The sequence below is a fragment of the Heptranchias perlo genome, chromosome 17 (genome assembly GCF_035084215.1).
Source record: "Heptranchias perlo isolate sHepPer1 chromosome 17, sHepPer1.hap1, whole genome shotgun sequence".
NCBI classification, from domain to species: Eukaryota; Metazoa; Chordata; class Chondrichthyes; order Hexanchiformes; family Hexanchidae; genus Heptranchias; species Heptranchias perlo.
The window spans coordinates 3,600,083-3,706,625 of record NC_090341.1 but is presented as its reverse complement, the minus strand read 5'-3'; the positions used below and the strand labels follow the sequence as shown (position 1 = coordinate 3,706,625).

Here is a 106,543-nt window from a genome sequence, read left to right as displayed (position 1 = left end):
TACTGAAGTTACCGGTCGTTGAGCCTCCCTCCATGCTTTGTTTCTCACCCACAATACTTTTACATTCTTACAGTCAAAGCCTGGAGCAACAAGGGGATCTTTGCCCACAAGTTTACAGGGCACAGCCGCGCAGTCACAGACCTCCTGCTCCACCCAGAAACCAGTTCCATCTTCATCTCCAGCTCAAAGGACGGAACCATCAGGCTCTGGTCGCTGGACACCTTGAGTCAGCTACTGAGGTAAAGACCAACTCTGTAAGGACCAAGAGAAGGGAAGAAAGGAACTTGCATTTATATAGCGCCTTTCACGGCCTCAGGACGTGCCAAAGTGCTTCACAGCCAATTAAGTACTTTTTGAAGTGTAGTCACTGTTGTAAAGTATGTAAACGTGGCAGCCAATTTGCGCACAGCAAGATCCCACAAACAGCAATGAGATAAATGAACAGATAATCTGTTTTGGCCAACATCTCTCTTGGTCAGTGCCAGTACTGAGGGAGTGCTGCACTGTCGGAGGTGCTGTCTTTTGGATGAGATGGTAAACCGAGGCCCCGTCTGCCCTCTCAGGTGGATGTAAAAGATCCCACGGCCACTATTTCAAAGAAGAGCAGGGGAGTTCTCCCTGATGCCCTGGGCCAATATTTATCCCTCAACCAACATCACTTAAACAGATTACCTGGTCATTATCACATTGCTGTTTGTGGGATCTTGCTGTGCGCAAATTGGCTGCCGCGTTTACATACTTTACAACAGTGACTACACTTCAAGTGTACTTCATTAGCTGTAAAGTGCATTGGGATATCCTGAGGCCGTGAAAGGTGCTGTAGAAATGCAAGCTCTTTCTTTTCGTGCTGTTTCACTCAAACAAACAGACAACCTCTCTGATTTTTAAAAAAAAAGCACTCGGGATAAACTTTACCTGAATAAAGCTTTTGAAATTTGATATCCAGTTTTTCTTGAAATAATTTTAAAAGCAATATTGGGGTTAGTGTATTGGGGTTAGTTTTTTTTTATTCGTTCATGGGATGTGGGCGTCGCTGGCGAGGCCAGCATTTATTGCCCATCCCTAATTGCCCTCGAGAAGGTGGTGATGAGCCGCCTTCTTGAACCGCTGCAGTCCGTGTGGTGACGGTTCTCCAACAGTGCTGTTAGGAAGGGAGTTCCAGGATTTTGACCCAGCGACAATGAAGGAACGGCGATATATTTCCAAGTCGGGATGGTGTGTGACTTGGAGGGGAATGTGCAGGTGGTGTTGTTCCCATGCGCCTGCTGCTCTTGTCCTTCTAGGTGGTAGAGGTCGCGGGTTTGGGAGGTGCTGTCGAAGAAGCCTTGGCGAGTTGCTGCAGTGCATCCTGTGGATGGTGCACACTGCAGCCACAGTGCGCCGGTGGTGAAGGGAGTGAATGTTTAGGGTGGTGGATGGGGTGCCAATCAAGCGGGCTGCTTTATCTTGGATGGTGTCAAGCTTCTTGAGTGTTGTTGGAGCTGCACTCATCCAGGCAAGTGGAGAGTATTCCATCACACTCCTAACTTGTGCCTTGTATATGGTGGAAAGGCTTTGGGGAGTCAAGAGGTGAGTCACTCACCGCAGAATACCCAGCCTCTGACCTGCTCTCGTAGCCACAGTATTTATGTGGCTGATCCAGTTAAGTTTCTGGTCAATGGTGATCCCCGGGATGTTGATGGTGGGGGATTCGGCGATGGTAATGCCGTTGAATGTCAAAGGGAGGTGGTTAGACTGTCTCTTGTTGGAGATGGTCATTTCCTGGCACTTGTCTGGGGTTTAGTGTATTGGGGTTTAGTATATCGGGGTTTAGTATATTGGGGTTAGTGTATTGACGCCGATAGAGTATATAATAGATGTGGATTTTCTAACCTTGTCCCTTTGCTTGTTTCTGGATCTAGTCTGCCTGTATTTGAGGAGGGCATTGAGTGGATGGGACTTACAGAGACCAACCTCCTGTACTGCTGCTCAACCAAACACTTCCACAGCTACATTCTCAACTACTTCACCCACTTCTGGAGCCACATCGGCAGCGCCATCACCCACCTGAGCCTTGCTTCTGCCAAAGGAAGAACGACCAGAGTAGCCGCGCTGCAAAGAGACAGCAGGTAAACGAATGTGGCGTTCCCAGTGCCCAGTATCGGTGTCCAGCGCCAATGCTCGGTGCTGGTGCTCATTGCCGTGCTCCCAGTGCCCAGTATCGGTGTCCAGCGCCAGTGCTCAGTGCTGGTGCTCAGTGGCGTGTTCCCAGTGCCCAGTTCCCAGTGCCGTGTGCCCAGTTCCCAGTGCCGTGTTCCCAGTGCCCAGTATCGGTGTCCAGCGCCAGTGCTCAGTGCTGGTGCTCAGTGCCGCGTTCCCAGTTCCCAGTGCCCATTGCCGTTTCACTTTCTCTCTCACTCTTTTGCTCTCTCGCTCCTGCTCACTCTCACTTTCTCTTTCCGTCCCTCTCACCCTCTCATCTCTATCTCCGTCTATCTTTTTCTCTCACTGTCACTTTCTCCTTTATCTCTCTAGCTATCTCTGTCCTTTCCGCTTCCTCCTTGCTCTCTCTCTCGCGGATAGAAATTCATTCGCCTGGCTAGGGCGGCGCGAACGGGTCACCGGGGATGATCCCTGCGCCCGAATGGGTCGGCCCGAAGCCTGATTGAAATCGGGCCTCATCAGAATAAACTGGGGTGCCTGCCGAGCCTCCAGAGGGAGCTCGCCCCAATTTCAGACCGCCTGCCTTGCTGGGAGAGGCCCTTAGGTGGGAGGGGCCCCCCTGCTCCTCCCGGCTCCATGTCAAACTTAAAATAAAATCATTTTTGCTTAATTTACCTTTTTGGGTGGTGGCCGCATCCAGGCTCGGCTCGGCGCAGCCCGATTTCCCTGTTAGCCGTGGCTCAGTGGGCAGCTCTCTCCCGCCTCTGAGTCTGAAGGTCGTGGGTTCCAGCCCCCACTCCAGAGACTTGAGCCCCACAACCTAGGCCGACATTTCAGAGCAGTACTGAGGGAGTGCTGCATTGTCAGAGGTGCCACCTTTCAGATGGGACGTTAAACTAAGGCCCTCGTCTGCACCTCTCAGGTGCACGTAGAAGATCCTACGGTCACTATTTCGAAGAAGAGCAGGGGAGTTCTCCCCAGTGTCCTGGGGCCAATATTTATCCCTCAACCAACACCACTAAAAACAGATTATCTGGTCATTATCACATTGCTGTTTGTGGGATCTTGCTGTGCGCAAATTGGCTGCCACGTTTCCTACAATACAACAGAGACTACACTTCAAAAAGTACTTAATTGGCTGTGAAGCGGTTTGGAACGACTCAAGGTCATGAAGATCATAAGAAATAGGAGCAGGAGTCGGCCATACGGCCCCTCGAGCCTGCTCCGCCATTCAGTAAAATCACGGGTGATCTTTGACCTCAACTCCACTTTCCCGCCCGATCCCCATATCCCTTGATTCCCTTAGATTCCAAAAATCTATCGATCTCAGTCTTGAATATACCCAACGACTGAGCATCCACAGCCCTCTGGGGGAGAACATTCCAAAGATTCACAACCCTCTGAGTGAAGAAATTCCTCCTCATCTCAGCTTTAAATGGCCGACCCCTTATCCTACGACTATGCCCCCTAGTTCTAGACTCTCCAACCATGGGAAACAACCTCTCAGCATCTACCCTGTCAAGCCCCCTCAGAATCTTGTGTTTCAATGAGAGTGTAGGCCCATTCTACTCGAGGACGATGGACCCTTGAATTGGCCCTCGTTGCGCCCCTTTTATGCCCCTGTGCTCGCTGACCTACTTTGGCTCCCGGTCCGGCAACGCCTCGATTTTAAAATTCTCATCCTTGTGTTCAACTCTCTCCATGGCCTCGCCCCTCCCTATCTCTGGAACCTCCTCCAGCCCCACAACCCTCCGAGATCTCTGCGCTCCTCCAATTCTGGCCTCTTGCATATCCCCAATTTTAATCGCTCCACCATTGGCGGCCGAGCCTTCAGCTGTCTAGGCCTAAACTCTGGAATTCTCTCCCCAAACCTCTCTACCTCTCTCTCCTCCTTTAAGACGGTCCTTAAAAATCTACCTCTTTGCCCAAGCTTTTGGTCTCCTGTCCTAATATCTCCTTATGCGGCTTGGTGTCAAATTTTGGTTTGATAATCGCTCCCATGAAGCACCTTGGGACGGTTTACTATGTCAAAGGCGCTATATAAATGCAAAGTTGTTGTTGTAAAACCCTCGTGGCCTCCAATTGAAAAGCTCCCACCTTTTCTGTACTCTCATTCTAGTCTACGAATCATCTCCCAATATCTGGGGGCGAAATTGTCCGTGGTGCTCCCTCTCCCCACGGAGACTCCGGTGCAGAGCGCGACAAGCTACACGTACAACAGAGCCCAGAGCCTGGTCTTCTACCTGGTGGACCCCGCAGAGATATGGATCTACACTGTCAAGTAAGATGCGGAGGGGTTGCAACGAGGTTTCTTCAAGTGTACCTGGTGAGGTGGTACTTCTCCCCAAACCCCTCGCCCCGTGACAGAGCCCCCACGCTTTTACATCGAATGTCCAGCACAGAAACGGGCCATTCGGCCCAACTGGCCCATGCCGGCCCTTATGCTCCACACGAGCCTCCTCCCTCCCTACTTCATCTCACCCTATCGGCATATCTTTCAATTCCTTTCTCCCTCGTGTGTTTATCCAGCTTCCCCTGAAATGGAGAGCAGCTGGTGCCCATGGACTGCCAGGGCTGTGGGGCCAGGGTATGGTGGTGTAGTGGGTGTGTTATTGGACTAGTAATCCAGAGAACATGAGTTCAAATCCCACCAGGGCAGTTCGAGAATTTGAATTCAGTTTTAAAAAATCTTGATAAATGAAAAAAACAGGTATCAGTAAAAGTGACCACGAAGCTGTCGGATTGTCGTTAAAAACCCAACTGGTTCATTAATGTCCCTTTAGGGAAGGAAACCTGCCGTCCTTACCCGGTCTGGGCCTATATGTGACTCCAGTCCCCACACCAATATGGTTGACTGTTAACTGCCCCCCGAAGTGGCCTCTCAGTTGTATTAAACCCACCAGCAGCAGTTCAAGAAGAAGGCCCTCCACCACCTTCTCAGGAGATGGACAATAAATGCCGGCCTTGCCAGTGACACCCACATCCCCAGAATGATTTTTTTTTTGAAGTTACTGCCCTCAGGGGAGGAAACTGGGAGAGAAAAGATGTTTTAAAAAGTGCTCGGCCACTGGGTACAATTGGGGAACCCCCGGCCTTTGTGATCCTATCAGACTGTGGTGCAAAAGGCCGACACATTTGGCTGAGATACTCAAGCAGTTTCGCTTCAAAGTTCACCGTGGGGCTCGGTGTTGCTCTCCACAGCCCACTGAGCGAGTAACCCTGCCTTCTAGAACCTTCCTGCGGATTGAGCCTACTCCAAACGTGGCAGTGAGGCCAGAAACTGGCAGGAGGCCCGTTTTATGCAATTCAAACCCTGGACTGTATTTCTAAAACGCACAAACTGGAATTTATTTCCTCTCCCGCTGTGTCGAATACATGAAGCTTTTTAAGTTGATATTGTCCCGTCCACGCTGCCCCACAGCGAGTCTCAGGGCCGGTGGAAAACTAAAGTCACTCAGACCAGGGTCAGGGTTCGATCCTCAGCCCGGCCCTGAGTTTACCTGATCTCAGGGTTCGATCCCCGGCCGGCCCTGAGTTTACCTGATCTCAGGGTTCGATCCCCGGCCGGCCCTGAGTTTACCTGATCTCCGGGTTCGATCCCCAGCCCGGCCCTGAGTTTACCTGATCTCAGGGTTCGATCCCCAGCCGGCCCTGAGTTTACCTGATCTCAGGGTTCGATCCCCGGCCGGCCCTGAGTTTACCTGATCTCAGAAAGGGTGATTGGCCACAGTGTCCCCCGAGGTCAGGGAGGGAAACTAGATCGGGCTGTGTACTCTGCCTGACATCACCTGCTTTGAACATTTGCACTCCGGAAACATGGCACTCTGTGAAAACTGTAGCTCAGAATATATCACAACATTGCATTCAGAACTGTAATCATAAACTGTTGTGTGTGTGTCTGTGTGTCTGTCTGTGTGTGTGTGTCTCTGTATGTTTTGCATATGTTTGTATTGTTTTTGTGTTTTTTGAGTGTATCTGCGTGTTGCGTGTGTACATTCTGTGTGGGTTGTGCGTGGGTGTCTGTACGTTTGTGTGTTTTGTGTGTGGGTGTCTGTGTGGGTGAATATGTATGTGTGTCTGTGTATGTGCATCTGTGTGTTGTATGTGTGCCTGTGTGTTTTGTGTGTGTGTGTGTGTGTGTGTGTGTGTGCGCGCGTGTGTTTTGTGTGTGCGTATGTATTTTGTGTCTGTGTGTGCCTGTGTGTTTTGTGCGTGTGTGTGTGTGTGTGTGCGCGTGTGTTTTGTGTGTGCGTATGTATTTTGTGTCTGTGTGTGCCTGTGTGTTTTGTGTGTGTGTGTGCGCGCGTGTGTGTGTGGAGGGGGGATGACAGTGTATTAATAAATTCCTGATTTATGCCTGTAGCCCCTCCTCACTGTCTCAATCTCCTATAGGACCGATCCTGCCTGCAGAATTGCAGTGTGGAATGTTCCGGAAATACTTGACAGTACGAACACTGGCAATCAGTCGGCCAAGATGTGAGTAACCGCGGAGAACCTTTGGTTTCGGGAGATTGTGGGGGACTGGGAGAGCCCAGTGTGGCCCATGGGGCCTGTTCCTGAGTCACATCCCACGGCCCCTCTCTAGTTCCCCTCCCAGTTACTCATCCCACTCTGAATTTGCTGCTCGATTCTGTCCCCACTCCCTCTGTCCATTCCACAAATTCACCAGCCATCGATTAAAGTAAGTCCAAACTGTTGTTTAATCCCCCGTTTTCTAATTCGTTAGAGATAAAGAAAGAAAGACTTGCATTTATATAGCGCCTTTCACGACCTCAGGACGTCCCAAAGCTTTTTACAGCCACTGAAGCACTTTTGAAGTGTAGTCACTGTTATAATGTAGGAAACGCAGCAGCCAATTTGCGCACAGCAAGATCCCACAAATGCTAATGTGAAAATGACCAGATAGTCTTATTTTTAGTGATGTTGGTTGAGGAATAAATATTAGCCCAGAACACTGGGGAGAACTTCTCTGCTCTTCTTCAAATAGTGACCATGGAATCTTTTACGTCCACCTGAGACCGAAAGACGGCACCTCCGACAGTGCAGCACTCCCTCAGTACTGGCACTGGGAGTGTCGGCCTGGATTACGGGCTCAAGTCTCTGGAGTGGGGACTCGAACCCAAGACCCTGTGACTCAGAGGCGAGAGTGCTGCCCACTGAGCCACGGCTGACACCGGCGAAATTGCCGATTGCAGGAAGGAGGGATGACCTGGGAAAGAATGAGTGAGAGTCGGAGGTGGCGGGACTGGTGTTGTTTGCTGCACAGTGAGGACGAAAGGGGAGGAGGAGGGAGAAGAGTGTACAGGATGAGCAAACAGGAGAGAGGCTGAGGCTAGAGCTGAGAGAGGAATTAACCGAGTTAGATAGATGTGTAAACCCTGGGTGTGAAGTCACCATTATCTTTTTTTGCCTTTTGTACGTGGAATTCACCAGACCCGTTAACGAGGGCGTGAGTTTGTCTCCGTTTGATGCCAGCCTATGGAAGGTGCCTGTGTGCGAATGCTGCTGTGTAGCCAGTCTGTCCTCTCACATCTACTATTCCAGTGTGGAAGGGATGGTTTGTGCTGATTCCGAGGAGTTTCTTCTCCTGGGCTTGCAGGTAAGCTGGAACATAGGAACAGGAGGAGGCCATTCACCCCCTCGAGCCTGCTACACAGGAGCAGGAGGAGGCCATTCAGCCCCTCGAGCCTGCTACACAGGAGCAGGAGGCCATTCAGCCTCTCGAGCCTGCTACACAGGAGCAGGAGGAGGCCATTCAGCCCCTTGAGCCTGCTACAAAGGAGCAGGAGGGGGCCATTCAGCCCCTCAAGCCTGCTACACAGGAGCAGGAGGAGGCCATTCAGCCCCTTGAGCCTGCTACACAGGAGCAGGAGGGGGCCATTCAGCCCCTCAAGCCTGCTACACAGGAGCAGGAGGAGGCCATTCAGCCCCTTGAGCCTGCTACACAGGAGCAGGAGGAGGCCATTCAGCTCCTTGAGCCTGCTACATAGGAACAGGAGGAGGCCATTCAGCCCCTATGGTTCTTTTGCCAATTATCCTAAATCTGTGTCCTCTGGTTACTGACCCTCCCGCCCGTCTCTTTCTTTACTCTATCAAATTTTGATAATTTTGAACACCTCAATTAAATCTTCCCTTCTCTGTTCTAAGGAGAACAACCTCAGCTTCTCCAGTTTCTCCACATATCTGAAGTCCCTCATCCCTGGTACCATTCTCATTCTAGTAAATCTCCTCTGCACCCTCTCCAAAACCTTGACATCCTTCCTAAAGTGTGGTGCCCAGAATTGGACACAATACTCCAGCTGAGGCCTAACCAGTGATTTATAAAGGTTTAGCATAAGAACATAAGAAATAGGAGCAGGAGTAGGCCATACGGCCCCTCGAGCCTGTTCCGCCATTCAGTAAGATCATGGCTGATCTTCGACCTCAACTCCACTTTCCCGCCCGATCCCCATATCCCTTGATTCCCTTAGTGTCCAAATATCCATCGATCTCAACCTTGAATATACTCAATGACTGAGCATCCACAGCCCTCTGGGGTAGAGAATTCCAAAGATTCACAACCCTCTGAGTGAAGAAATTTTTCCTCATCTCAGTCTTAAATGGCCGACCCCTTATCCTGAGACTATGACCCCTAGTTCTAGACTCTCCAGCCAGGGGAAACAGCCTCTCCGCATCTAACCTGTCAAGCCTCTTAAGAATTTTACACATTTCAATGAGATCACCTCTCATTCTTCTAAACTCCAGAGAGTATGGGCCCATTCTACTCAATCTCTCCTCATAGGCCAACCCTCTCATCCCAGGAATCAAGCTAGTGAACCTTCGTTGCACTGCCTCCAAGGCAAGTATATCCTTCCTTAGAGAAGGAGACCAAAACTGTACACTGTACTCCAGGTGAGGTCTCACCAAAGCCGTGTATAATTACAGCAAGACTTCCTTACTCTTATACTCCAACCCCCTTGTAATAAAGGCCGACATACCATTTACCTTCCTAATTGCCTGCTGTACCTGCATGTTAACTTCCTTGCTTTTGTACTCTATGCCACTATTTACAAAGCCAAGGATCCCGTATGCTTTTCTAACAGCTTCATCAGATGCAATGATTTGTGTACATACACCCCCAGGTCTCTCTGTTCCTGCACTCCCTTTAAAATTGTACCATTTAGTTTATATTGCCTCTCCTCACTCTTCCTACCAAAATGCATCACTTCACACTTCTCTGCATTAAATTTCATCTGCCACGTGTCTGCCCATTTCACCAGTCTGTCTATGTCCTCCTGAAGTCTGTTACCATCCTCCTTACTGTTTACTACATTTCCGAGTTTTGTGTCATCTGCAAACTTTGAAATTACACTATACCCAAGTCCAGGTCATTAATATGTATCAAAAAGAGCGGTGGTCCTAATACAAACTCTTGGGGAACACCACTGTATATTTCCCTCCCGTCTGAAAAACAACCGTTCACCACTACTCTCTGCTTTCTGTCTCTTAGCCAATTCCTTATCTAACCTGCCACAGTCCTTTTAATCTCATGAGGTTCGATCTGCATTAAACCTGGGACTGCTGGTCTGTAATGCCTCAGTTAGGCGCTGCCTTAGTCAGGGGGCTCCTGAGGGGGACGCAGGGCTGAGTGTGGTTGATTCTTGGTGACTGTTTCCCTTTGACAGGATGGCCGGATACTGTTCATGGACACGGAGGTAGAAAACATGAAGTATCACGAGATCCAAGCTCACAAGGACCCGGTGAGTACCAAGCTCCAGAGGCCCTCCAGGCCAACAAGGCTGGGGTCGCCAACCCTGATTGGGCGTATCCCTGGAGGATTCATCACATGACCTCCTGCCTCCGACCACTCCGCCCCCCACACACTAGCCATTGGCCACCCAACATGTCCATCCTCTTGACGCTCCACCTCTCCAACCCAATTGGAGAGCGACCAGACTCTTTGTTACCCAATTGGATGATTCTTGACTGTCAGTCAAACAGCTTTTCTTCCATCTCTGATATTTTTATAATAAACTAGTGTTCAAGCCATGTTTCTATAAATAACAACAACAGCAATAACAACTTGCATTTATATAGCGCCTTTAACATGGTAAACAGCCCAAGTCATTTCATAGGAGCGTTATCAAACAAAATTTGACACAGAGCCATAAAAGGAGATAGGTTTTAAGGAGCATCTTAAAGGAGGAGAGAGAGGTGGAGGGGTTTAGGGAGGGAATTCCAGAGTGTAGGTCCTAGGCAGCTGAAGGCACGGCCGCCAGTGGTGGAGCGAAGGAAATCAGGGATGCGCAAGAGGCCAATATTGGAGGAGCGCAGAGATCTTGGAGGGTTGTAGGGCTGGAGGAGGTTACAGAGAAAGGGAGGGGCGAGGCCACGGAGGATGAGAATTTTAAAACCGAGGCGTTCCCGGGCCAGGAGCCAATGTAGGTCATTGAGCACAGGAGGTGATGGGTGAACAGGACTTGGTGCAAGTCCTGTTCACGGGCAGCAGAGTTTTGGATGAGCTCAAGTTTATGGAGGGTGGAAGATGGGAGGCCGGCCAGGAGACCATTGGAATAGTCGAGTCTGGAGGTAATAAAGGCATCGATGAGGGTTTCAGCAGCGGATGAGCTGAGGTGAGAGGCGGAGACGGGCGATGTTACGGAGGTGGAAGTAGGCGGTCTTGGTGATGGAGCAGCAGTGTGGTCGGAAGCTCATCTCAGAGTCAAATAGGACGCCAAGGTTGCGAACGGCCTGGTTCAGCCTCAGGCAATGGCCAGGGAGAGGGATGGAGTCGGTTGCAAGGGAACGGAGTTTGTGGCATCGGTCTTGTGACAATGGCTTCGGTCTTCCCAAAATTTAGACGGAGGAAATTTTTGGTCATCGGTCAAACAGCGCGACAAATGAGGGACAGTGGAAGGGTCGAGCCAGGTGGTGGTGTGGTAGAGCTGGGTGTCGTCAGCGTACATGCGCACATGTCGGAAAACACAATTTTTTATTGTCCCTATGATTTTTCTGCCGGGTTTTTGCTCGCAGCAGTGCCCTGGAGATCAATGCTTAGTTCCTGGAGACTTCCGGGCAATCCTGGAGGGTTGGCAACCCAAGGGCGCAGCCGACCAACTGTAGGCCTGTTGCCACGGTGAGCCGGGAGCATTGACGATGAAAAATTTACCCCCCCCACCCCGGTCTCAAACCACGGGACAGGCAAGGCCCCGGCCGGCACCAGAAAGGGAGGAGACCGGGAGTGATTTACACAAAGACGGTTTCACGCTTCAAATATAGTGTTTTGGGTTGCCAACTCTGGCTGGACGTATTCCAGGAGGTTTCATCACATGACTGCATCCCTCCACGTGCCCCGCCCCCACTCTCCCCTCATTGGTCGCCCGACATGTCCGTCCTCTCTATGCCCCGCCTTCCCCCCGCGGCCAATCGGAAAGCAAACAGACTCTTTGTTACCCGATTGGAGGATTCTTGACTGTCAGTCAAACAGCCCTGTTCTCCCATCACCAACATTTTCATTACTAACCAACAAAAGTGTTGAAAGAAAACTATTTTTTTTTTATGGCTCCTGTGATTTTTCTCCCGGGGATTTTGCTCCCAGCAGCGCCCCGGAGATTAATCTTCAATTCCTGGAGACCCCAGGACAATCCTGGAGGGTTGGCGAACTCTAACCGTGGCGGTGAGCCTTACAGGCGAGGGAGGGCCCGGCCCCATGTCCATTCTGGATCAGCCGTGCCCCCGGCCACTCTCACGGTCGAATAGCTCGCTGATGCTCGCTTGAGCGAAGAGCTGCCAGTCATTCTGGGGAGGAGGCTGAATCTAATAAAAGAAGAAAAGAACTTGCATTTATATAGCGCCTTTCACCACCTGATAACGTCCCAAAGCGCTTCACAGCCAATAAAATACTTTTTGAAGTGTAGTCACTGTTGTAATGTAGGGAAACGCGGCAGGCAATTTGTGCACAGCAAGATCCCACAAACAGCAATGAGATAAATAACCAGATAATCTATTTTTTCAGTGATGTTGGTTGAGGGATAAATATTGGCCCCAGGACACCGGGGAGAACTCCCCTGCTCTCCTTCGAATTAGTGGCCGTGGAATCTTTTACGTCCACCTGAGGGGGCAGACGGGGCCTCGGTTTAGTGTGTCGGCTGTGACTCAGTGGGTAGCGCTCTCTCACCTCTGGGTCACAAGGTCGTGGGTTCAAGCCCCACTCCAGAGACTTGAGCGCATAATCCGGGCTGACATGCCCAGTGCCAGTACTGAGGGAATGCCGCACTGATGGAGGCACCGTCCTTCAGAAGCCCTGTCTGTTTGCCCTCTCAGGTGAACGTAAAAGATCCCACGGCCACTATTTCGCAGAAGAGCAGGGGAGTTCTCTCCGGTGTCCTGGGCCAATATTTATCCCTCAACCAACATCATTAAAAACAGATTATCTGGTCATTATCACATTGCTGTTTGTGGGATCTTGCTGTGCGCAAATTGGCTGCCATGTTTCCTACATTACAACAGTGACTACACTTCAAAAAGTACTTAATTGGCTGTAAAGCACTTTGGGACGTCCTGAGGTCGTGAAAGGTGTTTATAAATGGAAGTCTTCCTTTGTAACGTCTTATCCAAAAGATGGCGCCTCCGTCAGTGCAGCACTCCCTCAGTACTGCACTAAGAGTGTCGGCCTGGATTATGAGCTCAAGTCTCTGGAGTGAGGCTTGAACCCACGACCTTTTGACCCAGAGACCAGAGGGCTGCACATTGAGCGCTCACCTTCATTAAGAGTTTGTGACGAGTGGGTTTCCCCGTGGATTATTAACCGGTTACTTGCCTGAAATAAATGCGTTGCAGGTGATCCTTTTAAAACACGACATGGATCACAGCCAACTACTGAGCATGAGCCAAGAGACAAAGAGCAAACGTTTAAAGATCTGGAACCTGCCGAAATTACAGCTGATCCAGGAGATCCCGATCCCGCGAGAGGCCGTCGCATTCTCCAGAATAGTAAGAAAGACCGGGGGGGGGAGTGGGGGGGACCTTGTGGTACAGTTAACACCGGCCTTGCACCCCAGGGATATGGGGAGGCCCCAGCTCAGCTCATCGCCCCAATGGGATGAAAACCACCTCTCTCTCCCTGTCTGTCACTCTCTCTCTCACTCTCTAACTCCCTGCTCTCTCTTGCCCTCACCCCCATCTCTGTCTGTCACTCTCTAACTCCCTATCTCTCTATCTCTCACCCTCTCCTTCCCCCCTGCCTGTCACTCTCTCTCCCTCTAACTCCCTGTCTCTCTCTCTCTCTCTCTCTCTCTAAACCACCCAAGTCCCCAACCCAGCTCCTAATTGGGCACAGAACGTGGCAATGGGTGATTGGCTGGTGGGGAAGAGGGGCTGGATAGAGGGAGCAACAGACTCAATCTGATCACAGTGACTTGGTCACCGCCCTCTGTCCACTGGGTGTGTGGCTGTTGTGTGTGTGTGTGTGTGTGTGTGTCCCCGCTCGCTGTGTGTGTGTGTGCTCGCACTTGCATGTGAGAGGTTTATGGTCAGTTTTCTTCCCCCCTTTGTGGAATAGTCTGCAAACATAAACTGCCAACATTGGAGGTGTTGGCTGGGGCGCAGTGGGTGTCACTCTCGGCTCTGAGTCAGCAGGTCGTGGGTTCGAGCCCCACTCCAGAGACTTGAGTACAGAATCCAGGCCGACACTCCCAGTGCAGTACTGAGGGAGTGCTGTGCTATCGGAGGCGCCGTCTTTCGGATGCCCCGTCTGCCCTCTCAGGTCATGCGCTCAAGTCTCTGGAGTGGGGGTTTGAACCCACAACCTTCTGACTCAGAGGCGAGAGTGTGACCCACGGCCGACCCTTAGATGAACACAGCAATTAAAAGGTCAATAAATTAAGTTTCTGAATGGGATAATGGGCTTCACTTTCAGGGCAGCCAACTATGTCTGGGACTCAAGTCGGGAATGATTGACTTCAATGATATTATGACCACAGATTCCACGGAGCTGACGTTTCCTTCGATTGTATCACAAGGTAGGCGGCAAATGCACCAAATGGTGAAACGTCCATAGGAGGAAGATCCCAGATTCGGTCTAATGTGTGTTGTTACGTGGAGCAGTGGTAAGGATCAGGCCTGGTCCTGATGTAACCACAGTTGGACAACCTGCGGACTCCTCACCCCATTCCTCAACCCCACCTACCCACCTTCTCACCCTATCCCTCAACCCCACCTACCCACCTACCCAGCTTCTCACCCTATCCCTCAACCCCACCTACCCAGCTTCTCACCCTATCCCTCAACCCCACCTACTCACCATATCCCACCTACCCACCATCTCACCATATCCCATATCTCTGCGCTCCTCCAATTCTGGCCTCTTGCGAATCCCCGATTTTCATCGCTCCACCATTGGCGGCCGTGCCTTCAGCTGCCCGGGCCCTAAGCTCTGGAATTCCCTCCCTAAACCTCTCCGCCCCTCTCTCCCCTCCTTCAAGACCTCTACCTCAACCAGACGCTATTTACTGGCCATTGTAATTATACAACGGGGAGTTGGGGGGGGCTGGGGGGGTGTGATGAAGGGGGAGGTGGTGACCTGACATTCCCAATGGCGGTTGGCACATACAGGGAGCCGTTGTCCCAAGGAATTGCTGGCCTGCTTCCTAAGGCCCCTTCCCGGGATCAGAGCTTCTGGCTGGGATTGCGCGATCCCGAGACCGCTCCAGTGCTCTGACCCTCTCCGCCTCATAAAGCTTGACCTCGGCTGCCTTTTGTTTTCTTTTGCCTGTTTTCTTTCCCGAAGTCACGCTATCTATTCATTTCTTTAGATTTAGGCACTAAATGTGAATCGGCGGAGAAACGGGGGATGGATCAGACGGGCGATGTGGTGACCACTGACGCCTGCTCAAAGCAGAACATCTTTCTGAGCTGTGGGTAAGTGCAGGCACCAGACGCTCCCCAGACGGAACCAGAGGCCGTCTGTACCGCCTGGAGAAGCACTGAGTCATACAGACAAGGAACAACAACAACAACTTGCATTTATATAGCGCCTTTAACGTAGTGAAACATCCCAAGGCGCTTCACAGGAGCGTAAATCAGTCAAAATTTTGACCCCGAGCCTCATAAGCAGATATTAGGACAGGTGACCAAAAGCTCGGTCAAAGAGGTAGGTTTTAAGGAGCATCTTAAAGGAGGAGAGAGAGGCGGAGAGGTTTAGGGAGGGAATTCCAGAGCTTAGGGCCTCGGCAGCTGAAGGCACGGCCGCCAATGGTGGAGTGATGAAGTTCACCCCTTATGAGTGCAATGTACGTTAGCCTAATGCAAGTGAGACAATCGGTGATAATCTGATACTGAGCCACATAGACTCGGAGTGGCTGAGTTTGATTCCTGATCTGTGTCTGGCCTGATCCACGGAAGGTGACAGAGTTGCCCTGATGTTCTTCAGCTGCCTCCAGTCGAGGGAAGGGGAAAAATCAGGCAGGGTTCCCGCTCCCGATCGTTATCCAATGAGGTGCGTGAACACTGGCTAATAACAGGATTGGGTTTGGCATTGATAACTTCCCATGGTTGAATAGGTTGTTGACTGGCTAGGCTCCCATGTGAAGAATGGACACTGATGGCTAACGCAAGCCAAGGGACCACACAGGGTACGGTAGCATAGTGGTTATGTTACTGGGCTAGTAATCCAGAGGCCTGGACTAAAATCCAGAGTCATGAGTTTAAATCCACGGCAATTGAATTTAAATTCGCCACGCCACGGCAGCTGGCGAATTTAAATTCAATTAATTAATTCAATTAATTAAATAAAAATCTGGAATTAAAATACTAGTATCAGTAATGATGGCCATGAAACTACCGGATTGTCGTAAAAACCCATCTGGTTCACTAATGTCCTTTAGGGAAGGAAACCTGCCGCCCTTACCCAGTCTGGCCTATATGTGACTCCAGACCCACAGCAATGTGGTTGATTCTTAATTGCCCTCTGAAATGGCCTAGCAAGCCACTCAGTTGTAAAATCTCGCTACGAAAAATCATAATAAGAATAAAACTGGACGGACCACCCGGCATCGGACCACTAGGCACCGGACACGACAACGGCAAAACACCAAGCCCAGTCGACCCTGCAAGGTCCTCCTTACTAACAGCTGGGGACTTGTGCCAAAATTGGGAGAGCTGTCCCACAGACTAGTCAAGCAACAGCCTGACATAGCCATACTTACAGAATCATATCTTTCAGCCAACGTCCCAGACTCTTCCATCACCATCCCTGGGTATGCCCTGTCCCACCGGCAGGACAGACCCACCAGAGGTGGCGGTACAGTGATATACAGTCAGGAGGGAGTAGTCCTGGGAGTCCTCAACATTGACTCTGGACCCCATGAAATCTCATGGCATCAGGTCAAACATGGGCACGGAAACCTCCTGCTGATTACCACCTACCGTCCTCCCTCAGCTGATGAATCAGTCCTCCTCCATGTTGAGCACCACTTGGAGGAAGCACTGAGGGTAGCAAGGGCACAGAATGTACTCTGGGTGGGGGACTTCAATGTCCATCACCAAGAGTGGCTCGGTAGCACCACTACTGACCAAGCTGGCCGAGTCCTGAAGGACATAGCTGCTAGACTGGGCCTGCGGCAGGTGGTGAGCGAACCAACACGAGGGAAAAACTTACTTGACCTCGTCCTCACCAATCTACCTGTCGCAAATGCATCTGTCCATGATAGTATTGGTAGGAGTGACCACCGCACAGTCCTCGTGGAGATGAAGTCCCGTCTTCGCACTGAGGACACCATCCAACGTGTTGTGTGGCACTACCACCGTGCTAAATGGGATAGATTCAGAACAGATCCAGCAGCTCAAAACTGGGCATCCATGAGGCGCTGTGGGCCATCAGCAGCAGCAGAATTGTATTCCAGCACAATCTGCAACCTCATGGCCCGGCATATTCCTCACTCTACCATTACCAACAAGCCAGGGGATCAACCCTGGTTCAATGAGGAGTGTGGAAGAGCATGCCAGGAGCAGCACCAGGCCTACTTAAAAATGAGGTGCCAACCTGGTGAAGCTACAACACAGGACTACATGCATGCTAAACAGCAGAAGCAACATGCTATAGACAGAGCTAAGCGATTCCACAACCAACGGATCAGATCAAAGCTCTGCAGTCCTGCCACATCCAGTCGTGAATGGTGGTGGACAATTAAACAACTAACGGGAGGAGGAGGCTCTGCAAACATCCCCATTCTCAATGATGGCGGAGTCCAGCACGTGAGTGCAAAAGACAAGGCTGAAGCGTTTGCAACCATCTTCAGCCAGAAGTGCCGAGTGGATGATCCATCTCAGCCTCCTCCCGATATCCCCACCATCACGGAAGCCAGTCTTCGGCCAATTCAATTCACTCCACGTGATATCAAGAAACGGCTGAGTGCACTGGATACAGCAAAGGCTATGGGCCCCGACAACATCCCAGCTGTAGTGCTGAAGACTTGTGCTCCAGAACGAGCTGCGCCTCTAGCCAAGCTGTTCCAGTACAGCTACAACACTGGCATCTACCCGACAATGTGGAAAATTGCCCAGGTATGTCCTGTCCACAAAAAGCAGGACAAATCCAATCCGTCCAATTACCGCCCCATCAGTCTACTCTCAATCATCAGCAAAGTGATGGAAGGTGTCGTCGACAGTGCTATCAAGCGGCACTTACTCACCAATAACCTGCTCACCGATGCTCAGTTTGGGTTCCGCCAGGACCACTCGGCTCCAGACCTCATTACAGCCTTGGTCCAAACGTGGACAAAAGAGCTGAATTCCAGAGGTGAGGTGGGAGTGACTGCCCTTGACATCAAGGCAGCATTTGACCGAGTGTGGCACCAAGGAGCCCTAGTAAAATTGAAGTCAATGGGAATCAGGGGGAAAACTCTCCAGTGGCTGGACTCATACCTAGCACAAAGGAAGATGGTAGTGGTTGTTGGAGGCCAATCATCTCAGCCCCAGGACATTGCTGCAGGAGTTCCTCAGGGCAGTGTCCTAGGCCCAACCATCTTCAGCTGCTTCATCAATGACCTTCCCTCCATCATAAGGTCAGAAATGGGGATGTTCGCTGATGACTGCACAGTGTTCAGTTCCATTCGCAACCCCTCAGATAATGAAGCAGTCCGAGCCCGCATGCAGCAAGACCTGGACAACATCCAGGCTTGGGCTGATAAGTGGCAAGTAACATTCGCGCCAGATAAGTGCCAGGCAATGACCATCTCCAACAAGAGAGAGTCTAACCACCTCCCCTTGACATTCAACGGCATTACCATCGCCGAATCCCCCACCATCAACATCCTGGGGGTCACCATTGACCAGAAACTTAACTGGACCAGCCATATAAATACTGTGGCTACGAGAGCAGGTCAGAGGCTGGGTATTCTGCAGCGAGTGACTCACCTCCTGACTCCCCAAAGCCTTTCCACCATCTACAAGGCACAAGTCAGGAGTGTGATGGAATACTCTCCACTTGCCTGGATGAGTGCAGCTCCAACAACACTCAAGAAGCTCGACACCATCCAAGATAAAGCAGCCCGCTTGATTGGCACCCCATCCACCACCCTAAACATTCACTCCCTTCACCACCGGCGCACTGTGGCTGCAGTGTGCACCATCCACAGGATGCACTGCAGCAACTCGCCAAGGCTTCTTCGACAGCACCTCCCAAACCCGCGACCTCTACCACCTAGAAGGACAAGAGCAGCAGGCGCATGGGAACAACACCACCTGCACATTCCCCTCCAAGTCACACACCATCCCGACTTGGAAATATATCGCCGTTCCTTCATTGTCGCTGGGTCAAAATCCTGGAACTCCCTTCCTAACAGCACTGTGGGAGAACCGTCACCACACGGACTGCAGCGGTTCAAGAAGGCGGCTCATCACCACCTTCTCGAGGGCAATTAGGGATGGGCAATAAATGCCGGCCTTGCCAGCGACGCCCACATCCCGTGAACGAATAAAAAAAAACCACAGCGAGACTCAGTGCCTTAAGAAGAGGAAAAGTCAAATTGGAGGGAAACCAATCCTAAATAATAAAATGGACGCCTAAAATAGAGAATGTTGAAAAGGCACAACCTTGCAGAGGAAGAGTTTCATTGTATTTTATAGAATTATATAGAATGTTACAGCACAGAAACAGGCCATTTGGCCCAGCAAGTCCATGCCGGTGTTTATTCTCCACACGAGCCTCCTCCCACCCTACTTCATCTCACCCTATCAACATATCCTTCTATTCCTTTCTCCCTCATGTGTTTATCTAGTTTCCCCTTAAATGTATCTATGCTATTCGCCTCAACCACTCCTTGTGGGAGCGAGTTCCACATTCTCACCACTCTCTGGGTAAAGAAGTTTCTCCTGAATTCCCTATTGGATTTATTAGCGACTATCTTATATTTATGGCCCCAAGTTCTGGTCTCCCCCCACAAGTGGAAACATCTTCTCTACGTCCACCCTATCAAACCCTTTCATCATCTTGAAGACCTTTATCGGGTCACCCTTTTTCGATTGGTATAACCTCTCAGTTCTGGTATCATCCTTGTAAATGGGTCAAGTGGAGCAAGTGTCAGTGGGGAGAACATTTAGGGAACAGTGATCATAGTATCATAAGGTTTAGATTGGTTATGGAAAAGGACAATGAGCAATCCTGAGTAAAAATACCTAATTGGAGGAGGGCCAATTTCAGTGGGTTGAGAATGGAACTGGCCCGGGTAAATTGGAATCAAAGTTTGGCAGGCAAAACTGTAATCAAATAATAGGCGGCGTTTAAAGAGGAGATGGTTCGGGTACAGTCCAGGTACATTCCCACGAGGGAGAAAGGTGGAGCGACCAAAGCCACGACTCCCTTAGGAACATAGGAACAGGAGTAGGCCATTCAGCCCCTCGTGCCTGCTCCGCCATTTGATAAGATCATGGCTGATCTGTGATCGAACTCCATATACCTGCCTTTGGCCCATATCCCTTAATCCCTTTGGTTGCAAAAAAGCTATCTATCTCAGATTTAAATTTAGCAATTGAGCTAGTATCAATTGCCGTTTGTGGAAGAGAGTTCCAAACTTCTACCACCCTTTGTGTGTAGAAATGTTTTCTAATCTCGCTCCTGAAAGGTCTGGCTCTAATTTTTAGACTGTGCCCCCTACTCCTAAAATCCCCAACCAGCGGAAATAGTTTCTCTCTATCCACCCTATCTGTTCCCCTTAATATCTTATAAACTTCGATCAGATCGCCTCTTAACCTTCGAAACTCCAGAGAATACAACCCCAATTTGTGTAATCTCTCCTCGTTACTTAACCCTTGAAGTCCGGGTATCATTCTAGTAAACCTACGCTGCACTTCCTCCAAGGCCAATATGTCCTTCCGAAGGTGCGGTGCCCAGAACTGCTCACAATACTCCTTGATGACGAAAGAGATAGAGAGTAAGATGAAACAGAAAAAGGGCCATATGACAGATGTCAGGTTGATAACACAAGTGAGAACCAGGCTGAATATAGAAATTTCAGAGGGGAAATGAAAAAGGAAATAAGAGGGGCAAAGAGAGAGTATGAGAATAGACTGGCGGCCAACATAAAAGGGAATCCAAAAGTTTTCTATCGGCATATAAATAGTAAACAGGTCATAAGAGGAGGGGTGGGGCTGATCAGGGACCAAAAAGGAGATCTACGCATGGAGGCAGAGGGCATGGCTGAGATACTCAATGAGTACTTTGCTAAATGAGGACAGATTGAGAAAGCGTTTAAAAAAGCATACGGGATCCTGTGCTTTATAAATACAGGCAGAGTACTAAAGCAAGGAAGTTGTGTTGAGCCTTTATAAAACACTGGTTTGGCCACAACTAGAGTATTGTGTCCAATTCTGGGCACCACACTTTAGGAAGGATGTCAAGGCCTTGGAGAGGGTGCAGAGGAGATTTACTAGAATGATTCCAGGGATGTGGGACTTCAGTTACGTGGTAGACTGGAGAAGCTGGGGTTGTTCTCCTTAGAGCAGAGAAGGTTAAGAGGCGATTTGATAGATGTGTTCAAAATCATGAAGGGTTTAGATAAAGTAAATAAGAGAAACTATTCCCACTGGAAGAAGGGTCGAAAAGCAGTGGACACAGATTTAAGGTGATTGGCAAAAGAACCAAAGGCGACACGAGGAAAAACTTTTTTACGCAGCGAGTAGTTATGATCTGGAACGCGTTGCCTGAAATGGTGGTGGAAGCAGATTCAATCGTGGCTTTCAAAAGGGAATTGCATAAATACTTGAAGAGAAAAAATTTGCAGGGCTATGGGGTAGGACCAGGGGAATGGGACTAACTGGATTGCTCTTACAAAGGGCTGGCACAGGCTCGATAGGCTGAATGGCCTCCTTCCATGCTGTAACCATTCTATGATTCTATGAAATCTTTTTTGCACCTTCTCCAGTGCCTCTATATCTTTTTTATAATATGGAGACCAGAACTGTTCACAGCCTTCCAAGTGTGGTCTAACCAAGGTTCTATACAAGTTTAACAAAACTTCCCTGCTTTTCAATTCTATCCCTCTAGAAATGAACCCCAGTGCTTGGTTTGCCTTTTTTTTTATGGCCTAATTAACCTGTGTCGCTACTTTTATTGACTTGTTGCAGTGGTGACAATGCGATAAAGATCTGGGATGTGTTCGGCTCCCTGTTGACTGAGGTGGTTCTGGATCATACACTCACCTTCGCGTGCTTCCTCAACGACCAAGGCGACATATTGATTGGCTTCAAGGAGCATCTCTTCTTGATACCTCACAAAAAGCTGATGATTGACATCGAGGATGCTTTGTCTGATGATTCGGTACAAGGTAGGTCGTCCGATTTTACCGAAACCCAGAGCATTGCCCATGCGAGGCACCGCATATTCCTTAAGAGGACTCACTGCGTGAAAGCAATTCTCCTCATCTCAGCTCTGGCTCTTTTGCCAATTATCTTAAACCTGTGTCCTCTGGTTACCGACCCTCCTGCCACTGGAAACAGTTTCTCCTTATTTACTCTATCAAAACCCCTCATGATTTTGAACACCTCTATTAAATCTCCCCTTATCCTTCTCTGCTGTAAGGAGAACAACCCCAGCTTCTCCACATAACTGAAGTCCCTCATCCCGAGTGCCATTCTAGTAAATCTCCTCCGCACCCTCTCCAGAACCTTGACATCCTGTAATGTGGTGCCCAGAATTGGACACAATACTCCAGCTGAGGCCTAACCAGTGATTTATAAAGTTTAGCTCAACTCCCTTGCTTTTGATGTCACCTCCCTGCTGTTTTCTGAAGTGGGCCAATGAAACAGAGTCTGCGGCCAGGAGAACTACCAAAGTCCAAAGTCAACTCTTGGACTTGACAAGAGGTGAAAACCTGGACTCTTATCAGCTGGCCTCTAATGAAAGGATAGCCTGTAAGTTTTTATATTCCTTCTGAATCCTTGCAGCGACTCCCAACTATCGCAAGTAATTCACCATCACATCCCGCTGGAAATAACCAACCATAACGCCCCTTAAATGCATCCATACTATTCGCCTCAACCACTCCTTGTGGTAGCGAGTTCCACATTCTAACCACTCTCTGGGAAAAGAAGTTTCTCCTGAATTCCCGATTGGATTTATTAGCGACTATCATATTTATGGCCCCCTAGTTCTGGACTCCCCCACCAGTGGAAACATTTTCTCCGCATCTACCCTGTTGAACCCCTTCATGATTTTAAAGACCTCTAGTAATAAAGACGAGGTAATTCAAGAACTAGCGGTTGCTTAACAGCAAGCTTGGGTTTTACAAGACGATGGGAGGCAGGAAAGACCGAGGGAGTTGAAGAGTTCCACAATGAGATATCACCGATATGGCCTCTGCCCCAGCTTTCAGTCAGAACCATTGGGTTGTTGGATTTTTCCAAGCTTGCTCAATGCTCATCCAGCTGCTCTGTGTCTTCCTGCCTTTAGAATCAATAATTTACGAGGATCCGGCCGTTAAATATGAACTCCAGGACGTTATAAGCCATGATACAGAGTCCCATTTGGACATGGATTCTTATTTGGTAGGTCGGAAGGCCTCTGTATCTCTCGTAACTTCTTCCAAAAACAAGACATTTAATAATCAGATTTATTTTTTTCCTCCATTCATGGGGGCTTCATTGGCAAAGCCGGCATTTATTGCCCATCCCTGAGCAGGTGATGGTGGGCCGCCTTCTTGAATAGTGGTTTGATACAACTGAGGGGCTTACTAGGCCCACTTCAGAGGGGCAGTTAAGAGTCAAATCACATTGATCTCGAGTCACACATAGGCCCAGACCGGGTTAGGACGGCAGGTTTCCTTCCCTAAAGGACATTAGTGAACCAGTTGGGTTTATACAATCCAACAGCTTCATGGTCACTTTTACTGATACCAGTTGCTGTGCTGTACCTGCCCTGGGAGTGTTTGATGGGACAGTGTAGAGGGAGCTTTACTCTGTATCTAACCTGTGCTGTACCTGCCCTGGGAGTGTTTGATGGGACAGTGTAGAGGGAGCTTTACTCTGTATCTAACCCGTGCTGTACCTGCCCTGGGAGTGTTTGATGGGGCAGTGTTGAGGGAGCTTTACTCTGTATCTAACCCGTGCTGTACCTGCCCTGAGAGTGTTTGATGGGACAGTGTAGAGGGACCTTTACTCTGTATCTAACTCATGCTGTACCTGCCCTGGGAGTGTTTGATGGGACAGTGTAGAGGGAGCTTTACTCTGTATCTAACCCGTGCTGTACCTGCCCTGGGAGTGTTTGATGGGACAGTGTAGAGGGAGCTTTACTCTGTATCTAACCCGTGCTGTACCTGCCCTGGGAGTGTTTGATGGGACAGTGTAGAGGGAGCTTTACTCTGTATCTAACCCGTGCTGTACCTGCCCTGGGAGTGTTTGATGGGACAGTGTAGAGGGAGCTCTACTCTGTATCTAACCCGTGCTGTACCTGCCCTGGGGAGTGTTTGATAGTGGCTGATCAAATTGGGAAAGTGTTCCATTCTCCAGCACTAACATCTCTGACCATGATTCACATTAAAATAATGTACCTTCCCCCCTTCGCAGTCTCTGCTGATCTTAGTTGGATGGTTACAATTGGTCTGATTACCCCGGGTTAGCGGGAAGATAATCAGCCGTTATCTGTGCTCTTGATCCCGAAACGGTAACCGCTGCTGGAAACTGCATGTATAGACATCAAGTGAAGGGAGAATGGGGCTCAGCTGTGGTTTCCCCCCCTCTCCCCCCCCCCACCCCCCATGGTTAAATGACCTACCGGCGCTGGCTGATTAGGCTCACACCATGACAAATGGTCACATGGGCACCGGAGAGAGGCTCGTGCCCATGGACCCTGTACCCCAGGAAGACTAAGTGCCTTCAGGATAGAAAATAAGGGTTGGTGGGTTGGGGCTGGGGGGGGGGGGGAGGCGGTGGGTGGGTTGGGGGGTGGGGGGAGAAGAAGAACAATGGGATAGTTTTCCAAAATTCAGGAACACTTGCTAAGAATTCCCGACCGGAAGGTCAGACGTGGGCAAGGTTTGCCTGAATTTCACTTGCCCAGGGGTCAGAGGCTGAGGCTCCCCACTGTCAGTGCTGCCCCAGGAAGGTGCCCCCACAGGCGTTTACCCCCCCCCACAAGTGGTCGGAACTTTACCCTTTTGGGTGCACAAGAGTGAGGTCGTCGCTAAATTGCGGCTGGTTTGTCTTTCAGGCTCCTTTCAAGTATTTGGAGGTTTTATCAGAGTTGAAGAAAGGTGATGCTGGCTTATTGACCTATTACAGCGAAGAGAACAATCTCCTGAGAGAAATGGAATCTGTAAGTGGGAACCGTTGGCTGTATGTTCGTGGGGCTCGGGCTCGGGCGTGGGGCTCGGGCGTGGGGCTCGGGCATGGGACTCGGGCATGGGGCTCGGCTCGGGCATGGGGCTCGGGCATGGGGCTCGGGTCAGGCATGGGGCTCGGGCATGGGGCTCGGGCTCGGTCATGGGGCTCGGGCATGGGGCTCGGGCTCGGGGGTTGGGCGTGGGGCTCGGGGCACTCTTGCCTCCGGGTCAGAAGGTCGTGGGCTCGGATTCCACTCCAGGTTTCCAACACGTAACCCCGACACTCCCGGTGCCAGTGCTGAGGGGAGTGCTGCGCTGTCAGAGGTGCCGTCTTTCAGACGAGACATTAAACCGAGGCCCTAACACGAAATATGACCCTGGAGGCGAACCCTGACCCAGCCTCTACTTCCGGAGGTTCAAGGTGAGACGGTGGCTCTGGGTACCGGGTACTGCACGCACCACGATTGGCAGGACCCTCCGCCCGGGCCAACAGGGAACCTACAGGATGACCCCGGCCTCCGGTTCACTAGTGACAAACAGGCCCTCCAGTGGTCTTCATTTTAAATGAGTTGGGGGGGTTCTGGGTGGTGCTGGGACCTTTCAAAACTGGGCAGCTGCTTCCAACGCAGCCCAGTCAGGTGGCTGTAGACCTCCGACATGAGATAAATAAAAGGAGAGAAAAACAAAATTATAAGTGATGGAAATACACAACAATGAATTACTCCTGTAGTGTAATCATTGTTGTCAGGCAGACAAGCACAGCAAGATCCCAAAAAACAGAAACTGAGATAAGTGACCAGTTAATCTGTTTTTGGTGATGTTGGTTGAAGGAGCAATGTTGATAGACACTGACCCATAGAGTTGCTTCTGACCAATCACTGACAGATACTGACCCATAGAGTTCCTTCTGACCAATCACTGACAGATACTGACCCATAGAGTTCCTTCTGACCAATCACTGATAGATACTGACCCATAGAGTTCTTCCTGACCAATCACTGACAGATACTGACCCGTGGAGCTCCTCCTGACCAATCAGTGACAGATACTGACCCTTGGAGCTCCTCCTGACCAATCACTGATATGATGTGGAGATGCCGGTGATGGACTGGGGTTGACAATTGTAAACAATTTTACAACACCAAGTTATAGTCCAGCAATTTTATTTTAAATTCACAAGCTTTCGGAGGCTTCCTCCTTCGTCAGGTGAATGATGTGAAAATGAAAACCTCGAAATGAAATCGCATTTATAATTCACAGAACAATGCTTGGTGAGTACAGACAGTTTTTTCAACTGCCCGTTGCCAAGGCAATCAATGTGCAGACAGACAGGTGTTACCTGCCAGGTCTCACAGAATATACAAATCACCAAAAAAAAAACAACAAACAAAAAAAACAGAGATAGAAACATAGAAAAGACAGCAACTGACCCGTTATATTAAAAACAGATAACATTTGTTCGCTGGTGGGGTAACGTGTAGTGTGACATGAACCCAAGATCCCGGTTGAGGCCGTCCTCATGGGTGCGGAACTTGGCTATCAATTTCTGCTCGACGATTTTGCGTTGTCGTGTGTCTCGAAGGCCGCCTTGGAGTACGCTTACCCGAAGGTCGGTGGATGAATGTCCATGACTGCTGAAGTGTTCCCCGACTGGGAGGGAACCCTCCTGTTTGGCGATTGTTGCGCGGTGTCCGTTCATCCGTTGTCGCAGCGTCTGCATGATCTCGCCAATGTACCATGCTCTGGGGCATCCTTTCCTGCAACGTATGAGGTAGACAACGTTGGCCGAGTCACAGGAGTATGAACCATGCACCTGGTGGGTGGTGTCCTCTCGTGTGATGGTGGTATCTGTGTCGATGATCTGGCATGTCTTGCAGAGGTTACCGTGGCAGGGTTGTGTGGTGTCGTGGACGCTGTTCTCTTGAAAGCTAGGTAATTTGCTGCGAACGATGGTCTGTTTGAGGTTGGGTGGCTGTTTAAAGGCGAGTAGTGGAGGTGTGGGGATGGCCATAGCGAGGTGTTTGTCCTCATTGATGACATGTTGAAGGCTGCGGAGAACATGGCGTAGTTTCTCCGCTCCGGGGAAGTACTGGACGACGAAGGGTACTCTGTTGGTTGCGTCCCGTGTTAGTCTCCTGAGGAGGTCTATGCGATTTTTTGCTGTGGCCCGTCGGAACTGTCGATCGATGAGTCGAGCGTCATATCCCGTTCTTACTAGGGCGTCTTTCAGCGTCTGTAGGTGTCCATTGCGTTCCTCCTCGTCTGAGCAGACCCTGTGTATTCGCAGGGCCTGTCCATAGGGGATGGCCTCTTTGACGTGGTTAGGGTGGAAGCTGGAAAAGTGGTGCATCGTGAGGTTGTCCGTGGGCTTGCGGTAGAGTGAGGTGCTGAGGTGCCCGTCTTTGATGGAGATTCGTGTGTCCAAGAAAGAAACTGATTCTGAGGAGTAGTCCATGGTGAGCTTGATGGTGGGATGGAACTTGTTGATGTTATCGTGTAGTCTCTTTAGTGATTCCTTGCCGTGGGTCCATAGAAAGAAAATGTCGTCGATGTATCTGGTGTATAGTGTTGGTTGGAGGTCTTGTGCAGTGAAGAAGTCCTGCTCGAACTTGTGCATGAAAATGTTGGCGTATTGGGGTGCGAATTTGGTCCCCATGGCTGTTCCGTGTGTTTGGGTAAAGAACTGGTTATCGAAGGTGAAGACATTGTGATCCAGGATGAAGCAGATGAGTTGTAGGATGGCGTCCGGAGATTGGCTGTTGTTGGTGTTGAGTATTGATGCTGTCGCAGCGATGCCGTCATCGTGGGGGATACTGGTGTATAGTGCCGAGACGTCCATCGTGGTGAGAAGTGTTCCTGGTTCAACTGGTCCGTGGGTACTGAGTTTTTGTAGGAAGTCTGTAGTGTCGCGACAGAAGCTGGGGGTTCCCTGTACGATGGGTTTCAGGATGCCCTCGATGTATCCAGAGAGGTTCTCACACAGGGTTCCGTTGCAGGGTCTGCTCAGACGAGGAGGAACGCGATGGACACCTACAGACGCTGAAAGACGCCCTAGTAAGAACGGGATATGACGCTCGACTCATCGATCGACAGTTCCGACGGGCCACAGCAAAAAATCGCATAGACCTCCTCAGGAGACTAACACGGGACGCAACCAACAGAGTACCCTTTGTCGTCCAGTACTTCCCCGGAGCGGAGAAACTACGCCATGTTCTCCGCAGCCTTCAACATGTCATCAATGAGGACAAACACCTCGCTATGGCCATCCCCACACCTCCACTACTCGCCTTTAAACAGCCACCCAACCTCAAACAGACCATCGTTCGCAGCAAATTACCTAGCTTTCAAGAGAACAGCGTCCACGACACCACACAACCCTGCCACGGTAACCTCTGCAAGACATGCCAGATCATCGACACAGATACCACCATCACACGAGAGGACACCACCCACCAGGTGCATGGTTCATACTCCTGTGACTCGGCCAACGTTGTCTACCTCATACGTTGCAGGAAAGGATGCCCCAGAGCATGGTACATTGGCGAGACCATGCAGACGCTGCGACAACGGATGAACGGACACCGCGCAACAATCGCCAAACAGGAGGGTTCCCTCCCAGTCGGGGAACACTTCAGCAGTCATGGACATTCATCCACCGACCTTCGGGTAAGCGTACTCCAAGGCGGCCTTCGAGACACACGACAACGCAAAATCGTCGAGCAGAAATTGATAGCCAAGTTCCGCACCCATGAGGACGGCCTCAACCGGGATCTTGGGTTCATGTCACGCTACACGTTACCCCACCAGCGAACAAATGTTATCTGTTTTTAATATAACGGGTCAGTTGCTGTCTTTTCTATGTTTCTATCTCTGTTTTTTTTGTTTGTTGTTTTTTTTTGGTGATTTGTATATTCTGTGAGACCTGGCAGGTAACACCTGTCTGTCTGCACACTGATTGCCTTGGCAACGGGCAGTTGAAAAAACTGTCTGTACTCACCAAGCATTGTTCTGTGAATTATAAATGCGATTTCATTTCGAGGTTTTCATTTTCACATCGTTCACCTGACGAAGGAGGAAGCCTCCGAAAGCTTGTGAATTTAAAATAAAATTGCTGGACTATAACTTGGTGTTGTAAAATTGTTTACAACTGAACAATAAGGACAGAGAATCAGAGGGAAAAGTCGCAGAGGGATATATGGAGACAATTAAAGTGATAAACGACAGACAATCTTCTGAGATCCAAATTGTTTCTTTCAGGCGTTAAACGAGTACAGGCCGGCCTCCACGGGAATGTACAATTCCCCGGCCAGCTCTGTAATGTCGATCGAGATGTGCCACCTTACCCCGGTACCAGAAATGGAGGAGCAAGAAGGTAAGGGGCACTCCCTCTCCCCTCACTGCACCTCTGCCTGGGTGGCTGATGGTTCGATAGGGCTGAAATTGTCACACGCTGCTCCTTCATGCGGTCTGCTGGAGTCGGGCAGTGGGTCAGCTGTAGGCCTTTTACCTTGCAGCCCTGATTCTCTAACCCCGCCACTGCATTGAGGCCCTGTATCAGCAGCAGGGCCTAGCGGTTTCATCCCTTATATAGAATCATAGAATGGTTAAAGCACAGAAGGAGGCCATTCACCCCATCGAGCCCGTGCCAGCTCCTGGTAAAAGCAATCCAGTTAGTTCCTTTCCCCGTAGCCCTGCAAATTTTTACCCTTCAAGTATTTATCTAATTCCTGTTTGAAAGCCACGATTGAATCTGCTTCTACCGCCCTGTCAGGCAGCGCATTCCAGATCACTGCGTAAAAAAGATTTCCCTCATGTTGCCTTTGGTTCTTTTGCCAATCACCTTAAATCTGTGTCCATTGCCAACCATTGTTCTTTCGAGGTTCAACATGACTTGCTTGCTTTTGTACTCTGTGCCTCTATTTATAAAGCCCAGGATCCCGTTTGCTTTTTTAACCGCTTTCTCAATCTTACCTGCCACCTTCAAAGAGTTGTCCCCATAAACCCCCAGGTCTCTCTGTTCCTGCACCCCCTTTAGAATTGTATCCTTTAGTTTATATTGCCTCTTCTCGTTCTTCCTGCCAAAATGCATCACTTCGCACTTCTCTGCGTTAAATTACATTTACCCATTCCACCAGCCTGTCTCTTGAAGTCTATCACTATCCTCCTCACTGTTCACTACACTTACAAATTTTGTGTCACCTGCAAATTTTGAAATTGTGCCCTGCACACCCAAGTCTAAGTCATTAATATATATCAAGAAAAGCAGTGGTCCCAGCACTGACCCCTGGGGAACACCACTGTACACCTCCCTCCAGTCTGAAAAACAACCGTTCACCACTGCTCTCTGTTTCTTGTCACTTAGCCAATATGGTCATAAGAATATTTCTTGTATCGACTGTGAGCCTCTCAGGTTTCATCTAGGAACATGGGAACAGGAGGAGGCCATTCAGCCCCTCGAGCCTGTTCCGCCATTCAGTCAGATCATGGCTGATCTATGTCTTGACTTAATTTTAGAACCATAGAAAAGATACATCACAGAAGGGGGCCATTCGGCCCATCGTGTCCACACCGGCTCGAAGAACAACCAGGTGCCCATTCTAATCCCACCTTCCAGCACCCGGTCCGTAGTCCTGCAGCTTGCAGCACTTTAGGTGCAGGTCCAGGTACTTTTTAAAAGAGTTGAGGGTCCCTGCCTCTACCACCAATTCGGGCAGCGAATTCCATACACCCACCACCCTCTGGGTAAAAAAAGTTTTTCCTCATGTCCCCTCTAATCCTTCCGCCAATCAGCTTAAATCTATGTCCTCTAGTTCTTGATCTCTCCACTAGGGGAAACAGGTACTTCCTGTCTACTCTATCTGGGCCCCTCATAATTTTGTACATCTCAATCAAGTCACCCCTCAGCCTCCTCTGCTCCAAGGAAAACAACCCCAGCCTATCCAATCTCTCCTCGTAGCTGCAATTTTCAAGCCCTGGCAACATTCTTGTAAATCTTCTCTGCACTGTCTCCAGAGCAATGACGTCCTTCCTGTAATGTGACCAGAACTGCGCACAATACTCCAGCTGTGGCCTTACCAGCGTTTTATACAGTTTCATCATTACATCCCTGCTTTTGTATTCTATACCTCGGCTAATAACGGAGAGCATTCCGTATGCCTTCTTCACAACCTTATCTACCTGTACTGCCACCTTCAGGGACCTGTGCACATGCACTCCAAGGTCTCTCACTTCCTCTACCCCTCTCAATATATTCCTGTTTACTGTGTATTCCCTTTTACTCTTTGCCCTCCTTAATTGCATTACCTCACACTTCTCCGGGTTGAACTCCATTCGCCACTTTTCTGCCCACTCCACCAACCCATTGATATCTTCTTGGAGTCTACAGCTATCCTCTTCACTATCAACTACACGGCCAATTTTTGTGTCTTCTGCAAATTTGCCAATCATGCCCCCTACATTCAAGTCCAAATCATTAATATATACCACAAACAGCAAGGGACCCAACACTGAGCCCTGTGGCACACCACTGGAAACGGATTTCCATTCGCAAAGACATCCATCGACTTTCACCCTTTGTTTCCTGTTACTGAGCCAATTTTGAATCCAACTCGCCAGATTTCCCTGTATCCCATGGGCTTTTATCTTTCTGACCAGTCTGCAATGTTTTTTTTATTGGTTCATGGTATGTGGGCGTTGCTGGCGAGGCCGGCATTTATTGCCCATCCCTAATTGCCCTTGAGAAGGTGGTGATGAGCTGCCTTCTTGAACCGCTGCAGTCCGTGTGGTGATGTTCTCCCACAGTGCTGTTAGGAAGGGAGTTCCAGGATTTTGACCCAGCGACGATGAAGGAACGATGATATATTTCCAAGTCGGGATGGTGTGTGACTTGGAGGGGAACGTGCAGGTGGTGTTGTTCCCAAGGTGGGACCTTGTCAAATGCCTTACTAAAATCCATGTAGACAACATCCACTGCACTACTCTCATCAATCCTCCTTGTCACTTCCTCAAAGAATTCAATCAGATTTGTAAGGCATGACCTTCCCTGAACAAATCCATGCTGACTATCCCTGATTAAACCATGCCTTTCCAAGTGACAGTTTATCCTATCTCTCAGTATTGATTCTAATAGTTTGCCCACCACCGAGGTAAGACTGACCGGCCTATAATTGTTCGGCCTTTCCCTCGTACCCTTTTTAAACAATGGTACTACGTTTGCAGTCTTCCAGTCCTCCAGTACCTCCCCTGTATCTAGTGAGGATTGGAAAATGATCCTCAGAGCATCCACTATTTCCTCCCTGGCTTCCTTCAATAGCCCAGGAAACAATCCATCCGGCCCTGGTGACTTATCAACTTTCAAGGATTCCAGTCCCTCTAGTATTTCCTTTCTCATTATGTTTACCTTATCCAATATTTCACACCTCTCCTCTTTAACTACTATGTCCGGATCATCCCTTTCCTTTGTGAATACGGAGACAAAATATTCATTTAAAACCCTACCCACATCCTCTGCTTCTACACACAAGTTACCCTCATCATCCCTGATAGGTCCCACCTTTTCCTTAGCTATCCTCTTGTTCTTAATGTATTGATAAAACATCTTTGGGTTTTCTTTCATTTTACTAGCTAATATTTTTTCATGCCTTCTCTTTGCTCTGCTTATTTCCTTTTTTACGATGTGGAGATGCCGGTGATGGACTGGGGTTGACAATTGTAAACAATTTTACAACACCAAGTTATAGTCCAGCAATTTTATTTTAAATTCACAAGCTTTCGGAGATTTTCTCCTTCCTCAGGCAAATGTTTCAAGAGCTCCTTGAAGCCTACGCATTTATACATATAGAACAATACATGGTGTTTACAGACTGCCCCTGCAACTGCCCGTTGCCAAGGCAATCACCGTGTTCAGACAGAGAGGTGTCACCTGCAGAACCCCCGAATACACATTCAACAAAAAAACAAACAGGGAAAAAAAACAGAGAAAAAAAACACAGAGAGAGGCAGAAACATCCGGAAGGCAGAGAGAGCCAGCAAATGACCCATTATATTAAAAACAGATAACATTTGTTCGCTGGTGGGGTAACGTGTAGCGTGACATGAACCCAAGATCCCGGTTGAGGCCGTCCTCATGGGTGCGGAACTTGGCTATCAATTTCTGCTCAACGATTTTGCGTTGTCGTGTGTCTCGAAGGCCGCCTTGGAGTACGCTTACCCGAAGGTCGGTGGATGAATGTCCATGACTGCTGAAGTGTTCCCCGACTGGGAGGGAACCCTCCTGTTTGGCGATTGTTGCGCGGTGTCCGTTCATCCGTTGTCGCAGCGTCTGCATGGTCTCGCCAATGTACCATGCTCTGGGGCATCCTTTCCTGCAACGTATCCTTTTTTACGTCATCCCTGTACTTTCTATACTCCTCTAGGCTTTCTGCAGTATTTAGTTTTCTGTGACAGTCATAAGCTTTCTTTTTCTGCTTTATCTTGCCCCGTGTACTTCTAGACAACCAGGGGGCTCTAAATTTGGCAGTGCCACCCTTTTTCTTTGAGGGGACGTGTCTGCATTGTACCTGTAGAATTTCACTTTTTAGTGCCTCCCACTGGCTTGCCACTGATTTCTCCTCAAGTAGTTGTGTCCAGTCCACTTCTGCCAAATCACCTCTTAGTTCTGTAAAATTTGCCTTCCCCCAATTTAAAATGTTTACTCCTGATTTAACTCTGTCCTTTTCCATAATAATGCTAAAACTAACTGAATTGTGGTCACTATCCCCACTATGGTCACCCACTGTCACTTCAGTTTTCAATTGACCCCCAGACTCAACAGCTTTTTGGGGAGAGAGAGTTCCAGATTCCCACTCCCCTTTGTGTGAAGAAGTGCTTCCTGACATCACCACTGAACGGCCTGGCTCTAATTTTAAGGTTCTGCCCCCTTGTTCTGGACTCCCCCCACCAGAGGAAATAGTTTCTCTCTATCTACCCTATCAAATCCTTTAATCATCTTAATCACCTCAATTAGATCACTCCTTAATATTATATGCTCAAGGAGATACAAGCCAAGTCTATGCAACTTGTCCTCATAATTTAACCCTTTTAGCCCCGGTATCATTCTGGTGAATCTGCGCTGCACCCCCTCCAAGGCCAATCTATCCTTCCTGAGGTGCGGTGCCCAGAACTGGAAGCGGTATCTCCAGATGTGGTCTAATCAGAGCTCTGAACAGCTGTAACTTAACTTCCTGCCCCCTTGTATTCCAGCTCTCTTGTGATAAAGGCCAACATTCCATTAGACTTTTTGATTATTTTTTGTATCTGTCCACGAGCTTTTATTGATTTTGGTCCTTGGGCCCCCTAAATCTCTCTGCTCCCCCACAGTTCCGAGCTTCTCACCATTTAGATAATACTCTGATTTATCTTTCTTAGGTCCAAAGTGGATGACCTCACACTTCCCCGCATTGCACTCCAGCTGCCACATTTTTGCCCACTCACTGAATCTATCTACGTCCCTTTGGAACGGTGCGGTGCCCAGATCTGAAGGCAATATCTCCGATGGGTCTGACCAGAGCTTTATACAACTGTAGCATAGACCACAGCCTCTCTAAATAATTCCAGAAGTCTTTGTGATTTCATCCTTTCTAAATTGGTTATTTTCTACTTTTATTATTCACCAATCATATAATGCAAAGCCTTTCCCACCAATCACATTTTTCCAAAAAAAAACATTTTACCCAATGAAATATCAGGGGAAAAAAATTCTCTGATATACAACTGCCATGTCAGTTCCTTACTCAGTCCATTAGATATCCTTAAAAATAATCTTAATAACATAACAAAAAGATTACAATGATGATACCAGAACTGAGAGGTTATAACAATCAGGAAAGATTGAGCAGGCTGAGGCTCTTTTCTCCAGAAAATAAGAAGCCTGAGGGGTGACCTGATAGAGGTCTTTAAGATTATGAAAGGGTTTGATAGGGTAGACGTAGAGAAGATATTTCCACTTGTGGGGGGAGACCAGAACTAGGGGCCATAAATATAAGACCATAACTAATAAATCCAATCGGGAATTCAGGAGAAACTTCTTTACCCAGAGAGTGGTGAGAATGTGGAACTCGCTCCCACAAGGAGTAGTTGAGGCGAATAGTGTAGATACATTTAAGGGGAAGCTCGATAAACACATGAGGGAGAAAGGAATAGAAGGATATGCTGATAGGGTGAGATGAAGTAGGGAGGGAGGAGGCTCGTGTGGAGCATAAACACGGCATAGACCAGTTGGGCCGAATGGCCTGTTTGTGTGCTGTACATTCTATGTAATTCTCTGTAATTATAGCGGGTTACATTACTGGACTAGTAATCCAGAAAATGTGAGTTCAAATCCCACCAATGCCAGTTTGAGTTTAGTTTTTAAAAAATCTGGAAATAAAAAGCTGGTATCCAGTAAAAGTGAAGCTGTCGCATTGTCACAAAAAAAACCCAACTGGTTCACGGAAGGAAACCTGACGTCCTTGCCCAGTCTGCGCCTATATGTGACCCCAGTCCCATACGAACGTGGTTGGCTCTTAACTACCCTCTGAATTGGGCCTAGCAAACCACTCAGTTGTATGAAACGTCAAGAAGAAGATCCATGATTGCTCAAGGGCAACGAGGGGATGGGCAATAAATGCCGACCTTGCCAGCGATGCCCACTTCCCCAGGATGAGGTTTTAAATACATCAGTTAAAGTATCTGATTATGAGATTGTGGCTCTAAAGGAATATTGTTGCATTTTGTTGGAAGAGGGCAGCGTGGTGAGTTGGCACATTCATCCCTGGGACCTGGGTCTGAATCCACCTCCTCTATTTACGGACTGAGAGAGGAGTTTGGACAACATCAATATACTTCCTTGGGGGGATGCGAGTGTTTGATGGGACAGTGTAGAGGGAGCTTTACTCTGTATCTAACCCGTGCTGTATCTGCCCTGGGAGTGTTTGATTGGACAGTGTAGAGGGAGCTTTACTCTGTATCTAACCCGTGCTGTACCTGCCCTGGGAGTGTTTGATGGGACAGTGTAGAGGGAGCTTTACTCTGTATCTAACCCGTGCTGTACCTGCCCTGGGAGTGTTTGATGGGACAGTGTAGAGGGAGCTTTACTCTGTATCTAACCCGTGCTGTACCTGCCCTGGGAGTGTTTGATGGGACAGTGTAGAGGGAGCTTTACTCTGTATCTAACCCGTGCTGTACCTGCCCTGGGAGTGTTTGATGGGACAGTGTAGAGGGAGCTTTACTCTGTATCTAACCCGTGCTGTACCTGCCCTGGGAGTGTTTGATGGGACAGTGTAGAGGGAGCTTTACTCTGTGTCTAACCCGTGCTGTACCTGCCCTGGGAGTGTTTGATGGGACAGTGTAGAGGTTGCTTTACTCTGTATATAACCCGTGCTGTACCTGCCCTGGGAGTGTTTGATGGGACAGTGTAGAGGGAGCTTTACTCTGTATCTAACCCGTGCTGTACCTGCCCTCGGAGTGTTTGATGGGACAGTGTAGAGGGAGCTTTACTCTGTGTCTAACCCGTGCTGTACCTGCCCTGGGAGTGTTTGATGGGACAGTGTAGAGGGAGCTTTACTCTGTATCTAACCCGTGCTGTACCTGCCCTGGGAGTGTTTGATGGGACAGTGTAGAGGGAGCTTTACTCTGTATCTAACCCTGTACCTGCCCTGGGAGTGTTTGATGGGACAGTGTAGAGTGAGCTTTACTCTGTGTCTAACCCGTGCTGTACCTGCCCTGGGAGTGTTTGACACTAATACCAGGTGCCCAAAATTAGAATATTTTCCATCGTCTAGTTGTGACATCCCTCTCCTGGGTGTGCACACAGTTCAGTTCAAATAAGCAATAATGAGGAGTTGGGAGGCTGCCTTTAGGGTGTAGTTGTGTAATGTGTAGTTCATTTTTGCTCTGTTTTGTCTCACAGTAAATAGCTTGATGATACAGCCAGGGGACAACTGCGTGAAAGTGGTGCAGGCTTCCACGTCGAGTTTGGTGATGCCGGAGGTCGGTATCTCGCCCATTCACACCCCGTTTGTGGTGGAGCCGGAAACGGGATCAATCACGGGGAGTGAGGTGAGTCCCCATCACCGACTGTGCAGGGCCTGCAGCCCAACTCTCCAGCGCTGGATGGGTGGTGAGGGTCTAATTGTGTAGCAACTGTGTGCCCGTTCCTTTCCCCGTTTTCCCCATCAACCCTCTTGCTGCCCACAGGATGCGGCATTTGCCGCTGTCGCTTTTTACTGGGTTTAGGGTAAGTTGCTAGAGCGCAGCAAAGGGAGCTTTACTCTGTATCTGACCCGCGTTGTACCTGCCCTGGGAGTGTTTGATGGGACAGTGTAGAGGGAGCTTTACTCTGTATCTGACCCGTGCTGTACCTGCCCTGGGAGTGTTTGATGGGACAGTGTAGAGGGAGCTTTACTCTGTATCTGACCCGTGCTGTACCTGCCCTGGGAGTGTTTGATGGGACAGTGTAGAGGGAGCTTTACTCTGTATCTAACCCGTGCTGTACCTGCCCTGGGAGTGTTTGATGGGACAGTGTAGAGGGAGCTTTACTCTGTATCTAACCCGTGCTGTACCTGCCCTGGGAGTGTTTGATGGGACTGTGTAGAGGGAGCTTTACTCGGTATCTGACCCGCGTTGTACCTGCCCTGGGAGTGTTTGATGGGACAGTGTAGAGGGAGCTTTACTCTGTATCTGACCCGCGTTGTACCTGCCCTGGGAGTGTTTGATGGGACAGTGTAGAGGGAGCTTTACTCTGTATCTAACCCGTGCTGTACCTGCCCTGGGAGTGTTTGATGGGACAGTGTAGAGGGAGCTTTACTCTGTACCTAACCCGCGCTGTACCTGCCCTGGGAGTGTTTGATGGGACAGTGTGGAGGGAGCTTTACTCGGTATCTAACCTGTGCTGTACCTGCCCTGGGAGTGTTTGATGGGACAGTGTAGAGGGAGCTTTACTCTGTATCTAGCCCGTGCTGTACCTGCCCTGGGAGTGTTTGATGGGACAGTGTAGAGGGAGCTTTACTCTGCCCGATGTTGACACTTAATGGAACCTGCTCCTATCTCCAGCACTAACAGCCCTCATGAGGACAAAGTGTCCTTCCTGCAAAAAATTGGCCAAGGAATGAAAAAAAAGTGAAATCTACCAGGGATGTGTAAAGCAGCTTCTGATTTGAAAATTGGTGCTGTATTCCAGGTCCTTTTGGGTCAAGGCTGGGATCTCCATATCCTTCATACTTCTGTGTGGGTGGGATGGACAATTGGCCTCAGCCCCTGCGTGGTAGGGAGAAGGAAAATCAGTCAGAATTCCCGGTCCTGGTCACTATCCAGTGACTCTGCTGGAAGTGGCTTGTGTGCTTGTGCATGTTCATGTGTGTATGTTCGTGTGTATATGTGCGTGTGTGTATGTGTGCGTGTGTGTATGTGTGCGTGTGTGTATGTTCGTGTGTGTATGTTCGTGTGTGTATGTTCGTGTGTGTATGTTCGTGTGTGTATGTTCGTGTGTGTATGTTCGTGTGTGTATGTGTGCATGTGTGTATGTTCGTGTGTGTATGTGTGCGCGTGCACACGAGTCCGTGTGTTTGTCTGTGTCTGTGTCTGTGGGTGTGTATGTTTGCACGTGTTCGTGTGTGTGGGTTCATGTGTGTACGCGCGTGCATGTGTGTGCGTGTGCATTGGTCTGTGTGCTCTGTGCATGCGTGTAAGCATGTTGGTGTGTGTATGTGTGTGGACATTGGGTGAAGGCAGGAATGAACAGCCTGCTGAGAGTGATGAGGAACTTTGTTGGAAACCGGGCGATGGGGGGCAGTTTAAAAACGTGTAGGTCAATTAAGCGCTTTGCAGGGATTTTAAGGCGGCTATTTTTGGCGGGACCCTGACTTGGCAGAGGGTGGGGCCTCTCGTACACAGATCGAGGCGCCTTTGTGTCAATAGGACCCCAGCGGCCTTTTTATGGCGGTCCCGAGCGGGTTTGCTCTGAAGAGGCTGCAGAGGGTCTGTGTTCAACTCCGCCCTGTACGGCCAGTGGGACCCTGGGACCCCACAAAGAAAGCCCAGCCTTCCTCCTTTCTTTCTTTCTTTCTTTCCTAGCGAAGGGGAACAGCTTGGGCGAATAATAATTTTTTTTTTTTTTTTGCCGTCCTCTTTCCCGTGTGTTTGCGTCCGACTCAGCATCCGACGGAGGAGAGCGCGACGGAGGAGAGCGCGAAGCCGTCCAACGAAGATATAAAGAAGCTGGTGCACGCCAGCCGAGCGGCGGTAGCTGTGCACAGATTGCAACCGCCGGTCGAGGTGGTTTTGGATTTCGCAGACAGTACCGAGCTATTCAGGAGAGGTAGGAACTGCCCGATGGTGAAAAGGCCAAGCTCACCATCTACCGCCCTGGTAATCGCAGGATTCAACGATAATGGAGTCGTTGACCAATCCTGGCAATCAATCTCCATCAACGAGTCTACGACAGACCCGGACGTGAGGCGAGGAAAACCCCCCGTGGTGGGGGAGAGCTTTGGGAACCTTGGGTCAACTATGGCACAGTCAGCCTCGCGCCCGCCTCTGAGTCAGAAGGTCGTGGGTTCGAGCCCCACTCCAGAGACCTGAGCCCGAAATCCAGGCCGACACTCCCAGTGCCAGTACTGAGGGAGTGCTGCATTGTCGGAGGTGCCGTCTTTCGGATGAAACGTTAGACCGAGGCCCCGTCTGCCCTCTCAGGTGCATGTAAAAGATCCCATGCCGCTATTTCGAAGAAGAGCAGGAGAGTTCTCCCCGGTGTCCTGGCTAGTATTTGTCCCTCAACCAACATCACAAAGCAGATTATGTGGTCATTATCTCATTGCTGTTTGTGGGATCTTGCTGTGCACAAATTGACTGCTGCGTTTCCTACATTACAACAGTGACTAAAAGTACTTAATTGAATGTAAAACACTTTGGGGTGTCTTCAGGTTGTAAACACATTAACATATACATTGGGCTCGATTTTACACGTAAATTGCGGGTGCATTAGGGGCGGGAGGGCTGCGAAAATTGCAGAAGTGCAGAATGGGTTCGGAAGCCGGCTCCAACCCGCCGACTTCCGAGTTCCCCACGGATGCACCTGCGTGCGCGAGGGGATCCCAAATCCGGAAGTCCTGCCGGCAATTAAAGCCGGCGGGATGATTGTTAAAGAGCCAAATGTACCTCATTGAGGTAATTAAAGCAATTGTGACACATTAGGCAGTTGGAACGATTTTTAACTTACCTGGGCGGCTTCCCCAACACTTCTGATTCATGCCGGTGAAACCAAACATGAAGGGCCGGATCAGGCAAAAAGAGACGAAATAAATTAAATAAAAAACAATTGCACGAAGTTAAAACACAAAATCAACCTACCTTTCCACCTTGCTCTGATGTCTGATGTCTCCCTCTCCAATCTTCCCCTCTCCCCCTCCCCGATCTCCCCTCTCCCCCTCCCCGATCTCCCCCTCTCCCCCACCCCGATCTCCCCCTCTCCCCCACCCCGATCTCCCCTCTCCCCCTCCCCGATCTCCCCCTCTCCCCCACCCCGATCTCCCCTATCCCCTCCCCGATCTCCCCTCTCCCCCTCCCCGATCTCCCCCTCTCCCCCACCCCGATCTCCCCTCTCCCCCTCCCCGATCTCCCCCTCTCCCCCACCCCGATCTCCCCTCTCCCCCTCCCCGATCTCCCCCTCTCCCCCACCCCGATCTCCCCTATCCCCCCCGATCTCCCCCTCTCCCTCCCCGATCTTCCCTTCTCCCTCCCCTATCTCCCCCTCTCCCCCCCGATCTCTCCCTCCCCTCGATCTCCCCCTCTTCCCTCCCCCGATCTCCCCCTCTCCTTCCCCAATCTCCCCCCTCCCCTCGATCTCCCCCTCTTCCCCCCGATCTCCCCCTCTCCGCTCAATCTCCCCCTCCCCTCTCACACCCCGATCTTCCCCTCTCCCCTCCGATCTTCCCCTCCCCCCCCCCCCGATCTTCCCCTCTTCACCACCCCCCGATCGTCCACTCTCCCCTCTCCCCCCCTCCCCCCCCCCCCCCCCGCCACGATCTTCCCTTCCAGCGCTGGATGACGTCTCACTCTTTCTCTTTTCCCCCCCCTCCCCCCATTGCGTTGCTGCTCCTGACGGCAGATATCCTGTCAATCAGGCTGGCTGTCGGGTGCGAAACCCGGAGAGCACGTTAATCACCACCAATCACGATGCGATTGCGTCAGAAACGGTAAGTTTTGTTCATGGGGGTTTGCCTCACGTACCTTCACCCCGCCCGCCCCCGCTGCCAACCTGCTGCCATTTCAAAATTGAGCCCATTAAGTCACATACACTAACAGATGCTGTCATAGCGACCATCTCGGTCATCATTCAAATCACTCGCGCTGAGTCCAGAGAGCCTTTCGTAAGCAGAGTTTATTCAAGCATATGCAGGGGAGAGCCTTAGTGAGCCGAGGGTCTCTCCGATTAAACGATTTCACGATGGTTTGTACGCAGCACGGTTGATACTGACAGGCAGCAGTCTGTTGGCCTCACGCATGTGACCAACTAGGCCCCGCCTATACCTTGTCCATAGTCAACATGGAGTCTCGCACATGCGCGGGAGCAGATGTCCCTGTTATCTCAACTGTCTTAAGCTCTTACTTCTGCCTTTCTATGATTTACAATTTCCCTTATCCGGTGTCCGAGGTCTCTCATTATCATTATCTTCGTCCATTGTTCTTGTTCCAAGGTTTCGTGAAAACATGTTTATGACAACTGTTACGGTTTATCTGCTGACGCTGTGCTTTAGTCCTTTTTGGTCAAGCTTCCCATTATGCCTTGTGGTCACACTGGTTGCCTCGTAGCTGGAATAACCTCAGTGTACATATAAAGATTACACACCCACACCTCTTACATCAGCATTAATATCGCAAAGCCCGTAATCCTTTACTTGCCGCAACAATCCCTGCTTTTGGCCCTGGGTCAGACCCCTGTCCGACCCCAGATGGCCAATCCTGGATACTCCCCCTATGCTTTACCGGTGACCAGTCGGTAGTCATAAGGTTCGCTTCCCTATACACTAGGACTGTTATGGTTTCACCGGATCCTATTGACTCGGGTAGACTTGGTCCATAAAGCCCGACCCTAGTTCCCCCTAAATTACCTCGTACGGGTTTAACTTCCCCTGCAAGGGACTGTTTTCTTCCTTTACCAGTTTAGTGATAGCCCCGGCTAACCCTTCAGCTTTTGCACGCTTGCATCTATTGCACGCCATACACAGGAGAATCAATACAATTAGTAGTTGCACCACCACTCGTACATGTGATATCAGACTGATCCACGGGTGGATCTGAATGTTCAGTCCCCAGTCCCACAGGTCGTCCCACCATCTGGTAACCTTACTGTCCTCGACGCCCTTCCTGATGTGCTTGTTCTGTTGCTGGAGTGTGTAGTACATCCTCTGTGACTTTGTGATTTGCTGTCACAGCCCCACCAGGTGTTCAGGCAACGGGGGTATTTCATACCCAAACGTGTTGCTATCGTTCGGTAATTCTTCCTTAATTGCTTCGGACACCTGGATTGTGGTTGATTTCCTCTGATGTATGTCTACCATTTCCTCACGTCCAATCCGGACTGGTACTTCTGGGGTGAAGCAGAATCCTGGACTGGGGATTTCGCGTCTCAGACCTGCCTACGAGAAGGTTTTCAAGTTAGTCGTCACACAATATTCTCCCTTACTTGTGTAGGCGGCCTGGGCTGGCTTAAGGTCAGCCCCTGTGGCTTCCAAAGTGCACTTGATCCCTCACATTAAACCCACACCCAGCAAGAGGGTCGAAATGTATCTTGTGTGGACGAATCATTGTTGCATGTCGGGTCACACACCCCTCTAATTTTGTTCCCACTAAGCTTTCCTCAAAGGTTACGGCATATGGCAATACTTGGTGGCAGGCTGTAAATATCCCGTCCTTGATGAACCCCACGTTCTGGACTCCGTATACCTTCCGAGGTTCGGTTCCCGAGACAATAACCGGTATGGCCAATAGCAGTCCTAGTAACCCTCCACGAATCACCTTACATTCCATTTGTGTGGGATATACCCGCACCGTACCCCTGAGTTGGCACCCTGGAATAGTCCCAGGCTGGCTGGATAAATTGGTCAGATGCTCATAACACCAGTGTAGGAGCCTGATATTGATTAGATTCAAGACTATGGTTACCAACTCATGGTGTACCTGTCATACATCACAATCCCTGTTGGCGTTACCACCAACCCATTTGTGGGTCCTGGCTGTAGTTCTGGGCATTGCCTCCTGAATGTTGCGCTTGTGGGTGCCTGGGTAGTATGTGCCCGTGTTATACTTGTTACGTTTATCAGTGGGGGAATCACATGCTTTTACGTGGTTTTTGCAAACTTTAGTCCCACCTCATCACCTTCCAAGCACCCCGGGAGTGCCTGGCTACCGTGCCCAGTCCTAACACAACTGGCACATTCCGCCTCTCCATCTCCGTCACCATCACAAAGACGCATACTTGCGTGTTCTCGCCCGCTACGACGTTAACCATTCCTTCCCCGGTACAGTTCATATTTGTCCAAGGGATACTTGGATTGTAACTCAGGTGGCATTTTTCCCAAAGGTTCCCTGTGTCCAAACACCGCTGCCTTTTGCCTTAATTCCCAAAACAGCTCACGACTACAATCCACCTAATCTACTCCATCCTCTTGCCTCGTTAAGTAGTTCAGGCACCGACTCGTGGCTTTCCTGTAAGAGCAAGTAGAAGTTTCATTATTAGTTCCCGAATAAGGTTTCACCTGTGACCAGAGATTCCAGCGCCCCTCGGCCCCCTTTCCCTTCATGTCCAGACATGCACAAGTGTCGCTGGTCACGATGACTTGGAAGGGTCCCTGCCATCGGGGTGCGAATCCCGGTTTGGCCGGCACATCCCTACACATTACCCAACTCCCTATCTCTGGTACTTCCTGGGGGGCACGCTCCCTTACTATGTTCCAAGTCCGAGGCCCGAGCCTGTTCTCTGACCTCAGATCTAACTCCCTGTAACTGTTTACAAAACTCTTCTAATATATCGACTAATCCTATCCTTCAACGGCCCTGTGTCCGTGTGCCCTGTAATCACATCCTCTGGTAGGTGCATTGCTCACCCGGTCATTAGCTCATACGGAGTCAGGCCTGTCGTTTTGTTTGGCGCCGCCCTAAGTCGCATAAGGATGAAGGGTAGGACGTCCGTCCGTCTGTCCCTTCCCTGTCTCTTGGATAGCTTTTGCTATTGACGTTTTCAGAGTTCGGTTCATTCGTTCCCAAACTCTGAGGGTGGTAGGGAATATGGAAACACTGTTTAATGTCCAATAGTTTGCAGGTTGATTTTAAAACTTTCCCGGTGAAGTGGGTGCCCTGATCTGAGTCCAGTTGCAGTGGCATTCCCCCATTATAAAAACAGTGGATGTCCAAAGGGACTTAGGGGTTCAGGTACATCGATCATTGAAGTGTCATGAACGGGTGCAGAAAATAATCAAGAAGGCAAATGGAATGCTGGCCTTTGTATCTAGAGGACTGGAGTACAAGGGGGCAGAAGTTATGCTGCAGCTATACAAAACCCTGGTTAGACCGCACCTGGAGTACTGTGAGCAGTTCTGGGCACCGCACCTTCAGAAGGACATATTGGCCTTGGAGGGAGTGCAGCGTAGGTTTACTAGAATGATACCCGGACATCAAGGGTTAAGTTACGAGGAGAGATTACACAAATTGGGGTTGTATTCTCTGGAGTTTCGAAGGTTAAGGGGTGATCTGATCGAAGTTTATAAGATATTAAGGGGAACAGATAGGGTGGATAGAGAGAAACTATTTCCGCTGGTTGGGGATTTTAGGAGTAGGGGACACAGTCTAAAAATTAGAGCCAGACCTTTCAGGAGCGAGATTAGAAAACATTTCTACACACAAAGGGTTGTAGAAGTTTGGAACTCTCTTCCGCAAACGGCAATTGATACTAGCTCAATTGCTAAATTTAAATGTGAGATAGATAGCTTTTTGGCAACCAAAGGTATTAAGGGATATGGGCCAAAGGCAGGTATATGGAGTTAGATCACAGATCAGCCATGATCTTATCAAATGGCGGAGCAGGCACGAGGGGCTGAATGGCCTAATCCTGTTCCTATGTTCCTATCTCGGGATCACCTCTGTGACCAGGATTTTTGCGACTGTGTTAGCTGTACAATCCCGCTCTGGGAACGCCTCCACCCATCTAGTAAAATGATCCATGAGGCAATAAGATTTCCCTTGGCTTTTAGCGAATGGCCCTGTTTGTTGGTGGAGGCAATTAATAAATCGTCTACGTATTGGAATACCGTGCTATCATCGGGGTCCACATCCGCCTTATCCAGGGTACTCTGCATCACATGGCGGAAGATGCCTGGACTATTATGGAACCCCTGTGGGACCCTGGGCCAGGTATATTGCTTGTTGACTGAAAGCAAATTTATCCTGTGACTCGGGGTGTAAGGAGATAGCCCAGAAACCATTGGCTGTGTCCAGTACAGTGAAGATTTTGTGCTGGGTCTTAATCCATTAAAGATGGTGGCCGGGCTGGCAACGATAGGGTGAAGCTTAGGGGTTACATCGTTCAGGGCTCCATAGGAACATAGGAACAGGAGTAGGCCATTCAGCCCCTGCTCCGCCATTTGATAAGATCATGGCTGATAATGGCTCTATTAACTATGGTCAGTCGCTAGGACCCATCTGGCTTTTGTACCGGCCAGATGGGTGAGTTGGTCGTAGATGTTGTTTCCCTTATTACCCCTTCATCTAGCAAATCCCGTACTATGCCACTCACCGCCCTTGCTGCCTCCGCCCTTATAGGATATTGTCTTCTAGCGGTGTGTTGTGGCCCAGGCACTGCGATCGGGTCCATCTTAACCTGCCCGCAGTCCTGCCTGCATTGTGACCACACTCCCCTAATTTGACTACAGATAAGTGAGTGTACCCCATTGTTCCGCCTGTCCCGTGAGACTGGGGTGGCACTCCCTATGCTTCCTAAACCATGTGTCCGGGCTCGTTGGCCCTGTATATATTTCTTATGTCCCACACATGTGGGCCACATAACCTGGCGCGTGCCTGGGTCTGTTATGGCTCTGATCTCTCCCAGGATGTCCATCCCCAAGATGGTCCCCTCGGGGTTCTCAGAAGTGCACCGGTCTGATTATCCCAGCTACTTCCATAAGTCGGGTGGTGCTCCGGTGTGCCTGAAACACCCTACCTCCCACTCCCCTAATTTCCAAACCGTGTTTTGTTATTGGTAACAGCTGATCCGTGATGGAGACGGAGGCTGCAGTATCTACCAGCATTCTGCACTGCCGGCCCCCTATCAATGTTGTGGTGAAAATGCGCGGGTCGTCGTCACCAATATATATGGGGGCCGCTAACCCCTATTTTTTGGTTACCAGCTTGGTGATTTCCATCAGCTGGTCCTGGCTTCGGGTGGGCATGTCTCCGGCCCCCCGAGTCTGTCTTTGGCTATCACTTTGACGCGGGCCTTTGCCCTCTTTCCCACCTCCTTTCGCCCAACAGTCGGATTTCACATGCCCCTTCCTGCCGCGATTGTTACATTTGGTGCCCCGATACGGGGGTTTACGCTGGCGACAATCCTTGGACTGGTGTCCTGGCTTGCCACATGTGAAACAGGCTCTGGTGGTCGAGGCGGCCGCTACATCGATGGCGGTCACCTCTGCCCTTTGGTGCTTGGACTCGACCTCACTCACCCACTGCATGTCTGGGCCATATTGATTCCCCGCCGGGAACCCCAGGTCCAATATTTTCTGGTGTTTTACACTCAGACCGTCCTTCAACATTTTAATGAAGGCCGGATCATCTCGGGTAGGAGCTGCCACTCCCGAGAACTCTTCATAGGCCATCACCAATATTCATTTGGGGTTTCCCCCTGGTTTTTGGACAATCGCAGTGACGGCCCCCCAATTGTTAGTTCCTGCCCCTAATGCTTGTTTCACCTCTGTCTGAAATATTGCATATTTTTGTGCATGTGTTGCCCCCGCTGCCTGGGCCCAGGTCGCATCCTGGGTCCCGGCCGCCAATCCAAGCCAAGTTGTCTTGGGATGTTTAGCTCGGACCAGGCTGTGTGTGCCAAGCGGGTGCATGTTGTGAATGTCGACCATTTCCTCCAGCTGGGTCCAGGACTCCATGTTACCATGGTTCTGTTTCAGAGGGCCCACATCCTTTAGTAACGTTTGTTTCTCGGCTGGGGTAAATGGCCTGTGTGTCTCAGTACTATATGTTCTGTCCTCTAGCAGGCACACTTTTGATATGTACGTGTGCCCTAGCAGCCGGAGCAGTCGGCTCCAGATGCTCGTACTCTGGTGGCCGGTCGGGCCAGTCATCGTCCCGGTTGTATTTTGAGGCTTCCTCGTCCAAACTGTCCCAGCCTATTCCCTCCTCATTCCTCTTATAATCATTAGTAGTTTAGGTCGTTGTTTCCTGAGCTCCTTCATCTCTCTTTCCATTGCTCCCTTCTCTTTGCAAAAGTTTTGTCTTGCATTATCGAACATCTTAGTTGCTTGTATATAACACTGGCATAGAATTACGATGGCGGTTTCGTCTTTATCTTTCTTCCATGCCTCCCACCAATTCTTCCTGTTTACTTGGTTCCCAGGTACAATCCCATCCGTCCCTTTCCCACGTTTTCTTATGTTTTCCCATTACCGTTTCCGTGATGGATCCCGCTGGACCCATCTTGTCCTTATCAGACATTATGTACTGGCTTTCGTCCTGAGTACACTATCTCCCTGGTGTACGTGTCCGTACACAAATGCCCTCTCGTGCTGTCTTGCCGCGACTCAGTATCCGGATCTCCGCCTAGGCATCACCCGTGTATTGTCCTCTCGAGGGTCAGTAAAGTGTGTCTTACTCACCCGAGATGGACTAGACCACGACACCCGGCCAATGGCGATCCTGCCGACTACGCCAGTCGTTGTAGCGACCGTCTCGGTCACCATTGAAATCACCCACGCTGAGTTCGGAGAGCCTTTCGTAAGCAGAGTTTATTCAAGCATGTGCAGGGGAGAGCCTTAGTGAGCCGAGGGTCTCTCCAATTAAACAATCTCATCAGGCTTTATACACAGTACGGTTGATACCGACAGGCAGCAGTCTGTTGGCTTCACGCATGTGACCAAAAATGCCAATACCTTGCCCATAGTCATCATGGAGTCTCGCACATGCGCGGGAGCAGATGTCCCTGTTATCTCAACTGTCTTAAGCTCTTACTTCTGTCTTTCTATGATTTACAATTTCCCTTATGCGGTGTCCGAGGTCTCCCATTATCATTATCTTACTCCGTCGTTCTTGTTACAAGGTTTTGTGAAAACATGTTTATGACAACTGCTATGGTTAAACTGCTGACACTGTGCTTTAGTCCTTTTTGGTCAAGCTTCCCATTATGCCTTGCGGTCACTCTGGTTGCCTCGTAGCTAGAATAACCTCAGTGTACATATAAAGATTACACACCCACACCTCTTACATCAGCATTAATATCGCAAAGCCCGTAATTCTTTAGTTGCCGCTACACATTCACACACACACATGTTAACTCATGCCCGGTGGCATCCAGGAAGCTGACATTAATCCTTGTGCTGTGTGCCATCCTCGAATGTGGGGTGGGGGGACGGGCGGGGGGCCCGGCAGCGAGGCTTGGCGACCGTAGAAGCGGGTTTCAACTTTCTGTCACAGATACCCAGAGGATCTGTCTGCCCCCACCCCTGCGGCTTGTCACCCCCCCAGCAGCGGCCACCAGGCTATGAGGTCTATCAGAGGCCCCGAGATCCGGGGGCGGGGGAAGCTGCAGCTCTGCCCTGAGTCTGCCTCCGATTCCTAGGGCAAAGACCTGCCGGGGGCTGCGCCACGGTGCAGCTAGGGCCGGGATGCCAGCTTTGGGCAACGTGCCCATTTGGGTGGCAGGCAGAAGGTGGCCACTATCTCCAGCCGGCTGCTGATTGACCTCCCGTTCATTCCAGCTTGAACTTCCGTGCGAGGAGGTCAGGCGAAAACTCCCATCGAGTTCAGCTGCGACGCTCCCTATCCTGCTCACATTCGTTGTCGGACCTCGCACATGAAGGTTGGTCATTTGGGGACTGGAAGGAGAGACTGTGCCTGTGGAACCCGGCAATTTCAGGAGTGGAGTGGGGCAAATTGGGAAAATTTAATATTCAAACAGAGAGTATCTCCAAACATAATACACAAGCTTTTATATTTCATTTTGAGCTCATCAAGATGAGGGACACTAGAGGTGGGACTGGAATAGTTGCCCTCCCAGGTATCCGGTGTTAACATCAAACTGCACGGGTTAGATACAGAGTAAAGCTCCCTCTACACTGTCCCATCAAACACTCCCAGGGCAGGTACAGCACGGGTTAGATACAGAGTAAAGCTCCCTCTACACTGTCCCATCAAACACTCCCAGGGTCAGGTACAGGGTCAGATACAGAGTAAAGCTCCCTCTACACTGTCCCATCAAACACTCCCAGGGCAGGTACAGGGTTAGATACAGAGTAAAGCTCCCTCTACACTGTCCCATCAAACACTCCCAGGGCAGGTACAGGGTTAGATACAGAGTAAAGCTCCCTCTACACTGTCCCATCAAACACTCCCAGGGCAGGTACAGCACGGGTTAGATACAGAGTAAAGCTCCCTCTACACTGTCCCATCAAACACTCCCAGGGCAGGTACAGCACGGGTTAGATACAGAGTAAAGCTCCCTCTACACTGTCCCATCAAACACTCCCAGGGCAGGTACAGGATTAGATATAGAGTAAAGCTCCCTCTACACTGTCCCATCAAACACTCCCAGGGCAGGTACAGCACGGGTTAGATACAGAGTAAAGCTCCCTCTACACTGTCCCATCAAACACTCCCAGGGCAGGTACAGGGTTAGATACAGAGTAAAGCTCCCTCCACCGCACCAGTTCTCTTGCCGTGCTGGTTGTGCTCTGGGCTGATGCCATCAGTTGGAGGGTTTGACGGTGCATGTGTTTTACCTAATGTGGTGGGTATATAGCCTAGCAATACTGTGCTGGATATCTCATTGTTATTTCCCTGTAGACTGAGATTCTGAGTTTTGTTTCATTTTCTCTCTGGCAGGTTTGAGGCTTGATCGTTTTTTGCCATCACATCAAGAGACGAAAGGGAACCGGCCCCTCTCCACAGAAAAAATGGTATTTTCCAGCGTGGCAACTAGCAGTGATCTCATCATCCATGATATCTTTGGTTAACATCTCCATTTGGAAATGTGTCAGCCGTGGCTCAGTGGGCAGCACTCTCGCCTCCGAGTCAGAAGGCTGTGGGTTCAAGTCCCACTCCAGAGACTTGAGCACATAATCCCGAGGCCCCGTCTGCCCTCTCAGGTGGATGTAAAAGATCCGACGGCCACTATTTTAGAGAAGAGCAGGGGAGTTGTGTCCTGGGCCAGTGTTTGTCCTTCAACCAACATCACTAAAAATAGATTCTCTGGTCACATTGCTGTTTGTGGGATCTTGCTGTGCGCAAATTGGCTGCCATGTCTCCATACATTACAACAGTGACTACGCTTCAAAAAGTACTTCATTGGCTGTAAAGTGCATTTGGGACGTCCTGAGGTTGTGAAAGGCGCTATATAAATGCAGGTTCTTTCTTTCTGTTTTATTTTTCATTGCACTACAACCCTTTCTCCAAAAAGCCCTGGCAGAAGTTAATCAACACTGGGGTTCAGGAAGGGCTAAACCTGGAGTTGCTTCCGGACGGTTCTGTTGATAACGGGACTGCTGGTGTGGTGCTGATCCCCAGAGAACAGAAAAGGCCCTGGTTGCATCTCTGGCCTGCTGAGTTAGCCGGTCCCAGGCAGAACAATGGGATACAAAGAAAGTCAGAAGAGGTGCAAAAAAGGGAACTTGAAAAAATACACTTGCAAGGGATATCAAAGCTAAGAGAAAATGTTTTTTAGAAATATATTGAGAGAAAGAGAGTGGCAAAGGGGAATGCAGACAAGACGATAATGGGTGATAAGGAAATGATAGACTTGTTAAATGAGGACTTTATATCCGTTTTCACATTGGAGGAAGAGGACACAATACCAGTGGTGCAAGGGAATGTAAAAATAAGTCAAGGGGAGGAACTGAGTGGATTTAATATAAGTTTGAAAAAAAAGGTAATGGAGAAAAGAATGTGACTTTAAGGTAGACAAATCTCCAGAGCGTAATAGTTTCCACCCAAGGATATTAAATAAATAGGTGAGGAAATTACAGGTGCGTTAGTCATAATTTTCCAAAGCTCTCTGGATTTGGGAATTGTGCCTTTGGATTGTAAAATTGCGAATGGTACTCCATTATTTAAAAAAGAGGAGAGGGAGAAACTAAATAACTACAGACCTGTTAGTTGTGGGGTGGTTATTGGAATCTATCATGAGGTTCAGATGCAGTTGGTCAGTTGATCAGAGAGTCAACATGGGTTTGTGAAGGGTGAGTCATATCTGACTAATCCAGTTGAATTTTTTGAGGAGGTCACTAACATGGTGGATAGCAGCGTGTCCGTGGATTTTGTCTACGTGGATTCCAGGAGGCATTTGAAAAGGTTACAGACAAGAGATTATTGGCAAAAATGAGAGCACACGGAATTGGAGGTAACCTCGTGACAAGGGTCAGGAATTGGTTGGGAGGCAGAGAGTGGGGATAAAGGATATGTTTTCTGATTGGTGGGATGTGACAAGTGGTGTTCCCCAGGGATCTGTACTGGGTCCTAAGCTTTTCACCAGATACATTGATGACTTGGATGAAGGAATAGAGAGTTGTATATCCAAGTTTGAAGATGACACCAAGTTAGGAGGCACAACAAGTTGTTTAGATGGGAGCAGCAAGTTACAAATGGGGCATAGACAGATTTAATGAGTGGGCAAAACTATGGCAGATGGAGTTCATTGTAGGAAAGTGTGAGGTCATCCACTTTAGATCTGAGAAAGAGAAATCGGAATATTTTCTTAAATGGTGAGAGACTAGGAGCTGTGGAGGAGCAGAGAGATTTAGGGGTCCATGTGCACAAATCACTAAAAGGTAATGGACAGGTACAAAAGGTCATCAAAAAAGCTAATGGGATGTTGGCCTTTATCGCAAAAGGTTGGAACTCAGTTGTACAGAGCTCTGGTTAGACCCCATCTGGAGTATTGCGTTCAGTTCTGGCCACCGCACCTCAGGAAGGATAGATTGGCCTTGGAGGGGGCGCAGCGCAGATTCACCAGAATGATACCGGGGCTAAAAGGGTTAAATTACGAAGACAGGTTGCATCAACTTGGCTTGTGCTCCCTTCGGTTTAGAAAGTGGAGGGGCGATTTAATCAAGGTGTTTAAAATGATGAAGGATTTCAATAGGGTAGATAGCGAGAAACTAATTCCTCCGGTGGGGGAGTCCAGAACAAGGGGGCAGAACCTTAAAATTAGAGCCAGGCCGTTCAGGAGCGAAATCAGGAAGCAAATTTCGTACAAAGAGTAGTGGAAATCTCTCCCCCACAAACATGTGGATGCTGGGGGTCAATTGGAGCTTTTAGGACTGAGATTTTTGCTGGGGTAAGGGTCTCAAGAAATATGGAGCAAAGGCAGGAAAATAGAGTTGAGGTACAGATCGGCCATGATCTAATTAAATGGCGGAATAGGCTCGAGGGGCTGAATGGCCTCCTCCTGTTCCTATGTTAAAGGAACTACAATAAGTCTCAGCATCCCTCGATTCTTCTTCTCTTCCATGCCCAGCGACACGAGGCAACAACAACAACAACTTGCATTTATATAGCGCCTTTAACGTAGTAAAACGTCCCAAGCCGCTTCAAAGGAGCGTAAATCAGATGGAATTTGACACCGAGATACAGAAGGAGATATTAGGACAGGCGACCAAAAGCTTGGTCAAAGGTAGGTTTTGAGGAGCATCTTAAAGGAGGAGAGGTTTAGGGAGGGAATTCCAGAGCTTAGGGCCCGGGCAGCTGAAGGCACGGCCGCCAATGGTGGAGCGATTAAAATGGGGGATGCGCAAGAGGCCAGAATTGGAAGAGCGCAGAGATCTCGGAGGGTTGTAGGGGCTGGAGGAGGTTACAGAGATAGGGAGGGGGGCGAGGGCCACGGAGGGATTTGAAAACAAGGATGAGAATTTTAAATTTGAGGCGTTGGTGATCCAGCAGCCAATGTAGGTCAGCGAGCACAGGGGGTGATGGGTCCACGGGATTTGATAGAAGGTGGAAGATGGGAGACTGGCCGGGGGAGTATTGGAGTAGTCGAGTCTGGAGGTAACAAAGGCACGGACGAGGGTTTCAGCAGCAGATGAGCTGAGGCAGGGGGCAGAGACGGGCGATGTTACGGAGGTGGAAGTAGGCGCTCTTGGTGATGGGGTCAGAAGCTCATCTCAGGGTCAAATAGGACGCCACGGTTGCAAACAGTCTGATTCAGCCTCAGACAGTGGCCGGGGAGAGGGATGGAGTCGGTTGCTGGGGAACGGAGTTTGTAATGGGGAGCGAAGACAAATGGCTTCGGTCTTCCCGATATTTAATTGGAGGAAATTTCTGCTCATCCAATACTGGACAAACAGTGCAACAAATGAGCGGCAGCGGAGGGGTCGAGGGAGGTGGTGGTGAGGTAGAGCTGGGTGTCGTCAGCGAACACGTGGAATCTGAAGTGTTTTCGGATGATGTCGCCAAGGGGCAGCATGTAGATGCTAAATAGGGGAGCTCACAAACTGCACTCCCATTGGACGCGAGTTCCCCTCTAGATGTTGACCCAGTCTTCTGAATCCGGAGCTCTCACCTCCGCTCAGCTGGGAGTCGGGAAAAAAAATCCATCCAGGGTCCGCGCTCCCGATTCCGATCCTGCGGGAAAGCATGTGTGCGGAGAGGTTGGGTGAGGACGGGACGGGACTGACGCAGTTGAATAGCCCCCTGACTGCTCGGTGTCCCTAAGTGCCGCTCACACACGGACAACGGGTGAGAGAACTAAACATGACCAGCATCCGGGGAAAGCTTAATCCGGCGGGAATCGGGGTGGGGGGGGGGACGAGGAGGAGACAGGGGTAGTGGGGGGGTGAGAAAGATGCTCAGAAAATGTTTAAAAAGTAAAGTAGTTTATATGATTATGTTTACATTTATTTTTAATTTTGAACGCTGCCGGCATGTGCTCCTGAGGTGCCGTCTACCTGTCGGATGCCTGAAAAACAGGTGTTACACGGCCCAATTTTCAGGCCGCTGAACATTTTCTGAGCATCTTTCTTATTTTCTATAATTTTTCTTTCTATCGACTTCGCCCGTTGGTTTTGAGAGGGGCCCACCCCCCCTTGTCTGGAGGGTGCCAGCAAGGACTGTCTTGGCGAGACTGCCCTCCCCAGTTTCACGCCCGCCCAACCCACCCACCACCTCCGTCTCCGCCCCTTCTTGAAGGTGACAGCCTTCTTGATGAGACTGGGAAACCAATGAGGGGTTGGTGTTGGGGAAGGGGCCCCCCGGGTCTCGGACTCACGTCCAGCTCCCACTGCACGCACAACGCCAGATGTTCAAAACAACGCCAGATGTTCAAAACAACAGCATCTGGAGCAAGGCCGCCTTGCCCGCTACCTCCCGAATCGGAGATTTTCTGATGAGGAGGGAGAGAAAAAGTGTGGGGGGTGGGGGGTGGGCGGAGTTGGGGGGTTCGAGGGGAAAGAATTTGAGCAATAATGGAAAGGTTCAGCTCTTTTCTATTATATTATGCCTGTTGTTTAGAAAGAAATTGAAGAGCAGCCTCTGTTCCTGGATATTTACGAGAACAAGGCCGCCCTGAAAAAACACAAAAAGAAGTTGAGGAAAAAGCGCAAGAGAAAAGCTAGCTTGATTAAGGTAAGCAAACCAACAGTGAGGTCCCAGATCACCAGTGCGTTTGTGTCTGTAACCATCACTGCCATCCCCAGGGTCTGATAATCTGCATCCCAGAGTACGAAAAGAGGTAGCCGTGGAAATAGTGGATGCATTAGTTGTCATCTTCCAAAATTCTATAGATTATGGAACAGTTCCTGCAGATTGGAGGGTGGCAAATGTAACCCCACTATTTAAAAAAGGAGGGAGAGAAAAAACAGGGAACTACAGACTAACATCAGTAGTAGGGAAAATGCTAGAGTCTATTATAAAGGATGTGATAACAGGACATTTAGAAAATATCAACGGGATTAGACAAAGTCAACATGGATTTATGAAAGGTTAATCATGTTTGACAAACCTACTGGAGCTTTTTGAGGATGTAACTGGTAGAATAGATAAGGGAGAACCAGTGGATGTAGTTTATTTGGATTATCAGAAGGCCTTTGATAAAGTCCCACATATGAGGTTAGTGTGCAAAATTAAAGTACATGGGATTGGGGGGAATATACTGGCATGAATGAAAATTGGTTAACAGACAGGAAACAGAGAGTAGGAATAAATGTTTCTTTTTCGGGGTGGCAGGCAGTGACTAGTGGGGTACCGCAGGGATCAGTGCTTGGGCCCCAGCTATTCACAGTATATATCAATGATTTGGATGAGGGAACCAAATGTAATATTTCCAAGTTTGCTGACGACACAAAACTAGGTGGGATTGTGAGTTGTGAGGAGGATGCAAAGAGGCTTCCAAGACGATTTAGACAAGTTGAGTGAGTGGGCAAATACATGGCAGATGCAATATAATGTGGATAAATGTGAAGTTATCCACTTCAGAGGGAAAAACAGAAAGGCAGAGTATTATTTAAATGGTGATAGATTGGGGAATGTTGATGTACAAAGGGACCTGGGTGTCCTTGTACACCAGTCATTGAAAGCAAAAATGCAGGTGCAGCAAGCCGTTAGGAAGGCAAATGGTATGTTGGCCTTCATTGCAAGAGGATTTGAGTACAGGAGCAGGGATGTCTTACTGTAGTTATACAGGGCCTTGGTGAGACCACACCTGGAGTAGTGTGTGCAGTTTTGGTCTCCTTACCTAAGAAAGGATATACTTGCCATCGAGGGAGTGCAGCAAAGGTTCACCAGACTGATTCTTGGGATGGCAGGACTGTCGTATGAGGAGAGATTGGGTCGACTCGGCCTGTATTCACTCGAGTTTAGAAGAATGAGAGGGGATCTCATTGAAACATATAAAATTCTGACAGGGCTAGACAGACTGGATGCAGGGAGGATGTTTCCCCTGGCTGGGGGGTCCAGAACGAGGGGTCACAGTCTCAGGATACGGAGTAGGACATTTAGGACTGAGATGAGGAGAAACTTCTTCACTCAGAGGGTGGTGAACCTGTGGAATTCTCTACCACAGATAGCTGTGGAGGCCAAGTCACTGAATATATTTAAGAAGGAGCGAGATAGATTTCTAGACACAAAAGGCATCAAGGGGTATGGGGAGAGAGCGGGAATATGGTATTGAGATAGAGGATCAGCCATGATCATATTGAATGGCGGAGCAGGCTCGAAGGGCCGAATGGCCTACTCCTGCTCCTATTTTCTATGTTTCTATTATGTCATTCACTGGCAGGCACTCACAGTTACTAAGCTTGAGCTCTGGTCCCATAAAAACAGGAGGAGGCCATTCAGCCCCTTCATCCTGTTCCGCCATTCAATTAGATCATGGCCGATCTGTATCTTAACTCCATCTACCCGCCTTGGTTCCGTAACCGTTAATACCCTTACCCAACTCAGTTTTGAAATTTTCTAATGACCCCCAGCCTCAACAGCTTTTTGGGGGAGAGAGTTCCTGATTTCCACTCCCCTTTTTGTGAAGAATTGCTTCCTGACATCAGCCCTGAACGGCCTGGCTCTCCCAGTTATATCCCCTTGTTCTGGACTCTTCCCCCACCATTGCTGCTAATCTGACTGGCCAAAAGATGGATGGCTGGTGGGGGAAGTTTCTTTCTCCACAGATGCTGTCTGACTTTTGCTGAGCTTCTCCAGCACTTTCTGTTTCTATTAAATATTCTCATCCTTGTTTTCAAATCCCTCCACGGCCTCGCCCCCCTCCCTATCTCTGTAACCTCCTCCAGCCCTACAATCCTCCGAGATCTCTGCGCTCCTCCAATTCTGGCCTCTTGCACCTCTCCGATTTCCATCGCTCCACCATTGGCGGCCGTGCCTTCAGCTGCCTGGGCCCTAAGCTCCGGAATTCCCTCCCTAAACCTCTCCGCCTCTCCTCCTTTAATTTGCTCCTTAAAACCTTAAAACCTGTCCTAATACCCCTCGGTGTCACATCTTTGTCTGATTTACGCACCTGTGAAGCGCCTTGGGACGTTTCACTACGTTAAAGGCGCTATATAAATATAATTGCAAGTTGTCGTTGTTTGGTAGACGTCTTGTCGCCAGTGCTGACCGAATTTGCTGCTTTCATTCCTCAGCTGGACGTCCAAAGTCGAAGTACTGCATCCGATGTAGGTGAGTGTGGCATTTAGTAATGCCCCCAGTTCGGCAGCAGACACGTGGGGCAGGGCGAGCAGTGGGATTAGCATTAGTCTTTCATCCCGCGGGATCCTGGGTACAAACCCAGCTTAAAGCGATGGGGTGAAGGGCAGGAAGTCGAGGTGAAGTGAATTTGAGAGCAGGCGACCACAGCTCAAAACTGTCCCCACTTCAGTGCAAAGTTAGCAGATGTTATTCAGGGAGTATACAGGTGCATAAAAAGGCAAAGGGAAAAGTGCCATAGGGGGCCTCCTTTTGGGGTTGGGCTAAGCCCCATTGTTGGTATCTAATCCGTGTTGTACCTGCCCTGGGAGTGTTTGATGGGACAGTGTAGAGGGAGCTTTACTCTGTATGATTTTTCTCTCAGGTTTTTGCTCGCAGCAGATTAATGGAGATTAATCTTTAATTCCTGGACACTCTGGGACAGTCCAGAATGGTTGGGAACCCCAAGTATGAACAGTCCAAGACGGAATTAAATATGTTTCTGGAGAGAAACGGGGTTGAGGGTGGTTTTGTGGGATTGAGATCAATCAAGTGTTAATTGTATCATGACCGAGTGTGGCACCAAGGAGCCCGAGTAAAATTGAAGTCAGTGAGAATTGAGGGAAAACTCTCCAGTGGCTGGAGTCATACATAGCACAAAGGAAGATGGTAGTGGTTGTTGGAGGCCAATCATCTAGTGTCCTTGGCCCAACCATCTTCAGCTGCTTCATCAATGACCTTCCTTCCATCATAAGGTCAGAAGTGGGGATGTTCGCTGATGATTGCACAGTGTTCAGTTCCATTCGCAACCCCTCAAATAATGAAGCAGTCCGTGCCCGCATGCAGCAAGACCTGGACAACATCCAGGCTTGGGCTGAGAAGTGGCAAGTAACATTCATGCCAGACAAGTGCCAGGCAATGACCATCTCCAAAAAGAGAGAGTCTAACCACCTCCCCTTGACATTCAATGGCAATACCATCGCCAAATCACCCGCCATCAACATCCTGGGGGTCACCATTGATCAGAAACTTAACTGGACCAGCCACATACATACTGTGGCTACAAGAGCAGGTCAGAGGCTGGGTATTCTGCAGCGAGTGACTTACCTCCTGACTCCCCAAAGCCTTTCCACCATCTACAAGGCACAAGTCAGGAGTGTGATGGAATACTCTCCACTTGCCTGGATGAGTGCAGCTCCAACAACACTCAAGAAACTCGACACCATCCAGGACAAAGCAGCCCGCTTGATTGGCACCCCATCCACCACCCTAAACGTTCACTCCCTTCACCACTGGCGCACTGTGGCTGCAGTGTGTACCATCCACAGGATGCACTGCAGCAACTCGCCAAGGCTTCTTCGACAGCACCTCCCAAAACCACCTAGAAGGACAAGGGCAGCAGGCACATGGGATCAACACCACCTGCACATTCCCCTCCAAGTCACACACCAGCCCGACTTGGAAATATATCGGACGTTCCTTCATCGTCGCTGGGTCAAAATCCTGGAATTCCCTCCCTAACAGCACTGTGGGAGAACCTTCACCACCACCTTCTCAAGGGCAATTAGGGATGGGCAATAAATGCCGGCCTTGCCAGCGAGGCCCACATCCCATGAACGAATAAAAAAAAATGTGATTTATATCAATGAGTGTTAATTGTATTCAGGTGGTGGGTATCAATTGGGGACTCTCTTGTACCCATATATCTAGGGTGTGGTGGGTATAATGTTGATCTCTGTGAATAAAGGCTTGGAAGCAACTGAAGACCAGGCTATAGTATTCTATGCTTCACCACCGGGCTATCCGACATATAACATCAAGGAGGTATTGGCCGATTTGATCCACTCATCTGTTCACTGTTCTTCAAAATCTTTCACTTTTATGAAACTGACGCTATGAATTTTTTTCCTTTATAAGTTGTTTTGTGTCTTTCTCATCTCCAACCGGTGCTACACTCCAACTGGAACCAAAGGGCCAATGGAAAGGCCTGTTGCCAATCCTCAACCAATGCTTCTTTGATCTCACCGCGAGGAGCCCAGAGAATGGCTCGGGAATAACTCTCCCTCCCAGCCCCCACTCCTCCCACCGTGCTTCCCCACACCGACACAGCTGTGATGGGGATAACTGGGGCAAGTGCTTGTCTCACACGCCTTGATGCCGTGATATTCATCCATCGTAAGCTGCGATACTCATCCATTGTACTCTGCGATGCTCATCCACCATACGCTGCGATGCTCATCCACCGTACGCTGCGATGCTCATCCACCGTACGCTGCGATGCTCATCCACCGTACGCTGCGATGCTCATCCACCGTACTCTGCGATGCTCATCCACCGTACGCTGCGATGCTCATCCACCGTACGCTGCGATGCTCATCCACCGTACGCTGCGATGCTCATCCACCGTACGCTGCGATGCTCATCCACCGTACTCTGCGATGCTCATCCACCGTACGCTGCGATGCTCATCCACCGTACTCTGCGGTGCTCATCCACCGTACGCTGCGATGCTCATCCATCGTAAAGCTCACCCAGATTTTGCTCTTTTTCTCCCCCCATCTGTACACATAGATATCAACCGTTCAGTTATCCTGTTGGACGAGGAGGTTCACGGTGTGGTCAGATTCAAGGAAATGACACTCACTGACTCACAGGTATCACTTTAAATCATGTAACCATGAAAGAGAGAGAAAGAAAGAATATGGGACAGTGTAGAGGGAGCTTTACTCTGTATCTAACCCGTGCTGTACCTGCCCTGGGAGTGTTTGATGGGACAGTGTAGAGGGAGCTTTACTCTGTATCTAACCCGTGCTGTACCTGCCCTGGGAGTGTTTGATGGGACAGTGTAGAGGGAGCTTTACTCTGTTACAAACCCGTGCTGTACCTGCCCTGGGAGTGTTTAATGGGACAGTGTAGAGGGAGCTTTACTCTGTATCTAACCAGTGCTGTACCTGCCCTGGGAGTGTTTGATGGGACAGTGTAGAGGGAGCTTTACTCTGTATCTAACCCGTGCTGTACCTGCCCTGGGAGTGTTTGATGGGACAGTGCAGAGGGAGCTTTACTCGGTATCTAACCCGTGCTGTACCTGCCCTGGGAGTGTTTGATGGGACAGTGTAGAGGGAGCTTTACTCTGTTACAAACCCGTGCTGTACCTGCCCTGGGAGTGTTTAATGGGACGGTGTAGAGGGAGCTTTACTCTGTATCTAACCAGTGCTGTACCTGCCCTGGGAGTGTTTGATGGGACAGTGTAGAGGGAGCTTTACTCTGTATCTAACCCTGTACCTGCCCTGGGAGTGTTTGATGGGACAGTGTAGAGGGAGCTTCACTCTGTTACAAACCCGTGCTGTACCTGCCCTGGGAGTGTTTAATGGGACAGTGTAGAGGGAGCTTTACTCTGTATCGAACCCGTGCTGTACCTGCCCTGGGAGTGTTTGATGGGAAAGTGTAGAGGGAGCTTTACTCTGTATCTAACCCGTGCTGTACCTGCCCTGGGAGTGTTTGATGGGACAGTGTAGAGGGAGCTTTACTCTGTATCTAATCCTGTACCTGCCCTGGGAGTGTTTGATGGGACAGGGTAGAGGGAGCTTTACTCTGTATCTAACCCGTGCTGTACCTGCCCTGGGAATGTTTGATGGGACAGTGTAGAGGGAGCTTTACTCTGTATCTAACCTGTGCTGTACCTGCCCTGGGAGTGTTGGATGGGACAGTGTAGAGGGAGCTTTACTCGGTATCTAACCCGTGCTGTGCCTGCCCTGGGAGTGTTTGATGGGACAATGTAGAGGGAGCTTTACTCTGTATCTAACCTGTGCTGTACCTGCCCTGGGAGTGTTTGATGGGGACAGTGTAGAGGGAGCTTTACTCCGTATCTAACCCGTGCTGTATCTGCCCTGGGAGTGTTTGATGGGACACTGTAGAGGGAGCTTTACTCGGTTTCTAACCCGTGCTGTATCTGCCCTGGGAGTGTTTGATGGGACAGTGTAGAGGGAGCTTTACTCTGTATCTAACCCGTGCTGTACCTGCCCTGGGAGTGTTTGATGGGACAGTGTAGAGGGAGCTTTACTCTGTATCTAACCCGTGCTGTATCCGCCCTGGGAGTGTTTGATGGGACAGTGTAGAGGGAGCTTTACTCTGTATCTAACCCGTGCTGTACCTGCCCTGGGAGTGTTCACTGCTGACACTCAGTGAAAGTGCTCCATTGCCCAGAGCTGATATCCTTGACTTTGACGAGTACAAAACCTCTCTGCACAGATAATGAATGATGGTTTTAAGTTCTTGTAGTGACTGAGCTGTACCCCTCACCTTCTGATTTTTTTGCCCTATTTGCACAGGAACCCCAAAAACCACAAAAGTAAGTATATTTCAAAAACATGAGGGCCGAGGGATAAGTCGAGACTGTGTGAATAGTGAGACTTGCATTTATATAGCGCCTTTCACAACATTAGGACATCCCCAAGCGCTCCACAGTCAATTATGTACTTTTCGAAGTGTAGTCACTGTTATAATGTAGGAAACGTGGCAGCCAATGTGCGCACAGCAAGATCCCACAAACAGTAATGTGATCAACTTTTTTTTTTAAAGAGTTGTTGTTTGAGTGATAAATATTGGCCTCAGGACACCGTGGAGATCTCCACTGCTCTTCTTCAAATAGTGCCAGGGGATCTTTTATGTCCACCTAAGAGGGGCAGACAGGAACTCGGTTTAACATCTCATCCGACAATGCAGCACTCTCTCGGTACTGGCACTGGGAGTGTCGGCCTGGATTATGTCTCTGGAGTGAGACTCAAACCCACGACCTTCTGACTCACAGGCGAGAGTGCTGACCACTGAGCCTCGGATACAGAACAGAGCCTCCCAGTTCAGTAGGAGCTCATCACAGCTCACACAAGTTTCCTTTTCGAATGTTTGATTGAAATTCAGAACTCTGTGGATGAAAATGGCCTCTGTGTTTTTTATTATTTTGATTTTTTCCCTCTCCTCTCCTGAGCCTCTGTGCGGGTTCACTGACTGCAGGCCCTCCCGTGTACCTTGGCCCATCAGTGAGTGTTGGCAGGTCCATCGTGGAATCGCAGAATGTTCCGGCACAGAATCCGACCATTTGGCCAATCAAATTCTGTTGTTTTTCTCCACTAGACACCCAGTCTGATCCCACTCTCCCCTCACTCCCCGTACCCTTTAATCCCCCACCCAGTCTAATCCCACTCTCCCCTCACTCCCCGTACCCTTTAATCCCCCACCCAGTCTAATCCCACTCTCCCCCTCACTCCCCGTACCCTTTAATCCCCCACCCAGTCTAATCCCACTCTCCCCTCACTCCCCGTACCCTTTAATATCCCACCCAGTCTAATCCCACTCTCCCCCTCACTCCACGTACCCTTTAATCCCCCACCCAGTCTGATCCCACTCTCCCCTCACTCCCCATATGCTTTAATATCCCACCCAGTCTGATCCCACTCTCCCCTCCTTCTCTGTACCCTTTAATATCCCACCCAGTCTGATCCCACTCTCCCCTCCTTCTCCGTACCCTTTAATATCCCACCCAGTCTAATCCCACTCTCCCCCTCACTCCCCGTACCCTTTAATATCCCACCCAGTTTAATCCCACTCTCCCCCTCACTCCCCGTACCCTTTAATATCCCACCCAGTCAAATAGCTCACTGACACACACATATATACAATGAGGCACCAGAGGGAGTCTGATTCCCACAGCATCCAAACCCCAGCAACAGTCAGGAGAAGTGGGGGAGAAATTATGCTCTTTCTCAGCAGTGTGTATTTTTCTCTTGTGGTTAATATCAGCTCTGCTACAGTTTCTGGTGGCCGACACCAGGTGGCAGTGCCCTCCAGCAGATGCCGCCTGAGCCCTTCCTCACACTAGATTCCCCTGTGCCTTAGACGGTGCTATTTAGGATCGAGGCTTTGTTGTCTGCCCGAGAACGGGAAACAAACTGCTGGCAGGAGAGTGAAGCAGCTGCACAAAGTGTGTCTGTGCTTATTATGTACAATATGGACAGGCTGCCGTTTGTTTCCAGACAGCAGTGTCTGGGGGGCTGTGCCCACCCCAGGGGTCACCAACCCTCCAGGATTGTCCCAGAGTCTCCAGCAATTAAACATTAATCTCCAGCACACTGCTGGGAGCAAAAACATAGGGTCATAGAATCATAGACTCTCACAGCACAGAAGGAGGCCATTCGGCCCATCGTGCCTGTGCCAGCTCTTTCAATGAGCAATACAATCAGTCCCACTTCCCCGCTCTTTCCCCATAGCCCTGCACATTTTCCCCCTTTAAGTATTTATCCAATTCCCTTTTGAAAGTTATTATTGAATCTGTTTCCACCGCCCTTTCAGGCAGTGAATGCCAGATCATAACAACTCGCTGTGTAAAAAATAATTCTCCTCATCTCCCCCTCTGGTTCTTTTGCCAATTACCTTAAATCTGTGTCCTCTGGTTACCGACCCTCCTGCCAGTGGAAACAGTTTCTCCTTATTGATGATGCCGTGTCAGAAACCCCTGGCTTTCAAAGCTCACGGTTACATCGGGAGGGAGTCCAGCCAAGAAAGAAAGCAAGACTTGCATTTATATAGCGCTTTTCACAACCTCAGGACGTCCGAAAGCACTTTACAGCCAATTAAGTATTTTTGAAGTGCAGTCACTGTTGTAATGTGGGAAACACAGCAGCCAATTTGCGCACAGCAAGATCCCACAAACAGCAATGAGATAATGATCAGATCATCTGTTTTTTAGGGATGTTGGTTGAGGGCTAAATAATGGCCCAGGACACCGGGGAGAACTCCCCTGCTCTCCTTCAAATAGTTTCCATGGGATCTTTTACGTCCAACTGAGAGGGCAGACGGGACCTGGGTTTAAGGTCTCTTCCGACAGTGCAGCACTACCTCGGTACTGCACCGGGAGTGTCAGCCTGGATTGTGGGCTCAAGTCTCTGGGGTGGGACTTATGTCTCACAGCCAAGAGTGCGCCCCACTGAGCCACGGCTCCAAGAATGTTGGAGACAGGCCCCGTTCTCTGTGTCGGCAGCTGTGCCGCGGACCGTGTGGCGGGGTGGCGGGGGGGGAGCTGGCGGGAGGGTGTAACGGAAGCGGTGTGGGAGAGCGGAGGTATCTCAACCCCAAATAAACGGTCCCTTCGCCAACACTCCGTACCAAACGCATCTTCCAAAAGCTGACTTTCATCGGCAGGAGCCCTCGGGTCACACACCACAAGTGAATTACAGGCTGGGGATCAATATTTTGGTATAATTTAAAGACTGTTTTCAGATCAAAGCTGGAATTTGAGATCCTCTCGAGTCAGTGTTAATGATGCTCCTTAGTCCTCATCAATGTTGTCAGCTGTGCTTCTGTGGGTAGCATCTGAGTCTGGAGGTCGTGGGTTCAACGCCCACTCCAGAAACTTGAGCCCATAATCCAGACTGATACTCCCAGTGCAGTACTGAGGGAGTGCTGCACTGTCGGAGGTGCCGTCTTTCGGATGAGATGTTAAACTGAGGCCCCGTCTGCCCTCTCAGGTGGATGTAAAAGATCCCATGGCCACTATTTTGAAGAAGAGCAGGGGAGTTGTCCCTGGTGTCCTGGGGGCAGTATTTATCCCTCAACCAACATCATTAAAAATCAGATTACATGGTCATTTATCTCATAGTTGATTGTGGGATCTTGCTGTGCACAAATTGGCTGCTGTGTTCCCTACATCACAACAGTAACTACCCTTCAAAAAGTATTTAATTGGCTGTAAAGCGCTTTGGGACATCCTGAGGATGTGAAAGGCTCTATATAAATGCAAGCTTGTTCTTTCTTTAACTGTTCAGCTGTAAAATGCAACGTCCAGTCTGGTACAGGAATTGTTGGATGGTAAAAGACCAAGCTCCATCTAGTTCACTTTCTACCACCCTGGTAGTCGTCTGAATCAATGATAATGGAGTTGTTGACCAATCACAGCAATCAATCTCCATCAGTGAGTCTACAACAGACATGAGGTGAGGTAAACCCCCAGTGATGGAGAGCTCTGGGAACCATGAGTCCAAATGTGATCCCAGACTGGTTGGTGGTAGGGGCTGAAATTTGACCTCAGTGCGTCTGGGTAGTGGAGCAGAGAGAAGGAAAACAGAATCAGGCCACGTTCCTGCTCCTGATTCAAGTCTAGTGATCTCGGCTGAAGGGCGTGCATTTGTGCTTGAGCACGCGTGTGTGGTAGTGTGTACATGTGTATACACACATATGCACACGCGCACACACATGCCCTGGCATTCACAGACTGGACACGTGCCGAAGAATGGGGTGAGTTATCAGGGGACAGGTCGTGCCTGAGGCACTGAACCACAGTGAGAGTCAGCACCTTCAGGAGAGGAGGGGACCCGTACCCCAGTGAGAGTCAGCACCTTCAGGAGAGGAGGGGACCTGTACCCCAGTGAGAGTCAGCACCTTCAGGAGAGGAGGGGACCTGTACCCCAGTGAGAGTCAGCACCTTCAGGAGAGGAGGGGACCTGTACCCCAGTGAGAGTCAGCACCTTCAGGAGAGGAGGGGACCCGTACCCCAGTGAGAGTCAGCACCTTCAGGAGAGGAAGGGACCTGTACCCCAGTGAGAGTCAGCACCTTCAGGAGAGGAGGGGACCCGTACCCCAGTGAGAGTCAGCACCTTCAGGAGAGGAGGGGACCCGTACCCCAGTGAGAGTCAGCACCTTCAGGAGAGGAGGGGACCTGAACCCCAGTGAGAGTCAGCACCTTCAGGAGAGATGTATTGTACTTGAATTAAATTTCTCCATTTCTATCAACAGAAAGAAGATAACAGCTACGGACTGGATTAACGTGGAGATAAAGAGGTAAGGTAGATTCTACATGGGCTGTGGGATGAGATTAAATAGTTGGGTAGAGTCCATGAGAGGGGCAGACAGGGCCTTGGTTTAACATCTCATCCGACAATGCAGCTCTCTCTCGGTACTGGCACTGGGAGTGTCGGCCTGGATTATGTCTCTGGAGTGAGACTCAAACCCACGACCTTCTGACTCACAGGCGAGAGTGCTGACCACTGAGCCTCGGATACAGAACAGAGCCTCCCAGTTCAGTAGGAGCTCATCACAGCTCACACAAGTTTCCTTTTCGAATGTTTGATTGAAATTCAGATCTCTGTTGATGAAAATGGCATCTGTGCTTTTTATTATTTTGATTTTTTTTCCCTCTCCTCTCCTGAGCCTCTGTGCGGGTTCACTGACTGCAGGTCCTCCCGTGTACCTTGGCCCATCAGTGAGTGTTGGCAGGTCCATCGTGGAATCGCAGAATGTTCCGGCACAGAATCCGACCATTTGGCCAATCAGATTCTGTTGTTTTTCTCCAGTAGACACCCAGTCTGATCCCACTCTCCCCTCACTCTCCGTACCCTTTAATATCCCACCCAGTCTAATCCCACTCTCCCCCTCACTCTCCGTACCCTTTAATATCCCACCCAGTCTAATCCCACTCTCCCCCTCACTCTCCGTACCCTTTAATATCCCACCCAGTCTAATCCCACTCTCCCCCTCACTCCCCATACCCTTTAATATCCCACCCAGTCTGATCCCACTCTCCCCCTCACTCCCCATACCCTTTAATATCCCACCCAGTCTAATCCCACTCTCCCCCTCACTCTCCGTACCCTTTAATATCCCACCCAGTCTAATCCCTCTCTCCCCTCAAAACCCGTACCCTTTAAAATTCCACCCAGTCTAATTTCATTCTCCCGCTCACTCCCCGTACCCTTTAATATCCCACCCAGTTTAATCCCACTCTCCCCTCACTCCCCGTACCTTTTAATATCCCACCCAGTCAAATAGCTCACTGACACACACATATATACAGTGAGGCACCAGAGGGAGTCTGATTCCCACAGCATCCAAACCCCAGCAACAGTCAGGAGAAGTGGGGGAGAAATTATGCTCTTTCTCAGCAGTGTGTATTTTTCTCTTGTGGTTAATATCAGCTCTGCTACAGTTTCTGGTGGCCGACACCAGGTGGCAGTGCCCTCCAGCAGATGCCGCCTGAGCCCTTCCTCACACTAGATTCCCCTGTGCCTCAGACGGTGCTATTCAGGATCGAGGCTTTGTTGTCTGCCCGAGAACGGGAAACAAACTGCTGGCAGGAGAGTGAAGCAGCTGCACAAAGTGTGTCTGTGCTTATTATGTACAATATGGACAGGCTGCCGTTTGTTTCCAGACAGCAGTGTCTGGGGGGCTGTGCCCACCCCAGGGGTCACCAACCCTCCAGGATTGTCCCAGAGTCTCCAGCAATTAAACATTAATCTCCAGCACACTGCTGGGAGCAAAAACATAGGGTCATAGAATCATAGACTCTCACAGCACAGAAGGAGGCCATTCGGCCCATCGTGCCTGTGCCAGCTCTTTCAACGAGCAATACAATCAGTCCCACTCCCCCCTGCTCTTTCCCCATAGCCCTGCACATTTTCCCCCTTTAAATATTTATCCAATTCCCTTTTGAAAGTTATTATTGAATCTGCTTCCACCGCCCTTTCAGGCAACGCATTCCAGATCATAACAACTCGCTGTGTAAAAAATAATTCTCCTCATCTCCGGTCTGGTTCTTTTATCAATTACCTTAAATCTGTGTCCTCTGGTTACCAACCCTCCTACCAGTGGAAACAGTTTCTCCTTATTGATGATGCCGTGTCAGAAACCCCTGGCTTTCAAAGCTCACGGTTACATCGGGAGGGAGTCCAGCCAAGAAAGAAAGCAAGACTTGCATTTATATAGCGCCTTTCACAACCTCAGGATGTCCCAATTCGCTTTATGGCAATTTAAGCCTATTTGTGCACAGCAAGATCCCACAAACAGCAATGAGATAATGATAAGATCATCTGTTTTTTACTGATGTTGGTTGAGGGCTAAATAATGGCCCAGGACACCGGGGAGAACTCCCCTGCTCTTCTTCAAATAGTTTCCATGGGATCTTTTACGTCCAACTGAGAAGGCAGATGGGACCTCGTTTTAATGTCTCCTCTGAAAGATGGCACCTCTGACAGTGCAGCACTGCCTCGGTACTGCACCGGGAGTGTCAGCCTGGATCGTGGGCTCAAGTCTCTGGGGTGGGACTTGAACCCACGACCTTCTGACTCACAGCCAAGAGTGCGCCCCCCTGAGCCACGGCTCCAAGAATGTTGGAGACAGGCCCCGTTCTCTGTGTCGGCAGCTGTGCCGCGGACCGTGTGGCGGGGTGGGGGGGGGGGGAGCTGGCGGGAGGGTGTAACGGAAGCGGTGTGGGAGAGCGGAGGTATCTCAACCCCAAATAAACGGTCCCTTCGCCAACACTCCGTACCAAATACATCTTCCAAAAGCTGACTTTCATCGGCAGGAGCCCTCGGGTCACACACCACAAGTGAATTACAGGCTGGGGATCAATAATTTGGTATAATTAAAAGACTGAGTTCGAAGGTCGTGGGTTCAACGCCCACTCCAGAGATTTGAGCCCATAATCCAGACTGGCACTCCCAGTGCAGTACTGAGGGAGTGCTGCACTGTCAGAGGTGCCGTCTTTTGGATGAGATGTTAAACCGAGGCCTCATCTGCCCCCTCAGGTGGATGTAAAAGATCCCATGGCCACTGTTCGAAGAAAATCAGGAGTCCTGGGGCCAATATTTATCCCGCAACCAACATCACTAAAACTGATTATCTGGTCATTTATCTCATTGCTGTTTGTGGGATCTTGCTGTGTGTAAATTGGCTGCTGTGTTTCCTACATCACAACAGTGACTACCTTTCAAAAAGTATTTCATTGGCTGTAAAGCGCTTTGGGACATCCTGAGGATGTGAAAGGCTCTATATAAATGTAAGCTTGTTCTTTCTTTAACTGTTCAGCTGTAAAATGCAACGTCCAGTCTGGTACAGGAATTGTTGGATGGTAAAAGACCAAGCTCCATCTAGTTCACTTTCTACCACCCTGGTAGTCGTCTGAATCAATGATAATGGAGTTGTTGGCCAATCACAGCAATCAATCTCCATCAATGAGTCTGCAACAGACCCAGACATGAGGTGAGGGAAACCCCCCAGTGGGGGAGAGCTTTGGGAACCATAGGTCCAAAGTCACCTGTTCCTCCCAAGTATTGCTACACTTACCACAGGTCATGTCTCAAATTACTGTATCGCAAAATGGTACTGAGCCACAGAGAGACAAGCAAGATCCCAGGTTTGAGCTTTGGTCTGTGCCCAGCATTGTGACCCAGACTGGTTGGTGGTAGGGGCTGAAATTTGACCTCAGTGGGTCTGGGTAGTGGAGCAGAGAGAAGGAAAACAGAATCAGGCCATGTTCCTGCTCCTGATTCATGTCTAATGATCTCGGCTGAAGGGCGTGCATTTGTACCTCAGCGCGCGTGTGTGGCAGTGTGTACACGCATATACGCACACGCACACACCTTGTCACTCACAGAATGGGGCAAGAAGAATGGGGTGAGCTATCAGGGGACAGGTGGTGCCTGAGGCACTGAATCACAGTGCGAATGAGCACCTTCAGGAGAGGAAGGGACCTGTACCCCAGTGAGAGTCAGCACCTTCAGGAGAGGAAGGGACCTGTACCCCAGTGAGAGTCAGCACCTTCAGGAGAGGAGGGGACCTGTACCCCAGTGAGAGTCAGCACCTTCAGGAGAGGAGGGGACCTGTACCCCAGTGAGAGTCAGCACCTTCAGGAGAGGAAGGGACCTGTACCCCAGTGAGAGTCAGCACCTTCAGGAGAGGAGGGGACCCGTACCCCAGTGAGAGTCAGCACCTTCAGGAGAGGAGGGAACCTGTACCCCAGTGAGAGTCAGCACCTTCAGGAGAGGAGGGGACCTGTACCCCAGTGAGAGTCAGCACCTTCAGGAGAGGAGGGGACCTGTACCCCAGGGAGAGTCAGCACCTTCAGGAGAGGAGGGGACCTGTACCCCAGTGAGAGTCAGCACCTACAAGAGAGGAGGGGACCTGTACCCCAGTGAGAGTCAGCATCTTCAGGAGATGGGGCCAGGGGAAATGCAGGCTGAGGATGTATTGTACTTGAATTAAATTTCCCTATTTCTAGCAACAGAAAGAAGATAACACCTACGGACTGGATTAACGTGGAGATAAAGAGGTAAGGTAGATTCTACATGGGCTGTGGGGGGAGATTAAATGGGTGGGTAAAGTCCACAAGAGTGGCAGACCGGGCCTCGGTTTAACGTTTCACTTGAAAGACGGCACCTCCAACTGTGCAGCACTCCCTCAGTACCGCACTGGGAGTGTCGGCCTGGTTTAGGTGCTCAAGTCTCTGGAGTGGGGGCTCGAACCCACGATGCTCCAACTCACAGGCGAGAGAGTGATTCCCCAACTGAGCCACGGCTTAACATGTGGAGGAAAGAAAGGGGGCGGGGGGGGGGGGGAACATAAAAGAAAAATAATTTTCTCAAAATGCTGGTAGCAGAAGATTGTAAACAGAACGGGAATTGTCCCCTTTGTGATCAGACGTGAGACGCAGAAAGTCACCAAGATGGAGCGCGAGACGATGAACGAGGAACGGCGCTTGACGCATTACCTGCAGCGCGTCGAACGCCAGCGCAATCTGCCCAGACATGAGAACTGTATCCAACCGCAGGTCATACGACAAGGTGAGGCGGCCCCTCTCTCTCTCTTGCTCTCCCTCGCTCTCTCTGTCTCTCTCTTGCTCTCGTTCTCTCTCTCTGTCTCTCTCTTGCTCTCGTTCTCTCTCGTTCTCTCTCTCGCTCTCTTGTGCTCTCGCGCTTTTTCTCGCTCTCTAGCACAACCTTGTGATCATATCCCTCCATGGCCCTCGCCCCCTCCCTATCTCTGTAACCTCCTCCAGCCCGACGACCCTCCGAGATCTCCGCATTTCTCCAACTCTGGCCTATTGCTCATCGCTCACTCCCTTCACTCCACCATTGGCGGCCATGCCTTCACTTTGGACAAAATGGAATCAAGGGATATGGGGATCGGGCGGGACAGTGGAGTTGAGGTAGAAGATCAGCCATGATTTTATTGAATGTTGGAACAGGCTCGAGGGGCCGAATTTCTTATGTTCCTCAGCTGCCTAGGCCCTAAGCTCTGGAATTCCCTCCCTAAACCTCTCTGCCTCTCTCTCCTCCTTTAAGACGCTCCTTAAAACCTATCACTTTCCTGATATCTCCATGTGCGGCTCGGTGTCAGATTATTATCTGATTTACACTGCTGCAAATGTTTTCGGGACATTTTTACTGTGTTAAATGCAAGTTGTTGTAGCTGTTCTTGAATTAACTCAAAGAATCAGGCCTGCACCATGGCTAACTCACTCACCCTTTGCTTCCAGTGTCTGCCGATCAAGTACTGGTCTCACCTCAAGTGCCTCCTCCGGTTGTCCAAGGCCACCTGCCGATCTCCACCAGCCGCCTCCGACCCAGGATTCCGTACCAGATGTCGATGTCGGTGCTGCACCCACCGACTGGAAGGCCGGGGGTTGCCCCCTCTCGGCCGCTTTTGCCAGAGGATCCTCGGAACCGGTCAGCGGAGACTCCGGGGGTGCTAATGACTTGTCCACCATGCCAGCTGGCCAAGGGCATTCGGTTACCCAATCGCACTGCCACCTCCTTCCCCCCCCCCCCCCCCCCCCACCGCATCGTGCCCCGGGGCGGAGGTGGGGGGGATCGATGACCCTTACAGGGGTCGGCAGGTGTGCTGAGGGTCACGGCGAAGGGGGCGGGGGGCCAGAGTTTGCCAGGAGCTTCTGTCGGCAGATGAGCCTCCCCCGCCAACCTCGCGGGCTGGGGGAGTCACCCCCGAAAATGCGTTAACGCCCCAAGGCCGACCGGGTCGGTGGCGGGGTGAGGAGGGGGGGTCGCTGTGGTTTCCCGGGTCACCGGGCGCGGCAACGCAAGGGGGCGCAGTGCGACTGAACATCACGGCGGAGGGGGGAAGGGGACGGGGGTGGGGGAAGGGGACCTGGGGGAGGGAGGGGAGGGGGGAGCAGGGGAGAAGGAGAGAGGGAGCGGGAGTGGGGGGCCGGGAGGGGGGGATTTGGTAGTGGAATGGGGAGGGGGTGTGGGGAATAAGGGAGCAGGAAGGGGCGATTCGTGGAGGGAAAGGTAGAGGGGAGGGGATTTGGGGAGCGGGGGTATTCGGGGAGGGGCAGTGGGGGAGGGGAGGGGTGATTCGGGCAGCAGGGGGGTTAATTCGGGGAGAGGGTGATTCGGGGAGGGGGTGATTCGGGGAGGTGGGGGGGGGGAGTGGGGGAGGGCAGTGATTCGGGGAGGGGTTGATTCGGGGAGGGAGAGTGGGGGAGGGCGGTGATTCGGGGAGGGGGGAGTGGGGGAGGGGATAATTCGGGGAGGGGGGAGGGGGTGATTCGGGGTGGGAGGGCAGTGATTCGGGGAGGGGGGAGGGGGTGATTCGGGGTGGGAGGGCAGTGATTCGGGATGGGGGAGTGGGGGAGGGCGGTGATTCGGGGTGGGAGGGCAGTGATTCGGGGAGGGGGGAGGGGGTGTTTCGGGGAGGGGGGAGTGGGGGAGGGCGGTGATTCGGGGTGGGAGGGCAGTGATTCGGGGAGGGGGGAGGGGGTGTTTCGGGGAGGGGGGAGTGGGGGAGGGCGGTGATTTGGGGAGGGGGGAGTGGGGGAGGGCGGTGATGTGATTTACTGGCCGACAGCCGCCGATGGTGGAGGCCCAGCATTCTATGGGGCCGAAGGCTAATAATAGTAACAGTCAACCCTTTATTTTTTGTGTGTGTGTGTCACCAGCATGTACGTCATAGTCAGAGATACTTACGCTCCACCTAAGATGCCCGTGCCAACCCCGCTGGAGGAGAGGTTGCTGAAGGAACGCTTCCCGAACTATAAGCTGCCGTTCAGTAGGCAGCGACCCAGGCTGATTGAACGGAGGGTTTACACCCCATCCATGACATCCATGTGTATCCCCCGAGAAATGACCTGACGAGACGACACGTCGAAGGTCTGGTATGAAGCTAAGAGTGTTCCGACTAGGCTGAGCAGACTGCTGTTATTAGACTGCCTTGATTTTAAAATTCAAATCCCTCCGTGGCCTCGCGCCCCTCCCTATCTCTGTAACCTCCTCCAGCCCCTACAACCCTCCGAGATTTCTGCACTCCTCCGATTCTGGCCTCTTGCGCATCCCCGATTTCCATCACTCCACCATTGGCGGCCGTGCCTTCAGCTGCCTGGGCCCTAAGCTCTGGAATTCCCTCCCTAAACCTCTCCGCCTCTCTCTCCTCCTTTAAGATACTCCTTAAAACCTACCTCTTTGACCCAACCTTTTGGTCACATGTCCTAATATTAATGGTGCTCAATGTCAATTTTTGTCTGATTTCGCTCCTGTGAAGCGCCTTGTGTTTTGCTACGTTAAAGGTGCTATATAAATGCAACTTATTGTTGTTGAAATGAGTCTGGGGCAGCATGAACTCAGTCCCTGGGTGGGAAGGGGGAACGTGCGTCACAGTTCTGATCAGGACCGGGTACAAGGAAGGCTAGTGCAGGAAATTAACAAATTCACAGAAATGCGTTCAGGGGAACTCTTCTGAGCTTGTAATTGGACCACCTTCATATGCAACAGAAGAGAGAGCTTTACTCTGTAATAAAATCAGAACATGCTGGAGAAGCTCAGCGAGTCAGGCAGCGTCTGTGGAGAAAGAGACAGAGTTAACGTTTCAGGTCGATGACCTTTCGTCAGAACGGGAAGATGTTAAAAGAGTTAAAGTTTTTGAACAAGTACAGAGCCAGGGAAAGGGGGGGAAGGCGGAGGGGAGGAAAGAACAAAAGGGAGGGTCTGTGATAGGGTGGAGGGCAGGAGTGATTAAATGTCAAAAGGGATGATGGTGCGAGGCAAGGAGGGTGGGAATGGGACAGGGTAAGAAACAAAAGATTGATCAGGAGTAGCTGTAAATGGCAGCAGCAGAACCATTCCCAGCACTGGCTGACCGGAGAAACGGGAGCAGTGGTTCTGATCTGAAGTTATTGGAATCAGTGTTGAGTCCGGAAGGTTGTAAAGTGTCTAAAGGAAAGGTGAGGTGCTGTTCCTCGAGCTTCCGTTGAGATTCATTGGAACAGTGTAAGAAGCCGAGGGCAGAGAGGTCAGAGTGGGAGTGGGACGGGGAATTAAAATGGCAAGTGACCGGCAGGTCAGGGTCACACTTGCGGACTGAGCAGAGGTTCAGCAAAGCGATCACCCAGTCTGCGTTTGGTCTCCCCATTGTAGAGGAGAGCGCATTGTGAGCAGTGAATACAATACACTAAATTAAAAGAAGTACAAGGATTACTTTGTATCTAACCCGTGCTGTACCTGCCCTGGGAGTGTTTGATGGGACAGTGTAGAGGGAGCTTTACTCTTTATCTAACCCGTGCTGTACCTGCCCTGGGAGTGTTTGATGGGACAGTGTAGAGGGAGCTTTACTCTTTATCTAACCCGTGCTGTACCTGCCCTGGGAGTGTTTGATGGGACAGTGTAGAGGGAGCTTTACTCTGTTTCTAACCCGTGCTGTACCTGCCCTTGGAGTGTTTGATGGGACAATGTATGGAGCTTTACTCTGTATCTAACCCGTGCTGTACCTGCCCTGGGAGTGTTTGATGGGACAGTGTAGAGGGAGCTTTACTTTGTATCTAACCCTGTACCTGCCCTGGGAGTGTTTGATGGGACAGTGTAGAGGGAGCTTTACTCAGTATCTAACCCGTGCAGTACCTGTTTAGGGAGGGAATCCCAGAGCTTAGGGCCTAGGCAGCTGAAGGCACGGCCGCCAATGGTGGAGCGATTAAAATTAGGGATGCACAAGAGGCCACAATTGGAGGAGCGCAGAGACCGCGGAGGGTTGTAGGGCTGGAGGAGGTTACAGAGATGGGGTGGGGGTGGTGAGGCCGTGGAGGGATTTAAACACATAAGGGATCTTTAGAAGTGACAGTGTGAGAGGTCCGGGTTGGATTTGAAACCACATTGAGAGGTGAATGGCCACCCTTTCAACCAGAGTGCCACTCATATCTTTGAGAGAGCTACTGTGGCCAATGCCTTTTACTGAATCTCGGATGTTGCAGAATGGATTGTCCTGGTGTTGGGCACCGGCCGGCCAGTGTCTGGCATGAAAGCCAAAACCTCCCATGAATGACCTAGATTCCGAAACTCAATGTAAAGCGGTTGAGCTTGTAGACGATACCAAAATGATGGTGGTTGGAGGGAGGCGTATTGGAATGAGAGGAAACAGCAGGGAAATTACAGAATGAATTGGACAAAATCTGTAAGAGCAGAAAAGAATGGCCAATGAAATCCAACGTACGGCACAGAGGAAGGAAAAATGGGCAACACAGGTACTCCAGGAATGGGGCTGGAATAGCTACAGGTGGAGATGGAAGAGACCAAGGAGCCTCAGTACACCAACACGTCCAACCAACGTCGAGCAGCAATCAACGAAGCCAATCAGATGCCGCACTTACACAGTTAAACAGTAGATTACAAGCAGAGGAGATTGTGATCTAACTGCACAGGGCTCTGGTCAGACCCACCTCGAGCACTGGGTCCAGTTCTGGTCATCTATAATTTAACCCTTTAAACCCCGGTATCATTCGGGTGAATCTGCGCTGCACCCCCTCCAAGGCCAATATATCCTTCCTGAGGTGCGGTGCCCAGAACTGAACGCAGTCTCTCCGGATGGGGTCTAACTAGAACTAAATATACTGTATACATAACATAACTTCCACCCCATTGTGTTCCAGCCCCCTGAGATAACGGCCAACATTCCATCGGCCTTTAAAATTATTTTTTGCACCTGTCCATTAGCTTTTAGGAGAGTGCTTGTCAACGAAAGGGACTGAGTTGGAATCAGCGTCTAAACTCAATTCTGTCTTTTGCTTTTCAGCTTCCTGTATGTTTGAGAAAAATCTACAAGATTAAGAATTCCTAGAAAGCAGCAGGAGGTGGAAAGTGAAATGCTGCATCTGTTAAATTATTGAAATAAAGGAGGGTCTCGTTCTGCGTTACTTCTCAGTTGTTGACCTGCTTTTGTATTTAATTTGCGTTCATCAAGGTCAAAAAAAGGTTCTCATTTCACTTACCCAGTAATAAACACAACCACGGGTTAGATACAGAGTAAAGCTCCCTCTACACTGTCCCATCAAACATTCCCAGGGCAGGTACAGCACAGGTTAGATACTGAATAAAGCTCCCTCTACACTGTCCCATCAAACACTCCCAGGACAGGTACAGCACGGGTTAGATACAGAGTAAAGCTCCCTCTACACTGTCCCATCAAACATTCCCAGGGCAGGTACAGCACAGGTTAGATACAGAGTAAAGCTCCCTCTACACTGTCCCATCAAACATTCCCAGGGCAGGTACAGCACAGGTTAGATACTGAATAAAGCTCCCTCAGCACTGTCCCATCAAACACTCCCAGGGCAGGTACAGCACGGGTTAGATACAGAGTAAAGCTCCCTCTACACTGTCCCATCAAACATTCCCAGGGCAGGTACAGCACAGGTTAGATACTGAATAAAGCTCCCTCTACACTGTCCCATCAAACACTCCCAGGACAGGTACAGCACGGGTTAGATACAGAGTAAAGCTCCCTCGGCACTGTCCCATCAAACACTCCCAGGGCAGGTACAGCACGGGTTAGATACAGAGTAAAGCTCCCTCTATACTGTCCCATCAAACACTCCCAGGGCAGGTACAGCACGGGTTAGATACAGAGTAAAGCTCCCTCTATACTGTCCCATCAAACACTCCCAGGGCAGGTACAGCACGGGTTAGATACAGAGTAAAGCTCCCTCTACACTGTCTGAACCTCAGAAGAGTGCCCCATATTAGACAAGAGTAGCATTTTTACTATTTGCCCACCAGTGATCCTTCGGCTTAACCTGGTGACTGTGCCAGTTGGGGCCAAGTCCCATATCCACTGGGAAGTGGGGTGAGACGACTAAACTCATTTCAGGTAGGGCCCTTACAGCGAGCTTAGTCTGGGCTGAATTTGAACGCATGTCCCAGACGTGAAAGGCCAGTGTCTGACCTGCTGCACCACCCAGTTTCCGTGAAGTTATATGTTTCAAATGGGTTCTGTTAAGCCGGCGGACATGATCTGCAGACTATGTACAGTGCAGTTTGAAGGCTTTTGATCGGTCTGAAATCAGGAAGTACTGCTTCACACAAAGGGTAGTGATATCAATCGAGCTTGGTGTGTGTATGGGGGTGGAAAATAATCATCACTTCCTGTGTTAGTTTGTTCCAGCTGAGGACAGGCCTGATCTGTGTGAGCTGCCACCTGTGGTAATATTATTAATGTGTTCCACTATTGTTATTACATCACCCAAACACTGACATGTGCCTGTTAATACCACTAACCGGTGACTTGATAGGCAAAGAAGAAAGACTTGCATTTATATAGCGCCTTTCACAACCTCAGGACATCTCGAAGCTCTTTACAGCCAATGTAGTCATTGTTGCAATGTAGGAAACGTGGCATCCAATTTGCGCACAGCAAGATCCCACAAACATGAGATATATGACCAGATCATCTGCTTTAGGTGTTGGTTGGGGGATAAATATATATAAAACATCCCTCACAGGAGCGTTATCAGACATAATTTGACACCGAGCCACATAAGGAAATATTAGGACAGGTGACCACAAGCTTGGTCAAAGAGGTAGGTTTTAAGGAGGCTTTAAAGGTGGAGAGAGAGGTAGAGAGGCGGAGAGGTTTAGGGAGGGAATTCCAGAGCTTAGGGCCGAGGCAGCTGAAGGCACGGCCGCCAATGGTAGAGCGAAGGAAATCGGGGATGCGCAAGAGGCCAGAATCGGAGGAACGCAGAGATCTCGGAGGGTTGTAGGGCTGGAGGAGGTTACAGAGATAGGGAGGGGCGAGGCCATGGAAGGATTTGAACATGAGGATGAGAATTTTAAATTTGAGGCGTTGGACCGGGAGCTGCTAAAACACCGATAGCTGGAACGTTTGATGATTCATCAATCGGGAGTAAGCATTCATTGATTTTTCTTGGTGACCAAAGACTGACATTAAAATTTGCCTGCAGCCCCTGGTTACTCTGATTAATTATTTACCATTTATTTGTATCGTGTTCACTGCCAGTCGGTTTATCTGGGTCAGATCATTAAATGAGGCCGATCACTATTCACTTCTTTTTTAGCAGTTCACTGAATCGTGAACCTCGTGTCATAAATTGATTGTGAACTATCAGCGGCTATTTGCATATATTAATGTCACTGCTTTTTTTTAAAAAAAGCATTTAGTTGAATTTATAGTCAGTAGGGGCAGGTAAATATTCTGATACTCAAGCATTAGCTTACCTCAGTTTATAGCACAGTTCCTCTGAGAGTGAAGGTTGTGGGTTCAGACCCCACGCCCGTGATTTGAGGCCATAATCTGGGCTGACACTCCAGTGCAGTACTGAGGAAGCTCTGCATTTGTTTTCTCGGGATGTGGGCATCGCTGGCAAGGCCGGCATTTATTGCCCATCCCTTGAGAAGGTGGTGATGAGCCGCCTTCTTGAACCGCTGCAGTCCGTGTGGTGACGGTTCTCCAACAGTGCTGTTAGGAAGGGAGTTCCAGGATTTTGACCCAGCGACGATGAAGGAATGGCGATATATTTCCAAGTCGGGATGGTGTGTGACTTGGAGGGGAACGTGCAGGTGGTGTTGTTCCCTTGTGCCTGCTGCCCTCGTCCTTCTAGGTGGTAGAGGTCGCGGGTTTGGAGGCTTTATCGGATGTGCCGTCCTTTAGATAAAATGTTAAAGACCTAATTTGGGATGATGTTAAAGGCAGAATTCAAAGAAAACCACCTCCTCACCACATCCCTCAACCCCACCTACCTCTTTCTCACTGTATCCCCCAACCCCACCTCCCCCCTTTCTCACTGTAACCCTCAACCCCACCTACCTCTTTCTCACTGTATCCCCCAACCCCATCTACCTCTTTCTCACTGTATCCCCCAACCCCACCTACCTCTTTCTCACTGTATCCCCCAACCCCACCTACCTCTTTCTCACTGTATCCCTCAACCCCACCTACCCCCTTTCTCACTGTATCCCCCAACCCCACCTACCTCTTTCTCACTGTATCCCTCAACTCCACCTCCCCTCTTTCTCACTGTATCCCCCAACCCCACCTACCTCTTTCTCACTGTATCCCTCAACCCCACCTCCCCTCTTTCTCACTGTATCCCTCAACCCCACCTACCTCTTTCTCACTGTATCCCCCAACCCCATCTACCTCTTTCTCGCTGTATCCCCAACCCCACCTACCTCTTTCTCACTGTATCCCCCAACCCCACCTACCCCCTTTCTCACTGTATCCCCCAACCCCATCTACCTCTTTCTCGCTGTATCCCCAACCCCACCTACCTCTTTCTCACTGTATCCCCCAACCCCATCTACCTCTTTCTCGCTGTATCCCCAACCCCACCTACCTCTTTCTCACTGTATCCCCCAACCCCACCTACCTCTTTCTCACTGTATCCCCCAACCCCACCTACCCTCTTTCTCACTGTATCCCTCAACCCCACTTACCCTCTTTCTCACTGTATCCCTCAACCCCACCTCCCCTCTTTCTCACTGTATCCCTCAACCCCATCTACCTCTTTCTCACTGTATCCCTCAACCCCACCTCCCCTCTTTCTCACTGTATCCCTCAACCCCACCTACCTCTTTCTCACTGTATCCCTCAACCCCACCTACCTCTTTCTCACTGTATCCCTCAACCCCACCTCCCCTCTTTCTCACTGTATCCCCCAACCCCATCTACCTCTTTCTCACTGTATCCCTCAACCCCATCTACCTCTTTCTCACTGTATCCCTCAACCCCACCTCCCCTCTTTCTCACTGTATCCCTCAACCCCACCTACCTCTTTCTCACTGTATCCCCCAACCCCATCTACCTCTTTCTCACTGTATCCCCCAACCCCACCTATCTCTTTCTCACTGTATCCCCCAACCCCACCTACCTCTTTCTCACTGTATCCCTCAACCCCACCTACCTCTTTCTCACTGTATCCTCCAACCCCACCTACCTCTTTCTCACTGTATCCCCCAACCCCACCTACCTCTTTCTCACTGTATCCCCCAACCCCACCTACCTCTTTCTCACTGTATCCCCCAACCCCATCTCAGCAATGTATTCTGCAACTCCACCCACCCATCAGAGCATCCTGATAACACCCACTATCTGGGTTTATTTGTATGGTGTTAGCTGTGCCTCAATGGGTAACTCTCTTGTCTCTGAGTTAGACGGTTATAGGTTCAAACCCCACTCTGTGAGTCTCTCTGGGTATAATCTAGGCTGATATGCCAGTGTGGTCCTGAGGGAGTGCTGTCTTTCAGATGAAGTGTTAAATTGTAATCCTGTTTGCCCTCTTGGGTAGAAGGAAAAGATCCCACTGCACTTGTTTATAGAAGAGTAGGGGAGGTGTCCTGCGGCCAATGTTTATCCCTCAATCAATATCACTAAAAAACAGATTATCTGCTGATTATCACAGTGCTATTTGTGGGATCTTGCTGTGCGCAAATTGGATGCCACGTTTCCTAATATTACAACAGAGACTTTAAAAAATGCTTCATTGGCTGTAAAGCGCTTTGGGAGATGTGAAAGACGCGATATCAAGGAAAGTTCTTCCTTTTCTTTGGCAAAGAGACAAATGGCCTCCCTCTGTCCTGTAAATGTCCCGGTCTCCCCTTGCAGTGAGCCTGGGCAGGAGTGTCAGCTCGTCCTGGGGAGAGAGAGATTGGGACCACATTAACCAGATGTCGGGCGGTCCCATCCATTAGAAACAATACGGTACCGGAACGAACAATCCAGTCAAGGGGGGGGGGAGGAGAGAACAAGTTTCCACCTTCCCGACCCCTCCTCACCCCGTTTACCAAAAATCCCAAAGACACAAAAAGTGATTTCAACGTTTGAATTTTGTAAAGCGGTCGGGCCATTCCCATTAAAAAAAAGTTTGTTTTTCGGTAGGGAAAAAGTCTCCGAACAAGTTGGTGAAGTTTCTGGTCCCACCCGTAGGCTTTGAGCGGATGGTGGGTTCCGGGGGAATCTGTTACTCTCTCAACGCCGCTACATTGTAGCAGAACGGTCCCGGGGCGAGGAGCGAGGAGCGAGGGGCCGAGGGGCCGGCACTCCCTCCCCATCCCAACCCAACCCATCCCCTGTCAGGAGCCTCCTCCTCCCGCGGGGCGGGGGTCATTCACTTGGTGGATTCAAGCTGGATTCGAAGGGAGAGGGAGAGGAGGAGGATGAGGAGGAGCAGGATGGGCCGGATGGCAGCGCTGACCTGCCTGGGATCCTTTCTCCTGGCGATCTTTTACTTCCAAGGCGGTTTAAGCCCAGGTATGTCGCGAGTGGATGGGAGACCCCCACCTCACCCAACTTGGGAATTGACGAGGTGGGGGGGGGAGTTGGGTCGCATGTTGTCAGGCAGCAGGGCAAGTGTCCCCCTAACCAGTTAATAAAAGTTAGAGTTTGAACATTGAGACTGTCTGCCGTCAGCTGATACTTTTTAAAAAATCCCATTTCTTTAAAGTATTTGCTTTTCTATAGCAACCTCCCCAAGTGCTTTACAATCAATGAAGTACTTTTTTTTTGAAGTGCAGTCACTGTTGTAAAGTAGGGAAATGCACACTCAATTTGTGCACAGCAAGATCCCACCAACAGCAATGTGATAAATGACCAGATCATCTGTTTTTTTTTTAGAGATGTTGGTTGAGGGATAAATATCGGCCAAGGCACCGGGGGAGAGCTCTGCTTTTCTTTGAAGTAGTGGCCGTGGGATCTTTTACATCCACCTGAGAGGGGCAGACGGGGCCTCGGTTTAATGTCTCATCTGAAAGACGGCACCTCTGACGGTGTGGCACTCCCTCGGTATGCTGGATTTCGTGCTCAGGTCTCGAGGGTGGGACTTGAACCCATGAGCTTCTGACTCTGAGGCACGAGTGCTGCCCGCTGAGCCACCGTGAGATGCTCAATGATTTCGAAGCAAGTGGACGAGGTGTGTCAAAAACTGGAAATCTGAAATCAAAACCAGAAACCACTGGAGACACTCGGCAGGTCAGGCAGCATCTGTGGGGAGAGAGAGAGAGAGAGAGAGAGAAGTTAGGGTTAAGGTCTCGGGTTGTGACCTTTTATCAGCACCCTAATGTGGCACCAGTGCAACTCTTTAGCTGACGGACTATTTTGGGCATCGAAAAGTTCCAACAGGCACAGACAAACTTTCCTCAGTGTCAGTCCAGCAACAGGGAGCCAGTGAGAGGGAGGGAGGGACTCCGGATTAAGCTCCATTTGTGTTACCACTTGACGAGGGTGGTGAACAGCACAGGCGGAGATATCTGTAAGGCAGATCGGCTGGTCTGGGTGAGGGTGTGTAGACTACCAATTGCTAACAGTACACATGGGAGCATCTGAACAGTGGGCAGAATTATGATTTTCCTTTAATGGTCAAATGCATTTTCAAATCCCTCCATGGCCCTCGCACCCTCCCTATCTCTGTAACCTCCTCCAGCCCTCCGCGATCTCTGCACTCCTCCAATTCTGGCCTCTTGCACCTCCCCGATTTTTATCACTCCACCATTGGCGGCCGTGCCTTCAGCTGCCTGGGCCCTAAGCTCTGGAATTCCCTCCCTAAACCTCTCCGCCTCGCTACCTCTCTCTCTCCTTTTAAGACGCTCCTTAAAACCTACCTCTTTGCCCAAGTTTTTGGTCACCTGTCCTAATATCTCCTTATGTGGCTCGGTGTCAAATTTACTCTAATTTATGCTCCTGTGAAGAGCCTCGAGACGTTTTACTACGTTATATAAATGCAGGTTGTCGTAGTGCCTGTTTCCGTACCAGTTTTCTTCCCTTCAGCAGCTCGTCCAAAGTCTGAACCTTCACAGTGAGCGTCAGTGGGCTATTCGACTATAGGGCCACCGCGCTTTGGTCGGGCCACTGGAGGGTGTGATTCCTGACACCCCACCCCACCCCTACTTCCCCAGTCTCCCTGGTCCATGGGGAAGTGACACCAATCGTAGCCCCACTCCTGCCACCCCGGCTGAGAATAGGTAGCTCGGCACAGGCTGGTTACCGGGAACGTTGGCCAGCGCCGCGTTGGCAAGGCATCTGCCCACTGAAACACGGGGTGGGGAATGACTCGGTGTCCAGGGTGAGCCAACAGATCAATGTCCATGAATCATTCCTCAGGCAGGAAACTGCTGCGAGTGTGCACGCACAGTGGGTGTGGAAATTACAACTGTCTCTGGCACGAGGGAGGGAGCCAAGATGTGGTGATGGCGGATATGGGGAATGTTGTAAAATGTGGTCTGTACTTAGGCTGTCAGTGGTCTAGCGATTTGCTCGCAGTCTTTTGTCAGTCAAATGTGGAGCTGCAGTGACCCAACTCTCATCACACCCTCAGCAAGGTGAAGATCACTCCCAGCCCCGCAGGTACAAGGTGTCAGCAGAGCCTCAGTGAGCAGCACTCTCACCTCTGGGTCAGAAGGTCTCTCATTTGAACTGCTCTTTGAGAGTGAATGGTACAACAGAATGCTGCAGCAAGCTAAGGGTTAATGGGTCGGACCATTGCTGTGCTTGCCTGGTATGTCATCGTCGGCAGCCAGACCTGGGAAGTCCCAACTGGATCAGATGTAACAGGAACTGTATTGTAGATGGGTTCAGAAGGGTCAGTTCATTGTGTAAACGCAGCCTGTGATCCATGGGTTACGATGACATGTCCTGCTATGGGCCAGTAGCTGCTCTTTTTCATTTGTTAACTGCCTTGGACGAAACGGGCTAGAAATTCGACTTAGGGCGCTATCACCTCGGTCCGCCCGTTACGCCCCCCGCCCCATATCCAGTTCCATTGAATATCGCCCGAGACAAATTTCTCCCTCAATAATTATTGACCTTCATATCAGACGGCAACTGAAATGGAGCTCAGTGCGATTCCCCCAAGGTCGAATATCCTGATGACACAGGCTCGCTCACCAAGAGGGGACGCTAAAGGGCCATTAGCACTAATGGAATGTACCCCTTTGAGGATCAGTGCCTTCAAGAGCAGAGTGAGAGATTTGGGAGGGGGGGGTGCTATTATATCAGACATAATGATGGATTCTGGCACTGCCTTGTCAAATTTTGCATTGGAACTAACTTTACTGAGTTCCAGAGATACTGTCACATGTACCGTCCCTGTGAACTTTCCACTCCGAGCCAACCTGTTAACCTTTACACCAGGTACCTCTAGGGAATTCTGCACTGTCTGCAATTAACTTTCACCTTTAACCCAGTGCAACAACAACAACTTGCATTTATATAGCGCCTTTAACATAGTAAATTGTCCCCAAGGTGCTTCACAGGAATTCAGACAAAATTTGACACTTAGCTACATAAGGAGATATTAGGACAGGTGACCAAAGGCTTGGTCAAAGAGGTAGGTTTTAAGGAGCGTCTTAAAGGAGGAGAGAGAGGCGGAGAGGTTTAGGAAGGGAATTCCAGAGCTTAGGGCCCGGGCAGCTGAAGGCACGGCCGCCAATGGGGGATGCGGAAGAGGCCTAGAGGTGCAGCGAGCTTTGTGGAGAGTCTGGGTGCGAGCCTGATTCAGGGGGTCGTAGTCTAGGTTTCGGGGTTACGAGTCGAGTAATGCAGCCACTACACCACCCTACCTGATTATTACTGAGCTGTTAGAGGGTGTATGACACTGCGATATATTACCCGTAATACTCGAGTCGATCTCTCCTGGCATTGCTCACAGAGCGTCAAGATCAAGTATGGTCTTCAAGTGAGGTGGGGGTCAGAGGGTGGGGTATAGTTTGGCAAGGGTGCACAGGCGAAATTCAGTCCCCATCATAAAGCTGTACATTCTGTCCTTATTCTTATGTAATTCTCTGATTTTTATCTTTTTTTTTTGAGAGTTGAAGAGCAAAACTCACAACAGTTTGAGAAGTAGAGTGGGTTGGAGCGTAGGGGTGTTGCTGCAGTACAGGCTGAGGAGCGGGGAGTGAGGTGCCGCAGCGCCACCACTGGCACGGAGGTGTAATTACAGCGTGACACGTTTACATAGGAAGTTCCCATTATAAATGTAGACATAGGAATTTATAATGGAAGAAGTCGAGACAAAAATGTTATGGGAGTGTGACAATAGGAAGTAAGGTTTTGTAAACATTTTTTTTTAGTACATTATAAAAATATCACACTAAAATATACATTTAGAAAATTTATCATCTGCCTTTTCTTAATTTACCAATGTAAGGGATAGAATTGAAAAGGAGAGAATATATGTTTAACTTGTATAGAACCTTGGTCAGACCACACTTTTAGGACTGTGAACAGTTCTGATCTCCATATTATAATAAGGATATAGAGGCACTGAAGAAGGTTCAAAAAAGATTTACCAGGATGATACCAGAACTGAGAGGTTACACCCATCAGAAAGATTGAAAAGGCTGAGGCTCTTTTCTCTAGAAAAGAGAAGACTTAAGAGGTGACCTGATAGAGGTCTTTAAGATTATGAAAGGGTTTGATAGGGTAGATGTAGAGAAGATGTTTCCACTTGTGGGGGAGACCAGAACTAGGGGTCATAAATATAAGATAGTCACTAATAAATCCAATAGGGAATTCAGGAGAAACTTCTTTACCCAGAGAGTGGTGAGAATGTGGAACTCGCTCCCACAAGGAGTAGTTGAGGTGAATAGTGTAGATGGATTTCAGGGGAAGCTGGATAAACACATGAGGGAGAAAGGAATAGAAGGATATGCTGATAGGGTGAGATGAAGTAGGGAGGGAGGAGGCTCGTGTGGAGCATAAACACCGGCACAGACCAGTTGGGCCGAATGGCCTGTTTCTGTGCTGTAAATTCTATGTTCTCAGCGGCTCCGTGTTCAAAGCGAGCACCAGTCAGCGATTAGCGTTACTGCCCCGTATCGACATGCGTTCCCTTTGAGTGAGCAATCGGTGAGTTTAACTTCTTGTCTTTTTAGATTACCTCATCCTTGGGCTGCCAAGTACCCTCCAGCATCTCAGCCAAGTGGCCATTCTTCACTTGTGAGCCCAGGCAGCGAGTGCCATTCAACCATGGGGGGATCATATCTGAGCCGAGTCCTGTCCAAACACAAGACGTATTTCTCACTCCACAGAACTGAGCCCGTAATCCAGGCCGACACTCCCAGTGCAGTACTGAGGGAGTGCTGCAGTGTTGGAGGTGCCATCTTTCGGATGAGACGTTAAACCGAGGCCCTGTCTGCCCTCTCAGGTGGAGGTATAAGATCCCACGGCACTATTTCGAAGAAGAGCAGGAGAGTTCTCCCCGGTGTCCTGTCCAATATTTATCCCTCAACCAACGTCACTAAAAACAGATTATCTGGTCATTTATCTCATTGCTGTTTTTGGGATCTTGCTGTGCTCAAATTGGCTGCCGTGTTTCCTACATTACAATAGTGACTACACTTCAAAAGTATTTAATTGGCTGTAAAGCACTTTGGGACATTCTGAGGTCGTGAAAGGCGCTATATAAATGCAAGTTATTTTTTTCCGATCAGGGGTCAGCAGTAGGAACCCTGTTTGATTCCCCTACCACCTACTCCGCCCCCCAAATCCAGGGGAACTGAGCCCATTGTACTGCCTCTACCATTGTTCACCTTCCTGAGAACAGGTAACGGCACAGACCAGAGATGGAACCAGGGACCCCCCCCTGGTCTGGGTGGGTCTGTGCCAGAATGGGCCGTGCAGTTACAATCTGGGCCATTGGGGTGCAGAGGTTCTTTCCTTCAAATAACAACGGTTAATGGAACTCAGACGTCCCCTGATGCTCCCTCACTGGTGTGACTTTAATCCCTCCCTGACTCTGTAACCTCCTCCAACCCTTCGAGATCTCCGTGCCTCTGACTTTGGGCCTCCTGCACGTCCCCCACTCCCCACCGTTGGCCGACGTTCCTTCAGCCGCTGAGGCCCCATTCTCTGGAATTCCCTCCCTAAACCTGTCCCCCTCTCCTTCAAAACCCTGCTTAAAACCTACCTCTTTGACTAAGCTTTTGGCCGTCTCCCCTAATATCTCCTTCGATGACCCTCCTGTGAAGCGCCTTGGGATGTTTTTCTACACTAAAGACGCTGTATAAATGCAAGTTGTTGTTGTGTTCTTGTGTAACGCACCCTAGCCTGGGCCTTTTAAAATAATAAAGGGATTCGATAGGGTAGATAGAGAGAAACTATTTCCTCTGGTGGGAGAGTCCAGAACAAGGGGGCAGAACCTTAAAATTAGAGCCAGGCCGTTCAGGGGTGATGTCAGGAGGCACTTCGTCACACAAAGGGGAGTGGAAATCTGGAACTCTCTCCCCCAAAAAGGCTGTGGATGCTGGGAGTCAATTGGAGCTTTCAAGATTGATCTGATTGAATGGCGGAGCAGGCTCGAGGGGCTGAATGGCCTCCTGCTGTTCCTATGTTCCTATTACCTTCTCATGTTGGCTTTGTTGTGTAGATCCTGCGGGCTAGTGGAAATCTCCAGCTCCCGAGTTTCAGTGAGGATGGATCACTTTATGAAATTAAAATGGAGGGGGAGGAGGAGGAAGGAGGAGGAGCAGCAGCAGACGGGGGATCTCCTTGAGTATCCGAGCTGAGTTTGATATGCTGAGAATGTTCGCTGAGGGGACAGAAAGGCAAGCAATGTTCTGCAGTATCTCCAAACACCAGCCAACCTCCTGTACACAAAGGTTTCCCTAGATACTGCGAGCCTGGATCGAGGTATTCTCTCAATAAAAACAAACCTTTTATGCAGCAAATTCTTCTTCCTCAAAAAATATAAATAAACTGACCCGAGCTCCTGTAAACACTGGGCCAGAAGAAAATGCAGATCTAAGTGAGAGAGTCCGGGCTCTGGAATAAGGCCCTGGCTTCTAAAAGAACAAACTTGCATTTCTATAGCGCCTTTCACATCCCTAAGTGCTTTACAGCCAATGAAGTACTTTTTTGAAGTGTAGTCACTGTTGTAATGTAGGAAACACGGCAGCTCATTTGCGCACAGCAAGATCCCACAAACAGCAATGTGATAAATGACCAGATAATCTGGTTTGAGGGATAAATATTGGCCCAGGCCACCGGGGAGAACTCCCCTGCTCTTCTTCAAATAATGCCATGCAATCCTTTATGGCCACCTGAGAGGGCAGGCAGTTTAACGAATTATCCAAAAGACGGCACCTCTGACAGTGCAGCACTCCCTCAGTACTGTACTGGGAGTGTCGGCCTGGATTTTGTGCTCAAGTCTCTGGAGTGGGGCCTGAACCCACGACCTTCCGACTCAGAGGCGAGAGTGCTGCCCACTGAGTCACAATTGACACCTGTGTGGGGAGCAGAGGAACTCCCTCCCTCCCCCTCCCCCTCGATTCCTGTGGCTCTTATTTGTTTTGGTCTAAAATTGGTGAATTAATAAATGTTGATCTCGCACAGCTTTCGAATCAACTTGGGCAAAGTTTCCGGGCTCCAATAACCAGAGTACCCGGCTCGCTCCCCCGGTTGCAGGATGCCGCCTGAGAGCCCAGGCCCCGTCTCACGCAGGCGACGTGTTTACTGTCGTCACGTTGAGAGCGATGGCAGGCGATGGCGTCACTGCGCGCCCCGCGAGCTTCTGACGTCGCGCCTCGCTCTCTGAGCGAGTAGCAGCCTCTTGCTAGGCCCCAAATTACTCTGCGGCAACGTTTGTTGCTGCTGCTGCTGCTGCTCTGCTTCAGGTAAAGTCCTTCGGATCCCGAGACTCTGAATTCAGTCTGATGTTCGTTTTTGTGGCTTCGGGCTTTTGCCCCCTGCTCCCTCCCCCGCCCCCCACCCCATCTCCTCCTCCCCCCCCCCCCCCAATCTCTTCCTGCCCTCCTCCCCCCATACTCTTTTCCTGCCCCCGCTCTCCCCCTCATCTCGCCTCCGCCTCCCGCCCCACTCTACTGCCCTTCTTGCCCCTCCCCCCCCACCTTGCCCTGCCCTCACCCGCCATCTCCTGTGACAGTGCCTTGCTGTACGTTTAACACACTGACACAGCTTAAGCTGTGAGATGCCTGTTGGAGGTCGGTCTGACATGGCCCTGGAACGCGCTCTGTCTCTGTCGTTCTTTCATTGCCTCTTCTAATTGACCTCAAAAATTTACAAGCAACAATTTACGATTCCCTGGCTTCCTACGGGGAGTGTGTGAGCTGCGGCCTTAAAGGGGTGGGCCAGGTTAGCAACTAAACCTCACAACCGTGCTGCAAACTTCGACTACCCAACAGAGTTCCCCTAACCCGGATCAAGTGTTTCTCCTTCGGATAAGAAATTAAACCGAGGCCCCGTCTGCCCTCTCAGATGGACGTGCAAGATCCCACGGCCTCTATAGGGAGAAAAACATGGAGATTCTGCTGATATTCTGGCCAATATTCACCCCCCGCCCTCAACCACCACCACCAGAGGCACCTCAACTTGTTATTTGCTGATGTGGGATCTTGCTTTGCAATTGATTGCTTTGTTGTCTAATATAACCAGTGACTGAACTTCAAAAGTAATTCATTATATGTGAATCAGTTTGGGATGTTTGAGAAATTTGGTAAGATGCTGTACAAATGCAAGTCTGTCTTTGTCTCACGCGCTCGCTGGCCTCACTCGCTCGCTGGCCTCACTCGCTCGCTGGCCTCGCGCGCTCGCTGGCCTCGCGCGCTCGCTGGCCTCGCGCGCTCGCTGGCCTCACGCGCTCGCTGGCCTCACGCGCTGTAACGAATGTCCTTCTAGTACAATTTCTAAGTGGCCATCTTTTATGTGTGAGCCCAGACAGTGAGCTGTTTGACCCTGGAACTCTTCTCACCGAACCCTGGTCCCGTGCACACCCCCACTCTTCAGCAAGAGTCACCGAGATTGTAACCAGACTCAGATCTCTTCCCTCCCTCCCCCTCTCCGTTCCACATTTGCCAACTGGGTCAGGGGGGCGCTCCCTGGGCTGTTCTTAAGTCCCTCTTACAATTTACGTTCTCTGATCTTGAGTTCCTGCTGGGCTTGTTCCAGTGTAATGCAGCCCATAATGTCCAAGGGGATGAAATCGAATCAGGTGTTGGAGCAGAAAGAAAATTCACATTAAAACACAGAGCTCTTTCAAAACTGGCCAACCAAGTGATCACCCGATACAGACACACAGATAGACGGGCGGTCAGACAGCAGACGGGCGGTCAGACAGCAGACGGGCGGTCAGACAGCAGACGGGCGGTCAGACAGCAGACGGACAGACACAGACGGGCGGTCAGACAGACAGACAGACGGTCACACACACTGAAACACACAATCCAGTCGGCGGGTCATGGGTTAGCAATCAGAGCTGGAACCAGCCCTTCTGATTCTAGGGTTCTTAATCCTTGTATAAGAACATTTACTTTGTTGCTATGTTTCCAAATCTGCCACTCACCCTTGTACAGGGATTGAGGGGTCTGTTGTCATTTTAATTCATAATTTTCAAAGGACTTATCCACACTGTGGAGTGGATTTAGTTTCCTTGTCATTACTGGTTAGATTTCAACAGGGGATCAAGGCGGAAATGTGGATGAACTGTGAACCAAATTGATTTGCCTTTAAAGGGATGGTTTGAACAACAACTTGGATTTATATAATGTATGTTTAACATAGTAAAATGGCACTTCACTGGACCAGCATTAAACAAAAATCGACTGGGAGCCAAAGAGGGAGATGTTAGGACAGGTGACCAAAAGCTTGGCCAAAGAGATGGGTTTTGAGGAGGGTCTTAAAGGGGGAGAGGTTTTGGGAGAGAATTCCAGAGCTTTGGTGTTTTGTTCTACTCTGAGCTGAGCTTCAAACAGCATATCCTCCCCTTTCCACCCCTTCCCCTTTACGCACCACTCCACTCCCTCCCACCACCTCCCCCCAGTTCCTTAGTGTCAGGGGTTTGGACTTTCCACCAATAACAGTGGCTCAGTGGGTCGCACTCTCGCCTCTGAGTCAGAAGGTCGTGGATTCAAGTCCCTGTTCCAGAGACTTGAGCCCATTATCCAGGCTGATGCTCCCAGTGCCAGTACTGAGGGAGCGCTGCACTGTCGGGGGGTGCTGTCTTTTGGATGAGACTTTAAACCGAGGCCCCATCAGTCTCCTCGAGATCCCACGGCCACTATTTTGAAGAAGAGCAGGGGAGTTCTCCCCGCTGTCCTGGGCCAACGTTTATCCCTCAACCAACACCCAAAAACAGGTCATCTGATCATTTATCTCATTGCTGTTTGTGGGATCTTGCTGTGCACAAATTGGTTGCTGCGTTTATTACATTATAACAGTGACTACACTTCAGAAAGTACTTAATTGGCTGTAAGGTGCTTTGGGCCGTCCTGAGATCATGAAAGGCGCTGGATAAGTTCTTCTAGAAAGGAGGAATATGGGAGCTGATCTTATGACGTGAGTAACTGGTATGGAAGAGGTTAATTCAGAATATTTCTGTAAAGTAAACCGTGAGAGTAGGTCAAAGGAAAGGCACAGGTTCAAACTCGTAAAAGCAAATTTAAGACTGGCGTCGGGAAGTTATTCACACCGAGAGTGATCAACACATGGGACGGGCTCCCACACAGGGAAGGGGGAGGAGAAAACCCTAGGGTGCCTGTGGATGGGTGAATTAAGATGGGCTGAATGGCTCTCCTTCCCCCGTAATTCTCTCGTGGTCAGTTGTTACTCCTGCCCCTGTCCTCAAGTCCCTGCAGGACCACTCTCGGTCGCGGGCCATGTTAGCGTCCATCGCCAGTGGGCGTCTTTGAGAGGCAAATGGTTCCCATTCCCACACCGGGAGTTGTAAGCAGTTCACAGCAGGACACGGATTAACTTCCTGCCCCACGTCATCCACTCTGGGCGGGATTTGTAAAAGTTCAGCAAACCTAATTCAAGTCACCGGTAAAGATACTGCATTTATATAGCGCCTTTAACGTAGTGAAACGTCCCAAGGCGCTTCACAGGAGTGATTATCAAACAAAATTTGACACCGAGCCACATAAGGAGATATTAGGACAGGTGACCAAAAGCTTGGTCAAAGAGGTAGGTTTTAAGGAGCGTCTTAAAGGAGGAGAGGGAGGCGGAGAGGTTTAGGGAGGGAATTCCAGAGCTTAGGGCCCAGGCAGCTGAAGGCAATGGTGGGGTGATTAAAATATGGGATACGCAAGAGGCTCTGGAGGAGCGCAGAGGTCTCGAGGGTTGTAGTTCAATCCAATTCAAAGACTAATCTGAAATTGTAAACTGTTAACCCGTACTGGCCTCGATTTTAAATCCCCAAACTGCCTTTTCTGTTTTGGGAGTGATTCTGCAAACTGTCAGTCCAAACAGAGAGTGGACCTCCCACTGGTGCGCGGCCTCAGATTCCCCCGAGATGTGTTTTCCGTGACCGTTGCTCCCCGTTGGGGAGCGTGGAATCCCATCCCCCACTTTGGACTCGCAACTTTTAAACGTAAACCTAAGAACCAGCGGTTCCTGCTCCTGAACATCTGCCAGCGATCCCCGCTGGTCTCTGTGTCCGGCCGAGGACTTGGTTGGGCTCAGCTCTCGTGCCCCTCCTCCCCCGCCCCCCATGGCTGAATATCTCGCTGACGCTTGTAGTTTAGGCTGACGCACGGCCAGCAGTCACTTTTGGAGGATGGTGCTTTCAGGAGGGGTGAAAAGGGGAGAAAATTGGATGTAAATCAAGACAAACTATTCTGGAGGAGATGAAAATCTCCAGGAGATGATGATTCTGGCAATCCTTCCAACATTCTGGAGTCAAACTTCCAACAATAATGGACACCAAGCAACCCAGGGTTGGATTTGCTTCCTCTGATGAAATATTGATTTGTTCCCAGTAGGTTTCCTCCTATTTGACTGCAGATTTATGGGAAGAACAAGAGCTTTTGAGGAGCAGGGAAAGATTGTGGACAGATTACCACCTGTTTTGGCCCCTCCCCCCCCCCCCCCCCCCCCCCCCCCCCAAATTCCCACCCAGTGCTAAAATCGGGCGCTCCTGAAAGAAAAAAGAAAGACTTGCATTTATATAGCGCCTTTCACAACCTCAGGCCGTCCCAAAGCGCTTTATAGCCAATTAAGTACTTTTGATGTGTAGTCACTGTTGTAATGTAGGAAACGCGGCAGCCAATTTGCGCACAGCAAGATCCCACAAACAGCAGTGTGATAACGACCAGATAATCTGTTTTCAGTGATGTTGGTTGAGGGATAAATATTGGCCCAGGACACCGGGGAGAACGTCAGTGCTCTTCTTTAAAATAGTGGCCGTGTGATCTTTTACAGAGGACCTCGGTTTAACATCTCATCTGAAAGACAGATGTGCCAACTCGATGTGAAAACAGGGTTGATTTGATGCCAAAACGTGGACCAACGATGGTCCATTTGAGCCACGCGTAGCGACTTTTAAAAAAAAAAAAAAAAATTGGTGAAACCCAGCGGGGAAGAAGGGGAGGCCCTCTCAGATAAGTCCAAAAACCTTCCTCAGTGGGGCCAGGAGGAGCAGGACCGGACCCATTGACCGGACTGAGATGCTGGATTAGCTGATCTCAGCTCGAGCAGCAGATACTGCAATGGTCCTCGGCTCCCCTGGGTGGAGGTTCCCGCTCCTGATTTACTATACAGAGACCCGTGCATGTTGTACTGAATGTGTCCACTTAGAACGCCGTCAATACGACCAGGCTCGCTGGCACAATGCGGCTGGGTTGATAGAAAGTTATGCTGATAGGGTGAGATGGAGTAAAGTGGGAGGAGGCTCGTGTGGAGCATAAACACCGCCATGGACCAGATGGGCCGAACGGCCTGTTTCCGTGCTGTAAATTGTGTAATTCTAGTTTGTCCACTGGGAGCTGATGGTCCCGGTTGTAGGAATCCTGTAGATATTTGCCAAAGTGTTTAGGGTTTTCTTTAAAAGTTCATTCTGGGGATGTGGGTGTTGCTGGTGAGGCCGGCATTTAATGCCCATCCTTACTTGCCCTTCTGTTTGATGGGGCCTTCAGAGGGCAGTTAAAAATCAATCACGTCGGTGTGGGGACTGGAGTCACGTATAGGCCCAGACCGGGTAAGGACGGCAGGTTTCCTTCCCTAAAGGGACATTAGTGAACCAGTTGGGTTTTTACGACAATCCGACAGCTTCACGGTCACTTTTTTACTGAGACCGGCTTTTTATTTCCAGATTTAAAAAAAAAAGAATTCAAATTCTCAAACTGCCATGGTGAGACTTAGAATCACAGAGTCTTACAGCACAGGAGGTCGTCATTCGGCCCATCGTGCCTGTGCCGGCTCTTTGAACGAGCTATCCAATTAGTCCCACTCCCCCCTGCTCTTTCCCCATAGCCCTGCAAATTTTTCCTTTTCAAGTATTTATCCAATTCCCTTTTGAAAGTTATTATTGAATCTGCTTCCACCGCCCTTTCAGGCAGCGCATTCCAGATCATCACAACTTGTCCTGCCACCTTCAGAGATTTGTGTACGTAAACCCCCAGGTCTCTCTGTTCCTGCACCCTTTTAAAATTGTACCATTTAGTTTATATTGCCTCTCCTCATTTTTTCCATCCAAAATGCATCACTTCACACTTCTCTGCATTAAATTTTATCTGCACTCACTTGTGTACATGTTCTCTAGATAATTACCACCAGCCCAGGAATATAACCGCCACGTTACTGTACCCTACACTGGATTATTACCACGTTACTGTACCCTACACTGGATTATTACCACGTTACTGTACCCTACACTGGATTATTACCACGTTACTGTACCCTACACTGGATTATTACCGCCACGATACTGTACCCTACATTGGATTATTACCACGTTACTGTACCCTACACTGGATTAATACCACGTTACTGTACCCTACACTGGATTAATACCACGTTACTGTACCCTACACTGGATTATTACCACGTTACTGTACCCTACACTGGATTATTACCACGTTACTGTACCCTACACTGGATTATTACCACGTTACTGTACCCTACACTGGATTATTACCACGTTACTGTACCCTACACTGGATTATTACCACCATGTTACTGTACCCTACACTGGATTATTACCACCATGTTACTGTCCCTACACTGGATTATTACCACGTTACTGTACCCTACACTGGATTATTACCGCCATGTTACTGTACCCTACACTGGATTATTACCGCCATGTTACTGTACCCTACACTGGATTATTACCGCCATGTTACTGTACCCTACACAGGATTATTACCACGATACTGTACCCTACACTGGATTATTACCACGTTACTGTACCCTACACTGGATTATTACCACGTTACTGTACCCTACACTGGATTATTACCACGTTACTGTACCCTACACTGGATTATTACCATGTTACTGTACCCTACACTGGATTATTGCCACCACGTTACTGTACCCTACACTGGATTATTACCACCACGTTACAGTACCCTACACTGGATTATTGCCACCACGTTACTGTACCCTACACTGGATTATTGCCACCACGTTACTGTACCCTACACTGGATTATTGCCACCACGTTACTGTACCCTACACTGGATTATTGCCACCACGTTACTGTACCCTACACTGGATTATTACCACCACGTTACTGTACCCTACACTGGATTATTGCCACCACGTTACAGTACCCTACACTGGATAATGACCACCACGTTACTGTACCCTACACTGGATAATGACCACCACATTACTGTACCCTACACTGGATAATTACCACCAGCCCAGGAATATAACCGCCATGTTACCGTACCCTACACTGGATTGGTGTACAATATTCTTTGCGCTTTGGCACTAATCAAATGGACCTCCGTGATCTCCTCAGGCCCTCTACATTCCTTCTGTTCCCAGTATATTTACTTGGCATATTGGCGTGTTGGATGTATCTGTTGCACTGTTAATGGAGCTTCTCTTGGGACCTGGATGGAGCGCAGCTGTCTCTCTGTGGATTCCTATTGCTCATGCCTCTCTCAGCTACTATTTATTATCTTTAATTTAACTTGTGAATTCTGAGCTTGAAGAGATGTTAAAGGCGCTATATGAATGCAAGTTGTTGCTCTGTGTTGTGTAATTCTCGGATTGATTGATTCATTCCAGTACCTCCACGATGCCTTGACTTTGACCATGTTTTAAGTTGCACGTAGTGGCACCTGATGTAGAACTTGTGTGTGGAGAGGAGTTTGAGGGAGTTCAGGGTTCAGTTCAATCGTAGTCTCTGAGTTCAATTGGGACTTATTGGCATCAAATTCAGTGAATCCCAGGGTGAGTCTCGAACTCCTGATCTTTCTGTGTTGCACCAACGGAAGCAAATTTAATTGGTGCTCGAAGCACTAGACTGCCTCCTGGTATGTTTGGGGTCAGTCTGGACCTCAGCCAGTCCCAGCTCAGTGGTTCCTTCCTGGATTGAACTGTGTTGTCCAATTGTATTCTGTCCAAATGGCCAATGAACCTAAAGCTTCAGACAGTGCAGGATATTTTGTGTCAAGAGAACTTTTTTTTTCCCTCTTTGCTCTATCGAAGCATCTGACTCTCGCCAGGTCTCTCGCCGGGGTCCGGCTCCCCGGGCCCTGTCTCTCGCCGGGGTCCGGCTCCCCGGGCCCTGTCTCTCGCCGGGGTCCGGCTCCCCGGGCCCTGTCTCTCGCCGGGGTCCGGCTCCCCGGGCCCTGTCTCTCGCCGGGGTCCGGCTCCCCGGGCCCGGTCTCTCGCCGGGGTCCGGCTCCCCGGGCCCGGTCTCTCGCCGGGGTCCGGCTCCCCGGGCCCGGTCTCTCGCCGGGGTCCGGCTCCCCGGGCCCGGTCTCTCGCCGGGGTCCGGCTCCCCGGGCCCGGTCTCTCGCCGGGGTCCGGCTCCCCGGGCCCGGTCTCTCGCCGGGGTCCGGCTCCCCGGGCCCGGTCTCTCGCCGGGGGGGGGGCTGTGAGCCCTCACGTACCTTTCCCAAGTTTCCATTATTCATGTGTGAACCTGGACCCCCCACTCCAGAGACTTGAGCCCATAATCCAGGCTGACACTCCCAGTGCCAGTACTGAGGGAGTGCTGCACTGTTGGAGGTGCCGTCTCTCAGGTGAATGTAAAAGATCCCATGGCACTGTTCGAAGAAGAGCAGGGGAGTTTTCCTGGGTGTCTTGCCAATATTTATCCCTCAATTAACTGGAAAAAAACAGATTATCCAGTCATTATCTCATTGCTGTTTGTGGGATCTTGCTGTGTGTAAATTGGCTGTTGCGTTTCCTATGTTACAACAGTGACTACACTTCAAAAGTACTTCATTGGTTGTAAAGCGCTTAGGGATGTCCTGCGATCGTGAAAGGCGCTATATAAATGTAAGTTCTTTCCTTTCTTTGCTGTCCATTTTCTGTGTTCTGTTTCTCCAAGACCGCGAGCAGAACAGGACATAGAACAAGGCTGTGAAATTCGGCACAAAGCCGCGACTTTCAAACACTTAATGTCGGAAAAATGTATCGGCTGTTCAGGAATGTCTCAGTGCAAATGTTTATAAGGGGCTGAAATAAAAGCTTGTTCTTTTTTTTTGAACATGCAACAAAATTTTTAAAAAGCCCGCAGACAACTTGGCCAGAACGGACATGGCAGGTGAGGTTCCCAGACTACACAGGGCTCACTGTTAAATTACATTTCACTCCCTGATCGTCACTCTCGGACTGGCTGTTTTGTGTTATTCCTTGGGGGGGGGTGTTGAGGGGAGATGTACAGCACAGACTGCAAAGCTCGGAATCTGTAGAGCACCGTTGTTAATTCCAGTGTCGTTCACCACGTGGTTGAATTGCGGACCCCTCTCCCGCACTAATTCACAAATCGTGCTGGTTTAACTCAACCTCAGTGCCTGACGACGACGACAACAACAACTTGCATTCATATAGCACCTTTAACGTAGTAAAACGTCCCAAGGCGCTTCACAGGAGCGATTATCAGACAAAAATTGACACCGAGCCACATAAGGAGATATTAGGACAGGTGACCAAAAGTTTGGCCAAAGAGGTAGATTTTAAGGAGCGTCTTAAAAGAGAATAGAGGCATGGAGAGGTTTAGGGAGGGAATTCCAGAGTTTAGGGCCCAGGCAGCTGAAGGCATGTCCGCCAATGGTGAGGCGATGAAAATCGGGGATGCGCAAGAGGCCAGAATTAGAGGAACGCAGAGATTTCGGAGGGTTGTAGGGCTGGAGGAGGTTACACACAGTTAGGGAGGGGGCGAGGCCATGGAGGGATTTGAAAACAAGGATGGGAATTTTAAAATCAAGATGTTGCCGGATCGAGAGCCAATGTAGGTCAGTGAGCATCGAGGTGATGGGTGAACGGGACTCGGTGCGAGTTAGGATACGGGCAGCAGAATATTGGATGAGCTCAAGTTTAAGGAGGGTTGAAGATGGGAGGCCGGCCAGGAGAGCATTGGAATAGTCCAGTCTGGCGGCAACAAAGGCACGGATGAGGGTTTCAGCAGCAGATGAGCTGAGGCAGGGGCAGAGACGGGCGATGTTACGGAGGTGGAAGTAGGCGATCTTGGTGATGGAGCCAATATGCGGTCGGAAGCTCATCTCGGGGTCAAATAGGACATTGAGGTTGCGAACGGTCTGATTCAGCCTCAGACAGTGGCCGGGGAGAGGGATGGAGTCGGTCGCCTGGGGAATGGAGTTTGCGGCGGGGACCGAAGACAATGGCTTCGGTCTTCCCAATATTTAGTTGGAGGAAATTTGTCGGCAAGCAGTGTGACAAATCGGAGGCGGTCCATAAAGAAAAATATTCCGCTCCACCCTGCTCACCCAAAACTAACCTTTAGTCACGTTACGACAGAGTTGCCCACAGAGGCAGGACCTCGATGCAAAGGCGGTCACGGGATGTGTTGGGTAGTGACTGTGCTCCACTGGTGTCCGGGGTTGGGGCGGTTTCAATGCCTCAGCTAGCGCATGTTAGAAAGATAAAGAAAGAACTTGAATTTATATAGCGCCTTTCACCACCTCAGGATGTCCCAAAGCGCGTCACAACCAATGAAGTATTTTTTTTGAAGCGTAGTCACTGTTGTAATGTAAGAAACGCAGCAGCCAATTTGCGCACAGCAAGATCCCACAAACAGCGATGAGATAATGACTAGATGAACTGTTTTAATGATTTTGGTTGAGGGATAAATATTATCCGGGACGCCGGGGAGAACTCCCCCCGCTCTTCTTCGAAATAGTGGCCGTGGGATCTTTTACGCCCACCTGAGAGGGCAGACGGGGCCTCGGTTTAACATCTCATCCGCAAGACGGCACCTCCAACAGTGCAGCACTCCCTCAGTACTGGCACTGGCAGTGTCAGTCTATGTTTTGTGCGCCTGATTAGACTTTTAGTTTGGGGGGAGCAGGGAAGCATGTCTGGGGCTCTGGGAATTAGAAGAATTTGCAGAACTTTACTGAAGAATTCGATCTCCCCTTCTCCCTCAGGGAGCTGTGGGTTTCTGCACTTGGACATCCGACCAGCCGAGGGACTGGGGAGGGTTTCTAACGCTCTGTACGCTGAAAGGAGAGCTGCTGTCAGTGATTATCGGTTCTGCAGACTGACCGGAGCTTCAGGGGGAATACACGGTACAAGTTGGAACGAGAGCTGGTTTAACAATTCCAACATTTACAGAACCACTTACCATATTTTCCCTAATGTACGCGCACTGGAATTTTTTTTTTTTGCCGTGTGCCCTTTTTTCTTCAGTAATTAACCTTCCTAGATTTTTACCCGCTCTGTCCCTCCCACACCCTGGGATGACGTTGCCCCTTTGGGAGGTGATTTTTTTTCCCCTCTCCTCCGTCGTTCCCACTGGGAAGCACCTTGAATTCATGACTCTTCCGTTTGAATCCCTTTGCAGTGTTGGCCTGCCTTCTCTGAGTATATTCCAGCCCACACCCTCCCAGTCAGCATTACTGCCCGATCCCACTCCATTCCCTTACATGATGTGGAGATGCCGGTGATGGACTGGGGTTGACAATTGTAAACAATTTTACAACACCAAGTTATAGTCCAGCAATTTTATTTTAAATTCACAAGCTTTCGGAGATTTTCTCCTTCCTCAGGTAAATGTTTCAAGATCTCCTTGAAGCCTACGCATTTATACATATTGAATAATACATGGTGTTTACAGACTGCCCCTGCAACTGCCCGTTGCCAAGGCAATCACCGTGTTCAGACAGAGAGGTGTCATCTGCAGAACCCCCGAATACACATTCAACAAAAAAACAAACAGGGAAAAAAAACAGAGAAAAAAAACAGAGAGAGGCAGAAACATCCAGAAGGCAGAGAGAGCCAGCAAATGACCCATTATATTAAAAATAGATAACATTTGTTCGCTGGTGGGGTAACGTGTAGCGTGACATGAACCCAAGATCCCGGTTGAGGCCGTCCTCATGGGTGCGGAACTTGGCTATCAATTTCTGCTCGATGATTTTGCGTTGTCGTGTGTCTCGAAGGCCGCCTTGGAGTACGCTTACCCGAAGGTCGGTGGATGAATGTCCATGACTGCTGAAGTGTTCCCCGACTGGGAGGGAACCCTCCTGTTTGGCGATTGTTGCGCGGTGTCCGTTCATCCGTTGTCGCAGCGTCTGCATGGTCTCGCCAATGTACCATGCTCTGGGGCATCCTTTCCTGCAACGTATGAGGTAGACAACGTTGGCCGAGTCACAGGAGTATGAACCATGCACCTGGTGGGTGGTGTCATCTCGTGTGATGGTGGTATCTGTGTCGATGATCTGGCATGTCTTGCAGAGGTTACCGTGGCAGGGTTGTGTGGCGTCGTGGACGCTGTTCTCTTGAAAGCTGGGTAGTTTGCTGCGAACGATGGTCTGTTTGAGGTTGGGTGGCTGTTTAAAGGCGAGTAGTGGAGGTGTGGGGATGGCCATAGCGAGGTGTTTGTCCTCATTGATGACATGTTGAAGGCTGCGGAGAACATGGCGTAGTTTCTCCGCTCCGGGGAAGTACTGGACGACAAAGGGTACTCTGTTGGTTGCGTCCCGTGTTAGTCTCCTGAGGAGGTCTATGCGATTTTTTGCTGTGGCCCGTCGGAACTGTCGATCGATGAGTCGAGCGTCATATCCCGTTCTTACTAGGGCGTCTTTCAGCGTCTGTAGGTGTCCATCGCGTTCCTCCTCGTCTGAGCAGACCCTGTGTATTCGCAGGGCCTGCTCAGACGAGGAGGAACGCGATGGACACCTACAGACGCTGAAAGACGCCCTAGTAAGAACGGGATATGACGCTCGACTCATCGATCGACAGTTCCGACGGGCCACAGCAAAAAATCGCATAGACCTCCTCAGGAGACTAACACGGGACGCAACCAACAGAGTACCCTTTGTCGTCCAGTACTTCCCCGGAGCGGAGAAACTACGCCATGTTCTCCGCAGCCTTCAACATGTCATCAATGAGGACAAACACCTCGCTATGGCCATCCCCACACCTCCACTACTCGCCTTTAAACAGCCACCCAACCTCAAACAGACCATCGTTCGCAGCAAACTACCCAGCTTTCAAGAGAACAGCGTCCACGACGCCACACAACCCTGCCACGGTAACCTCTGCAAGACATGCCAGATCATCGACACAGATACCACCATCACACGAGATGACACCACCCACCAGGTGCATGGTTCATACTCCTGTGACTCGGCCAACGTTGTCTACCTCATACGTTGCAGGAAAGGATGCCCCAGAGCATGGTACATTGGCGAGACCATGCAGACGCTGCGACAACGGATGAACGGACACCGCGCAACAATCGCCAAACAGGAGGGTTCCCTCCCAGTCGGGGAACACTTCAGCAGTCATGGACATTCATCCACCGACCTTCGGGTAAGCGTACTCCAAGGCGGCCTTCGAGACACACGACAACGCAAAATCATCGAGCAGAAATTGATAGCCAAGTTCCGCACCCATGAGGACGGCCTCAACCGGGATCTTGGGTTCATGTCACGCTACACGTTACCCCACCAGCGAACAAATGTTATCTATTTTTAATATAATGGGTCATTTGCTGGCTCTCTCTGCCTTCCGGATGTTTCTGCCTCTCTCTGTGTTTTTTTTCTCTGTTTTTTTTCCCTGTTTGTTTTTTTGTTGAATGTGTATTCGGGGGTTCTGCAGATGACACCTCTCTGTCTGAACACGGTGATTGCCTTGGCAACGGGCAGTTGCAGGGGCAGTCTGTAAACACCATGTATTATTCAATATGTATAAATGCGTAGGCTTCAAGGAGATCTTGAAACATTTACCTGAGGAAGGAGAAAATCTCCGAAAGCTTGTGAATTTAAAATAAAATTGCTGGACTATAACTTGGTGTTGTAAAATTGTTTACAATTGTCATTCCCTTACAGGAATAGGGCGATGCATTCGGCTCATCGAGCCTGTATAATCCCGTGCACTTTGGGAAGGGCCCTGTATAAACTCTTCGTGATTTTGACCACCTCTATTAAATGTCCCCTTAACCTTCCCTTGCTCTAGGGAGAACAATCCCAGCCTCTTTAGTCTGTCCATGTAACTGAAGTCTGATAGGGTGAGATGAAGAGGGGAGGGAGGAGGCTCGTGTGGAGCATAAACACCGGCATGGACCAGTTGGGCCGAATGGCCTGTTTCTGTGCTGTACATTCCATGTAAGTCCCTCGTCCCTGGCACCATTCTAATAAATCTCCTCTGCACCCTCTCCAAGGCCTTGACATCCTTCCTAAAGTGCGGTGCCCAGAATTGGACACAATACTCCAGCTGAGGCCCAACCAGTGATTTATAAAATGCTTAGCATAACTTCCTTGCTTTTGTACTCTACACCTCTGCTTATAAAGCCAGGTGATAGATGTTTGTTAAGTAAATGTCCACATGTGAAGTATATTTACATGGATTGAACGCGAGACACTTTCTAAGTGGCTAACAGTATTGCTATAGCTATGACTGTGGCTAGTCAGCGATTTCTATTGGACGGCACTGGTTTAGACGGTGAGGGGGTAATTGTGACTTTGGGCGATAGTGTGAGACGGGCAATATCGAATCAGACTCCCATTATACATCTCTCCGCTTTCCATTGGACTTCAACAGAAATGACAATCGGGGGAGATGTATAATGGGGGGGGGGCTGGTCCACCATGGCCCTTTTTTGCACTATTGTCTAAAGTCACAATGACCCCCCACACCACCCCAAGTGTCAGCAAACTGCTCGACTGTGTGGGCATCGTAGCCCAGCCCCCACCCTGTCCTCACGAGCACAGGAGCCCTCACTACTTTCGTCGCTCTCTAGCCCGGGGCACTGAGGCCAATTCGAGCTCCCCGATCTCTATTCCCCCACCCCCCTGCTCCACCCTCCCCACCCCCAAACTGGGCACAGAGACAGGGAGGGATTCATCGTCGGGCCCTTCCGGTTGCTTCCGGAACACAAGCTCCTTCTTGGAGGCAAGGCCGCACAGAGAGGCCAGCGCTGGATTCTGATCACATAGAATTACATCAAATTTACAGCACAGAAACAGGCCATTCGGCCCAACTGGTCTAACCCGGTGTTTATGCTCCACACGAGCCTCCTCCCTCCCTACTTCATCTCACCCTATCAGCAAATCCTTCTATTCCTTTCTCCCTCATGTGTTTATCCAGCTTCCCCTTAAATGTATCTACACTATTCGCCTCAACTACTCCTTGTGATAGTGAGTTCCACATTCTCACCACTCTCTGGGTAAAGAAGTTTCTCCTGAATTCCCTATTGGATTTATTAGTGACTATCTTATATTTATGGCCTAAAATAAAAACAGAAAATGCTGGAAATACTCAACAAGTCCAGCATTTTCTGTGTTTATTTCAGATTCCCAGCATCTGCTGTATTTTGCTTTTTATATTTATAGCCCCTAGTTCTGGTCTCCCCCCACAAGTGGAAACATCTTCTCTCCGTCCACCCTATCAAACCCCTTTTGTTACCTCTATCAGGTCACCCCTCTGCCTTCTCTTTTCTGGAGAAAAGAGCCCCAGCCTGTTCAATCTTTCCTGATAGTTAGAACCTCTCAGTTCTGGTATCATCCCAGTAAATCTCTTCTGCATTTTTTCCAGTGCCTGTCTATGCTTTTTATAAGATGGAGGCTGAAAATTGTGCGCAGTGTGTTCGAAAGAAGGTTCTATGTAGAAGTAACATAACTTCTCTGCTCTCGAATTCTATCCCTCTAGAAATGAACCCCAGTGCTTGGTTTGCTTTTTTTTATGGCCTTATTAACCTGCGTCGCTACTTTTAGTGATTTGTGTATCTGTGCCCCCAGATCCCTCTGCTCCTCTGCACTGCTTAGACTCTTATTATCCTCCTACCAGAATGCACCACCTCACACTTATCCATATTGAAATTAATTTGCCAATTACACGCTCATTCTGCAAGTTTATTAACATCTTCTTGTATTTTGTCACAGTATTAACTATACCCCCCAATAAATCCTACAGACAGAGCAAAGAGCCACAGGCTCCAGTGGTAAAAGTTTTATTATTCCAATCATTTTAACGAGCTGTTTATAGAATCTAAAATATATGTGCGACCTATACAGTCAAACTGCAGAACAGTTTGCACAACCCACTGTAATCGCCTCAGCATCGTAATCCATTTAAACGAGGCCAGGCTGTACATAATCCCGAATGTGCCAGTTAATGGAGCTTCTGTGTCTTGCAAGCAGCCCTACTCCGCCAGCTCAATGCTCTGCTCTTTGAGCCCCTCAGATCCACGAAAGCTGTCGGTCTGTATTCCTCTCGCCTCTGATTCAGAAGGTCGTGGGTTCGAGCCCCACTCCAGAGACCTGAGCCCCATAATCCAGGCTGATACTCCCCAGTGCCAGTACTGAGGGAATGCTGCATTGTCGCAGGTACCGTCTTTTGGATGACACGTTAAACCGAGGCCCCGGCTGCCCTCTCGGGTGGATGTAAAAGATCTCACAGCCAATATTTCGAAGAAGAGCAGGGGGGAGTTCTCCCCGGTGTCCTGGGGCCAATATTTATCCCTCAACCAACATCACTAAAAAAAAAAACAGATTATCTGGTCATTATCACATTGCTGTTTGTGGGATCTTGCTGTGTGCAAATTGGCTGCCGTGTTTCCTACATTACAATTCAAAAGTACTTCGTTGGCTGTAAAGCGCTTTGGGACATCCTGAGGTGGTGAAAGGCGCTATATAAATGCAAGTCGTCTTCTTTCTTTCTTGTCCGAGGTGAGAGTGGTGCAGAGTGTGCTGTCAGGCATTCCTTCAGTGACAAGGAAGGATGTGATTGTCTTTGCTCCAGGGCTACAGGGAAAGAGCAGGGGGGGTGGGGAACGAAATGGATAACTCTGTCAAAGAGCCAGTACAGGCACGGTGGGCCGAATGGCCTCCTTTTGTGTTGCATGTTTCTGAGATTCCTCTCCCCAGAGGGCTGTTAGCAGCCCCAGTAACTCCTACTGGCCTGCTGACGCAGGGCCGAGGGCAGGATCGGGCTCTGCTGTGATGCCCCCATGGTCGAAAAGTGTACGAAGGATTGGCCGAGGTGTTGGGGTGGCTGGGGCGAGTGGCTGTCGGGTCCTGCCGGAGAGGAGGGGGAGATTGGGGGGAGGGGAGGGGGCTGGATTATAAAGCTAATATCAACAGCTGAGCTGATGTTTTATTTATTGCAGCTGCTGGACGGCAGGTTCTGAAAAGTACTTGGTCTTTAAAGGGAAAGGGAGGCCTCGTCCGGCAGAGGTACAACAGCGATAAGGTAGGTGACCTCTCGGATCTTAAAGGGGGAGCGGGACTCTGGGGGGAGGGGACTCTGATCGCGCTCCCTCACCCCTCACCGAATAAACACTGGGGAAGCTCTCACCGGAAAACTCCTTCGATGGGAGAAGATACTCACGGTTTTGGTGGTTCAGTGAAAACCACCTCCTTGGAAAGATACTCTTGAAGGGCCTTGTTGGTTTGGAGCTCAATTTCTGATCAATTCTGAAATCTTCTTTTAAACCCCAGGGTCAGGATTTGAACCCCAGGGTCAGCGTTCGCATCCAGGGTCATATTTCCTGTTAGGGCCCCATCCGACATCTCATCCGACAGACGGCCCCCCCGGACAGTGCGGCGCCGGCCCCCCCCGGACAGTGCGGCGCTCCCTCGGCGGTCCCCTCCTCCATTCCTATTTTATTTTTTGGGTTGTCAGGCCTCGGACCCTGAGAGAGGTCTTTAAGATAATGAAAGGGTTTGATAGGGTAGACGTAGAGAAGATGTTTCCACTTGTGGGGGAGACCAGAACTAGGGGCCATAAATATAAGATAGTCACTAATAAGTCCAATAGGGAATTCAGGAAAAACTTCTTTACCCAGA

The 106,543-nt window shown here is 49.9% G+C and overlaps 2 protein-coding genes and 1 long non-coding RNA gene across 4 annotated transcripts; all 3 read left to right on the top strand.

Moving 5' to 3' along the window:
- The first annotated feature begins 4,266 nt into the window (after positions 1 to 4,266).
- Positions 4,267 to 7,716, top strand: LOC137334365 (uncharacterized). Its single transcript, XR_010966129.1, has 3 exons — positions 4,267 to 4,423; positions 6,535 to 6,618; positions 7,576 to 7,716. It is a non-coding gene; the product is annotated as an uncharacterized lncRNA (long non-coding RNA).
- A 2,100-nt stretch (positions 7,717 to 9,816) lies between these two features.
- LOC137334352 (uncharacterized) lies at positions 9,817 to 22,583 on the top strand. Its single transcript, XM_067999060.1, has 6 exons — positions 9,817 to 9,881; positions 12,961 to 13,113; positions 14,039 to 14,141; positions 14,934 to 15,039; positions 21,742 to 21,941; positions 22,561 to 22,583. Exons 1-6 carry the CDS (start codon positions 9,825 to 9,827, stop codon positions 22,581 to 22,583), a joined length of 642 nt encoding a protein of 213 aa, XP_067855161.1. The 5' UTR covers positions 9,817 to 9,824.
- Positions 22,584 to 24,893: 2,310 nt separating this feature from the next.
- On the top strand, positions 24,894 to 76,273 carry LOC137334363 (uncharacterized). 2 transcript variants are annotated; one of them, XM_067999075.1, is made up of 15 exons: positions 24,894 to 24,925; positions 29,190 to 29,304; positions 36,859 to 37,007; positions 39,102 to 39,264; positions 50,046 to 50,119; positions 54,663 to 54,776; positions 57,281 to 57,317; positions 59,895 to 59,977; positions 61,652 to 61,671; positions 66,108 to 66,152; positions 70,366 to 70,416; positions 70,785 to 70,927; positions 71,623 to 71,812; positions 73,045 to 73,255; positions 76,161 to 76,273. In XM_067999075.1, exons 1-14 carry the CDS (start codon positions 24,917 to 24,919, stop codon positions 73,235 to 73,237), a joined length of 1,386 nt encoding a protein of 461 aa, XP_067855176.1. In that variant the 5' UTR covers positions 24,894 to 24,916; the 3' UTR covers positions 73,238 to 73,255; positions 76,161 to 76,273. The 2 variants fall into 2 exon arrangements, with proteins under 2 accessions (XP_067855176.1, XP_067855175.1); XM_067999074.1 differs by having other exon boundaries at positions 73,045 to 73,260.
- Positions 76,274 to 106,543: the final 30,270 nt, after the last annotated feature.

Excerpts from the sequence above, each read along its gene's own strand:
- LOC137334352 (XM_067999060.1), top strand. The coding sequence starts at position 9,825 with ATGGACACGGAGGTAGAAAACATGAAGTATCACGAGATCCAAGCTCAC. Across the intron at positions 13,114-14,038 it reads CCGTCGCATTCTCCAGAATA|GGCAGCCAACTATGTCTGGG; the intron begins GTAAGAAAGACC and ends CTTCACTTTCAG. Across the intron at positions 15,040-21,741 it reads AACATCTTTCTGAGCTGTGG|TGGTGACAATGCGATAAAGA; the intron begins GTAAGTGCAGGC and ends GACTTGTTGCAG.
- LOC137334363 (XM_067999075.1), top strand. Across the intron at positions 57,318-59,894 it reads AAGTACTGCATCCGATGTAG|ATATCAACCGTTCAGTTATC; the intron begins GTGAGTGTGGCA and ends CTGTACACATAG. Across the intron at positions 70,417-70,784 it reads ATTAACGTGGAGATAAAGAG|ACGTGAGACGCAGAAAGTCA; the intron begins GTAAGGTAGATT and ends CTTTGTGATCAG.